The sequence below is a fragment of the Oryzias latipes genome, chromosome 11 (genome assembly GCF_002234675.1).
Source record: "Oryzias latipes chromosome 11, ASM223467v1".
Classification (NCBI taxonomy): domain Eukaryota; kingdom Metazoa; phylum Chordata; class Actinopteri; order Beloniformes; family Adrianichthyidae; genus Oryzias; species Oryzias latipes.
Window position 1 is genome coordinate 2,514,206 of NC_019869.2, and position 142,614 is coordinate 2,656,819.

At 41.2% G+C, this 142,614-nt stretch overlaps 6 protein-coding genes and 2 long non-coding RNA genes across 18 annotated transcripts in view; 1 reads left to right on the forward strand and 7 right to left on the reverse strand.

The window, feature by feature from the left end:
* Nucleotides 1-1,611: 1,611 nt before the first annotated feature.
* On the forward strand, nt 1,612-3,005 carry LOC111948175. 2 transcript variants are annotated; one of them, XR_002874113.1, is made up of 5 exons: nt 1,612-2,146; nt 2,265-2,374; nt 2,478-2,595; nt 2,681-2,773; nt 2,962-3,005. It is a non-coding gene; the product is annotated as an uncharacterized LOC111948175 (long non-coding RNA). The 2 variants fall into 2 exon arrangements; XR_002874114.1 differs by having other exon boundaries at nt 2,979-3,005.
* Nucleotides 3,006-3,043: 38 nt separating this feature from the next.
* Nucleotides 3,044-4,781, reverse strand: LOC111948221. The gene is made up of 2 exons (XM_023960209.1): nt 3,702-4,781; nt 3,044-3,067 (listed from the first exon to the last, which is right to left on the reverse strand). The coding sequence occupies exons 1-2, from the start codon at nt 4,779-4,781 to the stop codon at nt 3,044-3,046; spliced, it is 1,104 nt and encodes a 367-aa protein (XP_023815977.1).
* Nucleotides 4,782-16,191: 11,410 nt separating this feature from the next.
* Nucleotides 16,192-20,324, reverse strand: LOC105355013 (C-type lectin domain family 17, member A-like). 2 transcript variants are annotated; one of them, XM_011480669.3, is made up of 7 exons: nt 20,089-20,324; nt 19,801-19,911; nt 19,509-19,577; nt 17,546-17,599; nt 17,259-17,410; nt 16,678-16,790; nt 16,192-16,512 (listed from the first exon to the last, which is right to left on the reverse strand). In XM_011480669.3, the coding sequence occupies exons 1-7, from the start codon at nt 20,225-20,227 to the stop codon at nt 16,380-16,382; spliced, it is 771 nt and encodes a 256-aa protein (XP_011478971.1). In that variant the 5' UTR covers nt 20,228-20,324; the 3' UTR covers nt 16,192-16,379. The 2 variants fall into 2 exon arrangements, with proteins under 2 accessions (XP_011478971.1, XP_023815530.1); XM_023959762.1 differs by lacking the exon at nt 19,801-19,911.
* A 12,287-nt stretch (nt 20,325-32,611) lies between these two features.
* On the reverse strand, nt 32,612-66,472 carry LOC111946279 (CD209 antigen-like protein E). 7 transcript variants are annotated; one of them, XR_002874111.1, is made up of 8 exons: nt 37,754-38,545; nt 37,362-37,472; nt 34,695-34,742; nt 34,465-34,539; nt 33,802-34,220; nt 33,515-33,657; nt 32,928-33,046; nt 32,612-32,759 (listed from the first exon to the last, which is right to left on the reverse strand). XR_002874111.1 is itself a non-coding variant. In XM_023959760.1 (7 exons), exons 1-7 carry the CDS (start codon nt 66,321-66,323, stop codon nt 32,636-32,638), a joined length of 780 nt encoding a protein of 259 aa, XP_023815528.1. In that variant the 5' UTR covers nt 66,324-66,472; the 3' UTR covers nt 32,612-32,635. The 7 variants fall into 7 exon arrangements, 3 of the variants coding, with proteins under 3 accessions (XP_023815528.1, XP_023815527.1, XP_023815529.1); XR_002874109.1 differs by lacking the exons at nt 33,802-34,220; nt 34,465-34,539; nt 34,695-34,742; nt 37,362-37,472; nt 37,754-38,545 and adding exons at nt 60,099-60,152; nt 65,481-65,570; nt 65,790-65,900; nt 66,185-66,472 and having other exon boundaries at nt 32,928-33,375; XR_002874110.1 differs by having other exon boundaries at nt 33,802-34,539.
* Nucleotides 66,473-74,153: 7,681 nt separating this feature from the next.
* Nucleotides 74,154-88,107, reverse strand: LOC111946274 (CD209 antigen-like protein E). Its single transcript, XM_011480671.2, has 7 exons — nt 87,787-88,107; nt 87,392-87,502; nt 87,103-87,171; nt 75,413-75,466; nt 75,126-75,277; nt 74,547-74,665; nt 74,154-74,377 (listed from the first exon to the last, which is right to left on the reverse strand). The coding sequence occupies exons 1-7, from the start codon at nt 87,923-87,925 to the stop codon at nt 74,227-74,229; spliced, it is 795 nt and encodes a 264-aa protein (XP_011478973.1). The 5' UTR covers nt 87,926-88,107; the 3' UTR covers nt 74,154-74,226.
* Nucleotides 88,108-97,452: 9,345 nt separating this feature from the next.
* Nucleotides 97,453-104,708, reverse strand: LOC110015836 (CD209 antigen-like protein A). Of its 2 annotated transcripts, XM_023960312.1 has the most exons (9): nt 104,421-104,708; nt 104,026-104,136; nt 103,735-103,803; nt 102,913-102,987; nt 101,691-101,765; nt 98,627-98,680; nt 98,339-98,481; nt 97,759-97,871; nt 97,453-97,590 (listed from the first exon to the last, which is right to left on the reverse strand). In XM_023960312.1, the coding sequence occupies exons 1-9, from the start codon at nt 104,557-104,559 to the stop codon at nt 97,467-97,469; spliced, it is 903 nt and encodes a 300-aa protein (XP_023816080.1). In that variant the 5' UTR covers nt 104,560-104,708; the 3' UTR covers nt 97,453-97,466. The 2 variants fall into 2 exon arrangements, with proteins under 2 accessions (XP_023816080.1, XP_023816081.1); XM_023960313.1 differs by lacking the exon at nt 101,691-101,765.
* Nucleotides 104,709-118,545: 13,837 nt separating this feature from the next.
* Nucleotides 118,546-119,520, reverse strand: LOC111948244. Its single transcript, XR_002874198.1, has 3 exons — nt 119,233-119,520; nt 118,838-118,948; nt 118,546-118,617 (listed from the first exon to the last, which is right to left on the reverse strand). It is a non-coding gene; the product is annotated as an uncharacterized LOC111948244 (long non-coding RNA).
* Nucleotides 119,521-130,243: 10,723 nt separating this feature from the next.
* Nucleotides 130,244-142,614, reverse strand: part of LOC105355015 (CD209 antigen-like protein A) — a 13,216-nt gene continuing 845 nt past the window's right edge. Inside the window, exons 2-8 of one of the 2 annotated variants that reach the window (XM_023960315.1) lie at nt 142,290-142,403; nt 142,049-142,111; nt 138,508-138,582; nt 131,823-131,876; nt 131,506-131,657; nt 130,926-131,038; nt 130,244-130,756 (exon numbers count right to left, since the gene is read on the reverse strand). In XM_023960315.1, coding sequence (XP_023816083.1) covers nt 130,621-130,756; nt 130,926-131,038; nt 131,506-131,657; nt 131,823-131,876; nt 138,508-138,582; nt 142,049-142,111; nt 142,290-142,403 — 707 coding nt within the window. In that variant the 3' untranslated portion in view covers nt 130,244-130,620. The other variant, XM_023960316.1, reaches the window with a different exon arrangement.

Here is a 142,614-nt window from a genome sequence, read left to right on the forward strand (position 1 = left end):
TGGCCACGATTCACATCCGGCTCCTAAATAACACAGCAACAGAGAAATACACCAAAAGCCACAACAAATTCAACCAACATGAGAAACCCGTCCAGACGAGGACCGCCAGCCTTCATAGCCATGGAAAAGACCCCACAATGCCCAAAACCATATCCGGACGACGCAGTGCCACACAGCAGAAACCGAACCAGGGCTGCATCATTACTTTTAAGTAAAAGTACTGCAATTTCCAGGGTCCTTAGGGGTGTGACGTCACCGATGACAGAGTTGAGCAGAGAACCAGGAAGAGCCGCAAGCTCGGAAAAGCCTCACCACAGAAAAACACAGGAAGAGTAAAGCATGGCACGCTCACCATAGGGATTCCGGTGATCACTGCATTCAAGAAGGCCCATACAACTCCCGATTGAGCGCCACTGACAACCCGAAGACTGCAGGACGCTCACCCCAGACGAAGGGGGACCATCGAGTCCGAAAAACAATGGCGGGAAGACGTATTACGCTGAAAAAGCCAACAGCTAGCATGGGGAACCGGTCACGAACACAGAGCTCGCGGAAAAGGAAGAAGAGGATTGGACCGCACACCTGGAACTTAAGTAGGACGGAGAACAGGTGAGTTGAATAGAGTGAACCGCCCGCAGGAAGGAGTAAGCACGTAAACGCACTGCTTGAGTTGCCTGCCTGAAACACTCCCAGGGTCGTTCACTTGGAATTGAAGACAGAAGAAAAGAGTTTCTGTGTTCCATCACAACATTTCTTTGAAATGTTGCTGAAAGACAAACATGAAATCTGAGTTGTTGAAGAGAATTTCAGCTGGAATCCATCAGCATTCAGACAACAGCAGCACACATACAGGTGGAGAATCCAAAACACAAGAAGCTGGAAGGAACTAGTGTGAACACACCCACCTGTTCCGCTTTGCTGTCTACCACCACCAAATCAGATCCTTTATCCTGACAGAAACTCCTGCTGTCAGCCCAATATTTCCTCTCAGTAGATTTATAGTAGCAGCTGCATCCAAATCTCCTCCATTCTTCAGGACACCGCCCTTCAAAGGAGTGATTTACAAAGCTACTGCAGGGTTTACTTTCTGGTTTCATCTGTATTTTCTGCTAAAACTTTCAAGTTCAGTTCAAAGGTAAACATGATCCAAACAAACTGATATCATCCATTAGTTTTCAGTCTTTTCCCACCTTGAATCTTATTTTTCAGCTGTTTTATTTCATCCCAAAAAAGTTTTGTTGATGCCTGAAAGACAGTAGAAGTCTATTTATTATTGATTTGTACTTAAATGAACAATCACATGGCCTTCAACAGATACGAAGAAATCTTCACTTTTATGAGTGTGTGTGTGTGTGTGTGTGTGGGGGGGGGGGGGGGGTTGGTCATGATGCCTCATGTTTTGCTGTCATCAACGTCCAGAACCAGAAGTCCTGGATCAGAACTGGAATTACAACCTGTGACGGTGTAGAACCGTCAGCTGCCGCTGCAGGCGCACACGCATGCACACACGCTCGCACACATACACACGTGCGCATAGACGCGCACGCTCGGACCCGGTAACACGTCATTTACATCAGCTTACCCTGGTGAGCTGATGTAAATGACACGATCACCACCGGACTGCTCCACTCTGAGTTGGACGGCTCGATGACACCTAGCTCCAGCATCTTCCTCACCTCATCGTTCAGCCTTCCCACCAACTTCTGTGGTACCCGATAAGGCCGTTGCCGGATTGGTCGTCCATCTTTGAGCCGTATGGAATGGCTAATGAGTGTAGTTCTTCCTGGCTGTGCAGAAAAAAGAGATGGCGTTTCACGAAATAAGTCCATTATCTGTGTAGTCTGTTCCGGAGGTAAATGTGACAGAGACGGAGGGGTTGAGTGAGTCAGTGCTCCCAGATCAGAGTCCAAGTCTTCCTCAGTCTTCACAGCCCTGACTAGCAAAGACTTCTCTGTTGGATGGTTAGCACCTTCCTTCCACTCTTTAAGTAGATTCACGTGGTATGTCTGCTTTTCTTTCTTTTTGTCAGGATGGTGCACCTCATAGGTGACAGGTCCCATCCTGCGGAGAATGGTGTATGGCCCTTGCCACTTTGCCAGTAGTTTGCTGGTACAAGAGGGAAGAAGTAGCAGAACCTTCTGACCTGGTAGGAGTTCACGGTGACGGGCCTGCTGGTCGTACCACGTCTTCCGACTCCTTTGGGCCTCTCGTTGGTTGACTTCTGCCTCTTCCCTGTACTTTGCCAACCGTTCTCTCATCTCCAGGACAAACTGGATCACACCCCTTTCTGAGGTCTTTGTGGATTTGGCCTCCCAGCTCTTCTTGAGGAGATCCAGTGGGCCTTGGACATCCCAGCCATAGAGGAGTTCGAATGGTGAAAAGCCTGTTGAAGCTTGTGGGACTTCCCTATAAGCAAACAACAGGAATGGTAGCCAACGATCCCAGTCCTTCCCTGTGTCACTCACGAACTTCTGCAGCATCCTCTTCAGGGTCTGGTTGAAACGTTCCACCAAGCCATTGGTCTGTGGGTGGTACGGTGTCGCCTTGATGGCAGTGATGCCAAGCTGCTGTTGGAACAGTTTCATCAACCGAGAGGTGAAGTTGGTTCCTTGGTCTGTCAGAATTTCATCCGGTATTCCTACTCTGGAGAAAAACTGAATTAACGCTCTCATGACTGCAGGAGCTGTAATGGTGCGCAGGGGAAAAGCTTCTGGGAACCGTGTAGCATAATCACAGACCACCAGGATGTATTCGTGACCGCTACTGCTCTTAGGTAAAGGTCCAACAATGTCCATGGCTATTCTCCTGAATGGAGTGGAAATTATAGGAAGTGGGTGTAGTAATGCTCTGTCAGACTTGTGTGTTATTGCAGTTTTCTGGCAGGTAGGACATGTTGCACAGTACGTCTGAATGTCAGTGTACATTGATGGCCAGAAAAAACGTGAACTAACCCGCAGATAGGTTTTGTGACGACCCAGGTGACCCGCCCATGGGAGTGTGTGCGCCAATTGCATGACGAGTGGCCTGCAGGTGGTTGGAAGAACTAACCGTAGGTGTTCACCTTCAGCTGCATACAGAACATCATCAGCAACAATAAACCGCACATTTCCCAAACATTTGTCACTCTCTGTGGTCACCTTGGCAAACAATGGTTTTAAAGTTTGGTCTTCTTTCTGCAAAGCCGAAATGTCAGCTGGTATGTCAAATGTTTCTGCTGTTGTTGTGATCTCAGGATCCAGCAACTTAAGTTTTTTCTCAAACCGTCTTTGACGACGGGATTTCCTGGGCATTTCTTTGCCTCCATCAAAGAAATCGTCATCCAAACGTGGAAGACTTTGCATTCCCGCTTTAGCCTGAGCTCTAGTTAGCACAGGTGCTGAGACAGTAACAGCTAGCTCATCATTAGCTTTAGCTGTTTCAGTAGCCTCATTTAATAAGTCCCCCAACATAGGTAAATCACACCCCAAAATTAAATCAACAGGTAGGTTCTCTACCACCCCGACAGTCAAAAGATAGGATTGTTCATTTATGGTCACTGTTACATCCGCTTTTGGGTACAAATGTTGGTCGCCATGAACACACACAACACTTGTTTGCCTGCTATAATCAAGTCCACCAAAAGGGATTAAACTCTGTTTGACCAGAGAAAAAAAACTGCCCGTGTCCAACATAGCAGTAACCTGCTGTCCGTTCACAGTCACCTGTTTAAGTGGCTGGAAAGTGTCTTTGTCCATGTGCACAGGCCCTGCTCCTGTGACAGTCTCTGGCCTGGGTGCGTAGCAAGCACCTGTGAATTTAGTCTTGCGGATTGGACATACGGAGGCTTTGTGACCAATCTGCTGGCAATAGAAACACACAAGGTCCTTACCCGCCGCTCGCTGGTTAGGTGCTGGGTTGGTACCTTGCGTTGCCTGATGGAAGTCTCTCCGTGCAGGTCTCAGTGGAGCGGTTGAAATGGGAAGACGCTGATCCCCACCCGACGGCCGTGCAGACGCTCCTCGTCGAGCGTTGAGATACTGCAGCGCAAGCCGGGCAGCGGTGAGGCCATCCTCCGGGTTGTGCTCCTTCACCCACGTCCTCACGTCAGCTGGAAGCACACGCAGCAGCTGCTCCAGGATGACGATCTCCCCGATCTGCTCCTTGCTGTGTTGCTCTGGGCGGATCCAGTGACGGTAGAGGCCCTTCAGGCGGTGGTATGTCTCAGTCGGATTCTCCCCAGATGGCACCACAGTAGACCGGAACTGCTGACGGTAAGTCTCTGGCGAGATGTCAAATTTTACCAGGAGTGCGTCTTTCAGGTCCTTGTAGATGTGGGCTTGCTGCTCGTCCATTGCTGTGTAGGCCTCCAACGCCTTTCCGGACAGCAGTGGCACCAGGCGACATGCCCACTCAGTCTCTGGCCATCTCCACGTCCTGGCAATCCGTTCAAAACGTAGCAGGTAATTTTCAATGTCCTCACCTGTCTGATATGGAGGGACCTTTGGCTCCATGTAAGGTCTCCAATCAGGTGGCTGTAAACTGACTCTGCTCTGTGGTTGATCTGACCAGCTGGAGTCCTCCTGTGCCACTGGATGCCGTCGACGGGACGTTGCAGCTGGTGTTGGCAGATCCAACCTTGGGCTACTCACTGCAGCTGAGCTTGGTCCAGCGGCTTTGGGACTGATGTTACGCCGCCGACCAGAATGGTGCTCTGCCCTGGAAAAAGAGGCTTCCAAACCTTGGAGGGCAGCGATGAATCTGTCCTCCCGCTGCTGCTGTCCACGGAGGAAGTCTCTCATCATAGCCGCCAAGTCACCTTCTGGGCCTTTGGTCAGGCCTGGAGAACCACCAGAGGCACCAGGATCTTAAGAATGGACTTGCCATTAAGTGGGCGTTGGATAGCTTGAGGTACTACTTACTTGGCAGAGAATTCGACCTTGAGACAGACCACAGGGCCCTGACATGGATAAATACCATGAAGGACCACCACAACCGGCTTACGCGCTGTTATCTGGCGCTTCAGCCGTACAAATTTAACGTACGTCACTGTCCCGGAAAACAAAACATAGTGGCAGATTTCCTGTCCAGATTGCCGCACATCGCCAATCTCCCAGAGGAGGGGGATGATGTGACGGTGTAGAACCGTCAGCTGCCGCTGCAGGCGCATACGCATGCACACACGCTCGCACACATACACACGTGCGCATAGACGCGCACGCTCGGACCCGGTAACACGTCATTTACATCAGCTTACCCTTTTCATTCCGTCCCTATCCCTCTGCAGGTAGCCCTGGGTGCACACTAGGTTGCCGACTCACCATCCCCATGCATACATTAACACGAAGCACACACGACGCCAACATTAACGTTGGTTTGTTTACCCGGAAGTAACCCGGTAACCCGGAAGTGGTCATGGACACCCTGGGTCATGTGACGCATCGGTCATTGTTTGTATTTATTTTTATTGATGATTATTGTTATTTTTCTGTACACGACACAGAATGTTTAGTTGAATGAAACTGTTTATTCCTGTATGTTTATGTTCTTGAACAATGTAAACACTTGTCCCTATTTTCTCTTTGGACTGATGGAGAGCAACGCCCAGGAGGAGGGGCTTACCACATAAAAGAGAACCAGATACAGCTGTCAGTGTGGGAGTCTGAGTGGAGAAGTTGGAGAGTCTGAGAGGAGAATTTGGAGTGTTGGATTGGAGAAGTCTATGTTGGTTAACCTTTGTGGAGCAATTGGTGTGCTCTGTTCTTGCATTAAAGTCAAGAATACTTTCACCTTGGCGCCTCTGCCCAATCATTCCCTGGTGGGACCCACGACACAACCACATCACTCAAAACAAATTTATTTGAACTGGTAACCATAACAGTTTTTATTTTACCATTTTAAACCTAACTAAAAGTTTTTTCTATGGTTCTGAACACTTTTGGTGTTACCATGATGGTAAATTGTGTAATTTCTGCTTCCTTAAATGGTTTGAGGAACCATCTTGTCTGCAGGTTCCTCTTTCCATGGTTGCTTGAAAGTGTGTGTAAATGGATGAAAGGAGTCAAATCTGTAAAAATTAGTGGTTCTAGAAGGAAACTGGAAAATCACTGACAATCCAACGATTCAAATCAATGATGACCTGATTGGCAGGAAGGTATCAGGAAAGTCATGTAACCCTTGTGCTATCCTAGGCACTTTAACATTGGGAGTTGGGTCATCTAGACCCACTAGACAGTGCTCTGAACCCTTTTTTTTCAATGACTTGTGATCTTCACCGGTGTCCATGGATTACATGAAATCTTTCCACCTTTATCCACCTTTTTCATGGTAGGAATAACATGTCAACGCAAGGGTGGGGTCATCTAAGATAGCACATGGGTTAAACAACTACAGATTTGTATCCAGGCTTTTCTCAATGCATTCTGCATCTTGTCTGCTCCGTATTTCATGCTGGACTTAAGCCGGATATCAACCTTAAGTAGTCTGGATAAATTCCACCACATGCTGGACATCAGCTAACTTTAACTGGAGTCCATTCAGGAGGATCTATGCAAGGAAACAGGTTCAAAACAAGAGTTTAAATGAAGGTAAAGGGTTCAGTATTGTGGTGTTGATGGTTCTCTAAGATTCTCATCTTAGTTTGTTCTTCAGCTCCTTAACAGAATGAATCTGATCATTTGCAGTCGTGCTTTGACTACAGACAGTCTGAAAGTCTGTGTTCGATTTTGGAATGATAATATTGTTTCTGATCAAATTGTTGCTTTACTCATAGACAGGGGTGGAGACACAATTGTGTTTCTGTTGGATCAAAGGTTTTGTGTCTGCATGAATGATAAAGGCGTCTCAGTCATAGTCTGGATGTCAGCAAAGAATATTTGAACTCATTAGAAAACATGAACACAGAACAAACATGCAACATTTGGAAAATGAGAAGTTTAAACATCAATATGAACCCCTGATAAACCTTTTGGCAAACAGCTGTTCTGCTTTCAAGTCCAGCTGTTCCACTGATTTATATTTTAACTTCATATATAAATACATGTTCTCTTTTTTCATTATATAAACAATGACCTAAAACTCAGTTTAAAATTAAAAGTGAAAATGGACTCCCTTTATTGTTAATTTTTCTTGATCTTTTCTGACCTTCATTTTCATCATACTGTAAATATACTGTTACATACTGTTGTTGGTTGTCAAAGATGACATCAATTCTGGAAAAAAAAAAACAGATTTAATTTTCTTTTTTAGTATTTCGTATCAAAAACTGAAAACCTAACTTTTAAAAACAAAACCACAATTAGGTAATAAATGGTTCTACTGGATCAGTTTAGTTCAGAACTGTTATGATAAATGTGTGAAACCATGATCACTGTGGTCTTTTCTCTGTTTCCTGTTTGAAACAGTCCATGTGAGGTTGAACTCAAACAAGTTTAAATAAAAGAGTAACAAACAAAAAAACCCAAAGACATTTTTAGGAATAGTTTGTTCAACATTTTGACAAAATATTTAGAATCTATCTTACCTGAGAGTTCAGTCTGCAGTTGATTGTTACTGGTTTTTAGTCTGTTGTTTTCCAAAGACACCAGAAGATTTATAACAGAATCACTTTGATATGAATTAAGAGAAACAAGTTATTTTATCTTTTTTTTAGTTTAGTTGTCAAGGTAACAATACAAAAACTGACTTGACATAAACAACTATTTTAAAAACCACAAAAAGATAGAATTACACTGTAAAAGAAAAAGTAGTTTTTATGGTAAAACGCTGGGAGCTGTGGTTGCCAGAATGGTATTGTAAAATTATGGTAAAACGATCGCCGATTTCTGGAGTCACCATGGAAACGCGTGGAGAGAGAAAAAAAAAAGCGCGACACTTGAGACGGAAGTGAGACGGAGTCTGAGATTTTAATGAAGGCGGATAAAGATTATAAGTCCATCAAAAAGTAACAAGGCTGAAAAATAATTTAAATAATTTAGTTAAATATATTCAAACTCAATAATTGTTTATACAACTCAAATTTACGTATTTATCTAACCAAATGTCACATTACTCCATTAATCGTTTTTCCATCTTAATTACTTATATTTCTTGAACTTTCATATGTCTAAGTTTGAGCCGGCAGATATGCTCATTTTTATAACAATAAAAAGAACGGAAAAAAAATGCACGGAGTGCAAAATTTCATTAAAGAATTTTCCGTCACTGTCATAACAGAATTTGGTGGTAGGGGGAGTAAGCCCTGGCTGCAGCCTGCAGAATGGGTCAACATAGTGGAATGCTGGAACGCAGAGGAATGTGAACATGCTGTGGAATGTTAACCCCGCCCACATTGAGCCCGTCTGATGTGGAATGTTAACCCCGCCCACGCTGAGCCCGTGCATTTGATTCACCTTTGTCACAGCAGTTGTAATTGCAGGAAAGGGGAAAAATCAGTGGAGCAAATTTTGTGTCATTGTGAATTGTATGAGGAAGAAAGAGAACAGAGGGGAGGAAAATTTGAATGGTGCAATTTTTTTTAACTCAAAAAAATGATTCAAGTCCCTCTTTCAATTAACACAATAAAATTCTGTTGGTTTTATTTAAAAATATTTATTTTAAAAGATTGTATCTACATTTAATTGACCTAACACAAAATGTATTAATAGTTTCCCCTATAACTCCAGTAATCCAAAATAATTGGGTTCAAGTAAGGGGCATGCTGTTGAATGCTGTTTTCCTGTTTCTCTTTATGCTTTTTGCCGTCTCACGGCTACAATTTTTCACCTACTTTAACCATTGAACTATTAAAATGTTCAACTCCTTAATCTAATATAATGCCTGGTATGACTATTAGTCCTTCAAATCGTTCGAGTTTTCAAAAGTGAAAACTTTAGTTCGTTTTTTCCACGTAAAAAACGAAACTGTGGCATGAAATCGTTTCAACTCGGCTTCTCCCAATAACACGATACACGAAGAGCATCAGTCATAGAAGTAAGGAATCTATTTATTTATACCGGCGGCCTTGTTACGTTACTGGAGTGTTAGCTCAGTGGCTTAGTTAGTGGGTTTATAATACAGAGGTTCTGAGTTTGAATCTGGCTTTAGACCTCTGAATGATTTTTTCCCTTTGCCTTTCTTGATAAAATTGAGTTCGACTAACTCGATTATATTTCGTTACATGGAAGAATTTTCTTTGAGGTGGGGTTACTCATATTTATTGGATGGAAATCCTGCCCACAATTAAATTGAGTTCATCCAATGAGTTATTTTTTTGAGTCTGTGAGGCCAGACAGAATTTATTAACTGTCATGACTAGCGGGAAAACAGACCCAAACGCTGGAACCCGGAAGAATACACAGGCGAGTAGATGATGGATAATGAGTTTTAATGTTCGGTTCTAGGTTTAGTAGATGTTTGGGCGGAGTAGTCACGTCCGAGAGATTCCCACGAGGAAGGTTGTAGGTGTCTGCAGCCCGTGGCGTCACTGGTGGATTTGCTTGAATCGGCGGCGGTTCGTGGTGCGGCTTGAATCGGCAGAGGCTCGTTGGTGTGACCGGAAGAATTCTGAGGCTTGGTTCCAGAAGCGAAGATGACTCAGGCGCCCACTCGTAGTAACGGACTCCTGTGGACAGACGGAGAACAGAGACTTAGGCGAGAGCTTGACAGCAGTAGCTGTGAGCGAGGTGACCATACTAAGCACCATAGAGGAGCAATGATCTGGCACTGGAGACTGGTCCTGGATCCCCTTATGAAGGCAGGCGGCTGATGAGGTGAGTGGACGCAGCTGTGATGAGTCAGAAGCCAAGCAGAGAGGGGAGGGGTAGGGGTCTGACAGAGGTACCATGACATTAACTCCCTAATACATGCACGTGGAAACTTGTAAAAGGCATAAGAAGACAGGAATCACTGTATAAATTCTCTAATTCAATTAAATATTTTTTTTAGTGCAATGAAAAACAATAAAAAGGGGATCATGAATACAAAGAATGCATTAGGAAAATACTAAACTTTAACAAAACAGACTAAACTAAACTGTTATTCCTGCCCTTAGACCCCCCCCCCCCTTCACGGTAAGGAAAAACTCCTTAAAAACCGGTAGGTGGCAATATTGCACTTGGAAACTTGTAAAACCAATGAAGAAGACAGGCTCATTGTGGGCGGGGTTAACATTCCACAGCGTGTACACATTCCTCAGCGTTCCAGCATTCCACTATGTTGTGCAGTTCTGCAGGCTGTAGCCAGGGGTAGTTGGGAAGGGGTGCTATATAAACTCATCATCCTCTCCTTTACTCTCACTCATGGTGCAGAGACGTAAGCATAGTAGGACAAAATAGCTCGGAAAAACACGGTGAAACACAGTTAAACAGCTATACACCTAAACACATTTTGTAAAAAACCCACACTTAAACCCAAATCCGTCTAGACAGGCAAAGGGAATGATATCCCAGAATCCCTTGCGGTGCCGATCTAACAGCAGCATCAAAGTTACACCTACTTAATTGAATTAATTGAACGAAAGGAAAACAATTGTCTGAAAACTACGTGTTATTTTTAAGGTGACCTAACAAAAAAATGATTTATCTTAACTGAAGCAAATAATTAAGTTAGATCAAAGTAAAAAGGTTTATCTTTCCAACATCCATATGTGGTCTTATCACCCTCTCCTGGTGGAAAAAATATTTTCTGAGCTTCTTCATCCACTAAATCATCTTCAAATGGACACGCCATGCTGCTTCACCTCTCTGAAAACAAACTAAGCTTCAACTAAACCTGCTCTGGACCAGGTTATGTTCAGAGCATGAGTTGCCATGGTAACTTGACCTACCCTGAAACATACCTCCATTTCTGGAACTGAAAGCTGAGGTTATCAACTTCCTTAGCCTCAAACTTATTGTGGGAGCTAGCATAACCTGCTTTCTGGGATACCCCCCAGGACCTTGAGGAGCATATTTATCCATGCTCTCTTACATCAACGAATGAAATGAAGGGATTGTGTTTAAAAAATGCTTTAGTTTTTCACATTTTTATGCAACCTTTTTGTTCAACCCATGGAATAAAAGCTGAAAGTCTGCACTTAAATGGCATCTTAGTTGTTTTATTTTAAATTCACTGTGGTAATATACAGAAACTAAATTAGAAAGAATGGTCCTCACTGTACACCTGCTGTGCGTGTGTCGGCGTGGGTGTGTGTATATATATACCGTAATTTCCGGACTATAAGCCGCTACTTTTTTCCTGCGGCTTATTCAGTGATGCAGCTAATTTATGGATTTTAATTGGCGGCCGCCATTTACGTATTTTCGGACTCAGTGAATGGTTTGAATTCTTTATCTAACACCAAGCACAAGTCATCTGTTTTTCAACACACCTATGAGCAGCCAAACAGCATGGACGTCACTTCAGGTCTTAGACACTTCAGTCATGGTTCAAAAAAACGAAACACACATGCCCGGCCGCATCCTAGAATCCTTTGGTGCCATTAGACCCAACGTGCACGTGATCGCCGCTACAATATGATGAAGCTTTCAAGTTAAAAACAATCGTTAAAAGCAGCGGGAAAAAATCCACCATCACCAACGGGTTTGGAAAAGCTGGTCAACTGCGTGACGGAGAGAACAGCGCATGCTCGAGGGAATTTACCTCTGAGTCATAGTGACTCGGCTGGCTGCACGTAAATATGTGGGAATAACATCAGCCTTTATTTTGTCGGGACACGACTAAAAACACAAATCCACGTGATCGTTTTAACGGTTTCTAAGGACTGAGCGGAATTTTGCATTGAAAAGCTCACAGCCTCCGTGTGAGCTGGAGACATCATCTGCTGCTCTTATAGAGCTGCGGGGCCGAAGGCAGTCTGATGGCTCCCACACGTAACAACGCATCCGCCCCTCATCCACAAAACGTACAGTATTAAGTCCGATTGCTCTGCACAGACACGTTTTGTTCCTCCCTGGAGCCACCCTGGCCAGAGGTGTCGGAGAAGATAGGAAGGGGAGCGCGCGGGGCGAGCGCGGAGCGCAGAGGCGTCCGCGGAGCAACAGTGTTTGTTCTGGAAGGAAACTTCTGACGCACGCGCCGTACTGAGGCGGTGGTATCGCGCTGAGGCGCTGTATTTTACTGGTGTGTTTTTTTAACCAGCCCTGTTACTCCCATAACGCTGCCGCAACACAAGCGGAAGGAAAGCTGTTCCCGTTCACCCCTCCATGCACTGCTGCTACTTGCTCATTCTTAAACACGTACAACAGTGTGGCGAGCCCGGCGTTGGCCCCGCCTTTAGCCCTTAAGACTCATGGGAAATGGGGAATCGCGGATGTAAATTTCCTCATCATAACTGAGGGATGTAATGTTGATTATATGGTTACTGTTTGTAATTTTATGTATGATACTTAGATTGTCAATAAGTTAAAAAAACTGAAAAATAAATAAATAAATAAACCATAACTGAGGAACTTGTGAACAGAATAGAGGTCCATGATGTTTGGCAGATGTGGGTATTCTCACATGAATGAGCCTGAGGCAGGGCTGTCTCCTCCCACAGCATGGGAGTGAATCACACTTACTCTGGGAGTTGGGACGTGACTTGTCAGGATTAATGTGTTGCCTAATAAATGCATTTTTTTACTTCAACGCGGCTTGTATATGTTAAAAAGTAGTTAAACACGAGAAAATGGGTGGGCGCGGCTTGTAATCGGGTGCGCTTTGTAGTCCGGAATTTACGGTATATATTTTTTAGATACTTTTTTGTATGAAAGATAATTGTAAGCTATTTATATTATGTTGTTTTCTTCTTTCTCTTTGCACCAACGTGGGACAGTGTGCAATTTCGTTGTACAGCTGTACCGCGTGTGACTGTACAATGACAACAAAGCTTTATCTCATCTTATCTTATGTAGAACCCTTGATAGGGGGGCGCTTGGACATCACTGTGAGCAATCAGGACATGTCCTCTCAGTGCCCTACCCGACAATTTTAATGCACCCTTTATTTCACACACACTTTATGCCTCAACAATGTACACTCAACACAAACAACACAAGGAAGGTGTGACCTCTGATCATTGGTCCCCTACCACATCCCTGGTGGGGGAACCAGGCCCAATGTCCATTGGGTGCTGGCTCCCCAGGCTGGGCAGCCCTCTATCCATGCAGGAAATGGAAATCCTGGCCCTCGAGCGCTGGCTCCTTTAAAGATTCATACTGGGGGTGAGCCTGGTCGGGTCATGTTTCCTACGTTTTTCAGAGACCCCCACCTCTCTTAGACTCCTCCTCATAGTCAGAGGTAGGCGGCCCCTGCCTTGGTATCTCCCTTGGGGGAGCCTCCGTTGGGGTCCCGGTTCCCCGGCACAACAGAAAGATATGCTGAATGGGCGTGGGCCTGGACTGGGGCCTGCCTGTCTGTGCTCCTGTGCCCTTCCTGCTCTCTGAATTTTTTTTCTTTTATTTTATTTGTGACCCAACAGCAGCCCACACAACCCACTACTGGTTCAGATATGGTGAAGGTGGGTTGATTTGAGTAGGTGTACCAAAATGACATTTATGGCAACATGGTAAAACGTTCCCTTATAATTCACCACCAGGTGAGGATAGAGAGCTTTTTATTGTTATTACACTGGACCAGTGTTTTTCAACCTTTTCTGAGCCACGGCACACTTTAACCTTAAAAAAAATCCCGCGGCACACCAGCATCCAAAAAAAAAAAAAAAAAAAAAAAGAGAAACTCAGTCTGTATTGATCTACAGCCCTTCCCTCCACAGTCTCACATGCATTTTTGAGATAATTGTTGCAGAAAAAGCTGGAAACTGCAGCTGCTTTTTTCTAAAAGATGCAATAAAGGTTAAGTTAGAAGATTTAAAAACAGTTTGAAGTGTGTTTGTTGGTTTCAAGACGTTTAACAGATCTTGTGCGCTGTCACTCTCACAACCCAATGCATCATGGGAGATGTAGTGCATAAAACGGCCGGCGGAGATCGCTTTTCGGAGCTTCATTGTTTTGTTCACTTGTTCCACGGTCTGATACCGGACTCTGTGGAAAGCTACACCGCTAAAGACGAGCTTTAGCTGGTATTTTTGTTAGAACTGAGCGACTTTACGAGCTAAATCGGGACAAGGAAGTGAAGACTTTAACCACTTCTGATTGGTCAGACTGATGACATGTGATTAAGCTCCTCAAGAATGATTGGTGGAGACGGTTAAAGCGACGGGACTTTTCCAAAATACAGCCGAAGGTGCAGCTGAATCGCAGTACTGTACCGTCATTCTTATCAAAATGTCTTTAATAAAATAAAATAAACGCAAAGAAAAGGTATTTTTCGATCTTTTATATTCCTAACTCCTCAGTGTTTTATCAGGGCCTGTTTGGATGAACAGAGAGCTGAAATCCTGGAGATGGGAAATGTTTATAGATCAGTTAATGAGGGCAATTTCCCACGGCACATTTGACCATCTCCCACGGCACACTAGTGTGCCGCGGCACACTGGTTGAAAAACACTGCACTAGACCACTAAACCCTTGTGTTATCTTAGATGACCCTACCCTTACTTTGACGTGTTCTCCCTACCATGACAAAGGTGGATAAAGGTGGAAAGATTTCATGTAATCCATGGACACCAGTGAAGATCATAAATTATTGAAGAAAACAGGTTCAGAGTGTCTAGTGGGTCTAGATGACCCAACTCCCCATTGTAAAGTGCCTAGGATAGCACAAGGGTTACGCAACATAAACACCACATTTTGGCTCTTTAGCTGGAGTAATTTTATAAATATTAGGCAGACGGCAATGACACACTACATAGAATCTTGGACCGGTTTCTTTGAGTTGTAGTTCAAAGAAACCAAAAATTAGAACAGAAACCTGATGCGACAAAAACTGAGGGAAAACTACAGAAAACAGAAACATGACATGAAACAAAACATGACTTCACACTTGTGTGGTTTTTGGGTTCTGTGGGACTCAGTTTCAGTTTTTATCAATAGAAAATGAAAAAAGGTTTTCAGCCTAAAGTCATATGCCTTTCACAAAATGATTCGAAACTCATTTTTAATGCCTGTAGACCAGGGGTGGGCAATTCCAGGCCTCGAGGGCCGGTGTGTCTGCATGATTTCCAGATGGTCTTGCCCTACTCATGGCTGATTACCTGGTTCAGGTGTGTCCAGCCAATTAGAACATGCCAGAGCAGGGTATGCTGGAAAACATGCAGGAATGCGGCCCTCAGTGCCCACGTCTGCTGTAGACTGTACACCAGGGGTGTCAGAATCCTGTCAGAATCCAGAGCCGGTGTCCAACATGTTTTCCAACCAACCTGCCAATAAAACTCATTATCCCTTGTCCTATCCTAGGCATTTTAACGTTGGGAGTTGGGTCATCTAGACCCACTAGACAGTGCGCTGAACCTTTTTTCTTCAATGATTTGTGATCTTCACTGGTGTCCGTGGATTACATGAAATCTTTGCACCTTTATCCACCTTTGTCATGGTAGGGAGAACACGTCAATGTAAGGGTGGGGTCATCTAAGATAGCACAAGGGGTTTACTGGAGCAGCAGATCAACCATTCTGCTTGGTGCTACAACACTGCAGACACAAAAATGACTATACTACACATTTCTGCATCAAACAATGTTAGTAAAAGATGACCTCATCGCTTCGAAAACATTCAAATAAATGACGCATCTCTGCTAACGGCCTGAAACCCACCACAGTACAAATACATAAGAAAAGAATAAATTATGAAAAAAATAAACATTTTATGTTTATTTGTTTGGGGAAAATAAATATTTGAGTATGACAAAGAATCTGCAATGCTTTACACCAATCTAAATGTTAGAATTATTCTTTTGGCTTAAAAGCTTTTGCAGAATTGAATGTAAAAAATAAACTTTTAACTTTGATTGTACATGCATGCTACCTCTCATATATTTAGTTCTGTGTCAAAGAAAAATCAATGATAAATATATTTTTAAAAAATAATACAGAGACCTAAAACAGAACCAGGAATAAATTAAGACAAAGAACACTTTTCCATCATAAATTATTTTAATAAAGACTCAAAATCATTAGAAAATAACGAAAGAATGTTCCAAACATTTACTTCCCATTCTAGATAAAACTTTTCAGTTGAATTTGTGGAAGCTGTTTGTTATTTGCTACAGACCAAACCTGAGTCTGAACTGCTGCTCTAAGTTAGCTCGTTTTCATGTCATTTATTACAGTTTCCTGTATATCTGAGTCATTTTTAACTGAAATGTGATGAAGTTGTTGATAGATGACACCTTCATTTCTCTGAACAATTCACCAGAAACTAAAATACAACCTTCCTTTAGGCACTATTTTGTAGAAGTCAACAAAAAGAAATAAAAAAAAGATAAAACATTTTTGTAGTTACATTACTAAACAGTTAAATTAATGCACAGCTCAGGAACAAATAGATTCAGAATGTTATGTATTTCTCACAGATCCAGTTTTTGTTGAATCCTCTGTTCTGTTGTGTCCATGTCCTATCAGCACATAAGGTCACTGCATAGACATTGTACGGATTTTCTGAAATCCTCTCATCCCAGAACCTGTGATAAAACAATCTGTTTACCTCTGGTCTAAATTCAGTTCATAAACTGGTCTGAATTAGGATGTTACATTTTCTGTAGTTTTTAAAAGATTTCACACATTTACAATCAGGCTCAGTCATAAAGAATGAATTTAGTAACGTAGTAAAAGAAACAAAGTCTTACGTTTCTGTTAGTGGTGATCCATCCACCCATTTCCATTCAGATTTATCTGATGACCATTCAGCAAACAGACCGATCCAGGATTCTGATGTTGGTTCCAATGTAGAAAGAAAATCCTAGTGAACAAAAGAAAATGTTCTTTCTTAATACATTCTCTCCATCTTGGTTTCCTTTCACACTAAATGTCCAGTAAAAAAATGTCTGGTCTTTAGGATTCATCTGTTCTGGATAATTGTCCTAAAAACTGAGAGAAAGTTCATCTGAGGAACAAAATCTGACTTTCTTTGATGCAGATTTCTGTTCATTTAGTTTTTGCTTCTTATTTTGTCTTCAGGGCCAACAGTCCATTTCTACTGAATCCCAGTTTAGCCTATTTGGAATTGAAGACATTAGAAGTGGGAAAAATAGTTTCTGTGTTCCATCACAACGTTTCTTTGAAATGTTGCTGAAAGACAAACATGAAATCTGAGTTGTTGAGGAGAATTTCAGCTGGAATCCATCAGCATCCAGACAACAGCAGCACACATACAGGTGGAGAATCCAAGACACAAGAAGCTGGAAGGAACTAGTGTGAACACACCCACCTGTTCCTCTTTGCTGTTCACCACCACCAGATCAGATCCATTTTCCTGACAGAAATCCCTGCTTTCATTCCAAGTTTTCTTCTCAGTAGATTTATAGTAGCAGCTGCATCCAAATCTCATCCATGAATCAGGACACCGTTTTCCTTCATAGACTGATAAACACAAATACTGCTGGGTTTACTTTCTGGTTTCATCTGTATTTTCTACTAAAACTTTTGAGTTAAGTTCAAAGGTAAACATGATCCAAACAAACTGATATAATCCATTAGTTTTAAGTCTTTTCTCACCTTCAATCTGATTTTTCAGCTGTTTTATTTCATCCCAAAGAGTTTTGTTGATGCCTGAAAGACAGTAGAATAAAATATACAAATAAAACAATATTACGGCCACAGCCGTAACACCCCCCAACCTAAGGGAAAACTCCTGCCCCCCCAGAAGCCATCGCTTAGGTTGAGTGGATGCTGCGCGAAAGAGCATCCGCTACCGAATTCTCAGCTCCCTTTTTGTGTTTAGTATTAAGATTAAAATCCTGAACCGTCAGTGACCATCTCATTAGTCTCTGGTTCAAGTTTTGCATCCTTTTCAAAAAAACTGGAGGGTTGTGGTCAGTGTGAACTGTATTCGGATGGGAATTAGAACCAATGTAAACTTCAAAGTGCTGGAGTGCCAGCAACAAAGAAAGAGCTTCTTTCTCAATTTTACTGTACCGTATTTGATGAATGGTAAACTTCTTAGAAAAATAACAGAGGATGCTCAACACCATGTTCATCTTCCTGCAGCAGAACTGCCCCAGCACCACAATCACTGGCATCGACTTCTAATTGAAGGAACGCTCAAAATCAGGAGCAGCCAGGACAGGGGCACTGCCAAGAAGAGCTTTGACAGAGTTAAATGCATTCTGGCATTCAGGTGACCAAACATAAGGTTTACGGACACTAGTCTGGCTTGTTAAGGGATCCACAACATCTGCAAAGTTACAGCAGAAACCTCGGTAGTACCCCGCCATTCCTAAGAAACGTCGGAGTTCTTTGTGGTTCTGAAGAGCAGGAAAATCGAGGAAAGCCTGAACTTTTGCAATCAGAGGACGAATTTGACACTGACCTACTTCTTTCCCCAAGTAGGTTACAGTAGCCTTACCAAAATCACATTTGGCTAAGTTCAAGGTGAGTGAAGCTCTACTGAGCCGCTCAAAAACATTGGTCAAATGTTTTAAATGTTCTTTCTAGGTTTTAGAATAAACAACAATATCATTAAGGTAGACTTCACAGTTCTTTACTCCTGAAAGAACTTTGTTCATGAGACGTTGGAAAGTGGCAGGTGCATTTCTAAGACCAAAAGGCATGACAGTGTACTGCAAAAAATGATCAGGAGTAACGAAAGCAGATATTTCGGATGCACGAGGAGTCAGTGGAACTTGCCAATAGCCTTTTAGCAGAACTAATTTGGTAACAAAACATGCTGAACCAATGCGGTCAACACAATCTTCCATGCGTGGTAGAGGGTATGAGTCAGGTTTTGTGATTTGATTCACCTTTCTGAAATCTGTGCAAAATCGAACGGTTTTGTCAGGCTTGGGTACAAGCAGACAGGGAGAACTCCAGGAGCTGGAACTAGGTATAGCCAATCTGTTTTCCAACAGGTATTTAACTTCCTGTTGAAGCTGTGAACGTTTGGTTGGGTTAACACAATAGGCATGTTTTTTGATCGGAAAATGTTCACCAACATCAATGTCAAGGGATATTGTGTGTTGGATTTTTAAGAACCACGGAATCGCCTCACACTGGATGCTCGAGGCCACAGAATACTCCCCTGTCCAGGCGATTTCTGCGGACTTTTAGTACAGAAAAAATAAAGACAGAACCTCCCACTGCAGCGGAAAACCAAAGAAAACAGGTACAGAAAAACTCCAAATATACAAATAAAACAATATTAAGGCCACAGCCGTAACAGTGGGGGGTTGGTTAAGATGCAGAGGTGGATCAGTTTAGGCAGGTTTGATTCCCAATCTGCCTGCACATGTGTTCAAGTGTCCTTTGGCAAAACACTGAGCCTCATGTTTTGCTGTCATGGTGAAGAGGACCTGGCTGCAGACATCAACGTCCAGAACCAGAAGTCCTGGACCAGAACTGGAATTACCCCCACATCACTCAAATAACTTTTATTTTTATAACAGTCTATTCGAGGTTGAACTCAAACAAGTTTAAAAAAAAGAGGAACAAAAAAAAACACCCCAAAAACAGAAATTTTTACCTGAAAGTTCAGTCTGCAGGTCATTGTTACTGCTTTTCAGTCTGTTGTTTTCCAAAGACACCAGAAGGTCTGTAACAGAATCACTTATATGATTAGAATCAAGAGACGTTATTTCATGACTTTTGTAAGACATTGTTGTCATGGTAACAATAAAATTACTGTTAGTGTTTTTTTTTCTTCTGTATCTTAAAGAAAACTAACTTCACAAAAACAAATATTTTAAAACCCACAAAAAGATAGAATTACCTAAAACTGAATATTAGATGTTAGAAATAAAATGTTAAATTCTTACTGCGAGTCATGAGTCCAGCCAGAATCAGAAAATAGAAAACTCCCAGAGAAAACTTGAAAACTCTGAAACAGTTTCTTCTCTCAGCTTGAAGATTCTTCTGCTTCTGATTTTCTAAAAATTAGATTTTGTTTATTGCTGGAATTCTACTAAAAAAAAATCTACATTTCCAAATGCCATTGTTTAACTGAATAATCCAAATATCATAGAAATAACAGTGGTTTGGTCCAAATGATTTGAGGTTGGTATGAAATAATATTGTAGTATTTAGTCTGAAGTTTTTCTGCTCACCAGTTTGTTGGAATCCATGATCAGAGTGCTGCTCTTCATCATCTAACATCTCCACCTCACTTTGTTCTCTTCCATCTGGATGAAGATTTCTGCTAAATTTCACTCTCCAATCTGCTGCAGCTTCAGTTTGTGTGGACATCTTTAGAGATCAAACTAACTGAGCAGACTTCACTGTTTCCTGATGAAAGCAGTCAGCTCTGAACTGCAAACATTCAGGAAGTAGCAGCAGAACAAACTCCACTCACGTCATTCACTCTTTCATGCACTGATGCTGCAGAGAGACTCCCATTCAATTCAATCCAACCACTGGAAGAACTTCAATACAAAGATTCATGAACAATCAACTTCTTTATTAAATTATTATATTGTATTTATCTTTTTTACAACTTTAGTTATAATGAGGTGATTTCATTACAGTAAAATAAACTATTTTCCTCACATGACACTACATTAAGAGGGTCTATGTGTTTTATGAATCCTCCCAAATGCAGACATTAGACGACAAAGTAAAATGATGAATAAATCAAAACTGTTTCTTAAGTTTCAATCACATGTTCCTTTCTTCTCCTGCTCAGCAGTACTTAGTTCCTGTTGAGAAACAAAGTTCTTCGACTACAGAACTGCAAGTAAATCTGCTGCGTCATTTATTTTGGAGGGAACTTGTATGTTCTGCTGTCTGAGTAAATCAATCCACAAAGACTGAAAGAATTCAAATACTAAGATACAGTTACAGTTAACTTTATGACATGAATATAATTTTATAATATTCGTTTGAGTTTTTTCTTTTCTGACCCTGTGTGAGTTCCCCTTTCTCAACAAAAGACAGAATAAAAAGTGTTGCATCTGTGCTAACTCTTTCTGAATCAGAGAAAACATCAGCAAAGTTAGTGAGAACAGAAACTGAGACCCCTTTTAACCTCATTAAACCAACCAGTTTCCAGCTTTCCATTCTACACAACTACTCTAATACAGTGTTTTTCAACCAGTGTGCCGCGGCACACTAGTGTGCCATGGGAGATGGTCAGGTGTGCAGTGGGAAATTGCCCTCATTAACTGATCTAAAAACATTTACCATCTCCAGGATATCAGCTCTGTGTTCATCCAAACAGGCCCTGATAAAACACTTAGTAGTTAGAATATGAGAGATCGTAAAAGATTTTTTTCTGTGTTTATTTGATTCTATTAAAGACATTTTGATTAAAATGACGGTACTGTGATTTAGTGGCAGCTATAACTGTTTTCTGAAAAGCCCCGCCCCTTTAACTGTCTCCACCAATCATTCTTGGAGGCTTAATCATACGTCATCAGTCTGACCAATCAGAAGTGGTTAAAGTCTTCACTTCCTTGTTCCGATTTAGCTCATAAAGTCTCTCAGTTCCAACACAAATACCAGCTAAAGCTCGTCTTTAGCGGTGTAGCTTTCCACAAAATCAGGTATAGAATCTGGTATTTCACACTACATCTCCCATGATGCATTGGGTTAAAGGGACAGCGTCTCAGCGCACAATGAGTCGTCCTTGTTAAACGTCTTGAAACCACAACGAACACACATTAAACAGTTTTTAAATCTTCAAACTACTTCCAGCTTTTTCTGCCACAATAATTGTCACAAAAATGCATGTGAGATTGTGGAGGGACGGTAGATCAATACGGACTATGAGTTTCTCCTTCTTTTTAAAAAACTTTTTGGATGCTGGTGTGCTGCGGGATTCTTGTCAAGGTTAGAGTGTGCCGTGGCTCTAAACAGGTTGAAAAACACTGGATTAGACTGAACTGCACGCAGGTAGGAGTTCCCAGGTAAATGCACTGCTTGAGTTGCCTGCCTGAAATACTCCCAGGGTCATTCACTAGATACGTCAGAACAAAATACTATCAATATTTCTAAGAACTTTATATCAATTAACATGAAAGAAAAAAAAAAAGTATTTTGGCTTATCTTTTGTTTCATTATTACTCAGGGCCTGAGTAACTTAATGCAAGGTCAACCTGTGTGGAGCCAACAGGTATGTTTGTACCATTTGGGTGTGTGTAAATAGGCCCCGCCCCTTTTAGATTTATTATACATCTACACCTGACAATAATGAAAAGGGAGTAGTGAGCACCTTGGCCTCCTCAGTGGGGTAAAGGTGTGGTTTTGGCAGCAAAAACAACTCATACTGCATCAAAAACATGTTGCAGTGTTCAGGTTTCAGGTTTCTACTAAACCTGTTGGGCAGCGAGAGCCGGGGACCACCCAGAGCGCCAGAAGTGGGACATGGAGGAACCGTGCCTAATGGGAGCATCGGGGCCATAGCAGGCGAAGCTGGAGTGGGATGATAGATGCTGGCTGCCTGGATAGCTTGAAGGTGTGTTGTGATGGCCTGGGTAGCTGCGGTGAGACGCTGACATCAGTGATCTAAAAACATAGCTGCAAATCCATGCAGGTTGGTAGGGCTGGACACTCCCTCTGCTGGATCCGTGTCAGGTGAAGCATTCAGTAACAAGCAGTCGGAGGCAGGTAGATCCATATGCAGAGTTTCATGAAACAGGAAAAGGGTCGAGAGGTTAAGCAGATGGGACCGGTTTGGGGACCACTCTCTGCAGACAATATTGTCCTGTTGGCTTAAGCTCAGTCTACTGGAGAGAACTCTGAGTAAAGGCTCTGCTCCTCCACATTGAGAGGAGCCAGTTGAGGCGGCTCGGACAACTGGTCCGGATGCCTACCTGGAGTCCACTTCATTGAAGTGGGTCTGTAACCAAACCTGTGACCTTTGATCAGAGGTTGACCGCTCTACCTCAGCCAAAAGGTTAAGAACCTGTGGATTCATCCATTTGTTAAATTTTCAAAGTAAAGGTTAATTTGTGTGTTTTGATGCATGTTTTCATTTTCCGAGATGAGTTTTGTTTGAACTTGTACTTTTGGAACAATAAACTACTTCAAAACATGACTTTTATGTTATGTGTGACTTTAGTTTAAGACCCAGAAACTGGATCTTTATTGTTCCTGTATTCATGAGGTTTCTTTGAATCGCCCTTAGTCCTGCCTCACCCCCCCAGGAGCTGCACCATCAGATGAAGGGTTGGACCCACTGGAAGTCCAAATCTTCATCTGATGGGGCATCTGCCCTGCCTCTGTTAGGAGCAGGGCAGATGCCTTTGACAAAGTTGCTCCTGGGGGTAAAATTCAGGCACTCAAACCCCTCCACCACGATAAGGTGGCGACTCAGGGAGGGGGAATTTTTCAGTCACAAGCCAATCACTAACAATTAGGGTGGGAAAACAGTAGTTCTCAGAGGAAACCCGCAGGCCGCTCTTTTCATTTGGAACTAAGAATTTAGTGGCACTGATTTTTTGGGGCCAAATGTTATCATTTTTTGTTTTGAGTTGGGTAGTCGTCCTGCACAACAAAAAAGCTGGAAGTCATCGTCTGTGACTCTTCTAGTAGATCCTAAGCTATTAGGAACCACAGAATGGATCTTCTAAAGAGGTGGGGGGAACCGAAGCCCTCGGAGGAAACCCACGCTGGCACGGGTCCATCAGGAACCAGAATTGACCCAACAAACCAACGTGCCGCCCCATTTTTTCTAGCTAAGTTCACTGACTGATTTTCTAGAGACTGTGGATAAATGATTGATCAGTTTAAGCTAAACTCTGTCTTTCTGCACCTGACAAGGGATTCAATCAGTCCTCGTGTTTCCTGAGGACCAGGGTTGATAAACTCTGCATTATCTGAGCAGACGTCTGGTTCGACTGAGTCCCTTATCGGGTGCAGATACGTGCTGGTTTGGGAAACAATGAGATAATGCTGCTAACACTTTGAAAATTCTAAACTATCTATACAACACAAGCCAATTTGGATAAGTGGGGGGAACCGAAGCACTCGGAGGAAACCCACGCAGACACGGGTCTGTCAGGCAACAGAATTGACCCAACGAACCAACGTGCAGCCCTTTTTTTCTGGCTTTTTTTGGGAACTCATTTTACACAAGACGTACAGACATTTCAACTTTAATTAAAATCCAAACCCGACTTTTCTAAACCTTTTACAACCCTGCGGCACAGTTTTTAAAAAGATCATCTACAGTCTACAATAAACATATTCATATTTTAGTATGATTCTGATTTAGAAGAGTCACATGAACAGATTTGGACATATTTCCAGGCTTTTGATTGTGCAGAACAGACACATTTTTTTCTTTGCTATAAGAGCGAGTTTAAATTAGAATTAAGAATAAAATACATTTTTTTAAGGATACATGTCTACCATCATTAAAAAAGAAACTAAAACAAACAAACTAAACAAAACAAATAAAATTGAAAAACGAAAAAAAGTAAAGCATCACAAACAAACAAAATGTAAAATGTTGCTTGGTTTTCTGGATCCAATCCAAGCACATACCGGACACACTCCTGATGGCCAATAAAGATTTGTAGAGTCTCAGAGAAAACAGTAAAGTTCTGTCTCTGCTGGTGTTGCTCCTTAGCTGAAGCACATGGGGACCTCCTCACCTTAGCTTTCGGTGGTTGGGAATTTAAAGCATCTTTGGAAACTGCTTTTAGGTCTTGGTTTGTCCATTAATGGAGGTGAGGGTGTCAAAGGAGGAAGTTTTCCTGGAGGAAACTGAAGCTCGTCCTCATTGGCTTTCAGCTGCTGGATCTTTCCAACGTCTGTGAAGACTAGTAGGTCCTGCCTAGCATGTCTTGATTCTTTGATTAACCAAGGTTTGGGCATCAAAGTTGGAAGTTTAAGTGCAGGAGGACTCTGAGGCCTGGTCAACACAATTCTTGGCTGCTGGGTCTTTCCAATATCCATTAAGAGCAGCTCTGAAGGACTTGGGTGGTTTTCAGGAGAACACCGACGTTTCTTCAAAAGAACTGGGAGCTTTTGGATCTTTCCAGTATCCATGGAAACCTGCTTTGGTTCTGGTATTTTCACAAACACTGATCTGGGGATCAGACTTGGGAAGTTTCTAGCAGGACTCTGAGGCTGTTGGGTCTTTCCAGTATCCATGGAAACCAGCGTTGGTTCTGATTTTCTCACAGACACGGGTCTGGGGATCTGACTTGACCAGTTTTTAGCAGGGCTCTGAGGCTGGTTCAGAACAGATATCTGCTGGTGGATCTTGGATCTGCATTCTGCTATCTGCTCAGCCAGAACTGCTTTTTCCTTCCGTAAAAACTCCTGTTCTTTTTTTGAAGCTTCAAGCTTGGCTGATATTCGTTGTTCTTCAAAGATGTCCACGTGAAGCTCCATGAGTTCCCATTTAAGGTCGTAGTTTATCTTTTTTAAATCTTCAACATTAGAATTCACTTGATGGAATTCTTTTAGCAGCACTTGAGTTTCCAATTTAGAATTTTACATTTCCCTTTGTTCTTCCAGAAGGTTTTCCTTTTCCTGTCTTAGGGAATTTATGTCACTTTCTAACTCCTCTATCTGTTCAGGATAGACCAGTTCTCCATCCTACTGTTGGCTGTGGATCTGAATCACCTCCCGGATGTGCTCACATTGACTCTCCAAGTGGCTTTTTTGGGCTTCAAGGTTGGACAAATCCCTCCTCATTGCAGAGTCTTGATGGCGTTTGAGCTCTTCTAAGTTTTTCTGGAGAACTGTGTTTTGCTTCTGCAAGGCCTTTATCTGATCTTGGTATTCTTTGTGCAGATCATCAGGAGAAATGTCCAGAGTGGCCATCAGAAGAGCTAGCTCTTGTTGGATCTGGGATCTGCATTGTGAAACCTGCTGAGTCAGAAGGGACTTTTCCTTCCTTGCAGTTTCCTCTTCTTTTTTTGCAGCTTGAAGCTTGTGTGGTAGTTGCTGAAACTCAAAGATGTCCACGTTAAGCACCATGAGGTCCCAACTCAGGTCGTAGTTTTTCTTTTTCAAATTCTCAACATTTTTAATCACTTGATGGAATTCTTTTAGCAGCGCTTGAGTTTCTGATTTTGACTTTTCCATCTCCCTTTGTTTTTCTAGAAGGACTTCCTGTTCCTGTCTGAGGGAATTTATGTCACATTTTATCTCCTCGATCTGATCAGGATGGAAGGGATCTTGAGGAGAAATGTCCTTCAGGAGAGCTTCCTCTTTTTGTAGCTTTAATTTAAGTTGCAGAAGCTTTTCTTTGAGGACTGAGTTTTGGTCCTGGGCAGCTTTGAGGTGGTCTCCTGCAGGCTTATTCTTGGCTTTTCTGTCTGACAAAGCAAGAAGTTTGTCCTGAAGCTTTTCCATTTCCTGGACCATTTCCTCATTTTGCTTTTCCACGTCCAAGATTCTGGTTTGATCTTGATGTTGAGTCTCTGCTTGCAATTTAGTTGACGAGCTGGTAGCTCCAAGACCTTCAAACACGCTGTTGTGAAACATGGCTGTTTATGAATTGAACTGAATTTGTGAAAGAGCTGAAGTTTTTGTTAAAACTCCACTGATCTGGATGTACAGAACTGCAAACAAAGTCTTTATTTGTAGGTAAAGTTTCTGGAAACACGGGTTTCTGAATCTGCTTGGAAATCACTCTTGAGATCTTTCCAAGTGCCGGAAGATTCGGTCTGTAATCTCAAATTACACTGAAATCTCAAATTACACTCATGGAACAAGAATTATACTGTAATTATAGTCAGGATAAGAACAAAGAACTACAAATTCTATGAGTCAAATACATAGAAGAAATTGTCCGTGGACAAAGAAGTAAAAAATTTAACGTAGCTGAAAAAATCTTACTATGATCAAGGGGAAAATGTGGAGAACTAATGGCTTGGTGAATCAGGAAACAACAACGGGACAGAGCCATCAACAGCATCAAAAGATCTGGAGGTGACATAAGTACAAATCCAGCAGAGATTCATCACATTTAGGAGCTTTTAGGAGCTACTATATGCGTCTGAATGTTCAAATCATTGGCTAAATCAAAACTACTTTATAAATAAGTTGAAACTCCAAACGTTATCAAAAAAACATCAGGAATGCAATTTAACTACAAAGAAATTTCAGAGGTGATCTAAAACATGCAGAGTGGTAAGGCACCAGGGCCAGACGGCCCCCCATGGATGGAACTCCATCCAGTTCCAGTGAGTGGAACTGGATGTTTTGGTCACACAATTGGAAGGAATGTTCCATTGTGTTCTAGATTGTGTGTGTTAGATAAATATCCTCAACACTTTGTTGTAACGCAGAAACAATCATTGCTCATCGACTTTTACAAGCAAAAAGAATTATTGGAAAGTTGTGGAAGAGTATGGACACACCCTCAACGGCAATGTGGACGAAAGAATTGATGACATGTCTCACTTTGGAGAGATTGACATTTATTGTTAAAAAAAAGAACAAACCTTCAAACGCTTGTGGAATCCTCATATAGGTTTTTTCCAACCCCCCACCCCATGCTAAACAATGACTTTTGTGTAAGGACATCACACTGCTGATGTATGTGTTGTTGTTTTTTTTATTCATTTTATTTTTAATCCTCGTGTGTGTGTTTATGTATATTTTTATATTAATTTTGATGCCAAATTTGAAATTGTTTCTATGAACACAGTCATTGAACTGACAGAGACAGAAAGGAAAGAAGAACTTAATCAAATCTGCTTCTGTGTTTCCGGCCGGACGCTCAACAAACATGTAGGACATATTTATCACCACCAGAGGGCGACATCATTCAATCAAGACAATTCAGTGGAAGTTAGGTTTTCCTTCCGGTTGTAGTTCAAGGTGTTTGGATTCAGATTAGGATCAGTTTAAACTGCAAATTTTTTTTTAATTGAACATTTGCAGAATACAACACAAAAATACAATATTTATAAAAATGCAACATAAGAAAAAAACAGCTCTGAATAGAAAACGTTTTGACTTTTGAAATTCTATTAAGAACAAAAATATAAGTAATATAATTTTTAAACCAAATGATGTTTAATAATAACCAAATAAAGCAATCACAGAAGGAAAAAGCAAAAAATTAACTCAAAATTAAAAATAGAAAAAAAAAATAGTAATGTAAGAGTAAATTTATGTCACTAATCCAAAAGATTTACAGATCTTCATCGTTTTTTAAGCCTTTGTATTTCATTCCTCCATTCATTTTCTACCGTTTTATCCCTTTTGGGGTCACGAGGCTGCCAAAGCCTATTCTGGCCACTTGTGGGCGAAGGCAGGGGACGTCCTGGACTGTTTGCCAGTCTGTTGCAGGGTCACAATCAAACACCCATTCACTCTCACACTCACACTTGGACAGTGAGAGGAGGCCTTTGTATTTCTAGAAGCAGAAATTATTTTTATCTATTGATCCAGTTCAAATTTCAGTAGGAAGAATTCATGTTTTTTATTAGATAATTTACTTTTGTGAATATGGAATTTAGCCATGAATAACAACATATTTATAAAAAAAAGCATCACAATCTTTCTGTTCAAAACTATGAAAACCAAATATTATGTTTTCATAATAAAGTTTTTTTTAAAATAGAGTCTATGATGAATTTCTGGATGTTTTTCCATAATTTGTAAGTGAATTCACAGAGCAGAATAAATGAGAGCATGTTTGAAAAAGTCCAACTGCTGTTGAAGTCAACTTTAAATGTAGATCAGTGATGCTTTGCTGGATCAAATCTGTGTCTTAGTTGGAATCAGATTTCTTTGACTTTGTTTGTTTGGAAGAAAGTTTGTGGTAAAGACCAGACTTTTCTCCATTCAATGTTAGATGTTAAATGAGGCCAATAAAGAGCAGCTGATGGAACAGAAAGCAGATGATCTTGGAACAAAGCTCTGATTTTTGACTTCAGCTGTTTAGCAGAAGTGAAGCAGAAACTCCCCAGAGGAGATTTGAAGACATCAGGAGGATGAAAAGTCAAAGAAGGAGCTCTGCAGAAAGCCCTGAATCACATGCAAAGCCCACATTCTACTGCATCAAACACTACTGCCATTCCACTGAGCATCTGTTCTTTAAATGCCTTCTGGGACGATATGCATTGTTGGCTCTTCCCCGAGATTCCATGTTTAGCAGACTTTTCTATCAAGGACATCCTTTTTGGGGTTTATTTAAAAAAAACAACAGAGAAATTATTTTCAGTGTTATATCTATCCTGGGTAATTTCTATGGATACACATTCCTTAAAATCTTCCCTTCTCTCCCTCCATGCCGGTCCCAAGCCCAGTTGCTTTGAGAGGGTTGCATCAGGAAGGGCATCCAGCGTAAAACGTTGCCAACTTTACCGTGCGACTCGTTCGCTGTGGCGACCCCTGATGGGAACAGCTGAAAGGGAAACAACACATTCCTTAAAATCAATTGCTTTTTATTTTCAACCCATTTACTGTGAAACTCCAAAGTATGTAAATGACAGCTTTTTGATGAGTTAATGATTGTTACGACCCTCTTCAGAGAAGAGGGAGTAATGTGCAACATAAAGAAAATAATGATTACTGGGCGGGGTTAAGGTTGGCCACACAGCCGTTTATTTGGTGACACATAAAAATCAAAGGAATCTAAAGGAAGATAACAGAACAAAACACCAAAGGGGAATAAATAATGGTATAACTTAAATTCTCAGGCTTTATAGCAAGTCAACTAAGAGAGAAATATAAAACTCCACATTACTCAAAATGCAAACAAAAGACCACAAGAGTAAATCTAACAAAAGGACAAAACCAGAATCAAACTAAGGGGGAAACCAGAGGCTTTCTCAAACTAAAGCCAGGCAGACAGCAGGGGCAGGCTGAAGGAACAAATTCCCACTCAGGAATGCAGCCGCCACTGGAGCAGAGGATCCTGGGAGCTTTTAAGCTTCCCTCCAAGCCAGACGATTGGAAGCAGCCTCAATCAGCTCTGCAGAGGGGGCGGAGTCAGCAGCTGTGGAGGATCAGACTTCTACAGGAGCTAAAGCACAAACACACACACACACACACACGCACACACACACACACACCCAAAACAAGCAGACACTACCAGGGGTAGTAACAATGATCATTATAACCCCCCTTCTTTTAGTTTATTTTGATCTTATTTTATTTACGTTTATGTTATGGTTTACTCTTTGACTTAATTTTATGATTGATGTTCACATTTTTCTATGCCTGTTCTAATTGTAATTTGACATTTTTTTCTTCTGTTTCTTAAAGAAAAATGACTTAACAAAAACAAATACATTTAAAAACCACAAAAAGATAGCCGTGAAGCAGATGTTGTTTATTTATAATCAACTCTATTATGACATGAATATTTTTTATTTAGCTTTTTCAAAATTTTGTTTTTAATGAGGTGATCTTATCATAGTAAAATAAACTCTTTATTTTCCTGACATGACACTAAATTAAGAGGGTCTATGTGTTTTATCGGTCCTCCCAAATGCAGACATGGGATGACAAAGTAAAAGTATTATTGAGCCTTGTGCTATCTTAGATGACCCCCACCCTTCCATTGACGTGTTCTCCCTACCATCACAAAGGTGGATAAAGGTGGAAAGATTTCATGTAATCCATGGACACCAGTGAAGATCATAAATCATTGGAGAAAAAGGGTTCAGCGCACTGTCTAGTGGGTCTAGATGACCCAACTCCCAATGTTAAAGTGCCTAGGATAGCACAAGGGTTAGATCTATTACCAGAACTGTTGATCATTAAGTTCAAAACACATTCTTATCTTCTCCTGCACAGCAGTACTTAGTTCCTGTTCAGAAACAAAGTTCTTCATTTTCAGAACTGCAAGTAAATCTGCTGCATCATTGTTTTTGGTGGGAACTTGAATGTTCTACTGTCAGAGTAAATTAATCTACAAAGACTGGAAGAATTTCAATACAAAGATTCATTTGCAATCAACTTTTTTATGAAATTGATATATTTTATTTTGTTTGATTGTTTTTCATTTTTCTTTTTTTTTTCTTTTCTGACTCTACGTGAGTTTCCTGTTCTTACCAAAAGACTAAAAACTGAAAAAAGTTTTGCATCTGTTAGAAGTGCTAACTCTTTCGGAAAAGAGAAAACATCAGCAAATTTAGTGAGAACAGAGACTGAGACCTTTTTGAACCTCAGTAACACTTGTGCTATCCTAGGCACTTTAACGTTGGGAGTTGGGTCATCTAGATCAAGGTAAATTAGTGTCAGATCGCACCATTCGTCGTTGTTTGAGCCAGAGTGGACTTCATGGGAGACTACCAAGGAGGACACCACTGTTGAAAGGAAATCATAAAAAAGTGAGACTGGAATTTGCAAAAATGCATGTTGACAAGCCACAAAGCTTCTGGGAAAATGTCCTTTGGACAGATGAGACAAAACTGGAGCTGTTTTGGTGAGGCACATCAGCTCTATGTTGGTAGGCTCAAAAATGAAGCATCCAACCAAAAGAACACTGTCGCTACTGTGAAACATGGAGGAGGCTCAGTTCTGTTTTGGGGCTGCTCTGCTGCATCTGCCACAGGGCGTCTTGAAGTTGTGCAAAGTAAAATGAAATCTCCAGATTACCAAGGCATTCTGGATAGAAATGTGCTGCTTAGTGTCAGAAAGCTTGGTCTCAGTCGCAGGTCATGGGTCTTCCAACAGGACAACGATCCAAAACACTCAGCCAAAAACCCCCCCCAAGAATGGCTCAGAGAAAAGCGTTGGACTATTCTGAAGTGGATTCTATGAGCCCAGATCTAAGTCCCATTGAACATCAGTGGAAGGAGCTGAAACATGCCATTTGGAGAAGACACCCGTCAAACCTGAGACAACTGGAGCAGTTTGCTCATGAGGAGGGGGCCAGAATACCTGTGGACAGGTGCAGAAGGTTCATTGACAAATACAGAAACCGTTTAATTGCAGTGATTGCCTCAAAAGGTTGGGCAACAAAATATTAAGTTATGGGTACCATCATTTTTGTCCAGCCCTATTTCATTAGTTGGTTTTTTTAAATATAATTCTGTTTATCAACAACTCAAAGTAATGGCTGATTTTGATTATTTAATTTTTAATACATTTTTATTTATTGTTACTTTTGAACATTTAAAGTCATTCCAGGGAGCATTGTGGACTTTTTTTTCTTTAACCCTTGTTCTATCTAATATGACCCCACCCTTACATTAACATGTTCTCCCTGCCATGACAAAGGTGGATAAAGGTGAGCATTGTGGACTTTCTTTCTTGAACTGAGGGGTACCAACCATTTTGTCCACCACTCTATGTTTTTAAAATGCAGTTACTTTACTCTTACCAAGTTAGCATTGTCTCATTTGGTAAGGTCAGAAGACCAGGAGTGTATATACACTGTACTGTACTGGAAGGTAATAAGTGAACATACCCAGCATTTTGTACTAAAAAGACTATGTAGTTGAGTGGAAATGGGGCTGACTTTCTTTTACAGTCCACTTTCATTGTACGTAAATCTTGTGCTATTCTAGGCATTTTAACATTGGGAGTTGGGTCATCTGGACCCACTAGACAGTGCTCTTGGGGAAAGTACCATTTAAGGACCCAGTAGTTACACTATAAGTACCATGTAAATAACACTTAAGTACACTGTAAGTACTGTACTGTAAAAGAAAGCGCTACCCAACATTTTTGTAGTTACATTACTAAACAGTTAAATCAACACACAGGTCAGAAACAGAAAGATCCAGAATTTTATTTCTCACAGATCCAGTTTTTGTTGTATGTTTTGTTCTTTTCTGTCCATTTCCCGTCAGCACTTAAGAACACTGCATAGTAGTTGTAGTACGGATCTTTGGAAATCGTCTCATCCCAGAACCTGTGATAAAACATTCTGTTTACCTCTGGTCTAAATTCATGTCATAAACTGGTCTGAATTATGATGTTACAAACATTTTCTGTATTTTTAAAGGATTTCACATATTTGCAATCAGACTCAGTCATAAAGAATGAATTTAGTAACATTGTAAAAGAAACAAAGTCTTACGTTTCTGTCAGTGGTGATCCATCCACCCATTTCCATTCAGATTTCTGTTTCTGTGGTGACCCTTCAGCAAACAGACCGATCCAGGATTCTGAATTCTGATTCAATGTAGAAACAAACTCCTAGTAAAGAAAAGAAAATGTTCTTTCTTAATACATTCTCTCCATCTTGGTTTCCTTTCACACTAAATGTCCAGTAGAAAAATGTCTGGTCTTTAGGATTCATCTGTTCTGGATAATTGTCCTAAAAACTGAGAGAAAGTTCATCTGAGGAACAAAATCTGACTTTCTTTGATGCAGATTTCTGTTCATTTAGTTTTTGCTTCTTGTTTTGTCTTCAGGGCCAACAGTCCATTTCTACTGAATCCCACTTTAGCCTATTTGGAATTGAAGACATTAGAAGTGGGAAAAAGAGTTTCTGTGTTCCATCACAACGTTTCTTTGAAATGTTGCTGAAAGACAAACATGACATCTGAGTTGTTGAGGAGAATTTCAGCTTGAATCCATCAGCATCCAGACAACAGCAGCACACATACAGGTGGAGAATCCAAGACACAAGAAGCTGGAAGGAACTAGTGTGAACACACCCACCTGTTCCTCTTTGCTGTTTACCACCACCAGATCAGATCCTACAAACTGACAGAAACTCCTGCTGTCAGTCCAAGTTTTCTGCTCAGTAGATTTATAGTAGCAGCTGTTTCCAAATCTCTTCCATCCTTCAGGACACCGTTTCTCTTTAAAGGAGTGATATACACAAATCCTGCAGGGTTTACTTTCTGGTTTCATCTGTATTTTCTACTAAAACTTTCCAGTTCAGTTCAAAGGTAAACATGATCAAACAAACTGACATCATCCATTAGTTTTCAGTCTTTTTTCACCTTCAATCTGATTTTTCAGCTGTTTTATTTCATCCCAAAGAGTTTTGTTGATGCTTGAAAGACAGTAGAAGTCCATTTATTATTGATTTGCACTTAAATTAACAATCACATGGCCTTCAACAGATACGTAGCAATCTTCACTTTAGAGGGGGGGTTGGTCATGATGCAGAGGGGGAGCAGTTTAGGCAGGTTTGATTCCCAATCTGCCTGCACATGTGTTCAAGTGTCCTTTGGCAAAACACTGTGTCATGGTGTCTCAGGGAGTCCTCTCCTCCCCCCTCCCTTCTCTGCTTCATTCCAGATTGGACCCAGCTGTCGGCATTTACCTCATCTCCTGCTCCTGTATTTAAGATGGCTCCAGTTCCGTATTCATCGCCAGTTTGTGCCCACAATGAGATCTTTCATCGACCAGTGCCGACCTGGGTCCAGTCACAAGATCTTCATCCTCAAGATCATCTCCTTGCTCCAAGTTACAACCACGCTCTGAGTACATCCAGCAACCACGCCAAGCCCGTTCTTCCTACGCCATGTTCCGCTTTTTTACTTCATCTATAAATACCTGTTCTCTTTTTTATCATATCAACAAAGACCTAAAACTCAGTTTAAAATGGAGAAGTGAAAAAGGACTCCTTTTATTGTTAGTTTTTCTTGATCTTTTCTGACCTTCATTTTCATCTTTCAGCTGCTTCATTTACTCCTGAAAACGACTGTTGTTGGCTGAGAAAGTTGACATCAATTCTGAAAAAAAAAAAAACCAGAAAGTTGACAGTTCTTATTTTGTATGTTGTATCAAAAACTGACAACTCAACTAAACAAAAACATCTAAAAACAAACACAGTAGGGAATAAATGGTAATATGACTAAATATGACTAAAAATTTAGAAATGTTTTACCTGAAAGTTCAGTCAGCAGTTTGTTGTTTCCCAAAGACAGAAATACATCTGTAACAGAATCAATATGAATCAAGAGAAGTTATTTCAGGATTTTCATGAGACATTGTTGTCATGGTAACAAAAAATTACTGTTACTGTTTTCTTCTTCTGTATCTAAAAGAAAGCTGACTTGACAATATATATATATAGATATATATCTATATATATATATCTATATATATATATAAACCGCCCCTCTCACCCTCTGCGGGTGGTTTCTCCTCCAAGCTCGGGTCCTCTACCAGAGGCCTGGGAGCTTGAGGGTCCTGCACAGTATCTTAGATGTTCCTAGCACTGCTCTTTTCTGGACTGAGATGTCTGAGGTCTTTCCAGGTATCTGTTGTAGCCACTCCTCCAGCTTGGGGGTTACTGCCCCGAGTGCTCCAATTACCACAGGCACCACTGTCACCTTCACTTTCCAGGCTTTCTCCAGTTCTTCTCTGAATCCCTGGTATTTCTCCAGTTTCTCATGTTCCTTCTTCCTGATGTTCCCATTGCTTGGTACTGCCACATCCACCACAACGGCTTTCCTCTGTTCTTTATCCACCACTACAATGTCTGGTTGGTTCTCCATTACCATCCTATCAGTCTGGATCTGGAAGTCCCACAGGATCTTTGCCCTCTCATTCTCTACCACCTTCGGAGGTGTTTCCCATTTTGACCTTGGGGTATCCAGTTCATATTCTGCACACATGTTCCTGTATATTATTCCAGCCACTTGATTGTGGCGCTCCATGTATGCTTTCCCTGCCAGCATCTTACACCCTGGAGTTATGTGCTGGATTGTTTCAGGCGCCTCTTTGCACAGCCTACACCTTGGGTCTTGTCTGGTGTGGTAGATCTGAGCCTCTATTGCTCTGGTGCTCAGGGCTTGTTCCTGGGCTGTCAGGATGAGTGCCTCGGTGCTGTCCTGTAGGCCAGCCCTTTCTAGCCATTGGTAGGACTTCTTGATATCAGCCACTTCAGTTATGGTCCGGTGGTACATCCCATGCAGGGGTTTGTCCTCCCATGAGGATCTGTCCTCCAGCACTGTATCCTCTGTTCTCCATTGCCTGAGACATTCACTGAGCACACTGTCATTTGGGCCCTTGAGCTTGATGTACTCATGGATCTTGGATGTTTCATCCTGGATAGTGGCTTCTACGCTCACTAGTCCTCTACCTCCTTCCTTGCGGCTAGCATACAGTCTCAGGGTGCTGGATTTGGGATGGAACCCTCCATGCATGGTGAGGAGCTTTCGTGTTTTAACATCTGTGGTCTGTATCTCTTCTTTAGGCCATCTTATTATTCCTGCAGGGTATCTGATAACTGGCAGTGCGTAGCTGTTTATTGCCCGGGTCTTATTTTTGCCATTGAGCTGGCTTCTCAGGACTTGCCTTACTCGTTGGAGGTATTTAGCTGTTGCAGCTTTCCTTGTTGCCTGCTCCAGGTTGCCATTTGCCTGCGGAATTCCAAGGTACTTGTAACTGTCCTCAATGTCTGCTATTGTTCCTTCTGGGAGTGAGACCCCTCCTGTGTGGACTACCTTGCCTCTTTTTGTCACCATCCGGCTGCATTTCTCGAGCCCGAATGACATCCCAATGTCAGTACTGTAGATCCTGGTAGTGTGGATCAGGGAGTCAATGTCACGCTTGCTCTTAGCATATAGCTTGATGCATAGGAGGTGACTGATGTTGGCCCCATTTCTGAGTCGGTATCCATAGCCAGTCTTGGTGATTATTTGGCTGAGGGGGTTCAGACCTATGCAGAACAGCAGTGGGGACAGGTCATCACCTTGGTATATACCACATTTGATGGACACTTCAAGGGTGGTTTTCCACAGCTTCATTGAGTTTCCTATGAAGGCTCTTAGAGTCCTGTTAATGTTGTACAGCTCCAAGCATTCAGTGATCCATGTGTGTGGCATTGAGTCATAGGCTTTCTTGTAATCAATCCAGGCTGTGCACAGGTTGGTGTGTCGTGACTTACAGTCTTGAGCGACTGTTCTGTCGACCAGGAGTTGGTGTTTGGCTCCTCTGGAGTCTCTACCAATGCCCTTCTGTGTGTTACTCATGAATTGATCCATGTGCCTATTTATCTTGGTTGCAATGATGCCTGACATGAGCTTCCATGTTGTGGACAGACAGGTTATTGGCCGGTAGTTGGATGGGACTGCACTCTTTGAGGGATCCTTCTGGATCAGGATCGTTCGCCCTTCCGTTAGCCATTCGGGGTGAGTCCCATCTCTTAGCAGCTGGTTCATTTGTGCTGCCAGGCGCTCGTGGAGTGCGTTAAGCTTATGTATATATATATATATATATATATATATATATATATATATATATAGCCACAGGGGTTGCAACCCAGTTACTTCTGTGCCAGTCCCAAGCCCGGATAAATAGAGAGGGTTGCGTCAGGAAGGGCATCCGGCGTAAAAATTGCCAAAATAACCATGCCAATCATCCACAACACTTGGGAAGAAGATGTCCATGATAGAGTGAGGTGGAAAAGGATGATTCGCTGTGGCGACCCCTGATGGGAAAAGCCGATAGAGATAGAAGATTTATATATATTTTTCAAAACCACAAAAAGGTAGAATTACCTAGATACTGAATATTAGATGTCAGAAATAAAATGTTCAATTCTTACGGCGAGTCATGAGTCCAGCCAGAATCAGAAAACAGAAAACTCCCAGAGAAAACTTGAAAACTCTGAAACAGTTTCTTCTCTCAGCTTGAAGATTCTTCTGCTTCTGATTTCCTAAAAAGCAGATTTAGTTGATTTCCAGAATTCTATTCAAACCGTTGTCATGCGTGCTACAATTTCTTCCTGACTGAACAGTATTGCAGCAATGTCTCTTTCAAGGACAAAAAGTGAAGTTCTTTATTTGAACATGATGATTATTTATAATCTACATTTCCAAATGTCATTGTTTTACTAAATAATCCAAATATCAGAGAAATAACAGTGATTTGGTCCAAATGATTTGAGGTTGGTATGAAATAATATTGTAGTATTTAGTCTGAAGTTTTTCTTCTCACCAGTTTGTTGTAATCCATGATCAGAGTGCTGCTCTTCATCATCTAACATCTCCACCTCACTTTGTTCTCTTCCATCTGGATGAAGATTTCTGCTAAATTTCACTCTCCAATCTGCTGCAGCTTCAGTTTGTGTGGACATCTTTAGAGATCAAACTAACTGAGCAGACTTCACTGTTTCCTGATGAAAGCAGTCAGCTCTGAACTGCAAACATTCAGGAAGTAGCAGCAGAACAAACTCCACTCATGTCATTCACTCTTTCATGCACTGATGCTGCAGAGAGACTCCCATTCAATTCAATACAACCACTGGAAGAACTTCAATACAAATATTCATGAACAATCAACTTCTTTATTAAATGAATATATTATATTTAGGTTTTTTACATTTTTATTTTTAATGAGGTGATCTTATAAATAGTAAAATAAATTCCTTTTCCTGACATGACACTAGATTAAGAGGCTCTATGTGTTTTATCAATCTTCCCAAATGTAGATATCAGATGACCAAGAAAAAGTATTATTAGATCTATTATCAGAACTGTTGATCATGATGCAGAATATTGAGTTCATTCTTACCTTGTTCTGGAGACTGAACTCCGGTGGTGTCCTCCACAGATTCAAATGCGTCGTTGTAGATTTCCACCTCACACTCCTTCCAGTCTGATGTGTCTTCTTGTCGCTTTCTGTTTTATCTGACCTTCTTGGAGAAATCTGGTTTGGCATGAATATCTGAGGACATCTTCAGGCTGATGCAGTAGAAGAGGTGCTGCAGCTGCGTTATCACTCAGAGGTGGACTGAAGTAATATGTTGCAGAAATAAAACATTGTCTTTATTTGTGCTCATGACAGGATTTCCTGTTTAAACGTAAAAATACTTTGAGTAAGATGCAGCACAGAAGTAAAAAACACTACAACTCCAATGTCTTTTCATTGTTTTTCCTGGTTTTCTGTTAAATTGGATGAAAAATTTCTAAATAAGAATAAATGTGTTTTTACAAAAGCAAAGTATGCAAAGGATGCTAGCATGCACTACAAAGTAGAGCATAGATTTTAGTTGTTGCAGATAATTAATATCATGTTGGAGTGACTTAAAGTAAACAGTACTATAAGTTCACTAAATGACTAAATCAACCTCTAAAATGGACAAATCTACACAATCAGCACAGAATCAAATACTTATTTCCTCCACTGTTGGTAAAAACTATTTCAGCAAAACTGCATGTTGATAGATTGGAAAAATACAGCAAAATATAACCTTGAAAAAAATTTGTATGTATATATTTATTTATTTTTTTCCTAGAAGTAATGATTATAAAATGAACGACAGCGATCTATTACTTTAGGGAAGTTGTGTTCAGTTTTTTTTCCATCTCTTCAGTTGGACTGGATTATGACCCCCCCTTGTTGGCAGAAAGCTGCAGATGAACTGAGCTGCTGCTGCTATTTGCAGCCGTCTTTCTCAGAAACAGAAGGAATGGATCTAAAATTACCAAGTTTCAGCATTTAAAGCAGGGGGGTCATAATCCAGGCCTGGGGGGCCGGTGTCCAACATGTTTTCAACCAACCTGCCGTTGAAGCTCCTTATTGGCTAAACACACCTGATCCAGGTCATCAGCAGCAGATGAGGCAGGATTTCTGAAAAACCAGCAGGAGGCCGGCCCCCCAGGCCTGGAGTTCGACAACAGACACATCAATCTGCATGAAAGCTCTGGATTGGACCCTCTGGTGGTTGCAGACACTAGGTCCCCACTAATAAGTGATTTAAAAACTTTATAGCAGCAGTTCTTTCAAACCAATGTTAATATTTCCCTGGTAGCCGGTGTTGGACTTGAGACCAGGAGTTGGTTCTCCTGGTTCTGGGTAAATCTTTACCCGTCTGTCTTGGTGAAGAACCACCAGAAGACTTGCATGTGTCCAGCCTGCAGGAGATGAAGGCAGAAATCAGCTTCACTAGATCCTATCTGGATTCAGATCCAAGTCTCACTGCTTTAATCTGCTGAAAGGCCGGTTTAGTTGGGGTTTGGATCTCCCTTTAAACTCAGGTCTGAGTCTTTTTGTTCTCATCTTGGTTGAGCAATACTGCCCTCTAATGAGCAGCGTTTAGAACTACATGCTGGATCCTCTTCAGTCTTGGTTGAACTTCTGAGAGCATCTTAGAAATGAAAGGAGTCAAATTTCTTGACATCATCCAGCCGTTCAGACATGGACGGTCTGACAATTCAGCATGAAAACAGCTGTTTTCTATTGTTTTAGTGTTCAAGCATTGATGCTTTCAATTCTTTTCAATCTCAAGTGTTTAACTAGAAAGGAAATAAAATATGAAAAAAACACTAAATATAAACAACGCAACTAATCATTTTTGTTATTACTTTCGCTTCTATTTTAATTTATTTATTTATTTAATTAAATTTGGATTCAGCTGCTACAAATCTGCTTTAACGAATTTATGGATTAACAGCAGATGTTTCCGTTATCTTATCCCTTGTGCTATCCTTGGCACTTTAACATTGGGAGTTGGGTCATCTAGACCCACTAGACAGTGCTCTGAACCTTTTTCTTCAATGATTTGTGATCTTCACTGGTGTCCATGGATTAATCTAGCCACAGGGGTTGCAAGCCAGTTGCCTCTGTGCCGGTCCCAAGCCCGGATAAATAGAGAGGGTTGCGTCAGGAAGGGCATCCGGCGTAAAAATTGCCAAAATAACCATGCGAATCATCCACAACACTTTAGACATACCGGATCGGTTGAGGCCCGGGTTAACAACGACCGCCACCGATGCTGTTAACCTAAAGGGTGTCGGTGGAAATTTGACTACTGTTGGTCGAAGAAAGAGGGGAGGCAGAAGGGTCCGTGGCCAGAGAGAGAAGGGAAAAGGCAGGAACATAGGTTTGAGAATAGGGACTCTTAACGTTGGCACAATGACAGGGAAAGGCAGAGAGCTGGCAGACATGATGGAGAGAAGGAAGGTAGATGTACTGTGTGTGCAGGAGACAAGGTGGAAGGGCAGCAAGGCACGTAGTATTGGAGGAGGATACAAACTGTTCTATCATGGTGTTGATAGGAAGAGAAACGGGGTAGGAGTGATTCTGAAGGGGGAGTTTGTAAACAGGGTTCTAGAGGTGAAAAGAGTCTCAGACAGGATGATGAGCCTAAAGTTAGAAATCGAAGGGGTGATGGTGAATGTAGTCAGTGGGTATGCGCCACAGGTTGGCTGTGAGTTAGAAGTGAAGGAGAGATTCTGGAGTGAGTTGGATGAGGTCATAGAGAGTATCCCCAGAGGAGAGAGAGTTGTTATTGGAGCAGACTTTAATGGGCATGTTGGTGAGGGCAACAGAGGTGATGAGGAGGTGATGGGCAGGTTTGGTGTGAAGGAAAGGAATCTGGAAGGACAGATGGTGGTGGACTTTGCGAAGAGGATGGAAATGGCTGTAGTCAACACTTACTTCCAGAAGAGAGAGGAACATAGAGTGACATACAGAAGTGGAGGTAGGAGTACTCAGGTGGACTACATCCTATGTAGACGAGGTCATTTGAGAGAGGTTAATGACTGCAAAGTGGTGGTAGGAGAGAGTGTAGCCAGACAGCACCGCATGGTGGTGTGTAAGATGACTCTGGAGGTCAGGAAGAAGAAGAGAGGGAAAACAGAAAAGAAGACCAAGTGGTGGAAGCTACAGAATGAAAAAACTTGTGAGGAATTTAGGCAGAAGTTGAGACAGGTCCTGGGTGGTCAGGATGAGCTTCCAGATGACTGGGAAACTACAGCAGAGATTATAAGGGAAACAGGTAGGAAGTTGCTAGGTGTGTCATCTGGAAAGAGGAAAGATGGTAAAGACACTTGGTGGTGGAATGAGGAAGTACAGGACTGCGTCCAGAGGAAGAGGTTGGCTAAAAGGAAGTGGGATGTAGAAAGGACTGAGGAAGGTAGACAGGAGTACAAGGAAGCGCAGCGTAGAGTGAAGAGAGAGGTGGCAAAGGCCAAACAGAAAGCTTATGATGAGCTATATGACAGGTTAGACACAAAGGAAGGAGAGAAGGACTTGTACAGGCTAGCCAGACAGAGAGACAGAGATGGAAAGGACGTGCAACAGATAAGAGTGATAAAGGACAGAGATGGAAAGGTGCTAACAACCCAGGAGAGTGTACAGAAAAGATGGAAGGAGTATTTTGAGGAGCTGATGAACGTGGAAAATGACAGGGAAAGAAGGGAGGAAGATGTGGTTGTTGTGGAGCAGGAAGTAGCAGAGATTGGAAAGGATGAGGTTAGGAAGGCTCTGAAAAGGATGAAGAGCGGAAAGGCCGTTGGTCCTGATGACGTACCTGTGGAGGTATGGAAGTGCTTAGGAGAGACAGCAGTGGAATTTCTAACGAGGTTGTTCAATAGGATTTTAGAGAGTGAGAAGATGCCTGAGGAATGGAGGAGAAGCGTTCTGGTTCCGATCTTTAAGAACAAGGGTGACACGCAGAACTGCAGCAACTATAGAGGAATAAAGTTGATGAGCCACACAATGAAGCTGTGTGAAAGAGTAATGGAAGCCAGGCTTAGGAAGAAAGTGGAGATTTGTGAGCAGCAGTATGGTTTCATGCCCCGTAAGAGCACCACTGATGCCATTTTTGCTTTGAGAATGTTGATGGAAAAGTACAGAGATGGTCAGAAGGAGCTGCATTGTGTGTTCGTAGATTTAGAGAAGGCGTATGACAGGGTGCCGAGGGAGGAGCTGTGGTACTGTATGAGGTCGTCTGGAGTGGCAGAGAAGTATGTCAGAGTAGTTCAGGACATGTATGAGAGAAGTATGACGGTGGTGAGATGTGCTGTAGGTCAGACAGAGGAGTTCAAGGTGGAGGTGGGACTACACCAAGGATCAGCTTTGAGTCCTTTTTTGTTTGCTATGCTGATGGACAGGCTGACAGACGAGGTAAGACAGGAATCTCCCTGGACAATGATGTTTGCAGATGACATTGTAATTTGCAGTGAGAGTAGAGAGCAGGTGGAGGAACAGCTAGAGAGGTGGAGGTTTGCTCTGGAAAGAAGAGGCATGAAGGTCAGTCGTAGTAAGACAGAATACATGTTTCTGAACGAGAGGGATCAAGGTAGAAGCGTTAGGTTACAGGGGGCTGAGGTGAAGAAGGTGCAGGAGTTTAAGTACTTGGGGTCAACAGTTCAGTGTGATGGGGATTGTGGAAAAGAGGTGAAGAGGCGAGTGCAGGCAGGTTGGAGCGGGTGGAGGAAAGTGTCAGGAGTGCTGTGTGACAGAAGAGTGCCAGCAAGACTCAAAGGAAAGGTGTACAAGACAGTGGTGAGACCAGCTCTGCTCTATGGGTTAGAGACGGTAGCAGTGAGACAGAGACAAGAGGCTGAGATGGAGGTAGCGGAGATGAAGATGTTGAGGTTCTCCTTAGGAGTGACCAGGTTAGACAGGATAAGGAACGAGTACATCAGAGGGACGGCTCATGTTGCCTGTGTTAGCGACAAAGTCAGAGAAGCCAGACTGAGATGGTTTGGACATGTTCAGAGGAGGGATAGTGGATACATTGGTAGAAGGATGTTGGAGATGGAGCTGCCTGGCAGGAGGGCAAGAGGACGGCCAAAGAGGAGATACATGGATGTCTTAACAGAGGACATGAAGTTGGCTAATGTTAGGGTAGAAGATGTCCATGATAGAGTGAGGTGGAAAACGATGATTCGCTGTGGCGACCCCTGATGGGAAAAGCCGAAAGAGAAAGACTGGTGTCTATGGATTACATGAAATCTTTCCACCTTTATCCACCTTTATCATGGTAGGGAGAACACGTCAATGTAAGGGTGGGGTCATCTAAGATAGCACAAGGGTTAAATGATCTGATCTATTTGTGTTTCAATTTTTATAATTTCCCATCTCAATCTTTTTATGACGTATCAACATTTACTTCTAAATTGGTTTGTTAAATTATAAAAATAAGTATGAAGTCTATTTCTTGGTTTTGATCATGTTCTGTCTTGAGTTGTCTCCTGTCGTCACACCAGGTTCATGTTGATGATCATCCACAGCTGTTTTCATTTCTGTTCATGACCCCCCCACAGTTTATTACCCTGTGTCCGAATTACCGTCCTAACCCCTATATAGTGCACTATATAGTGTGGCCATTTTGTAGGGTTGTCCGAATCTACAGTTCAAAAATCTTATGCACTAGAAATTTCCTAGAAGTTTGTACGAAAAACCAGTGTGGATCGATGCTCACTCGTCTGGCGAATATTGACCAGAATGCACTGCGTTCGGACCAGAATGCAATGCGTATGAGCCACAGTGCATTGCGTTTGAATTATTCGAAAATGGCAGCCGGTTGCGCAAGGAAAACAACGGAAACATGTAAGTATATTAAAAAGTATATAGTATCTGTTGTAAAATATATTTGTAAATACGTAAGATGATGTTTTTAATATGTCATATTCCTCAATCGACAACCTACAATGTTTTGAAGGTCATCAATTTCGGTAATGCTAAAGCTAACGCTAACGCGAATTAGCATCGAAGGCTAAAAACAAACGCTGTAGATATTATATCAAAAAGCAGTAACTTCAGGAAAGTCATTTAAACAACTGCAGATTTGTATTACAGCAACTACAAAGTAAATGGACCAAATAAAACTGCTGATGTAAAGACAATCTGGTCAAAAACGTAGGTGCTACAGACTTTTATGTTGGTGCATCTACGAGGAGCATCAGTTCAACCAGTGAGAAACTGAATCTAGAGCCTGCTGGAGATAAATAAGTCCAGTTGCTACAACTCAATTCTAGACAATGGATGAATGAGAACCTTCACCCACTTATGCAGACAAAGAATCACAAAGAATGGTTATATTTGGTGATGACCATTTTCTAGAATTGTTACTGTTGGAGCAGATATGGAAAACAGATTTTCAAAGCATCAATGAAATTAATGCAAAAATAGAGTAAAAAATAAAGATGGTTTAGGTGTTTTAATGTTTCTTCCTTCACTTCCATCTGCAGATTGCTAATGTTGACTGCCATGTCTGGAAAATTGTATTATTTGGTTAAATAAATGTCCAAAAGTTAAATAAATTCAAGTCTACTTGTGCTTTGAGTATAGACATCCATAAAAATCATTTTAATTTGAAAAAATAAAAGTCTGTGCTGCTAGTTTGAAGTTTTTATCTAAACTATGATGTTGAGGTGTTAGATTTCATCTCACATAAGCTTAGAATGTTGGATCCAGCTGACAGGACAGTACACAGCACCAACAGACAACATTGTTCACATCTGCATAACCTTTTCTGGACTTTAGGACACGTCTCTGTTTGTGGAGATACGAGAGAAAAATAAAGATGGATGTTGTCTTCCAGAGAAGAATCCATTGTTCTTTGATCAAACATTCCTGATCAAAATCTACAGACCAGTTAAGAAAATGCAAAAATGTGCAATAATCACAGCTGGACCTTGACAAGGTTCTACATCGAGCTTCAAAATGCAAAAAAAGAAAGAGGAGCTAGAGAACACGTATTTTTAGATGCCAATTTATTAAAAATAACAATTTTAACGATTAAAAAAAGTTTAAGACCACAGCCTCTAAAAGACAAAAATTGGGTTATAATTTGAATTTCATGTCATATATATATATATATATATATATATATATATATATATATATATATATATATATATATATATATATATATATATATATATATATATATATATTCTTTTTTCCCTTGAAGTAATTATTATAAAATGTACATGTGAGATCTAGGATTTTGCTCCTGGTTGAAGAATTGAGGTGTTAAAAGTTCTGTTCAGTTTTTTTCATCTCTTCAGTTGGACTCTAACAGGAAATGGTTTCTAATGAAATGTGCTGTTAACAGTTTGGTCATTTCTAGATCCATTCCTTCTGTTTCTGAGAAAGACGGCTGCAAATAGCAGCAGCAGCTCAGTTCATCTGCAGCTTTCTGCCAACAAGCTTGCTGCTTCAATTCCATTCTGTGACCTGCTTGTGGTGACATTTGCATGCCTCATAGGTCTTTGCTGGACATATGGAGGGAAGATCTACATTTCTCATGGAGAACATGCAGAACAAAGACTGTTGCATGCTCTGGAACTTTCAGTGCTGCCTGGTCTTTGAGGTGAAAAACCTTCAAGTTTCAGCATTTAAAGCAGGGGGGTCATAATCCAGGCCTGGAGGGCCGGTGTCCAACATGTTTTCACCTGCAGAATATTGCTAAGATCAGAAATCTACTTTCTAAGAGTGATGCTGAAAAACTCATCCATGCATTTGTTACGTCGAGGCTGGATTACTGTAACTCCTTGTTAGCAGCGTGTCCTAAGAGTTCCTTAAGAAGTCTCCAGCTTGTTCAGAACGCAGCTGCTAGATTGTTAGCTGGAACCAGCAGAAGAGATCACATCACTCCTGTGTTAGTTTCGCTCCATTGGCTCCCAGTTGATTCTAGAATTAAGTTCAAGATCCTCCTGTTAACCTAGAGGGACTTACATGGACTGGCCCCGTCCTATATTAAGGACCTCATAGTCCCTTACCATCCAATGAGAACACTTCGCTCGCAAAATGCAGGACTGCTTGTGGTTCCTAGAATTAGTAAAGGTACGGTTGGAGGTGGAGCGTTTAGCCACCAAGCCCCTGTCTTATGGAATAAACTCCCAGCTCATGTAAGAGAGGCCGACTCAGTCTCTACATTCAAAGTTAGACTGAAAACATTCCTCTTTGGACAGGCTTATTGTCAGACTAGTTAGTATTTAGAGATTATTTAACTTAATGTTAATTTGTTTAAATTAAACTTAATAACTATTTCTTTTAAAAGGCTGCTAGAAGTTGAAGCTGGGGTAACTATGGTGCTCTGGGGTTCTGTCCTCTTTTCTTTTCTACTTCTACCCTTCCTCTCCTCTATTCTTGATCATAATTTATCATTTAGTTCTCCATGCCTCTGTTTGGTGCAATGCGATTCATGTATTGTCCCTCTTTTCCTCTCCCCTCCTGGGGAGTGGGAGTGCTTCCAGACTCCAGTTGGTTCATCCGTGCTCCAGTTCCTGACCGTCTACCTCGCCTTTGCTCCTGCTCCTACACCTGGCTGTGGTTCCTGTCTCCGGCTCGACTCGTGCCTTTGACTGTCCCCACAACCACGGCTGGATGAAGCTCGTCTGCTGGACTTTATATATGTAGTTGTAGATTTACTGCTTGTGGTTCCAAGAATTAATAAAAGTATGGTTGGTGGAAGAGCGTTTAGTCACTAAGCCCCTGTCTTATGGAATAAACTCCCAGAAGCTCATCTGCTGGACTTTTATATATGTAGTTGTAGATTTAGATAAGTAAATTCCTCTCTAAGAGTTCTGGTAAATCGCCTGTCCGTCCTGGGGGAGGATCCCTCCTTCATGTGGGCACCCCTGAGGTTTCTTTTTTTTTTCCGGAATCCGGTTTTTTTGGGAGTTTTTCCTTACCGCGAAGGGGGGTCTAAGGGCAGGGATGCCAGTATAGCATAGTCAGTTTGTTAGTTCATTTTAGTATTTTCCTATTGAACTCTTTGTATTCATGATCCTTCTGAGTTCATGTTTTACTTCAAAGCCCATCGAGACGACTGTTGTTGTGATTTTGGGCTATACAAATAAAATTGAATTGAATTGAAATTTTCAACCAACCTGCCGTTGAAGCTCCTTATTGGCTAAACACACCTGATCCAGGTCATCAGCAGCAGATGAGGCAGCATTTCTGAAAAACCAGCAGGAGGCCGGCCCTCCAGGCCTGGAGTTTGACCCCCCCAGCTGTACACCCTCCTACACATTCATATTACATACAGGCTGTTTGGGTCCACTGGGCCAGAGGTTAAAACAGTCTGGAGAGTGAATGTCCTGTGTGTCTTCACTCTGTCTTCCTCCTTTCTGAGGCTAAATATTTCTGAAAATAAATGTGAATTGTGTGAGGATGCACTTGGGGGTGTTAATACGTTTAGTTTAGGACATTTCATTTATAAGCGGCCCGTCGCAATTTCTGACAGACACTCGGCAGTGTTTTACAGGTTACTCCCCTAGGGCGGGTCAGTTAATTAACTCACCCAAAAGTTTTATGGAAGTTATCTCATGGAATTGAACGGAGCCTTATGCCAAAACAAAAGATGTGAATGCCAACTTAAAGAATGTGAATATTAAGTATGTGGAAATAAATATTTCTTACTGCAAGAGTTGTCTGACAGAAATGTATTTCTTCTTTTCTGACTCTCCATGAGTTTCCTGTTCTCATCACAAAACTAAAAACAGAAATAGTGTTGAATCTGTCAGAGGTGTTAACTCTTTCAGGACCAGAGAAAACATCAGCAAAGTTAGTGAGAACAGAGACTGAGACCTTTTTGAACCTCATTAAACCGGTTTCCAGCTTTCTATTCTACACAACTTCTCTGATATGACTACCAGGTTTAAAGGAAAAACAGTTCAGGTTTGAAATGTAAATGATGTGTCAATTTGAAATTAAGTTGAAAGCTGATGTGGTGTTTTCTAAACAGTCTCACACACATGTAAAGATGAGGTAAAACTTTATTTATCCCACGATGGGGAAATTCTTTTGTCTGCAGCAGCAAAAAAAACATCTAAACAGAAAAAGTGACAGACAAGCAAAGTGACCTTCAGGTTTAACAGTGCAACATTATAAAAGAACAGAAAAACATCTGCGACCTGCACAACAAAGTAACAATAACTTCGGTCAGACAAGACCGAAGTTATTGTTTTTGGCCCACAGAAACAAAGAGAAATTGTCAGCAGCTACCTTCATTCTCTGTCTCTTAAACCCTCAAATCAAGTCAGAAATCTAGGGGTAATCATGGACTCTGACCTGAACTTTAACAGCCATATCAAGTCAGTAACATCAGCGGCATTTTACCATCTGAAAAACATTGCCAAAATCAAAAACATAATCTCAAAGCCAGACCTGGAGATACTTATTCATGCATTTGTCTCCAGTAGGTTAGACTACTGTAACGGCCTGCTCACCGGCCTCTCCAAACGAGCTGTAAAACAGCTTCAGTACATCCAGAATGCTGCTGCTCCAGAACCAGGAAGTATGATCACATTAGTCTTGTGCTCAGGTCTCTGCACTGGCTCCCTGTACCTCAAAGAATAGACTTCAAAGCAGCTCTGCTTGTGTAAAAGTCTCTCCATGGCCGAGCACCAAAGTACATCTCTGACATGTTAGTGCCATATGAACCATCTCGTACTCTGAGGACCTCAGGGGCCGGCCTCCTGTTGATGCCCAGAGTCAGAACTAAACAAGGGGAATCAGCGTTTCAATATTCTGCAGCTAAAATCTGGAACAGCCTCCCTGAAGGCGTAAGACAGGCCTCTTCTGTGTTCATGTTCAAATCTAGACTTAAAACATTTCTGTTTAGCCGTGTATATGACTGAAAGGTCCTATCTGCACTTTTCTTTCCTTCCTTTCTTTTTAAATCTTTTTTTTTTTTTTTTCTTTTAAAGTAAATTTTATGTTGATTATTTCTATGATGTATTGTGATTTTAATGCATTTTTCTGTTTTGTGAAGCACCTTGAATTACTTTGTGTACGAATTGTGCTATACAAATAAACTTGCCTTGCCTTGCCTTAAAATAAATGAATATACACACCAAACAACTGATTAGCTCTCTGAATGCCTCAGCCCCCCATCGCCTCCACCATACGGCTCCCCTGCTCCTACTCCCTCTCAGTTATCTCACCTCCCCCTCATGAACCCCCCACACCTCCTCACTTTTCTCCCCCCTCTACCACACCACACCTACTGGGCCCACAGTCCATCACCCCTCCCCCCAGTTCAACCACCACCCCCTTCCCTCCCGGTTTGTCTGTAACAGCCTGCCAGGTGAAGAAACAGCTGGAGAAACCTGAGCCTCACACTGGAGAGGGTGCCCCTCCTCTGGAAGACCTCCTGCCTGGTTCCTGTACCCAAAAGACCTCTTCATCTCACCCCAGGGATTTCTGTCCAGTTGCCCTCACTTCTCACGTGATGAAGGTGCTGGAGAGGCTGGTGTTGGCTCAGGTGAGACCGTTGGTGAGCTCTTCTCTGGACCCCGTCTGGGGGTGGATGATGCTGTCATCCATCAGCTGCAGCCCACTCACTCACACCTGGATGGTAGTGGAGGCATTGTGAGAATCACCTTCTTTGGCTTCCGGAGGAAAAGGACAGTCTTACAGCCTCTCTGCATCCTGGGCAAGGATGCGGAAGTGGGGACCGTGTGGATGGAGACTGAATCAAATCTGTTAAAGAACAGGTTCAGGTCATTTGTCCAGGCTTGGTCACCTGTGACCTGACGACCATTTCCAGCCTCAGCGTGGCCTGAGATGTAATTCAGACCTCTCCACACATCACGGATGTTGTTCTGGTCCAGGAGAGGCTCCAGCTTCTTCCTGCAGCTGTCTTTGCACCTTCTGATCTTATATTTCAGGTCCCTCTGTACTCTGTGCAGCTCCTCCTTGTCCCCAGAGAGAAAAGCCCTCTTCTTCTCATTTAGCAGGGTCTTCAGCTCAGGAGTGACCCAAGGCTTATTGTTGGAGAAAGACTGCACTGTCTTGGTTGGCACGGTGTTTTCCACACAAAAATGAACACAATCCGTGATGCAGTGTGTGAGATTGTCAAGGTCCTCCCCATGTGGACTGCAGAGAACATCCCAGTCTGTGGTGTTCAAAACGTCCTTTAGTTTCTCTGTTACCTCCTCAGTCCAGATCGTCACCGTTTTAACTTGTGGTTTCTGCTGTTTCACCACTGGAGTGTAAGCAGAGGACAGATGGACCAGGTTGTGGTCAGAGCGTCCTAAATGGGGGAGGGGGCCGAAGTATACGCAGGGATGTAAACAGTGACCACCAGCACATGGAGAACTCCAGTGGGAGGTAGTACGTCTGAACGCTGACTGCCACCAGTTCAATGTCCTTGCTGCAGTGTTGTTCTTTAGTGATGTGGTTCTGGTTAAACCATATGATGTTCATGAACACCGCCAGCCAGCCGCCTTTCTTCTTTCCGCTCTGCGCCGTGCTCCCGTCTGCCAGCACCAGCATAAACACCTTAAGAGTGATTTCCTCCTGTTTTTCATTTCTGCTGTCATGGCGCACAGCTCTGAGTTTCCTTTCCTGTCGTTTATTTCTTGGTCTTCTTGTTTGTTCTCGCTCCAGATTCCCAGGCAGAGATGAACAGAAACACCCAACGTTTTGTCACATGCGACATAGTCTGGGCTGAATTATTTACTTGAAAGAGATCAGAAATCGTTTGCAGTGACTGATTGGTGATGAGCACTGTTAGCACCTGTGAAGAATAGTTAGAAACTGCCTTTAACTTTTATTACACTAATGGTTTAAACTTAATTCACTGAGCATGTATTGTCATCTCAAAATTATATTACATTTGAAGAAAGCACAGCCAAGCTATTGTTCTAACAGTTTATTCTCATACTCCCTTTTTCTGTGCATGTTTTCTGCTGAGCAGGCCTCAGACTTATCTTCACTTTAGCCTTGGAGCTTCTCTCCACCAGTAACCTGTGGGCGTGTTTTTCACACGAGGTCCATCGGACGATCTTCTGAATATGCAAATGCAGGGTTTTTATACCAAGCCCATCCCTGAGCTTGTTGGTTCGGACTTTGAATGTACCATGTTCATGTCTGTCCCCTTCGTGTTTGTGCGAAGTAAAACCTCCACAAAAGCTAAGTAACTGTCTCTGAGTCATTATTCATTATTTTTGTGTGCAAGAAACTGACGGGTACGAACCTAAAATTTAATACAGTCCTTTCTAGAAAATCCAGTTTCCTCACAGCACCACTCAAGTAAGAGCTAACAGCTGATCGCGAGGGTAAACAACGGAACTGCATCCTGAAAGACCCCCCAAGGCATTTATAACTATAACTCAATCAGGAAACAACAATGGGACAGAGCCATCAACAGCATCCAAACATCTGGAGGTGACATAAGTACAAATCCAGCAGAGATTAATCACACATTTAGGAGCTTTTAGGAGCTACTATATGCATCTGAATGTTCAATCATTGGCTAAATCAAAACTCCTTTCTAAATAAGTTGAAACTCCAAACGTTATCAAAAAAAATTGTATTTCTAGAAGCAGAAATTATTTTTAAATATTGCTGAAGCTCAAATATCAGTAGGAAGAATTCATGTTTTTTATTAGAAAATTTACTTTTGTGAATATGGAATTTAGCCACGGATGACAACATATTTATAAAAAAAGCATCACAATCTTTCTGTTCAAAACCATGAAAACCAAATATTACTTTTTCAAGATAAAGTTTAAAAAATCATCAAAAATAGAGTCTGAGATGAATTTCTGGATGTTTTTCCATAATATGTAAGTGAATTCACAGACCAGAATAAATGAGAGCATGTTTGAAAAAGTCCAACTGCTGTTGAAGTCAACTTTAAATGTAGATCAGTGATGCTTTGCTGGATCAAATCTGTGTCTTAGTTGGAATCAGATTTCTTTGACTTTGTTTGTTTAGAAGAAAGTTTGTGGTAAAGACCAGACTTTTCTCCATTTGATTTGATTTGATTTGATTTGATTTGATTTATTGATTTATTTCAAGCATTGTAGTCAAAGCAATAAAAAAAAATTACACATATTTATCAAACTCATTACAGAAATGATGAAATGCATAGATTAAAAAGACAGAAAACAAAACAAAAATGTCACTTAAATCACATTTGCTTAATTAAATACAGTGATCATTAACTGAAGTATAAGTAGAGTTTGATATATTGCTTGAAAAGGAGTGGGAAGAAGCAAGCTTATATAATCCCACCCCTACTGAGTTCATTCATTTGATAGTTTTACAGAGTTTTAAATCCGGTTCTGATCAGATAGATTCTCTTCAAGTAACAAAATCCATTGCCTAGAAATGATTGATGATCTTCAGAAAACGTTAATTCATGATTTCAGTAAACAGTAACGATACTGATATGTAATAATAATTGATTATCATTAGAACACATGATAACATTAAACCAGAAATTATTGCTACACATTGCAGATCAAGTAAATAAAATCAATAGCTTATTGATTATAATTTAAACATTTCAGTAATCATTATTGCACATTACAATGTAACACTCAGTGGTTGTAATTAAAAGAGCTTTGATTATTTCACCACATATATTTGGAATTATTCAAACACCTGTTGATCCTTAAATCCTCTTATCTTCATATCCTGAAATAATAGTTTCTTTATACATTTTCTTGAATATTTGAATATTTGAACATTGTTTGAGCTCATTACTTAAACTGTTCCAAAGTTTAGTGCCACACACAGACACACAGAAACTTTTCTTTGTGGTTCTTATCAGTTTGATCTTGAAGTTCCTACATCACCTCAGTCTGTAGCCTCCTTCATTTTCTAAGAACTGTTTTTGGATGTTGGATGGTAACAATTTCCAGCTGGCTCTGTATAAAAGTTGCGCAGTGTAAAAATCCACAAGGTCATGTAGTTTTAAAAGTCTTGATTGATAAAATAGATTGTTCGTATGATCAAGATATCCGGCTTTATGTACAACTCTAACGGCTCGTTTTTGAAGTAGAAAGAGAGGATGTAGTGAGCTCTTGTAATTATTCCCCCAAAGTTCTATACAGTAGGTCAAATATGGTAATATTAAAGAACAGTACAAAAAATATCTACTGTTGTATCCTAATATATGTTTAGATTTATTTACGATTGAAATACTTTTTGAGACTTTAGTTTGTATGTGTCCGATGTGTGGCTTCCAACTTAGTTTGTCATCGATAAAAATCCCTAAGAATTTGATTTCTGTAACACGTTCAATTAAGACATTATTTATTACAATTGAGGGCTCTTTATTTGTGTTGTAGTTTCCAAAAAACATCACTTTGGTTTTATTTAGGTTCAAAGACAATTTGTTGTAATCCATCCATAGTTTTATATTATTTAACTCTGTGTTCAACACCTTTATAAGTTCCCTTTGATATTCTGTAGAATAGAATATATTTGTGCCATCAGCAAATAATATGAGTTTCATAAGCTTTGAAACATTGAATATATTATTTATGTAAATATTGAATAGCAGCGGGCCCAGAATTGATCCTTGTGGGACACCACAACTTATCTCTTTGGTTTCTGATGTATATTCATCAATCTTGACAAATTGTTTTCTTCCCGTTAAATAGCTTCTGACCCAAGTTAGCGCTAGTCCTCTTATCCCATACACTTCCAGTTTGTCAAGTAGGATGTCATGATTGAGAGTGTCAAATGCTTTTTTTAAGTCAATGAAAACTCCAGCTGCATATTTCTTTTTGTCCAGAGCATTTGTGATTTCCTCCACAGCATCAATGATAGCCACTGAGGTAGATCTATTTTCTCTAAAACCATATTGGTTTTCATTTATAATGTTGTGTTTTTCAATAAATAAAGCTAATTTATCATTGAATATTTTTTCTAAAATTTTTGAGAATTGTGGAAGAAGAGAAACAGGTCTATAGTTTGTAAATTGGTGTTTGTCTCCACTCTTATAGATGGGAATCACTTTGGCTATTTTCATTTGGTTTGGGAATCTCCCAGTTTGTAATGATAAGTTACATATGTATGTTAGAGGCTTAGCTACACTATGAATGACTTTTTTCACCACCTTCATATCTATATCCTCACAATCTTTTGAGTTTTTACTCTTGAAATTATTCACAATTGATATCAGCTCATTTTCGTTCACATCAGAGAGAAAGATGGAGTGTGGGATCCTTTCGATGGGTGGGTTATTGTCTTTGCTAGTTTTGCATTTTGGAATTTCCGCTGCCAACTCTGGACCCACGTTTATAAAGTAGTTATTGAGACCGTTTGCTGCTTCATTGATATTATAGCTTTGACCCTTCTCATCTGTAAAATAATCTGGATAAGTTCGTTTTTTTGTCCCATTTTTAATGATGTTATTTAATATTTCCCAAACTCGCTTTGCGTTGTATTTATTTTCATTCAGTAGATTGTTGAAGTACACTTTTTTACTGTAACGTGTTATTTCAGTTAGTTTATTTTTATATGACTTATATCTTTGTTCACTTTCTCTTGTCCTCTGTTTTAAGAATTTTTTATAGAGGTTATTTTTCTTTTTACAAGCATTTTGTAGACCGCTGGTTAACCAAGGGCATTTGGCATATTTGTTCTTGAATTTATAAATTGGACAGTTCTTATTGTAAAGTGACCTAAATATTTCTAAAAAACATTTATAAGCAATATCGACATCTTTCTCTCTGTACACAGAGTTCCAGTTTTGTCTGGATAAGTCATTATTCAGAGCATTCATGGTTTTTTCATTTCTTAGCCTTTTGTAGACTGGTTCTTTTATAATTTTCTTTGTCTTCACCTTGATGTCAAATAGTGCAAAAACTGGTAAATGATCAGTTATGTCACATATCATTAGTCCACTCATATGAGTGTATTCTATATTATTTGTAAAAATATTATCAATGAGAGTAGCACTTTGAGTAGTGATTCTGCTGGGTCTTGTTATGGTTGGATATAAACTCATAGCATACATTCTGCTGACAAAGTCGTCGGTGGCTTTATGTTTGCTGGGGTTTATCAGATCCATATTGAAGTCTCCACAGATGTATAATATTTTGTTATTTAGAGAGGTAAACATCTTTTCCATCCAGTCACTGAACACTTCTAAGCTTGACCCTGGCAACCTATAAACACAGCCTATAATGACATTTTTCCCTGAATTGTTACATATTTCAATTGTAAGACATTCCAGTATTCCATCCACTGCGACAGACAATTTATCAAATACTGTAAACTTTGTATTTTTTTCCACATATATTGCGACTCCTCCACCTTTTTTGTTTACTCTGTTCACATAGTTAAGTTCATAGTTTTCCAATTCAAAGTCAGCGTCCTTGTTGCGGCTGAACCAAGTCTCAGATATGGTTATGATATCAAAGGAATGCCCGATGTTCTGTAAATAGTCCTTGATGTCTTCAAAGTTGGTATACATGCTTCTGCTGTTAAAGTGAATGATTGACAGTTTTTCTTCTGGGTTAACAGAGTTTTTAAAGTCATCCATGCTGTAATATTTGCAGTCCATATTAACAGTGGAAAAGAATTGATCAGGGTGGATGTCTTGAAGGTTGTTGTCATTATCACTGAATATTTTAAGGTCGGTTTGCTCACCATTCAGATCTCTCTGAGAGTTGTGGTTGCAGGTGACTGTTGAAGAAAAAGTGTTGTTTTTTTTAGAAGCCATGGATAGTAGAGTTTGTCTCCTCATCTTGTAAGACCAGCATCTTCACGTATCTCTTGTTTAGACTGTAGTGGGTAAATATTTTTCCAAATCTTGCAGGCTCCTGATAAGAACAACCTTGGACTGCTCAGGGGAGCCACAGAGTTTGGCATAAATTTTACAGTCTTTTACCCAGGTTCCTTGAATTTTCCCCTGTTTTTTCAAGTAACGTGCTCTTCTGGCGATGTCGGCATTCCTTTTCGTGAGGTTTTCATTCATGAAAACGTTGGTTCCCCTCAGATTTCTTCCTTGCTTCAATAAAGCTGCTTTGTGTTTCCGATTGACAAACTTTAAGAGGATTGCTGGTTTGTCGGTGTCTCTTTTCCTGGGAAGCGTTCTGCAGATCTCCACATTGTTGGTGTCCAGAGAAATTCCATTGGACTTAAGGAAGTCCTCCACCTGTTTTTCCACAGAGCTCGTCTCCTGCTCGTCGGATTCCTCACCGTTCCCAGTGGTCACTGCATGCGCGTATGACCGGGGTTTGATTTTCAATCCGGTGATTATCACATCGTTAGATCTGGAGATCTGCTCTTGGTCATCCATTCGTTTCTCGATTATATCCATCCTGTTGAAGCACTGCTCCTGCAGAGCCCGGACCTGCTTCACCTCTCCGATAGCATCCAGAATTTGTCCGTGAACAATCTTCACAGCTTTGATCTCTTCCAGCACAAAATCAAGTGTCTTCCTCAAGTCCTCATATTCCTCAGACACTGGGTATCTTCTCGGCATGTTTAGGAATTGCTTTTCTCAATATTTACGCTTTTATGCGGTAAATAGAGTTGAGAACTGCAGCTGCTCTATACCTGCGTGGCGTCTTCTCCGAGAGCCGGAAGCTTTTCTCCATTCAATGTTAGAAAGAAACAGAAAACAGAAAGCAGATGATCTTGGAACAAAGCTCTGATTTTTGAGTTCAACTGTTTAGCAGAAGTGAAGCAGAAACTCCCCAGAGGAGATTTGAAGCCATAAGGAGGATGAAGAGTCAAAGGAGGAGCTCTGCAGAAAGCCCTGAATCACATGCAAAGCCCAGATGCTACTGCATCAAACACTACTGCCATTCCACTGAGCATCTATTTTTTGATAGATGGTACGATATGCATTATTGGCTCTTCCCCAAGACTCCATTTTTTTTTTTTTGGACGACCTGCTCTGACCTGAGCTAAACTGCCGCCCCTTTTTGCAGACTTTTCTATGAAGGACATCATTTTGGGGTTTATTTTAGAAAACAAAAACTCAGAAATGATTTGAAATGTTATAATTATCCTGGATAAATTCTATAGAAACACATTCCTTAAAATCAATTGTTTTTGTTTTTAATGAGGTGATCTTATAATAGTAAAACTTGTTTTCCCTGACATGACACTAAATTAAGAGGTTCTATGTGTTTTATCAATCCTCCCAAATGCAGGAATGGTATTAATAATAATAAGTAAAAGTATTAATAAATCTATTATCAGAACTGTTGATCATTAAGTTTAAAACACATTCTTATCTTTTTCATGCACAGCAGTACTTAGTTCCTGTTCAGAAACAAAGTTCTTCAATTTCAGAACTGCAAGTAAATCTGCTGCATCATTTATTTTGGAGGGAACTTGAATGTTCTGCTGTCAGAGTAAATTAATCTACAAAGACTGGAAGAAATTCAATACAAAGATTCATTTACAATTAACTTCTTTATTAAAGAACTTTAATATTGTATTTTATTTGTTTGTTTGTTTCTAAACTACTGTTCTAAACTACTTACTGTTTGTAAACTAAAATACAACCTTCCTTTAAGCACTATTTTGTTGAAATAGAAATAAAAATGTAAAAGGTAAAATATTTTTGTAGTTACATTACTAAACAGTTAAATCAATGCACAGCTCAGGAACAGAAACATTCAGAATTTTATTTCTCACAGATCCAGTTTTTGTCGTTTGTTCTGGGCTGTTGTGTCCATTTCCCGTCAGCACTTAAGGTCACTGCATAGTAGTAGTTGTTCGGATCTTTTGAAAACATATCATCCCAGAACCTGTGATAAAACATTATTATTACCTCTGGTCTAAATTCAGTTCATAAACTGGTCTGAATTAGGATGTTACAAAAATTTTCTGTATTTTTTTAAAGGATTTCACACATTTACAATCAGGCTCAGTCATAAAGAATGTATTTAGTAACATTGTCAAAGAAACAAAGTCTTACGTTTCTGTCAGTGGTGATCCATCCACCCATTTCCATTCAGATTTCTGTGATGACCCTTCAGCAAACAGACCGATCCAGGATGTTTCATTCTGATTCAATGTAGAAACAAACTCCTAGAAACAAAAGAAAATGTTCTTTCTTAATACATTCTCTCCATCTTGGTTTCCTTTCACACTAAATGTCCAGTAAAAAAATGTCTGGTCTTTAATTTAATTCAATTCAATTTTATTTGTATAGCCCAAATTCACAACAACAGTCGTCTCGATGGGCTTCGTATCGGTAATTGAAAAAGTTAAACATGAACTCAAAAGGATCACGAATACAAAGAGTTCAATAGGAAAATACTAAAATTAACTAACAAACTGACTAAGCTATACTGGCATCCCTGTACTTAGACCCCCCTTCGCGGTAAGGAAAAACTCCTAAAAAACCAGATTCCGGAAAAAACGAAGAAACCTCAGGGGTGCCCACATGAAGGAGGGATCCTCCCCCAGGACGGACAGGCAATTTACCAGAACTCAAAGAGAAGAATTTACTTATCTAAATCTACAACTACATATATAAAAGTCCAGCAGATGAGCTTCTGGGAGCTTATTCCATAAAACAGGGGCTTGGTGACTAAACGCTCTTCCACCAACCATACTTTTACTAATTCTAGGAACCACAAGCAGTCCTGCATTTTGCGAGCGAAGTGTTCTCATTGGATGGTAAGGGACTATGAGGTCCTTAATATAGGACGGGGCCATTCCATGTGAGACCTTATAGGTTAACAGGAGGATCTTGAACTTGATTCTAGAATCAACTGGGATCCGGTGAAATGAAACTAACACAGGAGTGATGTGATCTCTTCTGCTAGTTCCTGCTAACAATCTAGCTGCTGCGTTCTGAACAAGCTGGAGACTTCTTAAGGAACTCTTAGGACACGCTGCTAACAAGGAGTTACAGTAATCCAGCCTCGACGTAACAAATGCATGGATGAGTTTTTCAGCATCACTCTTAGAAAGTATATTTCTGATCTTAGCAATATTCCGCAGGTGAAAAAAGGCAGTTCTACACGCCTGAGATATGTGAGCCTTAAATGATAAATCCTGGTCAAATAAAACCCCAAGGTTTCTAACTGTGGAATTGGGGGCTATACTTATGCCATCCAGGGAGACTATCTGAGCAGACAGAGCATCTCTGAGGTTTTTAGGACCTAGTATAATGACCTCAGTTTTTTCTGGGTTCAAGAGGAGGTAATTTAAACTTTAGGATTCATCTGTTCTGGATAATTATCCTAAAAACTGAGAGAAACTTCATCTGAGGAACAAAATCTGACTTTCTTTGATGCAGATTTCTGTTCATTTATTTAGTTTTTGCTTCTTGTTTTGTCTTCAGGGCCAACAGTCCATTTCTACTGAATCCCAGTTTAGCCTATTTGGAATTGAAGACATTAGAAGTGGGAAAAAGAGTTTCTGTGTTCCATCACAACGTTTCTTTGAAATGTTGCTGAAAGACAAACATGAAATCTGAGTTGTTGAGGAGAATTTCAGCTGGAATCCATCAGCATCCAGACAACAGCAGCACACATACAGGTGGAGAATCCAAGACACAAGAAGCTGGAAGGAACTAGTGTGAACACACCCACCTGTTCCTCTTTGCTGTTTACCACCACCAGATCAGATCCATTTTTCTGACAGAAATCCCTACTGTTAATCCAAGTTTTCTTCTCAGTAGATTTATAGTAGCAGCTGCATCCAAATCTCATCCATCTTTCAGGACACCGTTTTCCTTCAAAGACTGATATACAAAAATACTGCAGGGTTTACTTTCTGGTTTCATCTTTATTTTCTACTAAAACTTTCCAGTTCAGTTCAAAGGTAAACATGATCCAAACAAACTGATATCATCCATTAGTTTTCCGTCTTTTCTCACCTTCAATCTGATTTTTCAGCTGTTTTATTTCATCCCAAAGAGTTTTGTTGATGCCTGAAAGACAGTAGAAGTCCATTAATTATTTATTTGTACTAAAATGAACAATCACATGGCCTTCAACAGATATGAAGCAATCTTCACTTTAGCGGGGGGGTCGGTCATGATGCAGAGGTGGAGCAGTTTAGGCAGGTTTGATTCCCAATCTGCCTGCCATGTGTTACAGTGTCCTTTGGTAAAACACTGGTATTTTGCCAAAGACGTTTAATTCTGCCTTTTAATGCGATGTGTTGAGAAGTGTCTCTTCCCTTGGCAGCCGGTTCACTGCATGTCTGCATTTACAGTTGGAAGAGAACACTTCTCATTAAAAGTTAGAAAAAAAACAATCTTTTTTCTTAAGAAATGCATTTGTAGTTCACTCTCTGTGTTAATACAAAATAATTGAGATACTCGCTGTCACATTTGAACATTAATTAGAAGATTTATTGAGGCAAAGGTTTTGTGTCCTCATGAGTGATAAAGGCGTCTCAGTCATAGTCTGGATGTCAGCAGAGACTCTTTGAACTCATTAGAAAACATGAACACGGTACAAAAAACCTTCACATTGAATGAACATAAAATAATGATGGAAAGGATGTCCACCTGATTAGGTAGCTTTATTTGAACAAAAATGAATCATATTGGTCCTACTTAATATACCTAGGTTGGGTCAACTTAATGTATTTAGATTCAACCTAATACATTTAAGTTGATTCAATTTAAATACTTTAGTGGGACCCAACTTAACTTAAAATTTGTTATTTTTATGTTATTTTTTCTTTAATTTTTTGATTTTTTTATAGTTTCAACCAATGGGCCTCATATTGTCCAAATCAAAGACATGAATGACCCAGCAATGTCTCGCATCACAAGTCAGGACTCCACGTGTCGTGACCCCTGCCTTTAATCTTAGGACATTCAGTGCTTTTCCGCTCAAGGGGGTTGTTCATCATCCTCTCCCAAACTCTAACTCATGGTGCAGAAGAAAAAAAAAGAAAGACAAAGAAAATGCTATCCCACAATTCCTTGCGCTGCAGTACGTTATGACGCATTGATAGCTTTACACCAAAGTTACACCAACTTAATTCAATTAAGTTGATTGAAAATAAAAAAACTGTCAGACAACTACGTGATTTCTTAAGTTCAATGAACTCAAGGATTTATTTTCACCAAACTAAATAATTAAGTTAGATCAATGTAAAAAAGTTTAACTTTCCAACTACAGCCCAAATACTCTTTTTAGAGTGCTGCAACTAATTTGAAAGATGTTGGTTCAACAAAATGAGACTATGCATTCCTTAACTTCCCAATGTGGAATTATTGTACATGGAAACTTGTAAAATGCGAATAAGAAGACGCGCTCAACGTGGGCGGGGTTAACATTCTACAGTGTTCAGACATTCTGCGACGAAATGAGGCCTTCCGCTCTCATCTGTCTGCCCAGCTGTTGGACAGGACAAGTATAAAAAAATAAAATAAAAGAAAGACATTCTGCAATGTTGAGCGTTCCCCAGGCCGCAGCCAGGTGTAGTTGAGGAATCTCACATAATCTCGTGATATCGTGACGTAATCTAGGTATGATCCAATTTAATGGTATCATGTTGGATCAACATAATTGAAATGAGTAACTATTAATTAGACCAGTCACACACACACACATGCACACACTGAAGGAGGAGGGTTTGGGGAAGAGAAGGAGGAAGATGAGAATGTGTGCCCTGTCTAGGCTACCCCACCTTGGTGGGACACAGCCTAAAAATCCACAATCACTTCTATTATGGACCAAACAGGAAATGTCACCCATGATCCGTTCAAAATCAATATCGCGTTTAAAGACTTTTATCAAAACTTATACACATCACAGATCAATCTATCAGAGCAAAGCATCAACTAATTTCTTAATAATGTAAACCTACCCAGGTTATATGAAGATCAAATCACAAATTTAGACTCTCCGCTCATGTTGTCTGTACTTCATGAAGCTCTGTTACTTATGCCTAATGGTAAAGCACCAGAGCCTGACGGCTTTCCTGCTGAGTTTTATAAAGAATTCTGGAAAAACCTGGCACCAACGTTTTATAAAACGGTCACATTTATCAATGAAAGCCAATCGCTACCACCTAACATGAACTTGGCCAACCTAAACCTTCTTCTAAAACCAGACAAAGACCCCACTAGTCCTTCAAGCTTTCGCCCCATTAGTACTAGCACAGAGAATAGAAAAAATAACTCCTCACATAATTCACTTCGATCAAACTGGATTCATCAAAGACAGACACTCGGATGACAATATCCGCAGACTCGTTAACATAATAGACTTTGCCACCATTAAAAACCAGGAAATGACGGTACTATCGCTGGATGCTGAAAAAGCTTTGGACAGAGTAAACTGGAAGTTCCTTATTGCTGCCCTCCATAAGTTTGGGTTTGGAGAATCATTCGTCAATTGGATTAATGTATTATATCACAACCCCAATGCATCAGTTAAAACTAATAAACAGACTTCCAACAGGTTTTTTCTTGGAAAAGGAACCAGACAGTGTTGTCCACTCTCCCCTTCTCATTTTGCTATATTTATTCTAGCTGCAGCTATAAGACAGAATGAGAGCATTAAAGGAATTAAAACTAAACACAGCCATCATAAAATTAGTCTATGTGCAGATGACATATTACTGTTTTTAAGTAAATCACATTCTGTAAATGAAACAGCAACAATTATTTATGAATTTTCCTCCATTAATTGTAATAAATCTGTTTTAATACCACTGAACAGTAACGCGGAGCAAAGACTCACAATACCAGTCAAATCAGGCAATATCAAATATCTAAGTATTTATTTGTCCACCAAATTATCAGAACTGGTGCAGCTAAACCACACCCTATTACTGAAAAGCATACAGGACAATCTAACACGCTGAGTCAGCCTGCCTCTGTCCCTCATGGGCAAGGTAGCCACGGTTAAAATGAAAATCTTACCCAAAGTTAATTATCTGTTCTCAATGATTCCCACACAACCGCCACTAAAATGGTTCAAAACATTAGACTCATCCATATCAAGCTTTTTATGGAACAACAAACCTGCAAGAATTAGTCTAAAAACTTTAAAATCTGCAAAAAGCTGTGGAGGCTTAGAATTACCTAACTTCCACAGTTACTTTCTTGCAAATAGATTACAATACATCTTACAATGGTTAAAAAATAATCCAGAAACCAACTCATGGTTAGACTTGGAACAGGCGTTATGTGGAAAGATCAACCTGTCTCAGCTACCATTTATTAGCCAAACAGTTAAAAAACAGGACTGTTTCCAAAGTATTAATATAAATGCCACTTTAACAGCCTGGTGGGAATTTCTCAAAATATCAAACTCGTCAATTCAACGTGCAAAATGACACCCATCTGGAACAACCTGGACATCCTTATAAACAAAAAAATGATACACTTCCCATCTTGGGAAGCTGGGGCATAACATTACAAGAGCACTTAATTATTGATGGAAGATTCATAACTCCCCAGGAACTACAAGACAAACATGGAATAAATAACTTCTTATAATATCAGCAACTTAAATCTATTATTACTAAAAGGTTAAATACCAAGACAACGATTTGACCGTTGACAATTTGACCATGTACCTCGTCTCTGCTCCTGCTCCTACACCTGGCTGTGGTTCCTGTCTCTGGCTCGACTTGCGCCTTTGACTGTCCCCCCCAACCACGGCTGGATGAAGCTCGACTGCTGGACTTTATATATGTAGTTGTAGATTTAGATAAGTTAATTCTTCTCTAAGAGTTCTGGTAAATCGCCTGTCCGTCCTGGGGGAAGATCCCTCCTTCATGTGGGCACCCCTGAGGTTTCTTCCTTTTTTCCGGAATCCAGTTTTTTAAGAGTTTTCCCTTTCCGCGAAAGGGGGTCTAAGGGCAGGGATGTCCAGTTTAGTTTAGTCAGTTTGTTAGTTCATTTTAGTATTTTCCTATTGAACTCTATGTATTCATGATCCTTTTGAGTTCATGTTTTACTTCGAAGCCCATCGAGACGACTGTTGTTGTGATTTTGGGCTATACAAATAAAATTGAATTGAATTGAATTGAATTTAAAGCCAACAGAAGTAGTTCCCTCTTTGATTAATTTTTCAATGAATAAAACTCTCTCCAAAATATACAAACTCTTATGCAACCTAGATAATACCATTTCAGATGCAGATGCGGATGCAGATTTGAGCATCAGCACAGATGAAAGCTTCTGGTCAGAAATGTGTCTAAACACCTTTAAACTGACAAAAAGTCCAAATTTGCAGCTTATCCAATAACCCAGTATATCACACATTTGTGAGCACTGTGACAGTAATTTACCCAACAGCTACATGCATGCACTATGGTTCTGCACACCTGTCCAGGCTCTCTGGCAGCAGGTATGTGCCGATCTATCAGTCTGGCTTAAGGTTTCAATCACAGCTTCACCGCCACTTTGCGTGCTTGGTGACATGAGTGCCATCGATATACAAGGAGGATTAGGCTCTATCATTTTCATAACTCTTTGCATTGCTAAAAAAACTATTTTAATAAATTGAAAAAAACAAGAAAAATATTAATGTAAGTCAATACAGAAATCTGCTGTTTGAACAAGTAACCTTGAAGGAATTCAGTCTCTCTGGTCTCGCATAGCTAACTCCATGACTTACGGGGAGGGGGGCCCAGTCGTCGCTGCTCCTTGTCTTTCTGGCGTGGTTCAGGGTGGGGGCCCGGGCCTTCCGGTGCCCGGTGGGGGGCGGTAGGGACTCCGTTAGTTGGGAGGTTGGGTCTGGGGCCTGGGTGGGGCGGGCTGGGCTCGGGTGTGTGTGTGTGGGGGGGGGGGGGGGGGTTGAGCGATGGCCTGCCTTGGGGGGTGATCTTTTTGCCTGTGCTGTAGGCGGGGGGGGGGGGGGGTCGGAGGGCCCTACTCGAGGGGGGGTTCCAGCGCACCTGCACCTGGGGCTGGGATCACTCCTTCCCTGACCCTTGGACGGGGTGGGGCAACCCTCTTGGGGCCTGCGGTCGCTCTGGGTGACTGGAGCAACATCCTCCAGCGAGAAACGGACATCAAGGGGCGGAGTCAATTGTCAAAGTCTGACAGGTCAATTGACAGGTCAATCTGACAGGTGACTCCGCCTCAGTCACACTCATCTGTTTTTAAAGACGTCACACACCACCACCTGATGACGACCCTGACGAAGGCAGCAGGTATTCCGCCATAACATATAAGGTACGACATGACAAAACAAACTGTCTGATAAAAAATAATTTAAAAACTCATTTTTAGAAACAGTTTGTTCAACATTTTGACTAAATATTTAGAAATCTATTTTACCTGATAGTTCAGTCTGCAGGTGATTGTTACTGATTTTCAGTTGATTCTTACTGGTTTTCAGTCTGTTCTTTTCCAAAGACACCAGCAGATCTGTAACAGAATCACTTTGATATAAATCAAAAGAAGATATTTCATGATTTCTGTAAGACATTGTTGTCATGGTAACAAAAAGATTACTGGTTGTGTTCATTTCTTCTGTATCTAAAAGGAAACTGACTAGACAAAAACAAATACTTTTAATACCACAGAAAGATAGAATGACCTAAAAACTGAATATTAGATGTCAGAAATAAAATGTTCAATTCTTACGGCGAGTCATGAGTCCAGCCAGAATCAGAAAACAGAAAACTCCCAGAGAAAACTTGAAAACTCTGAAACAGTTTCTTCTCTCAGCTTGAAGATTCTTCTGCTTCTGATTTCCTAAAAAGCAGATTTAGTTGATTTCCAGAATTCTATTCAAACCAAAGTCATGCATGCTACAATTTCTTCCTGACTGAACAGTATTGCAGCAATGTCTCTTTCTAGAAGGACAAAAAGGGAAGTTCTTTATTTGAACATGATGATTATTTAGAATCTACTTTTCCAAATGTCATTGTTTTACTAAATAATCCAAATATCAGAGAAATAACAGTGATTTGGTCCAAATGATCTGAGGTTGGTATGTAATAATATTGTAGTATTTAGTCTGAAGTTTTTCTGCTCACCAGTTTGTTGTAATCCATGATCAGAGTGCTGCTCTTCATCATCTAACATCTCCACTTCACTTTGTTCACTTCCATCTGGATGAAGATTTCTGCTAAATTTCACTCTCCAATCTGCTGCAGCTTCAGTTTGTGTGGACATCTTTAGAGATCAAACTAACTGAGCAGACTTCACTGTTTCCTGATGAAAGCAGTCAGCTCTGAACTGCAAACATTCAGGAAGTAGCAGCAGAACAAACTCCACTCATGTCATTCACTCTTTCATGCACTGATGCTGCAGAGAGACTCCCATTCAAATCAACTACAACCATTGGAAGAACTTCAACACAAACATTCAGTTACTATCAACTATATGTTTGAAAAGTCATTTACAACATGAATATATTCTATTTTATTTGTTTATTTTATTTTTTTCTTTCCTGACTCTACATGAGTTTCCTGTTGTCACCCAAAGACTAAAAGAAAAAAGTGTTACATCTGTCAGAAGTGCTAACTCTTTCAGTACCAGAGAAAACAAAGTTGATGACATTCAAATAACAGAAGTGACTTTAAGGTTTAACAGTGCAACATTATAAAAGAACAGAAGAACATCTGCGACCTGCATGACTAAGTAAATGAAACCATATAAATAAATAATGCTAGCCCTGGTCTGGGTGTCTGGCTGGATAGCCCGGGTGGAGTCCCCATATCTGCTATGCCGGTCGGGGGGGGGGGGGGGGGGGGGGGGGGGGGGGGGGGGGGGGGGGGTCGTGGTGTGGGAAAGGCTAGACACTCTCCCTCTTTTTACATTCAATCATCCACCTCTGCAGAACAGAAACACCCACCTGAGCACAGGTGTCAGCTCACCTTTACACATCTAGTTTTTGTGACTGCGAATGAAATGCAGACAAAGATGTGTTGGTTTGTGTGCATATGTGTGTGTAACTATAGTTGTGTTGAGTACATGTTGACAAGATTGTATGTGAAGATTTTTGGAACCAATAGGTATGTTTGTAACACCTGAGTATGTGTGTGGACAGGCCCCGCCCCTTTTGACTAACATGTACTTCAGACAGTAATAATGATAATCCTCCAGCATCTTGTTGTTAATGATTTTACCCCCCCCCCACACACACACACACACACACACACACACATACACACACACCACCACTACCAATTCTGTAATCATCCTCAGAACAGAACATGATTTTACCTTTGTGTGGTGTTTGGGTCTGTGGGACCCCTTTTCTATTTTTATTTATAGAAAATGACCCAAAAAATATAATTTTTAAAGCTAAAGTCATTTGTCTTGACTCAAGTTTCAAGAAGTTGATATAAATCACAGAATCCAGAGCCGGGATCCTTCATGTTTTCCAACCAACCTGCCTATAAAGCTCATTATTGGTTAAACACACCTGATTCCAGGTAATCAGCAGCAGATGAGACAGCATTTCTGAAAAACCAGCAGGAGGCCATACCTCCAGGCCTGGAGTTTGACCCCCCTGCTGTACACCCCCCCTACACATTCATATTACATACAGGCTGTTTGGGTCCACTGGACCAGAGGTTAAAACAGTCTGGACAGTGAATGTCCTGTGTGTCTTCACTCTGTCTTCCTCCTTTCTGAGGCTAAATATTTCTGAAAATAAATGTGAATTGTGTGAGGATGCACTTGGGTGTGTTAATACGTTTAGTTTAGGACATTTCTTTTATTTATTTCTTCTTCTCTGACTCTACTTGAGTTTCCTGTTCTCACTTAAAGACTAAAAACAGAAAAAGTGTTTCATCTGTCAGAGGTGCTAACTCTTTCAGGACCAGAGAAAACATCAGCAAAGTTAGTGAGAACAGAGACTGAGACCTTTTTGAACCTCATTCAACCAGTTTTCAGTTTGAGAATTTGAACCTGGAGTACAACCAGAGACTCAGAAGAACTGGAGAAAGCCTGGAAGGTGAAGGTGATAGTGGTTCCCATGGTAACCTCTAATCTGGAGTAGTGGCTACAGCAGATCATGGAAAAACCTCAGACATGTCAGTCCAGAAAAGGCAGTGCTTGAAACAGCTAAGATGCTGTGCAGGACCCTCAAGCTCCCAGAACCCCAGCTTCAATGCTCAGAAGCAGCAATGAAGTGTAAAAACACTACACCTCCAATGTCTTTCTTTTCTTTTTTTGTTGTTCCTAGTTTTCTATTAAATTGGACGGACAATTCCTAACTAAGAATAAATGGGTTTTTACAATAGCAAAGTATTAAAAAATCTCTTGCTGTGTGCACAGGAAATGTTACTTTTTCTATTACTTTAGGGAAGTTCTGTTCAGTTTTTTCCATCTCTTCAGTTTGACTCTAACAGGAAATGGTTTCTAATGAAATGTGCTGTTAACAGTTTGGTCATTTCTAGATCCATTCCTTCTGTTTCTAAGAAAGACGGCTGCAAATAGCAGCAGCAGCTCAGTTCATCTGCAGCTTTCTGCCAACAAGCTTGCTGCTTCAATTCCATCCTGTGACCTGCTTGTGGTGACACTTGCATGCCTCATAGGTCTTTGCTTGACATATGTAGGTGAGATCTACATTTCTCATGGAGAACATGCAGAACAAAGACTGTTGCATGCTCTGGAACTTTCAGTGCTGCCTGGTCTTTGAGTTGAAAACCCTTCAAGTTTCAGCATTTAAAGCAGGGGGGTCATAATCCAGGCCTGGAGGGCCGGTGTCCAACATGTTTTCCAACCAACCTGCCGTTGAAGCTCCTTATTGGCTAAACACACCTGATTCCAGGTCATCAGCAGCAGATGAGGCAGGATTTCTGGAAAACCAGCAGGAGGCCGGCCCCCCAGGCCTGGAGTTTGACAATAGAAACATCAATCTGCATGAAAGCTCTAGATTGGGCCCTCTTGTGGTTGCAGACAAAAGGTCCCCACCAAGAAGGGATTTACAAACTATATAGCAGCAGTTCTTTCAAACCAATGTTAATAGGCAAGGCAAGGCAAGTTTATTTGTATAGCACAATTTGTACACAAAGTAATTTAAGGTGCTTCACAAAACAGAAAAATGCATTAAAATCACAATACATCATAGAAATAATCAACGTGAAATTTACTTTAAGGCCGTTACAGTAGTCTAACCTACTGGAGACTAGGGCTGAAACGATTCCTCGAGTTACTCGAGTTACTCGATTACAAAAATTCCTCGAGGCAAAAACTCTGCCTCGAAGCCTATTGATTACAAAAAGAATCGATAGCTGCAGCCCTACTGGACACAAATGCATGAATAAGTCTCTCCAGGTCTGGCTTTGACACTATGTTTTTGATTTTGGCAATGTTTTTCAGATGGTAAAATGCTGCTGATGTTAAATCCAATATTTCCCTGGTAGTCGGTGTTGGACCTGAGACCAGGAGTTGGTTCTCCTGGTTCTGGGTAAATCTTTACCCGTCTGTTTTGGTGAAGAACCACCAGAAGACTTGCATGTGTCCAGCCTGCAGGAGATGAAGGCAGAAATCAGCTTCACTAGATCCTATCTGGATTTCAGATCCAAGTCTCACTGCTTTAATCTGCTGAAAGACCGGTTTAGTTGGGGTTTGGATCTCCCTTTAAACTCAGGTCTGAGTCTTTTTGTTCTCATCTTGGTTGAGCAATACTGCCCTCTAATGAGCAGCGTTTAGAACTACATGCTTGATCCTCTTCAGTCTTGGTTGAACTTCTGAGAGCATCTTAGAAATGAAAGGAGTCAAAATTCTTGACATCATCCAGCCGTTCAGACATGGACGGTCTGACGATACAGCATGAAAACAGCTGTTTGACTGTTTTCTATTGTTTTAGTGACAAAGCATGGAAGCTTTCAATTCTTTTCAAGTGTCTGGGAACTAGACAGGACATAAAACATGAGGGAAAGAAAATCAAATATAAACAACTCAACTAATTATTTTAGTTTTTACTTTTTGATTTTAATTTTATTTATTTATTTTCCATTAGATTTGGATTCAGCTGCTACAAATCTACTTTCATAAAAACTTGGATTAACAGTGGAAGTTTCTGTTATTTTAAAGGGGCTGATCTATTTGTCTTTCAATCTCATAATTTCACGTCACAATCATTTTATGAAGTATCAACATTTTTACCTTTAAATTACTTTGTTAAATTATGTTAAACAAAAAATTTCGCTTCCTGTCTTTTCCTATCAGGTTGTGAGGATTGTTCTGCTGAAGCTGGTTTAGTCTGTTCTGTTTCTTGGTTTGGATCATGTTCTGTCTTGAGTTGTCTCCTGTCGTCACACCAGGTTCATGTTGATGATCATCCACAGCTGTTTTAATTTCTGTTCATGACCCCCCCACAGTATATTAGTGTCTGGTTTTTAGCTCATCTGCTTCTTCAAGCTTTTCTTGCTCCTTTGGTTCTGTTGGGTCAAAGTTTCTGTGAGTTTCTGACTCCAAGGCTGGTCTCCTGCATACTGGGTCCTACAGCAGCAGTTCCTGACATCAGACATGAGGAGCTTCATATCTGGGACTTTCTGTCTTTCTGTGACTCATGTTTTCCACCTGCTGTCAGTCTGGATGCTGATGGATGGAACTGTTTTCAGATCCTGATTATTGCAGAAATCTCGATTTAACTTTACAGCTTTAAAACTTTAAAGACAAAGTAAACGCTTGCTTCTTTTTCTCTCTTAAAAAAACAATTATTTGTTAGTAGAGAAGCAGTTTGAGAAAATGTAAAAGAAACAAGAGAACCAAACAGGCTAAAAAGTGTCTAAAATGAAGCAAAAATAAAACGTAATGATCATTGTAATGTAGGACTTTAGGGTTTGTAAAAAGTGTTTAATCTGGAGGAGTGGCTACAGCAGATGATGGAAAAACCTCAGACATGTCAGTCCAGAAAAGGCAGTGCTAGGAACAGCTAAGATGCTGTGCAGGACCCTCAAGCTCCCAGGCCTCTGGGAGAGAACCCCAGCTTGGAGGAGAAGCAACCTGCAGATGTATTGAAACATCCATTTACTGGATATCTATTTCTATCCAGTCTCACACACATGTAAATGATGCCATTAGAATGATTCTGAATCATAAACAGACATATTTGCATATTAGGTTTTTCTTATATTTAGTTTTTGCCAAATATAAATGAACAAAATAAACAGCTGTGTCAAAGAAAAATCAGTAATTTAATACATTTTTCAAAAATAATGCAGAGACTCTAAACAGAACCAGGAATAAATTCAGACAAAAGACACTTTTCCATCATATATTCTTTTATTACTCCATCAAAATCAGGAGAAAATAAAGAAAAATGTTCCAAATATTGACTTCCCTTTCTAGATATAACTTTTCAGTTGACCTTATGGAAGCTGTTTGTTATTTGCTACAGACCAAACCTGAGTCTGAACTGTTGCTCTAAGTTAGCTCGTTTTCATGTCATTTATTACAGTTTCCTGTTTATCTGAGTCATTTTTTTTTTTTTTTAACCTTGTCCTGTCCAACAGCTGGGCAGGCAGATGAGAGCTGAGGGGCTCTTGTGTTGGACATATTTTACTTTAACAAGAGGGGTTATTAATCTTCAGACAAACCAAAGGTATGTCTGAATAAACCCCTTTTGTAATTGAGGCCAAACTTTATTAATTTCAATCATGTTTGAAAATCTTTAGTGTTGGACCGGACGGAAAAGGAAAGAGGGGAAGAAGAGAGAGGGACGTTAGAGAGAGAGAGAGGGGGGGGGGGGGTTAGGAGGGTGATAATAGGAGGGGAAGGGGGATGAGACAACGAAGCAGCATAAAGAATCAAGTTTACTGGTTGTTTATCGTTACGGTAAGGTTAAAACGTAGTACAAAAAGGGTGGGGCCTGTCCACACACACACTCAAATGTTATCAACACACGTGCTAGCTGCAAAAATGTCCACATGTCAACGTGTACACAAAACAGATAGTGTTCACACGCATACTTATGCCTTAAAATCAACTAGTGTGAAATATTTCATTCATTCTATCACGCAAACTATTAGTGCAAAGGTGAGATAACACCTGTGCTCAGGTGAGTGTTTATGTTCTTCTAAAATGGATGGTGGAATGTGAAAAGAAGGAGGAGGAGCGCCCAGCCACCCCCACACCCAGACTCCCACCGCAGCAGCATCGGAAGCCGAAGCCCCCCCAACGCCAGGCAGGGAACAACCGCCCCCCGGGCGACCAAATCCGCCACCCAGGCCAGGGCCAGCAGGACCGCCGCGAGTCCCCCAGAGCCAGAGAGCAGGGAGGCACGGAGGGAAAGAGAGCGCCGCCCCAGCCCAACCAGGAGAGCAGCCCCCCCGCCGCTCCGGGAGAGCCCAACGCAGGGCCCCACCGGAGAAAGGCGCCCACAGCCCCAGACGAGCACCCCATCACCACCCAGGAGTTCCGGGCACCCCCCCGCCCCAACCCCAGGTACGAGCCAGGACCCCCCAAGGGAGACCCGCTCCGCACTCCAGGCAGCCACGCACCCGGCCCACGGTTGGTCCAGGGAGGAGCAAGGCAGGGGCCCGCCGACCCCGCCCAGGAGGGGGGCACCCCGGGGAAAGAGGCGGCCCACAAAGGCTGTTGTAAACATGGCCCGACCAGGCTCAGGCCACAGTTGGAAATTTGGCGGGGCACAGCGCTCAGGGGCAAGGACCAGGAACCACCCCCCAGGGACACGAACACCCCCGGCTCAGGTGTATTGTGAACCCCCTCCCCGCAAGGAGAGAGCGCCTCCGGGCCCAGGAAACCGGCACCCAAGGGACACGGCCGCTGTTGCCAAGGCCCCTTACCCCCCACCAGGGAAGGGGTAGGGGACAGATGGTCCTAGGTCCCACCTTCCTTGCAAAATGTGTGTGCGTGTGTTTGAGAGGATGTGTGTGTGCATGTGTGTGTGTGACTTTATGTTGGGATGTATATATTGAGGGGGGAGGGGTGTGTGCACTAAGGGGGGTGCAGTTAAAATTGGCGGGTAGGGCACTAAGGGGACATCTCCTGATTACTCACAGTGATGTCCCCTCACCCTCCCCACCAAGGGGCCCTAAATGTCTAAGGTGCGGTTAAAATTGGCGGGTAGGGTGCCAGGAGGACATCTGCTGCTTGCTGCAGCTTTTAATTTCTTAAATAAAAAATAAAAATTGGTGTGTATTTATTCATATTTAAGGGGAATCAGACTTGAAATATTGGATTGGACGACTATACATTAGGACTTAAACACTGTCCATATAACCTAACCTGACAGAATCAAATTTAAAAGGATTTATGCTGGAGGAACAAGCAAACATATGTTTTCTATGCAACTGTAATTGTCACTTTAAAAAGTTGTCATGACTAAATAATGAGTTATTTAATGTTAAGGAGTATTTACGTTTATTTTCCATTACATTTAGGTCCATGCATAAGTTATATCTGGCCCTTTGAGGACAGCCACTATGCTGATGTGGCCCTCAGTGAAAATGAGTTTGACACTCACTGTCCTAATGTATAGTCACCCAATCCGATAGTTCAAGTCCAATTCCCCATAGATATGAATAAATACACAACAATTTTTATGTTTTATTTTAAGAAATTAAAAACTTTTATGCTCTCGTGGGCCACATAAAATGACCTTGCGGGCCTTGAGTTTGACACACGTGGATTAAAGCAATGGATGGTTCTCTGGATTGAAAAACTGAGGAAAAAGCAGAACTTTCTGCCACCCTTCATAAGGTCCTCCTTTACCAGAAAGTTGCACGATTTCTGTCACAACTGATCCGGTAAGAAGGCGTTGACCATCGGAATGCGGACGGAGCATCACAGGCCCCACTTTCTTTGAGACTGCTTTGTCCAGAGGGAAAAAAGACGCTAAAGAAACTTCAAAGTATTGTGTAAATAATATGAAGACTGGGTGTATTGGGTGGTGGTGTTGTTGTAACTATGTGTATATTTCAATATATCATAGTTAACTGGAAAACCTCATTGTGTTGAAGTTGTTTTGTATAAATAAAGAAAAAGAAACAAGCACATACAGTTAAAGAAGGAAATCCCTGATTTATTTTTTCGTACTTACTCTCATTTAATGCTGAGTATTACACATTACTAAACAGTTAAATCAATGCAAAGATCAGAAACAGAAAGATCTAGAATTGTTTTTCTCACAGATCCAGTATTTCTGGTTGTGTCCTATATTCAGTTGGGTCCATTTCCCATCAGCACTTAAGGACACGGCATGGAAGGCATTGTACGGATCTTCAGAAAACATCTCATCCCAGAACCTGTGATAAAACATTCTGTTTACCTCTGGTCTAAATTCAGTTCATAAACTGGTCTAAATTATGATGTTACAAACATTTTCTGTATTTTTTAAAGGATTTCAAACATTTACAATCAGGCTAAGTCATAAAGAATGAATTTAGTAACGTTGTAAAATAAAAAAAGGCTTACGTTTCTGTCAGTGGTGATGCATCCACCCATTTCCATTCAGATTTATGTCTCTGGAATGACCCTTCAGCAATCGGACCAATCCAGGATTCTGCTTTTGGTTTCAATGTAGAAACAAACTCCTATAAATAAAAGAAAATGTTCTTCTTAATACATTCTCTCCATCTTGGTTTCCTTTCACACTAAATGTCCAGTAAAAAAATGTCTGGTCTTTAGGATTCATCTGTTCTGGATAATTGTCCTAAAACTGAGAGAAAGTTCATCTGAGGAACAAAATCTGACTTTCTGCAGATTTCTGTTCATTTAGTTTTTGCTTCTTGTTTTGTCTTCAGGGCCAACAGTCCATTTCTACTGAATCCCAGTTTAGCCTATTTGGAATTGAAGACATTAGAAGTGGGAAAAAGAGTTTCTGTGTTCCATCACAACGTTTATTTGAAATGTTGCTGAAAGACAAACATGAAATCTGAGTTGTTGAGGAGAATTTCAGCTTGAATCCATCAGCATCCAGACAACAGCAGCACACATACAGGTGGAGAATCCAAGACACAAGAAGCTGGAAGGAACTAGTGTGAACACACCCACCTGTTCCTCTTTGCTGTTCACCACCACCAGATCAAATCCTTTTTCCCAACAGAAACTCCTGCTGTCAATCCAATATTTCCTCTCAGTAGATTTATAGTAGCAGCTGCATCCAAATATCCTCCATCCATCAGGACACCATTTCCCTTCAAAGACTGATATACAAAAATCCTGCAAGGTTTACTTTCTGGTTTCATCTGTATTTTCTACTAAAACTTTCAAGTTCAGTTTAAAGGTAAACATGATCCAAACAAACTGATATCATCCATTAGTTTTCAGTCTTTTCTCACCTTCAATCTGATTTTTCAGCTGTTTTATTTCATCCCAAAGAGTTTTGTTGATGCCTGAAAGACAGTAGAAATCCATTTATTAATGATTTGCTCTTAAATGAACAATCACATGGCCTTCAACAGATACCAAGCAGTCTTCATTTTAGTGGGGGGGTTGGTCATGATGCAGCGGTGGAGGAGTTTAGGCAGGTTTGATTCCCAATCTGCCTGCACATGTGTTCAAGTGTCCTTTGGTAAAACACTTAGCTTCATGTTTTGCTGTCATGGTGAAGAGGACCTGGCTGCAGACATCAACGTCCAGAACCAGAAGTCCTGGGCCAGAACTGGAATGACCCCCACATCACCCAAAATAACTTTATTTCAACTGGTAACCCTAACAGTTTTAATTTTACCATTTTAAACTTCACTGAAAGTTTTTTCTACAATTCTAAAACCTTTTGGGTTACAGTGAGGGTAAGTTGTATAATTTCTGCTTCCTCAAATGACGTGAGGAATCATCTTGTCTGCAGGTTCCTCTTTCCATGGGTGCATGAAATTGTGTATAAATGGATGAAAGGAGTCAAATCTGTAAAAATAGTGGTTCTAGAAGGAAACTGGAAAATATTTGTATTGTTGGGAGCATTTCATCTAAAAAGTGAGGGTGAGGGTGTTCTACCTATACTCAACTGTGCTCATCAGTGTACCTGTCTGTCATCAGCTGATTGGGAGACAATTTCAGACTAAACGTTCCTGATTGCATCATCTACAATCAGTATTTATGTGGTGGGATCCATGTTGTGGTACTTTGTCAAACCAGAGGATCCTGAGAGGGAGTTGTGTTACTTTTACAACCATTCAGTTGTAAACATTAGGCTCTCCTGACCAATCCCTCCTTGCAAAGCAACACAACTATTTCCAGCAATTTAGATTCTGTCTGGGCCGAGGCTAGATGACTTTCAGCCAATCAGTAGAAATAATTCGGGATCCTGTGTAGATTTTGGATTTTCAATACCTGCTAGTCTTCATATAGGTCACAGTTGTAGTTCATCTTATTGCATTAAATCAAATCTGAGCTAAAAAAGACTTTTGGAAAACAAGTATTTCATGCTGGACTTAGGCTGGATATCAACCTTAAGTAGTCTGGATAAATTCCACCACATGCTGGAAATCAGCTAACTTTAACTGTAGTCCATTCAGGAGGATCTATGTGTTACACCCTTGAAAATCGACAGTACTTTGTCTTCTTTTTGACAACTTAATTCATCCCGGACTGTGTATATTCTAATGTTTTGCACTTTCTTCTGAGGCAGCCAGAGCAAGGAAAGAAACGTGATGGCATGCACATCAAAGTGCATCTCAATTCTGCACATGCGCACATTGCAAACACGGAGACACTGCTGTATTATCAAAATAAAAGAGTATAGTAAATAACTAAAAAAAGAAATGTTTCTCACATGCTTAATGAATCATGCCTTAATCAAATTAAATAAACGTAGAATAATCTGGCTGCAATATCCTCCCCCACAAAAATAAAAAAATGTGGTAAAAATTCTATTCTACTGCGTAACATTATAAACAACACATAAAACCACTGTGCAAACTAGACGGGTAAGTTGACAAATGCATGACCACATTAAGTATTGGGTCGTTTCTTCCACTCTCTTCAGCATTTGTCTGCCTCTTTGTCCTTCTCATTGCAATAATAAAGGACTGTCTATATGTCCATTGATATTAAAGAATGATTGGTCCATAGAAGTATTGGTGGGCCCCCCAAAATCTTCACAAAAGGGACAAGGAAATTACCTGTTTACACCCATCATTATATTTTTAAGACCATGCATTAATTTTTTTCACCAACTTTGCTTACATTACTCACTTTAAATCTCTACTCGGCACCCTTATTATAGCCCATATCTGGATTAATGTGTCCAGAAAATCTGCAGCATTGTTATCTAGGTGCCTAATCATCGACATTCGGGCTATCTCTCTAACTGAACTGTAAAATCTGTTGGACAAAAGCTGTAACACTGGACAAGCTGTTAAGATGACCCATTTACTTTACTATTATAAATTTAGTATTTGTTTTCATGAAAAGGATACATGAGGGGTGATGGTCTGATGTAGGGGTCAAGGTTGCCTTCTGAGGATGCCCTCACACTGGATGAAAAACTCTTCAGCAGTTGCACTGTTGGTTGACCAAGATGATCATATGTGTAGATCCTTTTGAGCTGTCTGACCCTTGTTGATCTCCCTCTCCATGCTCTAACATCCTCTTCATCTTCAAGCATGTCAACTGGTTCGCCACCAACTGCCTCAACCTCTTCTGTTACTGGGGGTCTTTCTTCCTCTTTTTCTTCCTTATTATTTTCAGGCATTTGAATCTTCTCAGCCGTTTCAACAAGCATGTCATCTTCAGGATGAAATTCTTCTGCATCTGCGTTGAGAGGAAAATCATTTGGCCTTGCACGTGTCAACATGTGATACTCATCTTCACTGGAACTGCTTGCATCAGTTTAGTAATTATCACGGGTCAATCGAAGATGTTGTGTTGACCTCTTGGGTTTTTCATTGATGGATTTCTCTTCCAGATTCTTCCACTAGATAGGGACATGGTATTAGAAGATTTCTGTGTAGCACTCGTTCCCTTCCCTCTCTATGCAGGGGTTTGATGACATATACTGGGCTGTCAGGGCTTTTCCTTCCACTGACTACATAAATTCCATATTAACAATAATAAATACCTCTCTGGAAATGGGTTACGTGCCACAGTCCTTTAAATATGCAGTTGTTAAACCTCTTCAGAAAAATCCCAGTATGGATTCTAGCAACTTGGCCATCCATAGACCAATATCAAACCTCCCTTTTATTTCTAAAATCCTAGAAAGAGTTGTAGTTAAGCAGCTTTACTGCCACCTTGACACTATCGACCACAATATTTTAGTCCATAGATTAGAGCATGACATAGGGATCAGAGGATCTGCTCTCCAATTGTCCCTCTTTCCTTCTCCCCTCCTGGAGAGGGGTAGTGCTTCTAGATTCCAGTTGGCTCATCTGTGATCCTGTACCTGACCGTGTACCTCGTCTCTGGCTCGCCTCTACTACTGCTCCTACACCTGGCTGTGGATCCTGTCTCCGGCTCGACTGGCGCCCCTGACTGTCCCCCCAACTCCGGCTGGATGAAGCTCGTTTGCTGGTCTTTAAATATATAGTTTTAGAGTTACATGAGTTAGTTCTTCTCTATGAGATTTGGTAAATCGCCTGTCCGTCCTGGGGGATGATCCCTTCTTCATGTGGACACCTCTAAGGTTTCTTCGTTTTTTCTGGAATCTGTTTTTTTTAGGAGTTTTTCCTTTTTTTTTTTTTTTTTTTTTCACTTATTATTAATCTTCAGACAAACCAAAGGTATGTCTGAATAAACCCCTTTTGTAATTGAGGCCAAACTTTATTAATTTCGATCATGTTTGAAAATCTTTGGTGTTGGACCGGACGGAAAAGGAAAGAAGGGAAGAAGAGAGGGATGTTAGAGAGGGGGGGGGGTTGGAGGGTGATAATAGGAGGGGGGATAAGACCATGAAGCAGCATAAAGCAACAAGTTTACTGGTTGTTTATCATTACGGTAAGGTTCAAATGTAGTACAAAAAGGGCGAGGCCTGTCCACACACACACTCAAATGTTATAAACACACCTGCTAGCTGCAAAAATTTCCACATGTCAACATGTACACAAAACAGATAGTGTTCACAAAACAGTTTGTTAGTTCAATTTAGTATTTTTCTATTGATTTCTATGTATTCATGATCCTTTTGATTTTATGTTTTACTTCTTCAATTACCTATAAAGCCCATCGAGACGACTGTTGTTGTGAATTTGGGCTATACAAATAAAATTGAATTGGATTGAATAAATTGTATCCTCCCAGAAATTTTGCAGCTTTCCAGGGCCTCCTCTTGGTGTGAGGTTTCTAACCAGGACATAGTCACCTGGTTTAGGAGTGGAGCTCCATACACGTTTGTTGTAATTTTGCTGCCCTCTTTTAGAACTTTTGTATGTGCCCTGGCAATAGCATAGGCTTCTTGCATAGTCTTTCGCCATTTCTCTGCAAAGCCGGAATGTGTTTGGGTCCCCTTTTCGAAAACAAAAGGTCCACTGGCAATGTTGGTTCATGCCCAAAGAGAAGGATGAAAGGAGAAAAGCCTGTAGCTTCATGCAGTGTGGAGTTGTAAGCATGGACGACTTTGCTGAGATGTTCTTTCCACCTAGATATCTGTGTCTCCTCCAGTGTGCGCATCATACCAAGCAGTGTTCTGTTAAAGCCCGCTGCAGGATTAGCTTGAGGATAGTGAGAAGAGGTGTGAAATTGGTGGATACCACAGCTTGCAGCTTTTGGAGAAGGTGATTTCAAATTATTTTCCTTGATCATGGTGGATCTTTGATGCGAATCCAAATCTCATGGTGAAATCATCAAAGACTTTTTTAGCTGCTGTCCTCCCAGTTTTATCTCTAGTTGCATATGCTTGGGCATATTTTGTGAAGTGATCCACAACAAGAAGAATGTATTCTTCACCTCCCTTACTTTTTTCCAGGTGTAAGTAGTCGATGGATATTTCAAATGGTGCAGAGGTCTCAATGCTTTGGATTGGTGTTCCAATTATGCGTTTGGGTCTCTTTCTTTTTATGTAGCGGCACACTTGTCTCATCTTGGGCCAGTAGAAACGTTCTCTGGCGAGTGCAATCATCCTGTCTGTACCTAAATGACCCCTCTCCTCATGCAGGTGTTGATAAATGGTGGGTTTCAGGGACTCTGGCACAGCCAGCTGTGATCTTGTTGCTGTTTCCCTTCTGAGGATTCCATCTTCATCAATTTGCAGGCAGGGCCAGTCTCTTAAGAGTTGTCTAACACCTTGTGTCTCTGTCATTTATATTTTATGTTGGACTGTGTTCTTTTGAGACTCAAAACTCTTCTCACTGTTTGGTCTGCATTTTGGTATGCTTTCAAGTCTTTCGCTGAAATAGGCTGGATGGACCCAGACGTGTCGCTTTCCTATGGTAGTGCATCTGTATTGCAGGTGAAAGCCGAAATCCAGTCCACATAACCTGTTCGTCTTGCTTCCAACGCTTTTCTGATGGATTCAGTGACATCCTGTTGACACTCAACTGTGCACTCTTGGATGATCTTCTTGATAGACTTTGGTCTGCGAGACAAAAAATCTGCATGTCCATTAGCTGACCCTGGCCTATACCGAATAATAAATCTATAATCTGACAACTTTTACTTTTAAACATATTGTAGCGGACTGAGTTGAATTGGGTGCATCAAGCAGAGATGCTGATTGGCCCTCAGTTCTGTTGCGCAGCCTGTCATTGGGAAATTTGGACCAATGGAGTTCAGGTATGGGCCGAATAAGGGAAATAGGAGGGCTGTTGCGGCAGTGAGGGAATAAAAAGTTGGGAGAAGCGCTCTCGGTTAAGTCTCCGTGCCTCAGTGTGGGAAAGGGACACTACATTTTTGTGTTGCTCTTTCGAAATTACAGTTACATATGTGGCGTTTATGGCTCTCTTGGCCAAAAACGTTCCCGACCCCTGTTCTAGATCCATTGGCAATGACTCTGAGTACGCCATCTTGTCATTGTTACAGAACCGCACCCAGGCCTTCTTCTGACGCATCCACATGCAGGATGAAAGTTTTTTTTCCAAATCAGTGTATGCCATAATTGATGGGTTGGTCAGCTGGTCAAAAAATCACAGGCTTTTTCCTGTGATTTTTCTTTAACTCTGACTTGGGTTTTGCCAAAAGTTTTTAGAGCGGTGCTGCAATTCTGGAGAAGTCTGGGATGTAGGCTCTGTAGTAACCTAGGAAACCCACGAGCTTTCTCACTTCTTGAACTGTGGTTGGTTTCTTGTGTCTGAGGGCTCGCACTGCTTCCACTTCTTTGGGGTTCATTTGGTATCCTTCAGCAAAGATCAACCGGCCCACATAACAGAACTCACGCTTGAAAAAGTCACAATTTTTTGGCCTTAACTTGATGCCACACTGCTTTTGTCGCTGCAGGAGTTGCCTTACATCTTTAATATGTTGCTCAAAACTGATACTGAACACAAGTACATTATCCAGATAGGGGACACAGATTTCCTCTCTAAGGTCTCTCAGGCATCCTTCCATGTAGCGCTGAACAGCAGCTGGTGCTTTGGTGAGTCAAAATGGGATTCTAACCCATTCGTAAAGTCCCCATGGTGCTATGAATACAGTTCAGGGTCTACTTTTCACACTCATGAAGCCCTGGTGATGAGCCTTTCCCCGATCCAGAACTGTGAACCAGGAATTACCTCCTAGGTTTTCCAGGATCTCTTGTATACTTGGAGTTGGGTGTTTATGCAGCAGTCTTTAATCAATGCATAACCGAAGACTTCCATTTTTTTTTCCCTGACACATACCGCAGGTGATGAACATGAGGAGCAGGATTTCTGGATCCAGCCTCGGTTAAGCAGATCTTGGAGATGTGCCTTTACTTCCTGGTAGAGGTGTTTGGGGATTGCATTGCACGTCTTCTGCACCGGGACATTCTCTTCCAGGTGAATGTTCATCTCCAAGTCTTTAATCAGTCCTGTGTCCCACTCTTCCTTTGCAAACACATCATACTCATCTCTGAGCAGTTTTATTACCTGCAGCTGTTGTTCTTCCGGCAGATGGCTTAAGTCTACTGGCGGATTCCAAGACTCTTTCTGCGGTAGATGGTCGGTTTGATCTGCTCCAGTTGTGGCACAGCTGTCTCGTGATGCAGATTTTTGATCCTCCAGGGGCTTTGTCTCCAGTGGGTAGACTGCATCAACAGCATACAACCACCCCAGTGTGGTTCGGCCACAGAGAGAGATATCAGAATCAGTTGTGTTTTCAACAGTAACTATTATTCTTCTATCTTGCTGGGGCACCTGAATCACTTGTTCTCTGATAATTAGCCCTGTAGGCGTGGTGCCTCTTGATTTGGTTCAAATGCAAAATGTGGCCCATTTATGGTGTCTTTATGCAACAGACCACATTCCACCTCCATCCCCTTATTTTTAGGGATAATTATTGGGTGCCTGCCGAGCCTTGCTGTCATGGAACTGTTTTCCTGTTTCTGTTTTTTTAGAATAGATAAGACAGCTTTAGCAGTTTTTCGCCCCACCTCCAAAGCAGAAGAACGTTTTTTCACCATCTGACTAGAAAACGTTTGACCTCCAGGTTTTTCATTAGTCAGAGCCAATTCTTCTATAGTATTACATTAAACCCAATGATGGGGCGTTCAAGGTCACCTGGAACTACCAAAATTGGAACCAGCACTGGTTTGTCACTAATTCCACACACAGCATTTTGCGACAGGGTGAAATCAACTCCAATCCACTCTTCATATGGAATTTTAGTTCTATTGGCAGCTGAGAGATATAATGCTCCTTCTTCAAGCAATTCTTCAACTGGTTTCACCTCAGTGTCTGGAAGGTATGTTGTTTTTTTCCAGTGTGCTCCCACAATTGATACTTGTGACCCTGTGTCCCACAGCACAGGGTGTCAACGCCACCAAGGGAGGCTCAGACTATACAACTCTTCCCTACTAGCTTGGCTGTTTGTTGCTGCTTACCATTAAGGGGTGTTCTCTGGTTCAATTTTTTATTTGTAGCCCAACATCACAACAACAGTCGTGGTTGAGCTCCTCCACATGGCTTATCTTCACTCCAGCATGTGATTGAATTTTGATCTTGTTGGTGGAAGCTGCAACAATTTTGGTGCGACAACCAGCTGCCCAATGATCTGTCCTTCCAGATGTAACAGTGGTTGCATCTTCCTTTTTGGTTGGTCACTTGGCACTGTTGACACTTTTTGTTTATCCTTGTTTGGCTTCCAGCTTCGTTGATCGCTCATTTTTACTTTTCGTGGTCTTGGACACTGATTTAAACTTTGCGAGGAGAGATTCTTAATGGCTTCACATATAGCTTTGTTGCTTTGAACAACCTTTTTCATCAGTGTCTCACGTTTCGTTGTTTCAGTCTGTTTGTTCTTCTTCTTTGCCTCTTGTGGCCGAATGTTTTCATCAAGATAGCTGTTCTCATCACCCACAGCTGCAACCTTAACCATTCTTGGTTTAAATGTTGTTGAAAGCTTGTTCCTTGTTTCCCCTTCTAGGCTATATGCAACTGTCATTCTTTCCACAAGTACCTCATCCATTACCAGTGGGTTTTGCAGATATGGTTTTAAATCAGCTCGGATTGTGTCATGTTGAAGACCAGTAATGATTGTTTGAAGGAACTGATTTTTGATTAATTCTGAACTGTATTTCAATCCAGACTCAGCTCTTTCTGAGGCAAATAGAACTTGCTGTCTTAAATCCATGGCTCGGACCAAAAACTGAATTGGAGTTTCTTTGGATTTTTGCACTGCACGAGTGAGTGGTAAAGTTCTGTGGCATCTGTTTCAATGTAATGTTTCCACAATATTTGTCTGAAGGTGTGTAGGGTCAAATCCACTCTGCTCTCTATGTAGCTTTTTAGTTTTGTCCCTGGGGAAATGGCTTGAATGATGGCCTCCACAACTTCTCCTTCATCGTATCCCTTTTTCAGAGATCTTTGAACTTGTCTTTCCAGACTGGCATAACCTAATTTATGTTTGGTTCTCCAATCTATCCTTTAATTTCCAGATCATTCCTGTAAAATGGGTGGACAAATATTCAGTAATGGTAACTGTTTCATTTGACCCTGGGACAGACATCTTTTTCTGCACGTTTGGATGCAGTGCCATTTTCTGCCACGGGATGGTGCTAAGACGCAGTTTTCTTTGAATGAAACTCAGTGCTCTTGTCTTTTTCTTTTAGCTCATCAATCTTGTCATTAAATGCAAGTAGCAAAGACATTCCCTCATCTTCAAGTGATGTTACTTCTTCAGTTTTTATTAACTGCAGGATTTGTCTCGCTGACAGGAACCCCAAGTGACTGACAGGCTTCGTTTAACTCCGGCACAGACAACGTCATTAGCTTTTCCTCTATTTTGTCATAGACACTCTCCCATGTAGCTGACATCTTTACATTGGTAGACATGGTCGCGGAGTCTTTATCTTTGCCGTTTTCGTTTTTGCAAAACAACGTTGAACGCTTAAGCAGCCTAAGCTAGTCCAGTTGGCATCATGGGGGTAACTCACGTGTCTTTTTGAATGGGCCTTGTTGCAGAAAGCACTCCTACCGGGCGGAAACACCAAATTTATGTTGCACCCTTGAAAATAGACAGGACTTCGTCTTCTTTTTGGCGACTTTATTGACTCCGGACTATGTATATTGTAATCTTTTTTACTTGTTTCAGAGGCAGCAAGAAAAGAAATGTGATGGCATACACATCAAACCGCACCTCAATTCTGCACATGCGCACAGTGCAAACATGGAGACACCACTGTATTTTCAAAATAGGAGTATGGTAAAAACGGTGATAACTAAAAAAATGAAATGTTTCTCAGATCTTTTATGGGCCATGTCTTAATTATTAGAATTTTCTGGCTACAATATATGCAGGGAAACAGGTTCAAAACCAGACTTTAAATGAAGGAAAAGGGTTTAGAATTGTGGTGTTAATGGTTCTCTGATATTCTCGTCTTAGTTTGTTCTTCAGCTCCTTAACAGAATGAATCTGATCATTTGCAGTCGTGCTTTGACTCCAGACAGTCTGAAAGTCTGTGTTCAATATTGGAATGATAATATTGTTTCTGATCAAATTGTTGCTTTTCTCCTCACATAGACAGAGGTGGAGACACAATTGTGTTTCTGTTGGATCAAAGGTTTTGTGTCTTCATGAGTGATAAAGGCGTCTCAGTCATAGTCTGGATGTCAGCAGAGAACCTTTGAACTCATTAGAAAACATGAACAAAGAACAAATATGCAACATTTGGAAAAGGAAAAGTTTGAACATCAATATGAACATCTGATAAACCTTTTGGCAAACAGGTGTTCTGCCTTCAAGACCAGCTGTTCCACTGATTTTATATTTTAACTTAATCCATAAATAACTGTTCTTCTTTATTAAATGAACAAACATCACTGAACTGCAGGCTTCCTGTGACGTCATTTCCGAGTGAGCTTTTTCCAGTGTTAGTCGTGTTTGACTGCTGCTTTCTTGTTTGGCATTAGCCTGACTACTATTGCTTACTTTAAGTGTTATCTGGTTTAATATTCACATTCACATCTAGCATCTTTTAGTAGCGAATACACTCATATCAAACCTCCCCTTTATTTCTAAAATCCTAGAAAGAGTTGTTGTTAAGCAGCTTCACTGCCACCTACAGGACAACAGCCACTTTGAAGACTTTCAGTCGGGGTTTAGACCCCATCACAGTACAGAAACTGCACTAGTTAGAGTCTCTAATGACTGGTTATTGGCCTCAGAAAAGGGTCTACTTTCTATTCTGGTCCTGTTAGACCTCAGTGCAGCCTTTGACACTATCGACCACAGTATTTTACTCCAAACATTAGAGCAGGACATAGGGATCAGAGGATCTGCTCTCCAGTGGTTCAACCATGTTTAAAAATCTTTGGTGTTGGACCGGACAGAAAAGGAAGAAGGGAAGAAGAGAGAGGGATGTTAGAGGGGGGGGGGGGGGGGTTAGGAGGGTGATAATAGGAGGGGAGGGGGGATAAGACAATGAAGCAGCATAAAGCAACACGTTTACTGGTTGTTTATCATTACGGTAAGGTTCAAATGTAGTACAAAAAGGGCGAGGCCTGTCCACACACACACTCAAATGTTATAAACACACCTGCTAGCTGCAAAAATGTCCACCTGTCGACATGTACACAAAACAGATAGTGTTCACACACGCATACTTATGCCTTAAAACCAACTAGTGTGAAATATTTCAGTCATTCAGTCATGCAAAATGTTAGTGCAAAGGTGAGCTAACACCTGTGCTCAGGTGAGTGTTTATGTTCTTCTAAAATGGATGGAGGAATGTGTAAAGAAGGAAGGAGAGTAAAATAAATAAATCTGATCTCTAAACATCCTCCGTGTCTTCAATGCAATGTAATGAGACACACACAGACAGAAATGTAAGGAATCTGCTGTAACTCCAACTATTGCTCACATCCGTGTTTATGAAGCTAGGAGCTAAGTCCGGTAGGCGAAACAGCAATCTGTGTTTATGAATGACTTATTACGAACATAATTACTTTGTTCGCACAAATTAATTAATGTGTGGGAACGGAATATTATTTTGTGGGAACAAGATACTATTTTGTTCGCACAACTTAATTATTTCGAGGGAACAAAATAATATTTCTTGTGGGAAAAGAATATTATTTAGTGTGAACAAGATATTAATTTGTGGGAATGAGATATATTTTATTTTTTTAATGTCAGGACATGGGCTCTGTACTCCGCCACCGTATTTCTGACCTTCATTTTAATCTTTCAGCTGCTTCATTTCATCCTGAAATAGACTGTTGCCTGTCAAAGTTGTATCAAAACCTGAAAACTAAAAATCTAAGTCGGGTATAAATGGTTCTTCTTCTATTGGATCAGTTTTGGTAAAGAACTGTTATGATAGATGTGTGAAACCAGGATCACTGTGGTCTTTTCTGTCTCCCTGTTTAAAACACTCCATGTGAGGTTGAACTCAAACAAGTTTAAATAAAAGCGGATCAAACAAAAAAAATAGAAATAGTTTGTTCAACATTTTGACTAAACATTTATAAATCTGTTTTACCTGAAAGTTCAGTCTGCAGGGGATTGTTACTGTTTTTCAGTCTGTTGTTCTCCAAAGACACAAATACATCTGTAACAGAATCACTTTGATATGAATCAAATAAGTTATTTCTTGACTTTTGTAAGACATTGTTGTCATGGTAACAATATGATTACCGTTAGTGTTTTTTTCCTTACTGTATCTTAAAGAAAACTGACTTAAAAAAAACAAATATTTTAAAAACCACAAAAATATAGAATTACCTAAAAACTGAATATTAGATGTCAGAAATAAAATGTCCAATTCTTACTGCGAGTCATGAGTCCAGCCAGAATCAGAAAACAGAAAACTCCCAGAGAAAACTTGAAAACTCTGAAACAGTTTCTTCTCTCAGCTTGAAGATTCTTCTGCTTCTGATTTTCTAAAAAGCAGATTTAGTTTATTTCCAGAATTCTATTCAAACCGTTGTCATGCATGCTACAATTTCTTCCTGACTGAACAGTATTGCAGCAATGTCTCTTTCTAGAAGGACAAAAAGTGAAGTTCTTTATTTGAACATGATGATTATTTAGAATCTACATTTCCAAATGTCTTTGTTTTACTAAATAATCCAAATATCAGAGAAATAACAGTGATTTGGTCCAAATGATCTGAGGTTGGTATGAAATAATATTGTAGTATTTAGTCTGAAGTTTTTCTGCTCACCAGTTTGTTGTAATCCATGATCAGAGTGCTGCTCTTCATCATCTAACATCTCCACCTCACTTTGTTCTCTTCCATCTGGATGAAGATTTCTGCTAAATTTCCCTCTCCAATCTGCTGCAGCTTCAGTTTGTGTGGACATCTTTAGAGATCAAACTAACTGAGCAGACTTCACTGTTTCCTGATGAAAGCAGTCAGCTCTGAACTGCAAACATTCAGGAAGTAGCAGCAGAACAAACTCCACTCATGTCATTCACTCTTTCATGCACTGATGCTGCAGAGAGACTCCCATTCAATTCAATACAACCACTGGAAGAACTTCAATACAAAGATTCATTTAAAATAAACTATATGTTTGAACAGTCACTAAAATGATGAAATGTTCAGATACATCTTGAGGAAGTGTCAGCATTAAGGAAATAAATCTGGTTCACTGTGTGGTTTGTGGTATGACAAATAGTAGAAACACAACAGAGCAAAAAAAGGAGAAAAACAAGAAAGAGTTTCAGTTTTTAACAACTTTCAAAGACAACCAGTGAAATAAAATGACTAAAGATGATAAAGTAATTAAGGTTTACTAGCAAAGAGTATTCCTACACAACACATTATTTACAGGGGAAGTTTTAACAGGAAAAACAAACAAAAAGAATGATTCATTTTTAATTTATTTTTTCTAGAAGTAATTATTGTAACATGTACATGTGAGATCTATGATTTTGGGGAAAGGCTCATGGTTGATTAATTGAGAAGTTAAACTTTGTGTTCAGTTTTTTCCATCTCTTCAGTTTGACTCTAACAAGAAATGGATTCTAATGAAATGTGCTGTTAACAGTTTGGTCATTTCTAGATCCACTCCTTCTGTTTCTAAGAAATACGGCTGCAAATAGCAGCAGCAGCTCAGTTCATCTGCAGCTTTCTGCCAACAAGCTTGCTGCTTCAATTCCATTCTGTGACCTGCTTGTGGTGACACTAGCATGCCACATCGGTCTTTGCTGGGTGTAGGTGAGATCTACATTTCTCACGGTGAACATGCAGAACGAAGACTGTTGCATGCTCTGGAACTTGGCTATTCAGTGCTGCCTGGTCTTTGAGTTGAAAAACCTTCAAGTTGCAGCATTTAAAGCAGGGGGGTCATAATCCAGGCCTGGAGGGGTCAGTGTCCAACATGTTTTCCAACCAACCTGCCGTTGAAGCTCCTTATTGGCTAAACACACCTGATCCAGGTCATCAGCAGCAGATGAGGCAGCATTTCTGGAAAACCAGCAGGAGGCCGGCCCTCCAGGCCTGGAGTTCGACAAAAGAAACATCAATCTGCATGAAAGCTCTGGATGGGGCCTCTTGTGGTTGCATACAATAGGTCCCCACTAATAAGTAATTTAATAACTTTATAGCAGCAGTTCTTTCAAACCAGTGTTAATATTTCCCTGGTAGTCGGTGTTGGACCTGAGACCAGGAGTTGGTTCTCCTGGTTCTGGGTAAATCTTTACCCGTCTGTTTTGGTGAAGAACCACCAGAAGACTTGCATGTGTCCAGCCTGCAGGAGATGAAGGCAGAAATCAGCTTCACTAGATCCTATCTGGATTCAGATCCAAGTCTCACTGCTTTAATCTGCTGAAAGGCCGGTTTAGTTGGGGTTTGGATCTCCCTTTAAACTCAGGTCTGAGTCTTTTTGTTCTCATCTTGGTTGAGCAATACTGCCCTCTAATGAGCAGCGTTTAGAACTACATGCTTGATCCTCTTCAGTCTTGGTTGAACTTCTGAGAAAATCTTAGAAGTGAAAGGTGTTAAACATTGCTTTCCAAAGGGGAGCAAAAGCACACACTGGGACACAGTCTGCAGTCAGAACATACAATCAATTGTTTATTGGTGCAGGTGCAGTTTAAATAGGCAGTGACACGGCATGACCACAGGGAAAACACCTGAGAAGAATTCTCAATTATTGGGAGCACACCCATTGGACAATCAACCTGTTAACACCCCCACTTGCTCACACATTATTTACAATCATCATGGAAACCAAAATTGCATCACATCTTGGTTTAACTATAATCCAAATAAGAATCTGGAAAAGGTATGTAGCTTTAGTTTTGTTGCTGGTTTAGTCATTAGGTCAGCAACCATCTGATCTGTTGGACAATACTTCAAAATCACTTCACCATTGTTTACAGTTGATCTCACAAAATGATATTTAATATCAACATGCATCTCTGTCTATTTACAGGATTCTTTGCCAGTGCAATTGCGCTTTGATTATCTTCATAGATCACAGGTTTTTCATACTCATTCTCATCAAAATGTTGAAGCAGCTGAATCAAATACAAACATTCCTGTATAGTGGCAGCTAGAGCCATGTACTCAGCCTCCCATGTTGTTCTGTTACCTTAAAGGATCTGATCTATTTGTGTTTCAATCCTATAATTTCACGTCTCAATCATTTTATGACGTATCAACATTTTTACTTCTAAATTGTTTTTTGCTTAAAAAAATCAATATAAATTTCTTCTTCTCTCTCCTCTGTTTTTCATTTTTCATCCACTTTGTGAATCATTCAGTAAATTAATCTGCTGGATCATGTTCTGTCTGGAGTTGTTTCCTGTCGTTTGGGGGGGGGAGTCACCCCCCCCCCCAGAAAGGATTTTCAAGAAGGACCTTCTCTTAATAAGAATGGTGGTCTCAGTTTTATTCTTCCATCCATCTACGGCAGTTTTCTGAAACCTAAACAAACCAAACCAGTTCCACCTGGGTTGTTAACAGCTGAAAGAGATGACCAGTTTGGGGAGGGAGTCACTGGCTCCCCAACCCCCAGCTGAGGACAAAGGACTCTTAACGACCCAAAACCATGTTGGCTAAGTTGACAATACCATCCAGTTTCAGGTCCGACTCCTCCCCCATGGGCGCATTTCTTTTTAAATTTCTTTTTTCCGGTTCCGGGTTACAGCACGGACGCGTGGGGGCTCACAGCGGCTATACAACTATCTTCAAGTGACTTAAAAAGTCGATTTTCTCCAAAAAAGAGAGCTGATCATGGCCCCCAAGAAAAGCCAGGACTACGAAGACCTTAAAAAGATTCTTGATGATATCAAAGCTACGTTGTATCCCTTTATGGAACAAGTGTCCGCTAAGCTGGACACTTGTGGGCTGACACCCCCGGCTCAGGTGTGATGTGATCCCCGGCTTCTGGCCTTGCCAGAAAGCTCAGGGATCCCTCTCCCTGCGTGGAGAGAGGGCTGTCGGGCCCAGGAGGCCAGCACCCCGGGGACACGGCCGCCGTTGCCAAGGGCCCAGTACCCCCCACCAGGGATGGGGTAGGGGACAGATGGTCCAAGGTCCCACCTTCCTTGCGAAATGTGTGTGTGTGTGTTTGTGAGGGTGTGTGTGTGTTTATGTTGGAATGTATATTTGGAGATGAGAAGGGTGTGTGTACTAAAGGGGTGCAGCTAAAGTTGTTGGGTAGGGCACTGAGGGGACATCTCCTGATTGCTCACAGTGATGTCCCATCACCCTCCCCACCAAGGGTCCCTAAGTGTTTGAGGTGCAGTTAAACTTGGCGGGTAGGGTGCTAGGAGGACATCTGCTGCTTGCTGGCAGTGATGTCCAAGCACCCCCCCCACCCCCTTCCAAGGGCCCTACATGTCTAACGTGCAAATAAAACTGAGAGAGGGGGGGCACATTCCATACGGCAACCATGGGAGGGGAACCACTGCCAAGTAGCCCCCCCCCAAGGTGCATCGCAGGCAAAAAAAACCACCCCCTCACCCTAATATGAGATTATATGAGGAAGGGGGTAAATTGGGGACACCTTGTAGACTGTCCCCCGTTGGTTAAACAGCTGTCCCCCAGCCCCCCCCAGCACAGGGCCCAGGTCCCCTCAGCCCAGGGGTCCCATCCCCCGAGGCGCCGGCACCCCAGGCCCCAAACCACCCACCCCACACAGAGAGAGAGGAGCCAGAAAGCGCCGCCCTCCCAAGAGCAAGTCCAGGCCCCCGCCCCCAGGTGCCGGCCGTGGGAGAGCTCTGGTCAGGCCTTGACGGGACCGAGGCAGCCAACCAGCCGAGGCGACCGCCGATTGCCTCAGTAAAGACCCCGACCCGTCAAACCTCCAAGGTCCCGTACCGATAGTGGGCCCTCCCCCTCCCCCAGTCAGCCCCCCCACAGGGCAGGGCCAACAAGCCCCCCCCCCCCCCCCCCCCCCCCCCACACACACACACACAGCAGCCCCAGCAAATGACACCCAGAGCGACCGGGGGCCTCAAGAGGGTTGCCCCGCCCCGTCCCAGAGCCAGAGCAGGAGTGATCCCAGCCCCAAGTGTAGATGGGCAGCCCATCCAGTGCCGCTGGAACCCCCCCCCAGCAAGCCCCCCGCCCCCCTCCAAGCCAAGCCAGACCACTGCTCAACCCCCCCCCCCACACACACACACACACACACACCCGAGCCCAGAAGACCGCGCGGCGCCCCAGCCCGCCCCACCCAGGCACCGGACCCGACCCCCCGACCAACGGAGTCCCCACCGCCCCCAACCGGGCACCGGAGGCCCCGACCCCCACCCCGAACCACGGCAGAAAGGCGAGGAGCAGCGACGACCAGGCCCCCCCGCCCTCTAAGTCATGGAGTTAGCTATGGGAGACCAGAGAGACTGAATTCTTTCAAAGTTACTTAAACTTTGGGCTGACATTTTTACCAAGCTAATATGATCAAACAGCAGATTTCTGTGTTGACTTTCATTAATATTTTTCTTGTTTTTCCAATTTATTAAAATGTTTTTTTTTAGCAATACAAATAGTTATGAAAATGAAAGATACTAATCCTCCTTCTATATCGATGGCACTTATGTCACCAAGCACGCAAAGTGATGGTGAAGCCGTAATTGAAACCTTAAGCCAGACTGATAGATCGGCACATACCTGTTGCCAGAGAGCCTGGACAGGCGTGCAGAACCATAGTGCATGCATGTAACTGTCGGGTAGATTACTGTCACAGTGCTGACAAATGTCTGAGTTACTGAGACCCATCTTGAACATCCTCTGTCCAGTGTAGTAAATTCTGTGTAGAGTTTTGAAATAGATTAGCTGCAGATTTGGACTTTTTGTCAGTTTAAAGGTGTTTAGACAAAGTTCTGACCAGAAGCTTTCATCTGTGCTGATGCTCAGATCTACATCCCATTTTGTTAGTGGGAGTAAAATATTATTATCTAAATTGCATAAGAGTTTGTATATTTTGGAGAGAGTTTAATTCATTGAAATATTAATCATAGAAGTAACTACTTCTGGTAGCTTTAAATCGTTGTCTCTGTATTTAAACTTTTTAGTAATAATAGACTTAACTTGCTGATATTCCAAAAAGTTATTTATTCCATGTTTGTCTTGTAGTTCCTGGGTGTTATGAATCTTCTATCAATAATAAAGTGCTCTAGTTGTTTTACGCCCCCTGCTTGCCAAGCTGGGAAGTGTATCATTTTTTTGTTTATAAGGATGTTTGGGTTGTTCCAGATGGGTGTCATTTTGCACGGTTGAATTGATGATTTTGATATTTTAAGAAAAATTCCCACCAGGCTGTTAAAGTGGTGTTTATATTAATACTTCGGAAACAATCCTGTTTTTAACTGTTTGGCCAATAAACGGTAGATCTGACAGGTTGATCTTCCCACATAATGCCTGTCAAGGATTTGAATTCGGAAACAAAAGCAGGACGGCAGAAGTTTGAATCAAAATAAGGATCCTTTAATCCAAAGAAGGCGCTTAACTCGTGAAGACCGAGTTATAACAAGTAGAACGATCCGGTGACAAGTGAAACAAAAACAGGAGCTTATATACACATAATAAATTGAAAACAGGTGGGTAAACAGGTGCTGGTGAAGACCAGGGTAAGTTACCTATGGAACCAACGGAAGACAGAACATGAGTTAACAAAATAAAAGCCCGAACCCGGAAGTGAGACACAAATGAACTGCCCTGGCCCCGGCACCTGAAAACGCCTGTTCCAGTCTAACCATGAGTTGGTTTTTGGGTTATTTTTTAACCATTTTAAGATGTATTGTAATCTATTAGAAGAGAGCCTCCAGGTCTGGAGTCAGGGAGGAGCTGAAGAGGGTGCAGCACCAACTACGGGATTAGCTGAGGAATGGGAGATATTCCTACAGGAGGAAGCTGGAATCCAAACTCCAGCAGGATAACATGAGAGCGGTGTGGTCTGGAATGAAGAAGATCACAGGATGTGGGGGGAAAAGCAGACCCATCACAGGCAGCAAAGAGAGAGCTGACGAGTTTAACACCTTTTTTAATAGGCGAACATGCAATTTCCGAGCGAACATGCAATTTCATTCCCTGACGTTAGATGGCGCTTAATGTAAACAGAAATACTCCTGTACACAAGGTGGCGCTGCGCAACTTTACGCTTCTTAAAGTCGCTTTTCACTCAGAAGAAGAGAGCAAGTATTTACGCGCTTGTCAGAATAATACAAAGAAAACATGAATATTTCAAATACCAGCAGCTCCAACTGGTGCTTGGTTCGGGGATATTTTAGAATGTCCGTCATTATTTCTTCGCGTCAGTGTAGATGCAACTCGGCGTCTATCTTCTTCGATGGTATGTGTGCTCAGCAAGGCAGTTTTGTGTTTGAGCGCCCCTAAGTTGTGTTTTACTGTAACTTCAGAAGCTCCAGACACGTGTGCAAAAGCGCCATTCTCATTGGTCAAATAGATTTCGACGCGAGGCGTCAAAAAAAAAAAAAACGAACCCGAGGCGTTTGTTTTTTTTGACGCTTTGACGCGTGGCGTTTTTTCGCGTCGGTGTGCACACTCTCATTGGTGCCCTTTATTTATTCACGAGGCGTTAAACGTCGGCGAAAATCGTCCCGGTGTGAACGGGCCTTTACAACCCCTCTGCATCCTGGGCAAGGGTGTGGAAGTGGTGGAGGAGTACAAATACCTGGGTGTGACTATCGAAAGCAGACTGAGCTAGAGGAGCCACATCACTGCTGTGTACAAGAAGGCCTGCAGCAGACTCTACTTCCTAAGGAAGCTGAGGTCTTTCAATGTGTGCATCAAGATGCTGGGGATCTTCTACCAGTCTGTGGTAGCCAGGACGTTATTCTCCTCTGTGGTCTGCTGGGGAAGCAGTATTGAGGTCACTGACACTAACAGACTGAACAAGCTGATCAGGAAGGCGGGTTCTGTCATTGGCTGCAAACAGGAAACCTTTAAAGCAGTGATGGAGAGGAGGTCACTGAACAGACTCCTTTCAATCATGGAAAACCCTGAGCATCCTCTCCACCCTGTTCTGGACAAACAGCGGAGCTCCTTCTTTAGGAGGCTCAGACAGCTCCGCTCCAAAACTGCCCGGTACCAGAAATCGTTCATACCCAATGCAATAACCCTGTACAACAAATCGCAATGATAAAGGGAACCTTTGCATATTTTTTATTAGCTATTTATTGCGTGTTTTTTTTCTATTTTGCACATTTCTTTTGCACATCTTTTTACCTGCACTGTTCTGTAAATAGCTTTTTAAATTATACCACCTTGTTTGCATTTATGCTACATTTTCTTTGTTCTTGTTTTTTTAAATTATTCTTAGCCTTTTTTCCCCTCTGCTGTCAGTTGTTATGGTGACAAACACATTTCCCACGTGTGGGATCAATACAGTATTTCTGATTCTGATTCTGATTATTTGCAAGAAAGTATTTGTGGAAGTAAGGCAATTCCAAGCCTCCACAGCTTTTTGCAGATTTTAAAGTTTTTAGACTAATTCTTGCAGGTTTGTTGTTCCATAGAAAGCTTGATATGGATGAGTCTAATGTTTTGAACCGTTTTAATGGCGGTTGTGTGGGAATCATTGAGAATAGATAATTAACTTTGGGTAAGATTTTCATTTTAACCGTGGCTACCTTGCCCATAAGGGATAGAGGCAGGTTGGTCCAGCGGGTTAGATCGTCCTGTATGCTTTTCAGTAATGGGGTGTGGTTTAGCTGCACCAGTTCTGATAGTTTGGGGGAAAAATAAATACCTAGATATTTGATATTGCCTGATTTGACTGGTATCGTGAGTCTTTTGTCATGGTTTGAGTTTGTTTTGTCTTGGTTTTTGTTTTAGTTCTTGTTCTGTCTTGTTTGGTTCTGTTTCCTGTTTTATTTTGGAAGGTTTCCTGTCTTGTCACGTTTTTGAGTTTTACTTCCTTTGGTCCCCATCTGCCCTGATCATGTTCACCTGTGTCTTGTCTGCCCTGCTTGTATATAAGTCTTGTCTCTGCCTTCCTCTTGTGCTGGTCCATTAACCTTGTCTTGGTGTTCATGTCATGCCGTCTAGTTCCTTGTTCCTCGCCACGTCAATGTAAGTTTTTGTTTTGTTCTGTAATCCTGCTCTGCAGCGCTTTTTGTTTTGCATTAAACCCCCTTGTCCCTGAACCGTCTGCCTCCGCCTCTGCTACTGGGTCCAACCGGCTCTCAAGCCACCCCCGCACCGTGACATCTTTGCTCCGCATTACTGTTCAGTGGTAACAAAACAGATTTATTCCAATTAATGGAAAAGTCTGTTATGGAGGGGAATTCATTAAAGATTGTTACTGTTTCATTTACAGAATGTGATTTACTTAAAAACAGTAATATGTCATCTGCATATAGACACATTTTATGATGGCTGTGTTTGGTTTTAATTCCTTTAATGCTCTCATTCTGTCTTATTGCTGCAGCTAGAGGCTCAATAAATACAGCAAAAAGAGAGGGGGCGAGTGGGCAACCCTGTCTGGTTCCTTTTCCAAGAAAAAGACCTGTTGGAAGTCTGTTTATTAGTTCTAACTGATGCATTGGGGTTGTGATTTAATATTTTAATCCAATTGACAAATGATTCTCCAAACCCAAACTTATGGAGGGCAGCGATGAGGAACTTCCAATTTTTTCTGTCAAAAGCTTTTTCAGCATCCAGCGATAGTATAGTCATTTCCTGGTTTTCAATGGTGGCAAAGTCTATTATGTTAACGAGTCTTCGGAGATTGTCATCCGAGTGTCTGCCTTTGATGAATCCAGTTTGATCGAAGTGAATTATGTGAGGAGTGATTTTATTTTATTTTTTTTCTATTCTCTGTGCTAGTGCTTTGCAGATAATTTTTACATCTGCATTGATTAAAGAAATGGGACGATAGCTTGAAGGACTATTGGGATCTTTGTCTAGTTTTAGAAGAAGGATAACGTTGGCTGAGTTCATGTTAGGTGGTAGAGATTGGCTTCCATTGATAAATGTAGAATTTCACCTTAGGATGTAATATTTGTCGCCTCAGCAGATCTGGTATAATTGTTACACAGAGTAAAATATTGATTTTTTTTTTTTTTCAAATCGGTGCTTGTATCCCCCACTTTCTCCACCTTTCTTCCTTTTATCCCCCCACCACCACCACCACCACATTTTTCCTCTCTCCCTCCCCACACACGCTAAATGTAACAAATAAATAAAAAATAATAAAAAACAAAAAGGGGTTTATACAAATTTACACTGTGGCTTTTCGAAGATATATAACTTCTTTTTGTGATAGTAAAACCTGTCCAACACAAAAGGCCTTCAGCTCTAATCTGTTTGCTCAGTTGTTGGCAAGAAAAAAATAAAGAAGTAAACAAAAAGAAATAAAAGATAAAACATTTTTGCAGTTACATTACTAAACGGTTAAATCAATGCACAGGTCAGAAAGATTCAGAATTTTATTTCTCACAGATCCAGTTTTTGGTGTATGTTTTGTCCTTTTCTGTCCATTTCCCGTCAGCACTTAAGAACACTGCATAGTAGTAGTCGTACGGATCTTTTGAAAACATCTCATCCCAGAACCTGTAATAAAACATTCTGTTTACCTCTGGTCTAAATTCAGTTCATAAACTGGTCTGAATTATGATGTTACAAACATTTTCTGTATTTTTAAAGGATTTCACACATTTAAAATCAGGCTCAGTCATAAAGAATAAATTTTGTAACGTTGTAAAAGAAACAAAGTCTTACGTTTCTGTCAGTGGTGATCCATCCACCCATTTCCATTCAGATTTATCTGATGACCTTTCAGCAAACAGACCGATCCAGGATTCTGCATTCTGATTCAATGCAGAAACAAACTCCTATAAACAAAGAAAATGTTCTTTCTTAATACATTCTCTCCATCTTGGTTTCCTTTCACACTAAATGTCCAGTAAAAAAATGTCTGGTCTTTAGGATTCATCTGTTCTGGATAATTGTCCTAAAAACTGAGAGAAAGTTCATCTGAGGAACAAAATCTGCCTTTCTTTGATGCAGATTTCTGTTCATTTAGTTTTTGCTTCTTGTTTTGTCTTCAGGGCCAACAGTCCATTTCTACTGAATCCCAGTTTAGCCTATTTGGAATTGAAGACATTAGAAATTGAAAAAAAGAGTTTCTGTGTTCCATCACAACGTTTCTTTGAAATGTTGCTGAAAGACAAACATGAAATCTGAGTTGTTGAGGAGAATTTCAGCTGGAATCCATCAGCATCCAGACAACAGCAGCACACATACAGGTGGAGAATCCAAGACACAAGAAGCTGGAAGGAACTAGTGTGAACACACCCACCTGTTCCTCTTTGCTGTTTACCACCACCAGATCAGATCCTACAAACTGACAGAAACTCCTGCTGTCAATCCAAGTTTTCTCCTCAGTGGATTTATAGTAGCAGCTGTTTCCAAATCTCTTCCATCCTTCAGGACACCGTTTCTCTTTAAAGGAGTGATATACACAAATCCTGCAGGGTTTACTTTCTGGTTTCATCTGTATTTTCTACTAAAACTTTCAAGTTCAGTTCAAAGGTAAACATGATCCAAACAAACTGATATCATCCATTAGTTTTCAGTCTTTTCTCACCTTCAATCTGATTTTTCAGCTGTTTTATTTCATCCCAAAGAGTTTTGTTGATGCCTGAAAGACAATAGAAGACCATTTATTATTGATTTGTACTTAAATGAACAATCACATGGCCTTCAACAGATACCAAGCAATCTTCACTTTAGTGGGGGGGGGGTTGGTCATGATGCAGAGGTGGAGCAGTTTAGGCAGGTTTGATTCCCAATCTGCCTGCACATGTGTTCAAGTGTCCTTTCAAAGTCGTTTATTTCTGTTTTTTGGTGAGAAGTGTCTCTTCCCTTGGCAGCCGGTTCACTGCATGTCTGCATTTACAGCAGGAAGAGAACACTTCTCATTAAAAGTTAGAAAAAAACAATCTTTTTTCTTAAGAAATGCATTTGTAGTTCATTCTCTCCTTTAATACAAAAAGGAAGCGGTTGACAGACAGACGGCTCTCAGACGGAGCAGGAGAGAAGCTGCAGGAGAATTTTTGAACGATCTCATGAACCTGAATGGAGACGTGATTATGATGTTTTAGCCCAGTGGAATTTTCAGAACAAAAGCACAGCAACTGTTGTTGCAGGTATACTTCTGTTTAGAGTTAAAGTGTTGTGTTGTGAGTTATTGTGCTGTGACTCTTCTGGGCCACCGTACTTCTCTCCTCCCTACCTAGACTCAGCTGTGCTCATCAGTGCACCTGTCTGTCATCAGCTGATGGGGAGAAAAGTTCAGACTAAACGTTCCTGATGGCATCTTCTACAATCAGTCTGTATGTGGTGGGATCCATGTTGTGGTACTTTGTCAAACCAGAGGATCCTGAGAGGGAGTTGTGTTACTTCTACAACCATTCAGTTGTAAACACAAAACTCTCTTGACCAATCCCTCCTTTTAAAGCGACACAACTATTTCCAGCAATCTGGTGTCTGTCAGGATTGAGGTGTTGGATGTTCAGGAAGAGCTTTCTCTCTTCTTCTTCTTTTTTTTATAAAGTTTTCCTGGATAGTAATGCAAATGCAGCAGTGAGACATCAGAACCACTGATGTCGTGGAGAGAAGACTTTGTCAGAAACATGACTAAATAAAATGGTAGCAGGGAGACATCTGAGTCATGATGTTCACCAAGAAAGGTAAAACCATTGAGCACATTCTAGTCAATAATGTTGTCAGTATCGGTGTGGTTCTAGATAACTTTGAGCCAATCAGAATTAACAATTCCAGATCCTGTGTAGATTTTGGATTTTCAATGCCTGCTAGTCTTCATGGATGTCACAGTTGTAGTTCATCTTATTGCATTAATTCAAATCTGAGCTAAAAGAGTCTTTTGGAAAATGATCAAGTTAGACAGGATGTTTGCATTGCAGAAAGTGTCAGGAAAGTCATTTAAACAACTGCAGATTTGTATCCAGGCTTTTCTTAATGCATTCTGCATCTTGTCTGCACCGTATTTCATGCTGGACTTAAGCCGGATATCAACCTTAAGTAGTCTGGATAAATTCCACCACATGCTGGAAATCAGCTAACTTTAACTGTAATCCATTCAGGAGGATCTATGCAGGGAAAAGGTTCAAAACAAGAGTTTAAATGAAGGTAAAGGGTTCAGTATTGTGGTGTTGATGGTTCTCTTAGGCCGCATTCACACTGCAGGTCTTGATACCCAAATCCGATTTTCTGACTATATCCGAATTTTTTGACGGCCCGCTTACATCACCTTTTAAAAGTGACCCGTATCCGATTTTTGCATTTACACTATACAATGCTGAAACTATCAAACGTAGACGTTCTGAGGACTACGTAGCAGCATTTCCACCTTCTGCGGACCTAAAAAATGATGAGCGAGCAGGCCCTTAATAGTAATCATAACAGTAACAAAAAGCACATTTAGAAGCAGACGTTTAGCATGGCGAACCCCCCCCCCCTTTTTGTTGTGTTTCTTTTGTGTGACTGCGGTTGTCATGGAGGCAACGCAGCGAAGGAAGGCGGCGTTGCCTTGGGCGCTGCTCGGCCAGCTTATGTGCTCTCTCTGAGTTTTGAATCAGGAAGTGTTTGCAGACGTGTTGCACTAACATTTTGATCCAAACAAAGACATAAACGGCTTCTAGCCTGTTCCGGAGCAACGGTGTCCCGCTTCATTTGTTACCGTTTGCGTCCCGACCGGGACCGGACCGGGAATAACAGCGGTTTCCGACTACTGTCTGAAGCCTGAGGCTGAAAGGTAACACGCTGATGGGGCTCCAGCTGTCCTCGAACAGCAAAATCAGCGCACTAAAGCACCTTAATAAGTCATGAGATCTCAGTTGGTGGTGTCCTGAGTTGATGTCACTGACGTCCGACTCGCATTTACTGGGTAATATCCGATTTGTCTGCTTACATGGCAAATGCAAATGCACGTATCATATTTATTTCCACATATAAATGAGGCATGTATCCGATCGGGGAAAATCGGAATCCATGCGCTTTAGTCCTGCTTACACGTTCACCGGTCATATCCGATATGTGCCACACGAGAGGGAAAAAAATCGGAATTGGGTCACTTGAACCATGCAGTGGAAATGCGGCCTAAGATTCTCATCTTAGTTTGTTCTTCAGCTCCTTAACAGAATGAATCTGATCATTTGCAGTCGTGCTTTGACTACAGACAGTCTGAAAGTCTGTGTTCAATATTGGAATGATAATATTGTTTCTGATCAAATTGTTTTTCTCATCACATAGACAGAGGTGGAGACACAATTGTGTTTCTGGTGGATCAAAGGTTTTGTGTCTTCATGAGTGATAAAGGCGTCTCAGTCATAGTCTGGATGTCAGCAGAGAATCTTTGAACTCATTAGAAAACATGAACACAGAACAAATATGCAACATTTGGAAAAGGAGAAGTTCTAACATAAATATGAACCTCTGATAAACCCTTTTAGCAAACAGCTGTTCTGCCTTCAAGTCCAGCTGTTCCACTGATTTTATATTTTAACTTCATCTATTAATACCTGTTTTCTCTTTTTTTTATCATATAAACAAAGACCTAATACTCAGTTTAAAGTGGAAAAACGTCAAAAGGACTCCCTTTATTGTTAGATTTTTGGATACTTTCTGACCTTCATTTTCATCTTTCAGCTGCTTCAGTTCATCCAGTAAACGACTGTTGTTGGCTGAGAAAGTTGACATCAATTCTGAAAAAAAAACAAGAAAATTTTTTTTTCCTTTTTTTAAATCAAAACTTGAAAACTAAAGTTTTAAAAAGAAAAAACAAGTGGGGAATAAATAGTACTTCTACTAGATCAGTTTTGGTGCAGAACTGTGATGATGTGTAAAACCATGATCACTGTGGTCTTTTCTCTGTTTCCCTGTTTAAAACAGTCCATGTGAGGTTGAACTCAAACAACTTTAAATAAAAGAGGAACAAACAAAAAAAACCCAAAGACATTTTTAGAAACAGTTTGTTCAACATTTTGACAAAATATTTAGAAAAGTTATAAAAATAAGGATCTATGCAGGGAAAAAGGTTAAAACCAGAGTTTAAATGAAGGGAAAATGGGTTCAGTATTGTCGTGTTGATGGTTCTGTAATATTATCATATTCCCACAGAAAAACTTTTTAAAAGAAAAGCTAAAACTTAAACTTTGCTGTTTCTTCTGTAATAAGTTGTGTTTTTCTTTTGAAGTAAAATAGTTGTCGCTGCAACTTTTTTTGTCTGTGCTGGATTATGGTGATATTCTGTATATGAATGCCTCATCTTCATGTCTCAAAAAGGTTGACACCATGGATCATGCTTCCCTGAGGTTCATTACCAACTGTAGATCCATGATGCATCATTGTGACCTGTATTCAAGAGTACAATGGCCATCTCTGGCCATTAGGAGGCAGGGACATTGGCACACTTTTATTTATCAACTGGTATCTAATGTTTTCAAGAACAAGCTTAAAGCATCGGAGACTTAAACAATAATGTGCAACTGCTTTTTATGATGTGTGTGGTTTTAATAATGTTAGTTTTTATCTATTTTTGTTTTGAAATGTGCTGCCTCTTGGCCAGGACTCCCTTGGAAAAGATGTTTTTAATCTCAATGGGACTTTCCTGGTTAAATAAAGGTTAAATTAAAAAAAAAAATTCTCATCTTAGTTTGTTCTTCAACCTTTTAGCAAACAGCTGTTCTGCTTTCACGTCCAGCTGTTCCACTGATTTTATATTTTAACTTCATCTATTAATACCTGTTTTCTCTTTTTTTATCATATAAACAAAGACCTAATACTCAGTTTAAAGTGGAAAAACGTCCAAAGGACTCCCTTTATTGTTAGATTTTCTGGATATTTTCTGACCTTCATTTTCATCTTTCAGCTGCTTCAGTTCATCCTGAAAACGACTGTTGTTGGCTGAGAAAGATGACATCAATTCTGGAAAAAAAACAAAAAAACATTTTGTATTAATATTAAAGCCTGAAAACTAAACATATAAAAAGAAAAAAAGAAAAATGAAACATGTAGAGAAGAAATGTTTCTACTTCTACTGGATCAGTTTAGTTCAGAACTGTTATGATAGATGTATAAAACCATGATCACTGGGGTCTTTTCTCTGTTTCCCTGTTTGAAACAGTCCATGTGAGCTTGAACTCAAACAAGTGCATCCCTGCTCTCTGGCTTTTGGGGCCCCCGTGGCAGTCCTGCTTGCCCTGGCCCGGGTGGTGGATGTTCTTTATCTGCCACTGTGGAGGGGTAGGGGGGGGGAGTCCTGGCTGCTGCTACGGCTGCGACGGGGGTCTTAGGGTGGGGATGGCTTCTTTTAACATTCCATCATCCACTTAAGAAGAACATAAAGATCCACTCGAGCACAGGTGCTATCTCACCTTCGCACAAATAGTTTGAGTGAATAAATGAAATATTTCACTTGTGAACATTTTGACATGTTTTGTATGTGCCATCATACACAAGCCAACAGGCATGTTTGTGGCATTTGGGTGCGTGTGAACAGGCCCCGCCCCCTTTTGGATTTATATAACTTATAAACCTGACTGTAATGATTGTAAACATCCAGCAACTTGTTGGTTTATGCTGCTTCACGGTTCTACCCCCCCCCCCCCCCACACACTCTTCTTTTACCACCCTTTTTGTTATTTTGACTAAATATTTAGAAATCTATTTTACCTGAAAGTTCAGTCTGCAGATGATTGTTTCTGTTTTTCAGTCTGTTGTTTTCCAAAGACACCATAAGATCTGTAACAGAATCACTTTGATATGAATCAAAAGAAATTATTTCATGATTTCTGTAAGACATTGTTGTCATGGTGACAATAAAATTACTGTTGGTGTTTTTTTTCCTTCTGTATCTAAAAGAAAACGGACTCAACAAAAATATAAATATTTCAAAACCCCAAAAATATAGAATGACCTAAAAACTGAATATTAGATGTCAGAAATAAAATGTCCAATTCTTACTGCGAGTCATGAGTCCAGCCAGAATCAGAAAACAGAAAACTCCCAGAGAAAACTTGAAAACTCTGAAACAGTTTCTTCTCTCAGCTTGAAGATTCTTCTGCTTCTGATTTTCTAAAAAGCAGATTTAGTTTATTTCCAGAATTCTATTCAAACCGTTGTCATGCATGCTACAATTTCTTCCTGACTGAACAGTATTGCAGCAATGTCTCTTTCTAGAAGGACAAAAAGTGAAGTTCTTTATTTGAACATGATGATTATTTAGAATCTACATCTCCAAATGTCATTGTTTTACTAAATAATCCAAATATCAGAGAAATAACAGTGATTTGGTCCAAATGATTTGAGGTTGGTATGAAATAATATTGTAGTATTTAGTCTGAAGTTTTTCTGCTCACCAGTTTGTTGTAATCCATGATCAGAGTGCTGCTCTTCATCATCTAACATCTCCACCTCACTTTGTTCTCTTCCATCTGGATGAAGATTTCTGCTAAATTTCCCTCTCCAATCTGCTGCAGCTTCAGTTTGTGTGGACATCTTTAGAGATCAAACTAACTGAGCAGACTTCACTGTTTCCTGATGAAAGCAGTCAGCTCTGAACTGCAAACATTCAGGAAGTAGCAGCAGAACAAACTCCACTCATGTCATTCACTCTTTCATGCACTGATGCTGCAGAGAGACTCCCATTCAAATCAACAACAACCACTGGAAGAAGTTCAACACAAACATTCAGTTACAGTCAACTTATGACTTGAATATATTTTATTTAGCTTTTTTACATTTTTATTTTTTAATGAGGTGATCTTATAAATAGTTAAACTCATTTTTCCTGACATGACACTAAATTCAGAGAGTCTATGTGTTTTATCAATCCTCCCAAATGCAGACATGAGATGACAAAGAAAAAGTATTATTAGATCTATTATCAGAACTGTTGATCATTAAGTTTAAAACACATTCTTTTCTTTTTCATGCACAGCAGTACTTAGTTCCTGTTCAGAAACAAAGTTCTTCATTTTCACAACTGCAAGTAAATCTGCTGCATCATTTATTTTGGAGGGAACTTGAATGTTCTGCTGTCAGAGTAAATTAATCTACAAAGACTGGAAGAATTGCAATAAAAAAATTCATTTACAATTAACTTTGTTATGACATGAATATAAATTTACAATATTTAGTTTTTATTTATTTGATGTATTGAAACATCCATTTACTGGATATCTATTTCTATCCAGTCTCACACATGTAAATGATGCCATTAGAATGATTCTGAATCATAAAAATATTTGCACTTTTACATGGATAACATGACACATTAAATCAATTAAATATGAAGTTTGGCCAATAGTTTCTAGAATTGTTTCTAAAGGAGAGGGAGGAAGTGAACTTTGATAATCCCACCTCCTCTAATGTTGATCCACATTTGTTCCTCCTCCTCTTTTGACCTGGGGGGTATTCCAGAAGCAGGTTATGCTAGCTCCCACGGTAAGTTTGAGGCTAAGGAAGTTAATAACGTCGGCTTTTGGTTCCAGAAATGGAGGTATGTTTCAGGGTAGGTCAAGTTGCCATAGCAACTTATGCTCTGAACATAACCTGGTCTGGAGCAGGTTTAGTTGAAGGTTACTTTGTTTACAGAGAGGTGAAGCAGCATGGCGTGTCCATTTGAAGATGATTTAGTGGATGAAGAAGCTCAGATAATACTTTTTCCACCATGAGAGGATGATAAGACCACGTATGGATGTTGGAAAGATAAACTTTATTACTTTGATCTAACTTTATTATTTGCTTCAGTTAAGATAATTAAAAACCTTTTTTTTTTGTTAAGTCAGTTTAAAAATAACACGTAGTTTTCAGACAGTTATTTGGCTTTCATTCAAATTAATTCAATCAAGTAGGTGTAAGGGATTGTGGGATATCATTCCCTTTTCTTGTCTGGACGGATTTGGTTTTAAGTGTGGGTTTTTGACCAAATGTGTTTAGTTATTTAGCTGTTTTACTGTGTTTTACCGTGTTTTGCCGAGTTATTTTGTTTTACTTTGCTGAAGTCAATGCCCCATGAGGGAGAGGGAGGGAGAGGATGATGAGTTTATATAGCACCCATACAGATCATTGTATATTGTGGATTTTGGAAAATTTGTAAATGAATGAATACACAAAGCTTATACTCTTTTGTTCTTTTCATTGTTCTAAAAATGAGGATCTGCCGGCTCAAACTTAGACATATGACAGTTCAAGAATTATAATTCATTAAGAGGGAAAAAAGATTAATTGAATTGGAGGAATATGACATTTAGTTAAATAAATATGTGAATTTGAGTTGTATTAACAACTATTGAGTTTTATAGACGTAAGAAATTAGATTGAATACATTTAACTCAATTACTTGTTACCAATAGAAATAATTCATTTAAGTTGGCAAAATTGAATAAGTTATAAATATATAGATATATAAAAAAAAAAAAAACGCCCCTCTCACCCTCCGCGGGTGGTTTTTCTCCTCCAAGCTCGGGTCCTCTACCAGAGGCCTGGGAGCTTGAGGGTCCTGCGCAGTATCTTAGCTGTTCCTAGGACTGCTCTTTTCTGGACTGAGATGTCTGAGGTCTTTCCAGATATCTGTTGTAGCCACTCCTCCAGCTTGGGGGTTACTGCCCCGAGTGCTCCAATTACCACAGGCACCACTGTCACCTTCACCTTCCAGGCTTTCTCCAGTTCTTCTCTGAGTCGCTGGTATTTCTCCAGTTTCTCATGTTCCTTCTTCCTGATGTTCCCATCGCTTGGCACTGCCACATCCACCACAACGGCTTTCCTCTGTTCTTTATCCACCACTACAATGTCTGGTTGGTTCTCCATTACCATCCTATCAGTCTGGATCTGGAAGTCCCACAGGATCTTTGCCCTCTCATTCTCTACCACCTTCGGAGGTGTTTCCCATTTTGACCTTGGGGTTTCCAGTCCATATTCTGCACACATGTTCCTGTATATTATTCCAGCCACTTGATTGTGGTGCTCCATGTATGCTTTACCTGCCAGCATCTTACATCCTGCAGTTATGTGCTGGATTGTTTCAGGCGCCTTTTTGCACAGCCTACACCTTGGGTCTTGTCTGGTGTGGTAGATCTGAGCCTCTATGGCTCTGGTGCTCAGGGCTTGTTCCTGGGCTGCCAGGATGAGTGCTTCAGTGCTGTCCTGTAGGCCAGCCCTTTCTAGCCATTGGTAGGACTTCTTGATATCAGCCACTTCAGTTATGGTCCGGTGGTACATCCCATGCAGGGGTTTGTCCTCCCATGAGGATCTGTCCTCCAGCACTGTATCCTCTGCTCTCCATTGCCTTAGACATTCAAATTAATTCAATTGAGCATGTGTAACTTTGGTGCTGCTGTTAGATCGGCACCGCAAGGGATTGTGGGATACCATTCCCTTTGCCTGGCTAGACGGATTTTGGTTTAAGTGTGGGTTTTTGACCAAATGTGTTTAGTGGTTTAGCTGGTTTACTGTGTTTCACCGTGTTTTGCCGAGTTATTTTGTTCAACTTTGCTGAAGTCTCTGCACCATAAGAGAGAGGGAGAGGATGATGAGTTTATATAGCACCCATACAATAATTGTATATTGACAATGTTGGACAATTCCTAAATGACTGAATATACTGAGCGTATACTCTTTTATTCTTTTTATTGTTATAAAAATGAGGATCTGCCGGCTCAAACTTAGACATATGAGAGTTCAAGAATTTTAATTCATTACGATGGAGAAAAGATTAATTGAATTGGAGTATTACTACATTAGTTAAATAAATATGTGAATTTGAGTTGTATCAACAACTATTTGGTTTTATAGACGTAAGAAATTAGGTTGAATACATTTAACTCAATTACTTGTTACCAATAGAAGTAATTCATTTAAGTTGGCTGGTCTGGAGCAGGTTTAGTCGAAGGTTAGTTTGTTTTCAGAGAGGTGAAGCAGCATGGCGTGTCCATTTTAAGATGATTTAGTGGATGAAAAAGCTCAGATAAAATTTTTCCACCATGAGAGGGTGATAAGACCACGTATGGATGTTGGAAAAATGAACTTTTTTACTTTGATCTAACTTAATTATTTGCTTCAGTTAAATCATTTTTTGTTAAGTCATCTTAAAAATAACACGTAGTTATCAGACAGTTTTTTTACTGTCATTCAAATTAATTCAATAAAGTAGGTGTAACTTTGTTGCTGCTGTTAGATAAGCATCGCAAGGGATTGTGGGATACCATTCCCTTTGCCTGGCTAGACGGATTTTGGTTTAAGTGTGGGTTTTTTACCAAATGTGTTTAGTTGTTTAGCTGTTTAGCTTTGTCCTACTAGTGGCAATATTGAACATGGAAACTTGTAAATTGCGAATAAGAAGACGGGCTCAACGTGAGCGGGGTTAACATTCTGCAGATTTCAGACATTCTGCGATGTTGGGCGTTCCCAGGTGTAGTAGAGGAATCTTACATAATCTCGTGAAATCGTGACGTAATCTACAGGTATGATCCAATTTAATGGTATCCTGTTGGATCAACATGATTGAAATGAGTAACTATAAAATTGATTATTTTTATGTACAGTCCACATGATTCATTTACGTATGATTTACAAACATTATGTTTTGGTTGAAATGACAAGTTACATTTTCGTTAGGTTTATTGGCTGGTCATTTTCTTTTTTGGAGTGTTTGGGAAACAGCAAAGCTGTCCAAAAGCTTAAAATAATAAAGAAAAATCAACAGTCACATCTGTTATGGACCTGACAGGAAATGTCACCCATGATCCGGTCAAAATCAATGTCACGTTTAAAGACTTTTATCAAAACTTATACACATCACAGATCAATCTATCAGAGCAAAGCATCAACTCATTTCTTAATAATGTAAACCTACCCAGGTTAAATGAAGATCAAATCACAAATTTAGACTCTCCGCTCTCGTCTGAACTTCATGAAGCTCTGTTCCTAATGCCTAATGGTAAAGCACCAGGGACTGACGTTTTTTTTGCTGAGTTTTATAAAGAATTCTGGAAACACCTGGCACCAACGTCTTATAAAACGGTCACATTTATCAATGAAAGTCAATCACTACCACCTAACATGAACTCAGCCAACGTTATCCTTCTAAAACCAGACAAAGATCCCACGAGTCCTTCAAGCTATCGCCCCATTTCTTTAATCAATGCAGATGTAAAAATTATCTGCAAAGCACTAGCACAGAGAATAGAAAAATAACTCCTCACATAATTCACCTCGATCAAACGAGATTCATCAAAGGCAGAAACTCGGAAGACAATGTCCGCAGACTTGTTAATATAATAGACTTTGTCACCATTAAAAACAAGGAAATGACCATACTATCGCTGGATGCTGAAAAAGCTTTTGACAGAGTAAACTGGAAGTTCCTCATTGCTGCCCTCCATAAGTTTGGGTTTGGAGAATCATTCGTCAATTGGATTAAAATATTAAATCACAACCCAAATGCATCAGTTAGAACTAATAAACAGACTTCCAACAGGTTTTTTCTTGGAAAAGGAACCAGACAAGGTTACCCACTCTCCCCCTCTCTTTTTGCTGTATTTATTGAGCCTCTAGCTGCAGCAATAAGACAGAAAGAGAGCATTAAAGGAATTAAAACCAAACACAGCCATCATAAAATGTGTCTATATGCAGATGACATATTACTGTTTTTAAATAATTCATGTTCTGTAAATGAAACAGCAACAATCCCTAATGAATTTTCCTCCATATCAGACTACTCCATTAATTGGAATAAATCTGTTTTGTTACCACTGAACAGTAATGTGGAGCAAAGACTCACAATACCAGTCAAATCAGGCAATATCAAATATCTAGGTATTTATTTTTCCCCCAAATTATCAGAACTGGTGCAGCTAAACCACACCCCATTACTGAAAAGCATACAAGATGATCTAACCCGCTGGATCAGCCTGCCTCTGTCCCTCATGGGCAAGGTAGCCACGGTTAAAATGAAAATCCTACCTAAAGTTAATTATCTGTTCCCAGTGATCCCCACACAACTGCCACCAAAGTGGTTCAAAACATCAGACTCATCCATATCAGGGTTTTTATGGAACAATAAACCTGCAAGAATTAGTCTAAAAACTTTAAAATCTGCTAAAAGCTGTGGAGGCTTGGCATTGCCTAATTTAAACAAGTACTTTCTTGCAAATAGATTACAATTCATTTAAAAAAGGTTAAAAAATAGTCGAGAAGCCAACTCATGGTTAGACTTTGAACAGGCGTTATGTGGGAAGATCAACCTGTCACATCTGTCATTTATTAGCCAAACAGTTAAAAAACAGGATTGTTTCCAAAGTATTAATATAAACACCACTTTAACAGCCTGGTGGGAATTTCTTCAAATATCAAACTTGTCTATTCAACCGTGCAAAAGGACACCCATCTGGAACAACCCGGACATCCTTATGACACACATGCACACACACGCCCTCACAAACACACACACACACATGCATTTCACAAGGAAGGTGGGACCTTGGACCATCTGTCCCCTACCCTATCCCTGGTAGGGGGTACTGCGCCCTTGGCAACAGCAGCCGTGTTCCCTGGGTGCTGGCTTCCTGGGCCCAGCAGTCCTCTCTCCACGCAGGGAGAGGGATCCCTGAGCTTTCTGGCAAGACCAAGAGCCAGGGATCACATCCCACCTGAGCCGGGGCGAGTCAGTGTCCCTGTGGTGTGGGTTCTGGCCCTTGCCCTTGAGCGCTGGGCCTCGCCAAATTTCCAACTGTGGACGAGCCTGGTCGGCCCATGTTTACAACACTTCCTGTGGACGCCCTCTTCCCCTGGGTGTCCTCCTCCTGGGCGGGGGTGGCTGGCCCCTGCCTTGCTCCTTCCTGGACCAACCATGGGCCGGGTGGGTGGCTGCCTGAAGCGCGGGTCGGGTCTCTCTTTGGGGTTGTGGATAGGCCCCGCCCCTTCAAGATTTGTATTATATCTGAAACTTACCTTAATGATTTATGCAGCTTCATTGTTTTTCCACCCCCCTTCTATAATCACCCTCCTTCCCCCCTTCTCTAACACCCCTCTTTCTTCTTCCCTCCTTTCCTTTTCCGTCCTTTTCCGTTCTGATTTTCAAATAAGAGAAAAAGGAATAAAGTTTGTCCTCGATTCCAAAATGGGTCTATTCAGACATACCTCTGGTTTGTCTGAAGATTCCTAACCCCTGTTGTTTAAGTAAAATATGTCCAACACAAGAGGCCTTCAGCTCTCATCTGTCTGCCCAGCTGTTGGACAGGAAAAGTTAAAACAAAATAAAAGACAGAAAACTAAACATCTAAAAACAAACACATGTAGAGAATAAATGGTTCTTCTTCTACTGGATCAATTTTGTTTAGAACTGTTATGATAGATGTGTGAAACCATGATCACTGTGGTCTTTTCTCTGTTTTCCTGTTTGAAACAGTCCATTTGAGGTTAAACTCAAACAAGTTTAAATAAAAAAGAAACGAGCAAAATTTTATTTATTTATTTGAATTAGGACAGTGCATATTAAACAATGTTTCAGCAGCTGCTTTAACTGTCATGGTTGGAGTTTCTTTTGTATTGGTTTTTGCTTTCCGTTTTGGTCTGTCATGTTTGAGTTCTGTTTCCTGTTTTATTTTGAAAGGTTTCCTGTCTTGTCATGTTCTTGAGTTTTACTTCCTTTGTCCCAATCTGTCCTGATCATGTTCACCTGTGTCTTGTCTGCCCTGTCTGTATATAAGTCTTGTCTCTGCCTTCCTCTTGTGCTGGTCCATTAATGTCTTAATGTCTCTAACGTCGTAATGTCTCTCATGTAACGTCTCTTATGTCTTAATGTCTCTTCGTCCCTGACTGTCATGTCCATGTTTCATGCCACGCCACGCCACAGTAAGTTTAGTTTAGTTTTGTTATCCTGCTCTGCAGCGCCTTTTGTTTGTAATTAAATCCCTTGGCCTGGAACTGTGTGCTCCCGTCTCTGCATTTTGGGTCCTTCACGCTACTACAGCCCCCCAACCTGACATTAACATAAATATACCAGAATTAGCACAGGAGCCATAACAGTGTGCCTCTTATTGACACCACTGTTTGGCTGAATTTAGTCCTGCGCCTTTGAACATTACAGTCCCCTCGAGTTAAAGCCCTGGTGCCTATTCCAACATTTGTCTTTTTACTTATAAGATCTAACAAAGGGGGAAGGGCCAGCCTATTCAAAACTTTAAAAATGAGACAGGCATCCATGTACATTTTATAAATTTCATAATCCATTATGCCATACTTGGTTATAATGTCACAGTAATGAAAACGCAGAGGCTTTTTGTATAAAACTTTCAGGGTTCTCTTAAACAGAGACTTGAGGGGTTTCAAAGTGCTTTCGTTTGTCTGGGACCATATAGTAAGACACTAAGTTATATGACTAAAAATCAATGAATGCATATAAACCTTTGCAGCTTAAGTAGTCAGAGAAGACCTTCTTTGTTTAAAATTTGACAGATTAAATTTAACAATATTGGATATTTTCTTTACATGATCTTCAAAAGTTAAGTTTGAGTCAAAGATTACGCCAAGATACTTGAATTTTTCTACAACTTGCAATCGCTCCCCATTGACCACTACAGATGGTTGTTCTTCCCTTGTTGGCTGACGTGAAAAAAACATACATACAGTCTTTTTAAGTATTGAGATGTAAGCATGACTTTGGGAGCCACTGAAAGACTGGAACCATGGCTCCAGACAGAACTACAGCTGCTTCAGCTTTTGTTTTGGCATGAGCATATAGAACTGTATCGTCTGCATATAATTGTATTTTTGTTTTTTTGCATACATCTGGCAGGTTGTTCACATACAAGCTAAATAGAAGTGGCCCCAATACTGAGCCTTGAGGAACTCCATCTGAACAACTAAGAAACGATGACTGTGAATTTTCAATTTGTACAGCTTGTTTTCTGTCATGGAGATATGATTTCATCCAGCAGAGGGCACTGAAATTAAAATATGATAACTTTGCAAGGAGAACATCATGATTAATAGAATCAAAGGCACGTTTCAGATCAAGGAATACAGCACCCACAAAGCCTCCATGGTCAAGCAGCTGTTTCACATTTTCAAAGGAATAATAAGTGGCTGTATCAGTGGAGTGATATTTTCTGAAGCTAAACTGCATTGGATGGAGAGAGGTTTGACTGTTGTTGAGATGTGTAGTTAGTTGTGTTGTGACCCATTTTTCTAAGATTTTTGAGATAATTGGTATAATGCTTATTGGACGGTAGTTCTCAGGTTTCGTTTTGTCCCCAGAATTAAAAACAGGTATAACCCTAGCAATTTTCCATGTTGTTGGCACTATGCTATGGTTAATAGACAGATTAATCAGATGTACAATTGGGTGTGCGAGAACATCTTTATATTGCTTAATAAAATGACTAAAGAAACCATATGTATCTCTAGCTTTGGAGCTTTTGAGGGATGAGATTATTTTTAGCACATCAGGAGCAGATATTTCCTTAATATGAAATATTGGCTTACTATTGTCTATAGACATTTTAGATGCCACGTTAAATCTTCAATTGAACTAATAAAAAAGTTATTAAAACTGTTGACAATAATATCCAAATTGTCTGTTAATGCACCATTTATCTTAAGCTGGAGCTCTCTGGTGTTATGCTCTTTTTTGCGTCCTAATAGCTTATTTAGGTGCTTCCATACAATCTTTCCATTTCCATGTGCTTCAATAATTGAATTCATGAAAAAGTTTGCCCTTGCTTTACGCATGTGGTTAATAACCTTGTTTCTAAGAGATGTAAATATCTGACGGTCACTTGTAGTTTTGGTTTTTAGGGATTTTTTCAATGCACTGTCTCTCTCTCTCATTAATTTTCTAATATCATTATTAATCCATGGTAGGTTTTCTTTAAATTGTTTGGATACTCCTTTCTTTGAGAAATGTTCCAGTGTGTTATTGATCATTCATATCAGGGAAATTTGAGCTTTCTTCGATGTTATTGTTTTCAACTACATTTGTCCAATTGAGATGTTCAAGATCATTTTTCAAATGCTGTTGCACATTTTTAGTAATAATAGTGTAAGGTATCCCTCTGACTGATCATGTTGTGTGCTGGTTGCTGATTTTTCTCACACAGAAAATGAAGCTGTGGTCAGAGAGACCAGACAGGAACTTAAAGGTCTTGGTAATTCTATCGGGTTTGTTAGTAAATATTAAATCAATTTTAGTTGTAGACAAAGTTGTTATTCTTTTTGGACCATTTATGATCTGTGTCAATGTGTGTTTAACAACAAGCTGATCTAATTTCTTCCTGTCTGGTGTATTATCCCAATTGATGTTTAGATCACCCATAACAATAATCTCTCTTGAAGAATTACAGTGATTTAAAATGGACTCAAACTGATCAAAAAAATGTCCTTGGCGGAAGGAGGCCTGTACACACAAATCACAGTAAAAGACATAGTAGAATGAATTGTTACATTTAGACCTATATATTCTATTCTTGTTTCCTCTGGCCAATTAATTAACTCACATTTAAAATGATCTTTGATATAAATCAAAACCCCCCCTCCTCTTCCTGTTTCTCTGTCTTTTCTGAATAATTTGTGTCCTGGGATAGTAATGGCAGCTGTAGGTGAAGTCGAAGTCAGCCAACTTTCAGATATTCCTAGCATATCAATGTTGGATTCACTTAGCAGATGTTCAATTTGCTCGCTTTTATTAACAATACTGCAAACATTATTGTGGCCAAGCAGAATTCCTTTTGGTTTGGACCTGGAATCCCCAATAACTTTTGCATTATTGAGTGTTTGGAAAAATCACATTTTCTGTTGTTTTTTTTACTGCAGCATTGATGATCTTTGCAGTTGAGGAAAAGGTTTTTGCGTCTGTTATTGATATAGAACTTGTGGAACAATGTTTATTCTTGTTTAATTTTGTTAATTGCGGTAGTCCTGTATCCAACAATTGTGTCCTGGGGAGCTGAGGTGGAGGAGGCCTGGTTAGCTGCAGCTGTAGCTGTAGCCCAGGGAGCTGAGGTGGAGGAGGCCTGTAGCTGCAGCTGTAACCCAGGGAGCTGAGGTGGAGGAGGCCTGGTTAGCTGCAGCTGTAGCCCAGGAAGCTGAGGTGGAGGAGGCCTGGTTAGCTGCAGCTGTAGCCCAGGAAGCTGAGGTGGAGGAGGCCTGGTTAGCTGCAGCTGTAGCCCAGGAAGCTGAGGTGGAGGAGGCCTGGTTAGCTGCAGCTGTAACCCAGGGAGCTGAGGTGGAGGAGGCCTGGTTAGCTGCAGCTGTAGCCCAGGGAGCTGAGGTGGAGTAGGCCTGGTTAGCTGCAGCTGTAGCCCAGGAAGCTGAGGTGGAGGAGGCCTGGTTAGCTGAAGCTGTAACCCAGGAAGCTGAGGTGGAGGAGGCCTGGTTAGTTGTGGCTGCAGCTGTAACCCAGGGAGCTGAGGTGGAGGAGGCCTGGTTAGCTGCAGCTGTAGCCCAGGGAGCTGAGGTGGAGGAGGCCTGTAGCTGCAGCTGTAACCCAGGGAGCTGAGGTGGAGGAGGCCTGGTTAGCTGCAGCTGTAGCCCAGGAAGCTGAGGTGGAGGAGGCCTGGTTAGCTGCAGCTGTAGCCCAGGAAGCTGAGGTGGAGGAGGCCTGGTTAGCTGCAGCTGTAGCCCAGGAAGCTGAGGTGGAGGAGGCCTGGTTAGCTGCAGCTGTAACCCAGGGAGCTGAGGTGGAGGAGGCCTGGTTAGCTGCAGCTGTAGCCCAGGGAGCTGAGGTGGAGTAGGCCTGGTTAGCTGCAGCTGTAGCCCAGGAAGCTGAGGTGGAGGAGGCCTGGTTAGCTGAAGCTGTAACCCAGGGAGCTGAGGTGGAGGAGGCCTGGTTAGCTGCAGCTGTAGCCCAGGAAGCTGAGGTGGAGGAGGCCTGGTTAGTTGTGGCTGCAGCTGTAACCCAGGGAGCTGAGGTGGAGGAGGCCTGGTTAGCTGCAGCTGTAGCCCAGGAAGCTGAGGTGGAGGAGGCCTGGTTAGCTGCAGCTGTAGCCCAGGAAGCTGAGGTGGAGGAGGCCTGGTTAGCTGCAGCTGTAGCCCAGGAAGCTGAGGTGGAGGAGGCCTGGTTAGCTACAGCTGTAGCCCAGGAAGCTGAGGTGGAGGAGGCCTGGTTAGCTACAGCTGTAGCCCAGGAAGCTGAGGTGGAGTAGGCCTGGTTAGCTGGAGCTTGAGCCCAGGGAGCTGAGGTGGAGGAGGCCTGGTTAGTTGTGGCTGCAGCTGTAACCCAGGGAGCTGAGGTGGAGGAGGCCTGGTTAGCTGCAGCTGTAGCCCAGGAAGCTGAGGTGGAGGAGGCCTGGTTAGCTACAGCTATAGCCCAGGAAGCTGAGGTGGAGGAGGCCTGGTTAGCTACAGCTGTAGCCCAGGAAGCTGAGGTGGAGTAGGCCTGGTTAGCTGGAGCTTGAGCCCAGGGAGCTGAGGTGGAGGAGGCCTGGTTAGCTGGAGCTGCAGCTGTAGCCCAGGAAGCTGAGGTGGAGAAGGCCTGTTTAGCTGCAGCTGTAGCCCAGGGAGCTGAGGTGGAGTAGGCCTGGTTAGTTGTAGCTGCAGCTGTAGCCCACGGATCTGAAGTGGAGTAGGCCTGGTTAGTTGCAGCTGCAGCTGTAGCCCAGGAAGCTGAGGTGGAGTAGGCCTGGTTAGTTGTAGCTGCAGCTGTAGCCCACGGATCTGAAGTGGAGTAGGCCTGGTTAGTTGCAGCTGTAGCCCAGGAAGCTGAAGTGGAGTAGGCCTGGTTAGCTACAGCTGTAGTCCAGGAAGCTGAGGTGGAGTAGGCCTGGTTAGCTGGAGCTGGAGCCCAGGGAGCTGAGGTGGAGGAGGCCTGGTTAGTTTTATCTGTAGCCCAGGAAGCTGAGGTGGGGGAGGCCTGGTTAGCTGCAGCTGTAACCCAGGGAGCTGAGGTGGAGTAGGCCTGGTTAGCTACAGCTGTAGCCCAGGAAGCTGAGGTGGAGGAGGCCTGTAGCTGCAGCTGTAGCCCAGGAAGCTGAGGTGGAGTAGGCCTGGTTAGCTGGAGCTGGAGCCCAGGGAGCTGAGGTGGAGTAGGCCTGGTTAGTTTTAGCTGTAGCCCAGGAAGCTGAGGTGGAGTAGGCCTGGTTAGCTGCAGCTGGAGCCCAGGAAGCTGAGGTGGAGTAGGCCTGGTTAGCTACAGCTGTAGCCCAGGAAGCTGAGGTGGGGGAGGCCTGGTTAGCTGCAGCTGTAGCCCAGGAAGCTGAGGTGGGGGAGGCCTGGTTAGCTGCAGCTGTAGCCCAGGGAGCTGAGGTGGAGGAGGCCTGGTTAGTTGTGGCTGCAGCTGTAACCCAGGGAGCTGAGGTGGAGGAGGCCTGGTTAGCTGCAGCTGTAGCCCAGGAAGCTGAGGTGGGGGAGGCCTGGTTAGCTGCAGCTTTAGCCCAGGGAGCTGAGGTGGAGGAGGCCTGGTTAGTTGTGGCTGCAGCTGTAACCCAGGGAGCTGAGGTGGGGGAGGCCTGGTTAGCTGCAGCTATAGTCCAGGGAGCTGAGGTGGAGTAGGCCTGGTTAGTTGTAGCTGCAGCTGTAGCCCAGGAAGCTGAGGTGGAGAAGGCCTGTTTAGCTGCAGCTGTAGCCCAGGGAGCTGAGGTGGAGTAGGCCTGGTTAGTTGTAGCTGCAGCTGTAGCTGTAGCCCAGGAAGCTGAGGTGGAGGAGGCCTGTAGCTGCAGCTGTAACCCAGGGAGCTGAGGTGGAGGAGGCCTGGTTAGCTGCAGCTGTAGCCCAGGAAGCTGAGGTGGAGGAGGCCTGGTTAGTTGTGGCTGCAGCTGTAACCCAGGGAGCTGAGGTGGAGGAGGCCTGGTTAGCTACAGCTGTAGCCCAGGAAGCTGAGGTGGAGTAGGCCTGGTTTGCTGGAGCTGGAGCCCAGGGAGCTGAGGTAGAGTAGGCCTGGTTAGTTTTAGCTGTAGCCCAGGAAGCTGAGGTGGGGGAGGCCTGGTTAGCTACAGCTGTAGCCCAGGAAGCTGAGGTGGGGGAGGCCTGGTTAGCTGCAGCTATAGTCCAGGGAGCTGAGGTGTTGGAGGCCTGGTTAGCTACAGCTATAGTCCAGGGAGCTGAGGTGGGGGAGGCCTGGTTAGTTTTATCTGTAGCCCAGGAAGCTGAGGTGGGGGAGGCCTGGTTAGCCGAAGCAGTAGCTGCAGGCCAAAATCCCAAAAGACATTTTTAGAAACAATTCAATAAGGTTCATTGTGTCTACAATATTTAACTAAGTTCTTAAATTATTTTTATCAGACACTGTTTGTTTTGTCATCGTTTGTTTTGTCATCTAGATGGTCTAGATGGTTTTAAATGGAGGATGTTGCTACAGTCACAACCATCTGTTTTTAAAGACGTCACACACTACCACCTGATGACGACTCTGACGAAGGCGGAACGTCTTCCGCCGAAACATGTGAGGTACGATATGACATAAACAAAAAGGGTCTGCTAAAAGATAATTTAAGAACTCATTTTTAGAAACAGTTTGTTCAACATTTTGACTAAATATTTAGAAATCTATTTTACCTGAAAGCTCAGTCTGCAGGTGATTGTTACTGGTTTTCAGTCTGTTCTTTTCCAAAGACACCAGCAGATCTGTAACAGAATCACTTTGATATAAATAAAAAGAAATTATTTCATGATTTCTGTAAGACATTGTTGTCATAGTAACAATTAAATTACTGTTAGTGTTTATTTCTACTGTATCTATAAGAAAACCGACTTGACAACAACAAATACATTTAAAAACCACAAAAAGATAGAATGACTTAAAAACTGAATATTAGATGTTAGAAATAAAATGTTCAATTCTTACGGCGAGTCATGAGTCCAGCCAGAATCAGAAAACAGAAAACTCCCAGAGAAAACTTGAAAACTCTGAAACAGTTTCTTCTCTCAGCTTGAAGATTCTTCTGCTTCTGATTTTCTAAAAAGCAGATTTAGTTTATTTCCAGAATTCTATTCAAACCGTTGTCATGCATGCTACAATTTCTTCCTGACTGAACAGTATTGCAGCAATGTCTCTTTCTAGAAGGACAAAAAGTGAAGTTCTTTATTTGAACATGATGATTATTTAGAATCTACATTTCCAAATGTCATTGTTTTACTAAATAATCCAAATATCAGAGAAATAACAGTGATTTGGTCCAAATGATTTGGGGTTGGTATGAAATAATATTGTAGTATTTAGTCTGAAGTTTTTCTGCTCACCAGTTTGTTGTAATCCATGATCAGAGTGCTGCTCTTCATCATCTAACATCTCCACCTCACTTTGTTCTCTTCCATCTGGATGAAGATTTCTGCTAAATTTCCCTCTCCAATCTGCTGCAGCTTCAGTTTGTGTGGACATCTTTAGAGATCAAACTAACTGAGCAGACTTCACTGTTTCCTGATGAAAGCAGTCAGCTCTGAACTGCAAACATTCAGGAAGTAGCAGCAGAACAAACTCCACTCATGTCATTCACTCTTTCATGCACTGATGCTGCAGAGAGACTCCCATTCAAATCAACAACAACCACTGGAAGAAGTTCAACACAAACATTCAGTTACAGTCAACTTATGACTTGAATATATTTTATTTAGCTTTTTTACATTTTTATTTTTTAATGAGGTGATCTTATAAATAGTTAAACTCATTTTTCCTGACATGACACTAAATTCAGAGAGTCTATGTGTTTTATCAATCCTCCCAAATGCAGACATGAGATGACAAAGAAAAAGTATTATTAGATCTATTATCAGAACTGTTGATCATTAAGTTTAAAACACATTCTTTTCTTTTTCATGCACAGCAGTACTTAGTTCCTGTTCAGAAACAAAGTTCTTCATTTTCACAACTGCAAGTAAATCTGCTGCATCATTTATTTTGGAGGGAACTTGAATGTTCTGCTGTCAGAGTAAATTAATCTACAAAGACTGGAAGAATTGCAATAAAAAAATTCATTTACAATTAACTTTGTTATGACATGAATATAAATTTACAATATTTAGTTTTTATTTATTTGATGTATTGAAACATCCATTTACTGGATATCTATTTCTATCCAGTCTCACACATGTAAATGATGCCATTAGAATGATTCTGAATCATAAAAATATTTGCACTTTTACATGGATAACATGACACATTAAATCAATTAAATATGAAGTTTGGCCAATAGTTTCTAGAATTGTTTCTAAAGGAGAGGGAGGAAGTGAACTTTGATAATCCCACCTCCTCTAATGTTGATCCACATTTGTTCCTCCTCCTCTTTTGACCTGGGGGGTATTCCAGAAGCAGGTTATGCCAGCTCCCACGGTAAGTTTGAGGCTAAGGAAGTTGATAACCTCAGCTTTCAGTTCCAGAAATGGAGGTATGTTTCAGGGTATGTCAAGTTGCCATAGCAACTCATGCTCTGAACATAACCTGGTCTGGAGCAGGTTTAGTTGAAGGTTAGTTTGTTTACAGAGAGGTGAAGCAGCATGGCGTGTCCATTTGAAGATGATTTAGTGGATGAAGAAGCTCAGATAATACTTTTTCCACCATGAGAGGATGATAAGACCACGTATGGATGTTGGAAAGATAAACTTTATTACTTTGATCTAACTTTATTATTTGCTTCAGTTAAGATAATTAAAAACCTTTTTTTTTTTGTTAAGTCAGTTTAAAAATAACATATAGTTTTCAGACAGTTATTTGGCTTTCATTCAAATTAATTCAATCAAGTAGGTGTAAGGGATTGTGGGATATCATTCCCTTTTCTTGTCTGGACGGATTTGGGTTTAAGTGTGGGTTTTTGACCAAATGTGTTTAGTTATTTAGCTGTTTTACTGTGTTTTACCGTGTTTTGCAGAGTTATTTTGTTTTACTTTGCTGAAGTCAATGCCCCATGAGGGAGAGGGAGGGAGAGGATGATGAGTTTATATAGCACCCATACAGATCATTGTATATTGTGGATTTTGGAAAATTTGTAAATGAATGAATACACAAAGCTTATACTCTTTTGTTCTTTTCATTGTTCTAAAAATGAGGATCTGCCGGCTCAAACTTAGACATATGACAGTTCAAGAATTATAATTCATTAAGATGGAAAAAAGATTAATTGAATTGGAGTAATATGACATTTAGTTAAATAAATATGTGAATTTGAGTTGTATTAACAACTATTGAGTTTTATAGACGTAAGAAATTAGATTGAATACATTTAACTCAATTACTTGTTACCAATAGAAATAATTCATTTAAGTTGGCAAAATTGAATAAGTTATAAATATATATATATATATATATATATATATATATATATATATATATATATATATATATATATATATATATATATGCGTCACATGAAAATGGAAATAAGATCAGAAAGTCGTGCGTTTACTTTCTCTGTTCTTCTACTACAAGCAGAAACTCTTTCTTTTGATGATGCAGCCATATTACTTTACTTTGATGGACATATAATCTTCATACGCCGTCATTAATCTCAGACTCCGTCTCACTGAAATATGGCGCTCTCTTTTTTTCTCCACGCGTTTCCATGGTGACTCCAGAAATCGGCGATCCATTGAGAATGTCTTTATGTACCTGCTGTGCACGTGCATTAACCCAGGGTTACCAAGTCAAGCGTAATTACGCTAACTCATATCCGGTCTTTTGGAACCGACATACCCAGAGTAAGCAAGTTCAGGCTGATTTCAGCCAGAGTTCAGGGTTAAAGGCAGGCTAGTTTAAACATGCTTCCTGGAATACCCCCCTGTCCTCAGTGCAAAGTCTCAAAGTTTAACTTAAAACTTTATTGACAATTTAAAACAAGCTCCAGCTCAGATTTTACCATTGTCCTGCGATTCTCTGACTGATGATTTTACTGACAGATGGAAGTTTGCCATCGATTTAGCTGAAAACAAAAACACTGAAACTGAATCCAAAGATACCTAAAAATCTCCAACCATGCTGTCAGACAGGCAAGGACACTTTATTTTTCAAAACCCATCATAGACAATAATCACAACACCCAGTTTCTTTTTAAGACAATTGATTTTTTATGAAACAAAGGCTACCTGACTGCCACCGTCTACATTCATGACCATATCAATCATTTTACAAAAATCATGAAATCTTGAACATTGTGCCGATGCCTCCCCAGTGGCAGTTCTATTTGTTACCAAAGCATTAGCTGAGGCTAAGCCTGTCAGCCTGTCAATCTTGCATGCCATGCCCTTCTCACTTGTAAACAACACCTCACATCGCTTCTTCATTTGGTGTATATTTGGTTAAGCAACAGGCCTCCGACTTTTAGGTGTTACTTCTCCATCCAGCTAATTCTTTTTTTTTTTTTTTTTTTTTTTTTAACTTGTTCTGTCCAACAGCTGAGCAAACAGATTAGAGCTGAAGGCTTTTTGTGTTGGACAGGTTTTACTATCACAAAAAGAGGTTATATAGCTTCAAGAAACTAGAGTGTAGATTTGTATAAACCCCTTTTTGTCGTATTATTTTTTATTTATTTGTTACATTTAGTGTGTGTGGGGAGGGAGAGGGGAAGAATGTGAGGGGAGGGTGGAAGAGAGTAAAAGGAAGAAAGGTGAAAAGGTGGGGGATACAAGCACTGATTTGACTAAGTTATTAATTTAAGCTGTAACAATTATACCAGATCTGCTGGAAAGACGAATGTTACATCAAAGGTGAAAATCTGACACTAAGATGAGCGAGAAAAAAAAACTGTCCATCAATACACTGTAGGTAAGGAGGAGGGATGAAGCAGACAGGGAGCAGTGTGGAGTGTGCACGTGCACGTGGGGGTGGAGATACATGCATGCTGCCGACGTGAACCGTGTGTTCATAAAGGGAGCCAGATCCTACCCAGCCAGACCAGGAGAGGGGAGGAGAGCCCCCCAGGCCAGAAGCCCCCCCAGCATCCGGACCCAGGCAGCCCGGGAGGGGAGGAGGAGGGGACCGCCCACCCCACCAGCCAGGCACAGAGAGGGCCCCCCTACAGGGGCCCCCCCAGTGCCCAGAGGCACAAGCGAACCCAGTGTCCGGCCCCCAGGCCACAAGACAGGAGCGCTTAGCCGTACCAGGCGGCAGCCATGGGGGCCACCGGGCGCCGGACACCGAGACAAAGGCCAGGGACGAAGCCAGGGCCCCCGGAACCCAAGAGCCGGCCACCACCCGACCGGCGCCCCGTCCCCGCAAGCCAGCCCAGGCCCGCGACCTTAGCAACCCAGGGATCGCCACACAGCCACAGCCACCCCCCTAAAACCCTACGCACTACCACCCCCCCCGCCATAATATCTGACCCCCCCTCCCCAACCCTCTCAGTGCCCTCCCCTCTCTGTGATGGGGAGGGAAAGCCCCAGAGGGTCCCAGCGAGCCAGCCCCCAGGTCGGTCCTACCCATGCACTCACACACACATACTCACAATCATCTGGTTACCCTCCCTACCCCCGCCGCCAAGCAGCAACCCCCCCCCCCAGCCGGCCGACCCCCAGCGCCGCATGCCCGACCCCTCCCGCAGCCGACAGGACACCCATAAGCCCGGCCGCCCTGAGAGGACCAGGCGGGTGAAGACCGGCCGCCCCCCCCCGACCCCACCCATGTATGGAGGTGTGGGAGTGCTGTGTGTGTGCTGCAGGTAAAATAGGAGGTCACCAGTGTGGGGGGATCCACCGCTGCCAAGCCGCAAAGCCCCCCACTCCGGAGTCCTGTCCATCCAGCTAATTCAAACGCGACTGCAAACGTCCCTTGTGCAGCTGTGTAAAGACATAAAATAGATAAAATGCTGCTCTTTTCTAGATTGATTTTCTTTTTTCTAGGCTCTGTGGTGAAACCAGCAGCAGGGATGAAGACTCTGGTGAGACGCATCGTTTACATCACATCCCACTGGTGCTGAAGCTGCAGGAGAGAACCCAGCAGCTCCTCCTGTCTGATGAACATCAGTGCAGGAGAAAGAACCGCTGACGTGCCGCCAGAGTCATGTCTGCACAGGAAGTCCATACAGACGCTGAAGGAAACGGACCAGTGGTGGAAAATGAACATCAGCAATGAGGATTTTCACAATAAAAGAGCCAGACTCAAAAGAGTGTCACATTCATCTGTGCCCACACAAAAACAACAACTGTAAGACTAAAGCAGCACACACTTTCTCCACTGAAAGGACAATCCCACTGAGCTCTGTGTTTACAGTGTTGTTTTAGTTCATGTAGTGGTTTATTAGTTCTGTCAGTCATTATTAGATTGATATATGTATTTTCTAACTTTATTTAGCATTTACTTGGATATGAAAACATTTTTTTCATAATTGGATATAAATATAGGTGTCAAATGGTTAAGAAATCATCAAGAAAAGAGTCTTTAAGCTTTAGAAATAACACCTTTGTTGTGGTTCTGTGGAGCATGACTCCTCCAGGGGGATATTCCAGAAAGCAGGTTATGCTAGCTCCCACGGTAAGATTGAGGCTAAGGAAGTTGATAACCTCAGCTTTCGGTTCCATAAATGGAGGTATGTTTCAGGGTATGTCAAGTTGCCATAGCAACTCATGCTCTGAACATAACCTGCTCTGGAGCAGGTTTAGTTGAAGGTTAATTGTTTACAGAGAGGTGAAGCAGCATGGCGTGTCCATTTGAAGATGATTTAGTGGATGAAGAAGCTCAGATAATACTTTATTCTGTTGTGAGAGGGTGATAAGACCACATATGGATGTTTTTTTTTTCACTTTGATCTAACTTAATTATTTGCTTCAGTTAAGATAATTAAAAATCTTTTTTTTTTTGTTAAGTCAGTTTAAAAATAACACATAGTTATCAGACATTTATTTTACTTTCATTCAAATTAATTCAATTAAGTGGGTGTAACTTTGGTGCTGCTGTTAGATCGGCACCGCAATAGATTGTGGGATACCATCCCCTTTGCCTGTCTGGACGGTGTGGGTACCGGATGTTCTCGGGTTGCCGGATGTTCTCGGGGTCCTTCGGGGTCCTTCCAATGAGTTATATCACTAGAGGAGACATCACGTGGTTCCTCATGGGAGGAGAGCACCGCCATCTTGGTGAGGTCAAGTTTTGAAGCCCAAACCACTTTTCATAACATTTAATAAAGACCTCTGTTTTTACTTTCAATCACTTCATTATATGAAAAAGAAGAATGGCTTGAAATTGCTTAGTTTTGTTCAGAAATACAAACTTCACAAGTACCCCTAACTTAACTAGTATTAGACTATTTAGATTTTTTCTATGTTCCTTTATTTTATTTTAGTTATGTTTTTATTTATTTGTGTTTTATGTTCATTGTTTCTTTTTTCCCCCCTCTATTCTTTATTTTCTATGTTAATATGTTATGTTTGGCAATGGTGACTGATCTTCGAAGCAATATTCATTACATTGTTATTGTTCGTTGTTAACGTTAATGTCATTCTTAATGTATGATACCACAATTGATCAGAAAGTCGTGTGTTTACTTTGTCGGTTCTTCTACGACAAGCAGAAACTCTTTCTTTTGATGACACAGCCGTGTTACTTTTTTGATGGATGTATAATCGTCATACGCCATCATTATAATCTCAGACTCCGTCTCATTGAAGTATAGCGCTTTCTTTTTTTTCCCACGCGTTTCCATGGTGACTCCGGAAATAGGAGATCCATTGAGAATGTCTTTATGTACCTGCTGTGCACGAGCATTAACCCAGGGTTACCAAGTCGAACGTAATTACGCCAACTCACATCCGGTCTTTTGGAACTGACATACCCAGAGTAAGCAAGTTCAGGTGGATTTCAGCCGGAGTTCAGGCTTAAAGTCAGGCTAGTTTAAACATGCTTCCTGGAATACCCCCCGGGTTCATGTTGATGATCATCCACAGCTCTTTTTATTTCTGTTCATGACCCCCCCACAGTATATTAGTGTATGGTTTTCAACGTTTCTTGGAGTTTCAGCTCTCATTTCTCTGCTCAGCTGTTGGAAAGGACAAGTAAAAAAACAACAAGAAACTGGTACAAATAAAAACTGCTTGGAGTTTACTAAACTTAGTTTAGTTTTTTGTTGTTGTTTGTGACCCAACAGCAACCCACACAACCCACTACTGGTTCAGATATGGTGAAGGTGGGTTGATCTTTGAGTAGTTGGACCAAGATGACATTTATGGCAACATGGTAAAACATTACTCTGTAAGTCACCACCAGGTGGTGATAGAGAGCTTTTTTAAGCATGGATATCTATTTCTATCTATTTCTATCATGGATATCTATTTCTGGATATCTATTTCTATCCAGTCTCACACACATGTAAATGATGCCATTAGAATGATTCTTAATCCTAAACAGACATATTTGCACTTTTACATGGATAACATGACACATGGAATCCATTAAATATGAAGTTTGTCCAAAAGTTTCTAGAAGTGTTTCTAAAGGAGTGGGAAGAAGTGAACTTTGATAATCCCACCTCCACTAATGTTGATTCACATTTGTTCCTCCTCCTATTTTGAAAATAGAAATATCTTTATTTGTCATTGTACATTGTACAACGAAATTACAGTGCAATTTTTTGGTGGAATAAATAGGTCATAAAAATAAAAGTAAAACTGGGAAATAAGACAATGTAAAACGTCAGTAGGTTACACCTTCTCCAGCAATGAAGCTTCCCTTAATAAATTAACCTTATTTAGCAGCGTTTAAGGCCACGATGGCTCTTGGATAAAAGCTGTTTTTTAATCTGTTTGTCCTTGTTTTAATTGTCCTGTATCTTCTGCCTGAAGGCAGCAGTTCAAACAGAGAATGTTCGGGGTCTGATGGATCCTGCAGAATGTTCCGAGCCTTTTTTAGGCAGCAGGAACTGCACAGTCCTTCCAGGGATGAGAGAGGGCAGCCGATGATCCTCTGTGCTCTCGTGGTGACCCTCTGGAGAGCTTTCCTGGCCGCAGCTGGCAAACCAGGCACTGACACTGTATGTTAAAATACTCTCTATTGAGCAGCGGTACAACGACACTAGCAGTTTCTCACTCAGGTAATTTTCCTTTAGAAGACTGAGAAAGTACAATCTCTGCTGGGCCTTCTTCACCAGAGCAGTGGTGTTGGCGCTCCAGGCCAGGTCCTGCTCAATGGTGACGCCCAGGAGCTTGAAAGCAGCCACCCTCTCCACACAATCTCCACCAATAAACAGTTGCTGAATGTCTGTTTTGTTCCTCCTAGTCCACCACCAGTTCCTTGGTCTTTGTTGTGTTGAGGATCAGATTGTTTTTTCCACGCCAGATACAAAGCCGCTCCACTTCAGCCCGGTAAGCAGACTCATCATTTCCAGAGATTAGCCCCACCACTGTGGTGTCATCAGCAAACTTAATGAGGGTATTGCTGGGGTGGGTGGAGGTGCAGTCTTGTGTGTAAAAGGTGTAGAGCAGGGAGCTCAGCACACAGCCCTGTGGGGAGCCAGTACTGAGGGTGAGAGCTGTCGACATGTGGGACCCTACTATAACCCTCTGGGGGCGGACTGTCAAGAAGTCCAAAATCCAGAGGCATTTGGAGGCGGGAAGTCCGAGGGCCTCTAGTTTGGAAACAAGTCTGTGAGGAAGGATGGTGTTAAAGGCGGTACTGAAATCCACAAACAGCAGCCTCACGTAGCTCCCCGGTTGCTCCAGATGGGACAAAGCAGTGTGGAGAGTGGTGGTGATGGCATCTTCTGTGGACCTGTTCACCCTGTATCCAAACTGGTAGCTGTCCAGTGTTGATGAACGGCATTAGGTAATGGGATTACGTACCAGTTCTTCAAAGCATTTTGTGATAATCGGGGTCAGGGCAACGGGGCTATAGTCCTTAAGGCTTCTGATTGTGGATTTTTTCGGCAGAGGGACAATAGTTGGGGATTTGAGGCAGGGCGGGACAATGGACTGATGTAAGGACCGATTGAAGATCCTGGTAAAGACCCCCAGAGTTGGTCCGTGCAGTCCTTTAACACCTGACCAGTGATGCCATCAGGTCCGACAGCCTTCCTCGGGTTCACAGACCTCAGCGAGTGCCTCACCTCATGTTCCTTCACCCTGAGGGAGGGGCCGTTGTTGGCTGATGCCTGTAATGCAGCTGTCTCTGGTGGACTCCACCTCGAAGCGGGCAGAGATGAGGTTAAGCTCCTCTGCCAGTGAAACGTCCCCATCAACAACAGCAAGGTTTGGTCTGTAATTGGTTAGATTTTGGATCCCTTGCCACACCTGCCGTGTGTTGTTTGTGCTGAGGTTGTCCTCAATCATCTGTTTGTAGTCCAGTTTGGCCTGTCGGATGACTCTCTTTAGGTTTGCTCTGGCAGAGCTGTACAGGTTCCTGTCACCGGACCTGAAGGCTGTGTTCCTCTCCCGCAGCAGTTGCTGGACCTCTCTGGTCATCCAGGGTTTTTGGTTTGGGTACACTCAGATGCACTTGTCCACAGTAACAGTGTCTGTGCAGTGGTTGATATAGCACATGACTGCTGCTGTGTGCTCCTCCAGGTCTGGGTGGTCAAAAATCTCCCAGTTAGTTCTCTCAAAGCAATCCTACAGCTGGTGGGAGGCACCTTCGGGCCAAGTTTTAATAATCATTCTTTAGGTAGGATCCCTTTTCCTGAGGGGGGGTATATGTATATGCTGGGGCTAGGAGCAGAGACATGTGGTCTGACTGGCCCAGGTGTGGGAGCTGTATAGCTCTGTGGCCATGTTTTTTGTTGGAGTAAACCTTATCTAATGTCTTATCTACTCTGGTGGCACATTTCACACACTGATAGAACATAGGTACCATAGTCTTTAATTCAGCATGGTTAAAATCTCCAGCAATAATATTTACAGCCTCAGGATACTTGTCTTGAAAGCTGCTAATCATGCTATGCAGGAGTCCCAGTGCAGAGTTAGCATTAGCATCTGGTGGTATATACACAACAGTTGCCTTGACCACAGTGAACTCTCTTGGAAGATAAACAGGTCTGCATCTGACAGTCACATATCCATATCCGGTGAGCACTGACTGGCTACAGTCTTGGAGTTGGTGCACCAGTTATTGTTCACATATATATGCACAGTCCCCCTCCTTTGCTCTTACCGGAGTCGCCGCTCCTGTCGTGGCGATGTGCCGTGCGGCCTGCTAGCTCGATAGCCGCGTCCGGTGTGGATGAATGAAGCCAGGTCTCAGTGAAGATCAAAACACAACAGTCCTTGACAATCCTGTTTGTTGCCACCTGAAGCTTTAGTTCGTCCATTTTGTTTCCAAGGAAACGTAAATTAGCAAGAATAATGCTAGGGATCGGTGGCCTTTTTTGGCTCTTACGCAGCTTCGCCAATACACCCCCATTTTTGCCTTCTGTCCCTACGTCACCTCCTCCTCCTCCCTGTGGGGATGGTAATCGACGGGGCGCCCGGGGTCCTGGTGATATCCTTCGGGATGTTATGAGAGTGGAAAAAGTCAGCTGCTTGTTCCCTTTGTAGTCCTAACTTTAGGAGCTCATGCCGGCTGTAGATGTTGTTTGCCCAGCAGGATGTAGTCCAAACAAGTAATACCTCACAGAAAAATCGCCATGAAAAGCACCGAAAAGGAGAGCACAGAGCCACTGCGTCTGTGCGCACCGCCATCACTGACCTCACTGACCTGTCCTCAGTGCAAAGTCTCAGCAGCTTTCAGAATGACAGAGAAGTTTCCAAAAGTACCAAAAGAAGTTGTGCTTTTCCTCCTGTAATGCAGCACAGCAAACACACTAATGAGACCAGGCTGGTTTCCACCTTCCTGCTTGGTGCTGCTACAACACTTCAGACACAAAAATGACTAAACAACACATTTCTGCATCCAACAACGTTAGTAAAAGATGACCTCATCGCTTTTAAACATTCAGATAAATAATGCATCTCCACTGACAGCCTGAAACCCACCATAGATCCAAATACATAAGAAAAGAATAAAATAGGAAAAAAAAAAAAGATTTTATGTCTGTTTAGAAAGAAAAGAATATTTGAGTGCGAAAAGGAAACTGCAATGCTTTACATCAATCTAAGCATACAAATTGTTCTTTTAGCTTAAAACCAGAATTTCATGCAAAAAATGGACTTTAACTTTGATTGGACATGCATGCTACCTCTAATATATTTAGTTAAGTTGGCTAAGAAATAAGTAGTTGCTTCAAAGAAAAATCAGTAATTCAGTACATTTTTCAAAAATAAAACAAAGACCAAAATCAGAACCAGGAATATATTAAGACATAAGACACTTTTCAATCATAAATTATTTTAATAAAGATCCAAAATCAATAGAAAATACAGAAAAATGTTCCAAACATTTACTTCCCTTTCTAGATGTAACTTTTCAGTTGATTTTGTGGAAGCTGTTTGTTATTTGCTACAGACCAAACCTGAGTCTGAACTGCTGCTCTAAGTTGGCTCGTTTTCATGTCATTCATTACAGTTTTCTGTTTATCTGAGTCATTTTTAACTGATATTTTAATGTGATTAAGTTGTTGATAGATGACACCTTCATTTCTCTGAACAATTCACCAGAAACTAAAATACAACCTTCCTTTAAGCACTAGTTTGTAGAAGTACACAAAAGACATAAAAAAGATAAAACATGTTTGTAGTTACATTACTAAACAGTTAAATCAATGCACAGCTCAGGAACAGAAAGATTCAGAATCTTGTGTATTTCTCACAGATCCAGTTTTTGTTGTTTGCTTTGTCCTGTTGTGTCCATTTCCCGTTAGCATTTAAGGACACTGCAAAGTAGTAGTTGTTCGGATCTTTTGAAATCCTCTCATCCCAGAACCTGTGATAAAACATTCTGTTTACCTCTGGTCTAAATTCAGTTCATAAACTGGTTTGAATTATGATGTTACAAACATTTTCTGTAGTTTTTAAAAGATTTTACACATTTACATTCAGGCTCAGTCATAAAGAATGAATTTAGTAACGCTGTAAAAGAAACAAAGCCTTACGTTTCTGTCAGTGGTGATCCATCCACCCATTTCCATTCATGTTTCCATGATGACCATTGAACATACAGACCGATCCAGGATGTTGCATTCTGATTCAATGTAGAAAGAAAATCCTGATAAACAAAGAAAATGTTCTTTCTTAATACATTCTCTCCATCTTGGTTTCCTTTCACACTAAATGTCCAGTAAAAAAATGTCTGGTCTTTAGGATTCATCTGTTCTGGATAACTGTCCTAAAAACTGAGAGAAAGTTCATCTGAGGAACAAAATCTGACTTTCTTTGATGCAGATTTCTGTTCATTTAGTTTTTGCTTCTTGTTTTGTCTTCAGGGCCAACAGTCCATTTCTACTGAATCCCAGTTTAGCCTATTTGGAATTGAAGACATTAGAAGTGGGAAAAAGAGTTTCTGTGTTCCATCACAACGTTTCTTTGAAATGTTGCTGAAAGACAAACATCAAATCTGAGTTGTTGAGGAGAATTTCAGCTGGAATCCATCAGCATCCAGACAACAGCAGCACACATACAGGTGGAGAATCCAAGACACAAGAAGCTGGAATGAACTAGTGTGAACACACCCACCTGTTCCTCTTTGCTGTTTACCACCACCAGATCAGATCCTGCAAACTGACAGAAACTCCTGCTGTCAGTCCAACTTTTCTTTCCAGTGGATTCATAGTAGCAGCTGCATCCAAATCTCCTCCATCCTTCAGGACACCGTTTTCCTTCAAAGACTGATTTACAAAAATCCTGCAGGGTTTACTTTCTGGTTTCATCTGTATTTTCTTCCAAAACTTTCAAGTTAAGTTCAAATGTAAACATGATCCAAACAAACTGATATAATCCGTTTTTTTTTTCATAAAATTTTTTTAATCCATTAGTTTTAAGTTTTTTCTCACCTTCAGTCAGATATTTCCGCTGTTTTATTTCATCCCAAAGAGTTTTGTTGATGCCTAAAAGACAGTAGAAGTAGAAGTAGAACTCCATTTTTTAATGACTACTTAAATGAACAATCACATGGCCTTCAACAGATACGTAGCAATCTTCACTTTGGTGGGGGGGTTGGTCATGATGCAGAGGTGGAGCAGTTTAGGCAGGTTTGATTCCCAATCTGCCTGCACATGTGTTCAAATGTCCTTTGGCAAAACACTGACCCTCGTGTTTTGCTGTCATGGTCTAGAGCGGTGTTTTTCAACCGCTGTGCCATGGGAGATGGTCAGGTGTACTTTGGGAAATTACCCATTTTCTTCGATCTGAAAACATTTATCATCTCCAGGATATCAGCTCTGTGTTCATCCAAATAGGCCCTGATAAAACACTGATCACTCAGGAATATAAAAGATCATAAAAATACTTTTTTCTTTGTGTTCATTTGATTGTATTAAAGACACTTTCATAGGAATGACCGTACCGCGATTTAGCCGGCTACGGAAAAGTCCGCCCCTTTAACTGTCTCCACCAATCATTCTTGGAGGCTTAATCACACGTCATCAGTCTGACCAATTAGAAGCGGTAAAAATCTTCATTTCCTTGTTTAGATTCTGCTCATAAAGTCTCTCAGTTCAGACGAAAATACCAGCTAATGTTCGTCTGTAGCTGGTATTTTCCACAAAATCTGGTGTCAAACATTTTTGTTGAAGTTTTCAACTTCCTCTTTGATTAAGACAAAAGAAAAATGAATTAAAGCCACAAGCGGCGTTGTATGGCACCACCGCCGCCCTCACCGCCCTCCTCGCCCACCTTTCATCAAGGCTGGTTAAAGCTGGATTTGCTAACTATGCTAATGTGGCTAAAAGTGCTAGCATAGCGATCAGCATCATCAACTCTCTCAGAAAAACACATTGCTCAAAATGCTAATTATGCCAACTATGCTAGCTATGCTAACATAGCTAAAAGTGCTAGCTTAGCAATCAGCATCATCAACTGACTCAGAAAAACACATTGCTCCATTGGGGAGAGCAATATGTCATAATCTAGTTAAAAAAAAAACACTTTTTACAAAATGGCAGCTTTTCTGTTGATTTTATCTCCATAGCAACCATTTTATGTTTTGGTCGCCTTGAGAAGACAAACAGATCGACGTCAATTTAAGACAGATCGGAACAAGCACAATTTTGTGGTCCTTAGAAACAGTGGTTTTATGCTAACCAGGCCCACATTCCTTATATGTCCATATTCAGTAATTTTCAATGTTTTAAGTTTCAGGCATTAATGCATGCAATCAAATTTCACAGTATTCCATTGAAAAACATAAGAGTTATAACAGTGCTCCACTTTTGCTAGCTTATAACAGTGCTCCACTTTGCCAGCTCGCCACGCCCACGTCGTTCAAAATCTACAACTTCTAATTCCAACGTTTTGTCCATAGTAGCTGGTCGTTGATGCCTGAAAAGTTACGAGACGATTGATGAAAATTCCAAACGACGAATTTTCGCTTTAATATCTGGTGCTAAAGTTGCTTTTTTGAGAAAATTACAGATGGCAGCCTTTTCCCAAGGTCAAAGGTCAACGACACTTCTGTGGTGTTTGTAGACTGGAGCTGGCAGCAAATGTGTGCAATTGCGTAAAATTGCTCAAACAAAAGTGCCGTTTTCCCGTATCGTGGGAAAACACAAAAATCCCCAATTCTCAGAGTTCGTCACAAAATGGCCACCAAGCCGTAGGTCGTGTGGCCGTCCCATAATGATTTAAAAACTTTTTTGGGATATCCCCAACATGTGTGTTTTGGTTTTGTAACTGTATTTTGAAGTACATTTTGTTTGGCCCTATACGCAATTTTCGGCCCATTCATTTTTTTGACAGGATCGCTGGCCGTGATGTCATCGTCTTCGGGGGGGTGACGTTGACTTTGTGGAAAATTCATTTGCAATTCATCCCAGGTGTGTGCACATTTTGGTGACTTTTCGATCATGCGGCGGGGGCCACATTCTCGCTGAAACGCGGCGAAGTCATTCCAACTGCGAAAACAATATGGTCCTTGCAGTCAGTGACTACTACTGCGGGCCATAATAAAACTTCAACATTTTCACTTTTTGTCTAGCCACAGAAAATATAAATATAATGTCAGTATTTTTGTGTAAAATTTATCAAACATGTTGTGATCATATTGCTCAAAAATTACAGTTGCCTTTGCACTAACACTTCAAAAATAAATCACTTTTCAGAAAGAATAGATTTGGTTTTTCATGAGATTACATAATTAATAATTAATAAACTGAAGCAACAAACAACTATCAGGGTAAAATTTCAAATAATTTAGTTTCAAATTATTACTAAAAACTAACTTAACTTTTATTACTTCTTTCAGAAAAAAACAGCTGCAACTTCCAGCTTTTTCTGCCACAATTATCACAAAAATGCACGTAAGATTGTGGAGGGGACTGTACATCAATACAGACTACAGTTTATGCTTTTTTCAATTCTTGGATGGTGGTGTGCCGAGGGATTTTTTTGTCAAGGTTAAAGTGTGCCTTGGCTCAAAAAAGGTTAAAAAAAACTGTTGTAGAGGACCTGGGTGCAGACATCAACGTCCAGAACCAGAAGTCCTGGACCAGAACTGGAATTACCCCCACATCACTCAAAAACTTGATTGGAACTGGTAACCCTAACAGTTTTTATTTTACCATTTTAAACTTTACTAAAAGTTTTTTCTACAATTCTGAACACTTTTGGGTTACCGTGAGGGTAAGTTGTATAATTTCTGCTTCCACAAATGTTGTGAGGAACCATCTTGTCTGCAGGTTCCTCTTTCCATGGGTGCATGAAAGTGTCTAAATGGATGAAAGGAGTCAAATCTGTAAACAAAAATAGTGATTCTAGAAGGAAACTGGAAAATCACTGACTATTAATCCAACAATTCAAACCAATGATGACCTGATTGGCAGAAGATGACTTAACCCACTGATCTAAAAACAAAAAAACCTTCAAAGACCAATCCTTTTATGTTTGTACTTGAGTTTTCTTTTTTTGTTTAATCACATATTAACACACAGAGCATTCCACTTTCTAAACTACAGTTTTGCATTCAATACTTTATGAAAAGGTTTTGTCAATAATGTTAACACTATTGTGTGGTTCTAGAAAACTTTCAGCCAATCAGAAGAAATTAATTCAGATCCTGTGTAGATTTTGGATTTTCAATGCCTGCTAGAATTAATAGAGGTCACAGTTGTAGTTCATCTCATTGCATTTTATTCAAATCTGAGCTAAAAGAGTCTTTTGGAAAATGATCAAGTTAGACAGGACGTTTGTATTGCAGAAAGTGTCAGGAAAGTCATTTAAACAACTACAGATTTGTATCCAGGCTTTTTCTCAATGCATTCTGCATCTTGTCTGCTCCATATTTTTTATGCTGGACTTAAGCCGGATATCAACCTTAAGTAGTCTGGATAAATTCCAACACATGCTGGAAATCAGCTAACTTTAACTAGTCCATTCAGGAGGATCTATGCATGGAAAAAGGTTCAAAACAAGAGTTTAAATGAAGGTAAAGGGTTCAGTATTGTGGTGTTGATGGTTCTCCAATATTCTTATCTTAGTTTGTTCTTCAGGTCCTTAACAGAATGAATCTGATCATTTGCTTTGACTACTGACAGTCTGAAAGTCTAAAATAAATATTGACATGATAATATTGTTTCTGACCAAATAGAAAATGAGATGATAAATGTGAAACCAGCATTATTTTCACAGAAAGGTATCCAACACATGCTGTAAAGGGCTCTAGAGTGACTATTTTAGTCACACACCGAGCTCCAATTCAGGTTCTGTCTACAGACCTCCGTATCCACAGGTGCCGACCTGGGTTCAGTCCCACGCCCCGCAACCTCAAATCCACCTAGCTGCTCAGGTCATCTGCCACGCTCAACATCAGCTTCTTACTACGCCAAGCCACGCTCACTCCAGTACCAAGCTCCACTGCTCTCCGTCTCGTCTATGTTTCCATTCAACTTTACCACTGAAGAAAATCTCACCTTTGTCTTGACGTCTCGCAGATTCCTTATCCTGCAACATTCCAGTTAACTCCCTGCCAGTCTCCTCTGACTCTGAATAAATCCTTTCTCTCCATCTCCTGTGTTTGTCATTCTGGGTTCCAGCACTTGGGTCTGTTGTCGTCTAAGCGATCATGACAGAACAAACTGGCCAAACACCAGACCCAGCACACCCGCAAGGACTACGCTTTGCCGTTTCCCAACAAGAAGTTCTCTTGGGTCATCAGGCTGACGCGCTTTCCCAGATGGCATCGGCACAGCAAGATCTGTTTTGCCGTATTGACAACATCCCCCAGGCATTGATAAATGTAACGAGTCACGTGACAGCAACTCCTATGAGTACCTCTCCACTTCTGCAACCAGAAAACATGGCAGCCGCCGCATCCGCTTCGTCATCAGAGAACTTCCGCTTACAACCGGAACCCTTCCACAGAGAAGTGGAAAACTGTGGAGGATTTTTGTGACAATGCCAACAAATTTTTCAACAAGCACCCTAATAATATCAGTCAGATCATAGCACGATAACTTTAATAGTAAACTCGTTACGCAACAAAGCTATGAGATGGGCTCAGGCATACTTAACCTCCAACCCCATTTCTCAGGTACCATTCAACAGATTCCTAGAAAAATTGAAACTAGTTTTTGATCAACCACGTCGTGAGGATGAAGCCCTGCGAAGCCAAACTACTTAGTTTAAAACAACGCAACCGCTTTGAGAGTGTCTTCGTTCGGATGCTCGCAAAAAGGAAAAACAAGCAGTCTTCTCCACCCTTTGTCCACCTCCTTGGTCTCATATTGCCTTGGATTTTGTAACCGGTCTGCCATCAACTCATGACAACACTGTTGCCCTCACTGTAATCGATCGGTTCTCTAAATCTACTCACTTCATTCCCCTGCCTCAACTTCCAACAGCTTTGGAAACCGCCAATATTCTTGTCAGTCACGTCTTCAGATACCATGGAATCCCCGCCGACATGGTTTCCAACAGAGGTTCTCGATTTATTTCCCATTTCCCCAAGGCTTTCCCAAGTATGGAAAGCCTTCTGTTCTGCACTTGGGGCCATTACTAGCCTTTCCTCAGGCTATCATCCTCAGTCTATCGCGCAAGCAGAACGAGCCAACCAGAAGTTGGAGGTGGCACTCCGTTGTGTTATGGCCCAGAACTCATCTGATTGGTCAACCTATCTGGTATGGATTGAGTATTCTCACAATTCCCTTCCCTCTTCTGCCACTGGTATATTTCCGTATGAGGCCTGCCTTGGGTACCCACCACCTCTGTTTCTGTCCCAGGAAGTTGATCTGGTGGTTCCCTTGGTCCAACATCCCCTCCACCGAAGCAGACGCATCAGGACCCAGACCAGGGACGCCCTCCTCCATACCAAAGAAAACAACTACAGAGTCGCCAATCGACACAGGGTGGTAGGGCCCTCGTACCAACCTGGTCAAAAGGTCTGGCTCTCATTCAGGAACACCCTGATCCAGTCCACATCCCATAAACTTGCCCCCCGATTCATTGGCCCTTATGAAATGGAAAAGATCATCAATCCTACCTGCATCTGCCTTGGCTTACCTGCGGCCCTTAAGATCCATCACTCATCCTACATTTCCCAGATCAAGCCGGTTAATGACAGTCCTCTTTGTCTGCCTTCCGCTGCCCCGCCTCCCGCCCACATCATTGACTGTCCCCCCTGCCTTTACGGCTAACCGGATTCTGGATGTGTGGCGTAGGGGTCGTGGTTTCCAGTTATTGATGGACTGGGAGGTTTACGGGCCCGAGGAGCGTTCCTTGGTCTCCCGCTCGCTCATTCTTGACTCCTCCCTTATCGAGGATTTCTACCAGGCCCATCCTGACTGGCGTCCTGGACCACCTGGACCAATTGTCATGGTACCTCTGGGAGTCCTCTCCTCCCCCCTCCCGTCTGTGCTTCATTCTCAGATTGGACCCAGCTTTCGGCACTTATTTCATCTCCTGCTCCTGTATTTAAGATGGCCGCAGACCAGTATTCATCACCATTGCCCTCTATGGTGCAGTACTTGGTCAATCATTTGCTCAAGCCAAGAAAGTTTTGTCTTTGTCTCATTCAAGTTTTCGCTCTGTCTACAGATTTTTATATCCACAGGTGCCGACCTGGGTTCAGTCCCACGCTCCTCATCCTCAAATTCACCTACCTGCTCAAGTCATCTGCCATCAACATCGACATCAGCTTCTTACTACGCTAAGCCACGCTCACTCCAGCACCAAGCTCCACTGCTCTCCTCTCGTTTATGTCTCCATTCAACTTTTCCACTGGAGAAAAACTCACCTTCGTCTTGACGTCTCGCTGAGCCCTCCTCCAGCGATGTTTCAGTTAACTTCCCGCCAGTCTCCTTGGACTTTAAATAAATCCTTTCTCGCCATCTCAGGTGTTTGGCATTCTGGGTTTCAGCACTTGGGTCTGTTCTCGTCTAAGCCGAGCATTACATATTTCATTTTTACTTCATCTGTACACACCTGTTCTCTTTTTTATCATATAAAAGAGTACACAATACTCTGTTTAAAATTGAAAATAAAAAGTGGAAATGGAGTCCCTTTATTGTTAGTTTTTTTTTTCCTGACCTTTATTTTCATCTTTCAGCTGCTTCATTTCATCCTGAAAACGGCTGTTGTTGGCTGAGAAAGTTGACATCAATTCTGAAAAATAAACAGAAAAAAAAACATTTTTGTAGGGAATAAATGGTACGTCTTCTACTGGATCAGTATTGTTGATCCAGCTTGATCAGTTGTTATGATAGATGTGTAAAACCATGATCACTGTGGTCTTTTCTCTGTTTTCCTGTTTGAAACAGTCCATGAGGTTGAACTCAAACAAGTTAAATGAAAGAGGAACAAACAAAGAAAAGCCAAATACATTTTTAGAAAAAATTCGTTCAACATTTTGACTTTTTTTTAGAAATATTATAAAAATAATATTCTATGCAGAGAAAAAAGTTAAAAACAAGAGTTTAAATGAAGGAAAAGGGGTTCAGTATTGTGGTAATGATGGTTCTCTAATGTTCTCATCTTAGTTCGTTCAACAGAATGAATCTGATGTTTTTCCAGTCGTGCTTTGACTACAGACAGTCTGAAAGTCTGTGTTAAATTTTGGAATGATTATTTGTTTCTGACTCAATCAATCTAGACCCAATCCCCATTAACCCTTGTGCAATTCAGGCACTTTAACATTGGGAGTTGGGTCACCTAGACCCACTAGACAGTGCTCTGAACCTTTTTTCTTCAATGATTTGTGATCTTCACTGGTGTTCATGGATTACATGAAATCTTTCCAACTTTATCCACCTTTGTCATGGTAGGGGGAACACCTCAATGAAAGGAGGGGGGGGGGGGTCATCTAAGATAGCACAAGGGTTAAGCTTTTTAAAGAAACCTTTACCTAACGAATGAATCCATAAAAACTACCTCTATAGAAACAGCTAATGTGCCACAGTCTTGAAAATGGGTAGTTGTTAAAAACCTTTTCTGAAAAAGCCCAGTTTAGAGAAAACTCTAAAATAAATACTGAAATAATAATATTGTTTCTGATCGAATAAAAAAGTAGATAAATAAGGTAAAACCAGCATTATTTTGACAGAAAGGTACCCAACACATGCTGGACAGGGTTCTAGAGTGATTATTTTGGTCACACATGCGGCTGGATTTTTCAACGATGCGTCTAAAAAAAAATCCATGACCGTACCGATGTTCTCAGCCGTTCTCTGAGGAAAAAAAGACTGAACAAAAAACTTACTCAATACTAGTATTACCTCGTTTCCTTTGAGTTTCCTGTACTTTGTTTACCAGTTTGTTGGTTAATCATTTTCAGGTCATTGATGCTGATTTTTACAGCGACTAAAAAGTAAATAGACCAAATAAAACTGCTGATCTAAATACAATGTGGTCAAAAAGGTAGATGCAACCAGTGACGTGCGGTCAGATGAGACAAGTGTGGCACAGCCTCACCTGTCATAATTGTGATAAAATAGAAAAAAAGGTAAATTAAGTAAATATTTTCCACTGATCTGTGTTAAATGTTCATTTTCAGTCAACTCAACACGTTTTCCACAGTTTCTGAGCTCTGTCTCATCTTCCTCCTGCTCACTACTCCTCTGTCTCTCCCCTACCATCTCTTTCGCTCCTTCTGCTGTACTTTTCTTCTATAAATAAGAATATATGTTGAATTTCTCTTCATTCTCTGAAAATTGACTTACACGAGCATCAACCATTGACAATAGGTATAACTCTGTGGAAACAGGACAAAAACACCTGAAAATGTTGTGGTAACACAACAACCAGTGCTTAAATAGTGCCATGACATGAGAGGCGCGTGTGACAGAGACATCCTTTTTTGCATATTAACAAAAAGTAATGGCACATCCAACACCGCTGAAGCTGTGGCGTATTTGCACGCAATACAGATCAGGTGATCTAAAGTACAGTAAAAAGATTGTCGAAAGACCCCACAGAAAATATTTGAAAGTCATGTAAGGAAATGTAGTGTTTTGGGATGTGTGAAATATGTGTGTGTGTGTGTGTGCGTGTGTGCGTGTCTGTGTGTGTGGGCGTTCTCTCCCGCGCGCGTGTGTCTGCATGCTTGCTGAAACCGGTGCTCGCGCGATGCAGGAAGAGAGGGGGGAGAGCGCGTGGGAGGGTGTGGAGAGCGTACATGCGCGATCAGTTCTGTTTTGGACTTTTAAGGTAAAAAAGTAATAAAGAAAGTTCATCTTAAGGAACTGAGACTGGTTCTTTTGTCTAACCGGCCCGGAGGCTCTGAGGGTTGGAACGCGGAAGTGAACCCTGCGTCTTATTCGTGTTCTGCGTCCAGCGGCTCGTCTTTAGATGTCTGCGCAGTCAAGGCAGCAGGGAGGGGAGGGGGTGTGGGCCTGTCGACTGCGGTGGTAAATTTGGGATGAATAACTGATGCTACCACAATTTATAGTGGGGTGGCGCCACTGGTTGAACAAGAGATTGCTTTTTCATTTTAATTTTGAGTCATATGATGCAGTTCAATTCAATTTTATTTGTATAGCCCAAATTCACAACAACAGTCATCTCCATGGGCTTCATATCAGTGATTGAAAGAGTGCAACATAAAATCAAAAGGATCATGAACACATAGAATTCAAATAGGAAATACTAAAATGAACTAACAAACTGACTAAGCAGTTACATTTTTGACTATTATTTTTAACTATGCTACACAATCGCTTCCATAAGCTGAGAGCTACTTTGTAGCTACACTGGTGCCGTAGAAACAGACTAAGGACTTCTGTCTCCATTGAGGGGGAGAAACTCATATAAAATAAAGGAAAATAAGGAAGACTTTTCTACAGATCTTAGAGCTTTTTTGGGAAGAAGGATCGACACATGGACTGAAAAAGTAAGGCCAAACAAGTTTTACCATGTTTGTTTGTTTTTTTAATAACATGGGAGTGTGTGGGAAAAAAGTAAGTACAATAATCTATTTTAATTTCATGATCATTTCACAGACAACATTTGATAAATGATTGAAGCTACAGGATTTGAAGTTGGAAAAATACCAGAAATAGTTACTGAGGGTCAAATGTGTGCTGAACACATCTGAATACTTTAATTCGTTTACAGTATATATGAATAAGTTATATACAAGAAGAGTGTTCTATCAATGTCTATAAAAAATATTTTCTGTAGGACAAATATGTTCTTGTGTGTATTTTATAAGCTGTTCGCTGCCGTTGGATGAATGCTGAAATATTTAGTTCTTTCATCGTAAATCTGACTCCAGAGGGGTCAGTGCCTCACCAGCCATCAACTTCACCACACGTCACTGGATCCAAGAGACTTTTGCGTTGGTGCACCTAAGAGGAGCATCAGTTCAACCAGTGAGAAACTGAATCTAGAGCCTGCTGGAGATAAATAAGTCCAGTTTCTACAACTCAACTTCTAGACAATGGATGAATGAGAACCTTCACCCACATATGCAGACAAAGAATCACAAAGAATGGTTCCATTTGGTGATGACCACTCTCTAGAACTGTTACTGTTGGAGCAGATATGGAGAAACAGATTTTCAAAGCATCAATGAAATTAATGCAAAAATAGAGTCAAAAATAAAGATGGTTTAGGTGTTTTTAATGTTTCTCACCTTCAGAGTGTTTCTTTAGCTCCTTCACTTCCGTCTGCAGATTGTTAATGTTGACCACCATGTCTGGAAAATTTCATTATTTGGTTAAAAAAACTACAAAAGTTAATTAAATTCAAGTTCACTTGTGCTTTAAGGCTAAACATCCATAAAAATAATTTTAAATTGAAAAAATAAAAGTCTCTGTTGCTGGTTTGAAGATTTTAACTAAACTATGATGTTGAGGTGTTAGATTTCATCTTACGTGAGGATAGAATGATGGATCCAGCTGACAGGACAGTACACAGCACCAACAGACACCATTGTTCACATCTGCAGAACCTTTTCTGGACTTTAGGACACGTCTGTGTTTGTGGAGCTATGAGAGAAAAATAAAAAGGGATGTTGTCTTCCAGAGAAGAATCCATTGTTCTTTGATCAAACACTCCTGATCAAAATCTAAAGATCAGTTAAGAAAATGCAAAAATGTGCAATTATCACAGCTGGACCTTAACAAGGTTCTAGATCGAGCTTCAAAATGCATAAAAAAAAGAGGAACTAGAGAACACATATTTTTAGATGCCAATTTA

Bases quoted from the DNA above. Each gene is read 5' to 3' on its own strand.
- LOC111948221 (XM_023960209.1), bottom strand. From the start codon at position 4,781: ATGATGAGAGACTTCCTCCGTGGACAGCAGCAGCGGGAGGACAGATTC. The intron at 3,068-3,701 runs GTGACTGTGAAC...TTCTGTATGCAG, and splicing joins CTTTCCAGCCACTTAAACAG to CTGAAGGTGAACACCTACGG.
- LOC105355013 (XM_011480669.3), bottom strand. From the start codon at position 20,227: ATGTCCACACAAACTGAAGCTGCAGCAGATTGGAGAGTGAAATTTAGC. The intron at 17,411-17,545 runs GTGAGAAAAGAC...TGTGTTTATCAG, and splicing joins GCTGAAAAATCAGATTGAAG to TCTATGAAGGAAAACGGTGT. The intron at 16,513-16,677 runs GTAAGACTTTGT...GTTTTATCACAG, and splicing joins GGATCACCACTAACAGAAAC to GTTCTGGGATGAGAGGATTT.
- LOC111946279 (XM_023959759.1), bottom strand. From the start codon at position 66,323: ATGTCCACACAAACTGAAGCTGCAGCAGATTGGAGAGTGAAATTTAGC. The intron at 65,571-65,789 runs GTAAGAATTGAA...ATTCTGTTACAG, and splicing joins GGCTGGACTCATGACTCGCC to ATCTGCTGGTGTCTTTGGAA. The intron at 58,015-58,184 runs GTAAGACTTTGT...GTTTTATCACAG, and splicing joins GGATCACCACTGACAGAAAC to GTTCTGGGATGATATGTTTT.
- LOC111946274 (XM_011480671.2), bottom strand. From the start codon at position 87,925: ATGTCCACACAAACTGAAGCTGCAGCAGATTGGAGAGGGAAATTTAGC. The intron at 75,467-87,102 runs GTAAAACAGATT...ACTGTCTTTCAG, and splicing joins CCTGCAGACTGAACTTTCAG to GCATCAACAAAACTCTTTGG. The intron at 75,278-75,412 runs GTGAGAAAAGAC...TTTGTATATCAG, and splicing joins GCTGAAAAATCAGATTGAAG to TCTTTGAAGGGAAATGGTGT.
- LOC110015836 (XM_023960312.1), bottom strand. From the start codon at position 104,559: ATGTCCACACAAACTGAAGCTGCAGCAGATTGGAGAGGGAAATTTAGC. The intron at 101,766-102,912 runs GTCAGAAAATAT...TTTTTTTTTCAG, and splicing joins GCTGAAAGATGAAAATGAAG to AATTGATGTCAACTTTCTCA. The intron at 98,482-98,626 runs GTGAGAAAAGAC...ACTCCTTTAAAG, and splicing joins GCTGAAAAATCAGATTGAAG to AGAAACGGTGTCCTGAAGGA.